The sequence below is a fragment of the Hirsutella rhossiliensis genome (assembly GCF_020360975.1).
Source record: "Hirsutella rhossiliensis strain HR02 chromosome Unknown scaffold00014, whole genome shotgun sequence".
Classification (NCBI taxonomy): domain Eukaryota; kingdom Fungi; phylum Ascomycota; class Sordariomycetes; order Hypocreales; family Ophiocordycipitaceae; genus Hirsutella; species Hirsutella rhossiliensis.
This window is the reverse complement of record NW_025408680.1, coordinates 1,495,496-1,615,762: the sequence shown is the minus strand read 5'-3', so window position 1 is coordinate 1,615,762 and position 120,267 is coordinate 1,495,496. Positions and strand designations below refer to the sequence as shown.

At 49.0% G+C, this 120,267-nt stretch overlaps 20 protein-coding genes across 20 annotated transcripts; 15 read left to right on the top strand and 5 right to left on the bottom strand.

Annotated features, from left to right (window-relative positions):
• Window positions 1–1,381: 1,381 nt before the first annotated feature.
• HRG_10038 (centromere DNA-binding protein complex CBF3 subunit) lies at window positions 1,382–3,525 on the bottom strand (the record flags this gene model as incomplete). Its single annotated transcript, XM_044868509.1, has 8 exons — window positions 1,382–1,852; window positions 1,940–2,213; window positions 2,282–2,418; window positions 2,481–2,620; window positions 2,694–2,779; window positions 2,866–3,110; window positions 3,223–3,342; window positions 3,403–3,525. 8 exons carry the CDS (start codon window positions 3,523–3,525, stop codon window positions 1,382–1,384), a joined length of 1,596 nt encoding a protein of 531 aa, XP_044716506.1.
• Window positions 3,526–5,879: 2,354 nt separating this feature from the next.
• Window positions 5,880–6,982, top strand: HRG_10037 (uncharacterized protein; the record flags this gene model as incomplete). The annotated part of the gene is made up of 4 exons (XM_044868508.1): window positions 5,880–6,014; window positions 6,056–6,581; window positions 6,650–6,784; window positions 6,852–6,982. 4 exons carry the CDS (start codon window positions 5,880–5,882, stop codon window positions 6,980–6,982), a joined length of 927 nt encoding a protein of 308 aa, XP_044716505.1.
• Window positions 6,983–7,695: 713 nt separating this feature from the next.
• Window positions 7,696–8,915, top strand: HRG_10036 (DDE superfamily endonuclease domain-containing protein; the record flags this gene model as incomplete). The annotated part of the gene is made up of 2 exons (XM_044868507.1): window positions 7,696–7,826; window positions 7,979–8,915. 2 exons carry the CDS (start codon window positions 7,696–7,698, stop codon window positions 8,913–8,915), a joined length of 1,068 nt encoding a protein of 355 aa, XP_044716504.1.
• Window positions 8,916–11,718: 2,803 nt separating this feature from the next.
• HRG_10035 (reverse transcriptase (RNA-dependent DNA polymerase) domain-containing protein) lies at window positions 11,719–14,425 on the top strand (the record flags this gene model as incomplete). The annotated part of the gene is made up of 8 exons (XM_044868506.1): window positions 11,719–11,823; window positions 11,890–12,299; window positions 12,398–12,819; window positions 12,870–13,019; window positions 13,077–13,291; window positions 13,370–13,409; window positions 13,557–13,675; window positions 13,724–14,425. The coding sequence occupies 8 exons, from the start codon at window positions 11,719–11,721 to the stop codon at window positions 14,423–14,425; spliced, it is 2,163 nt and encodes a 720-aa protein (XP_044716503.1).
• A 5,620-nt stretch (window positions 14,426–20,045) lies between these two features.
• Window positions 20,046–20,834, top strand: HRG_10034 (polyprenyl synthetase domain-containing protein; the record flags this gene model as incomplete). The annotated part of the gene is made up of 4 exons (XM_044868505.1): window positions 20,046–20,070; window positions 20,123–20,224; window positions 20,282–20,427; window positions 20,511–20,834. 4 exons carry the CDS (start codon window positions 20,046–20,048, stop codon window positions 20,832–20,834), a joined length of 597 nt encoding a protein of 198 aa, XP_044716502.1.
• Window positions 20,835–23,052: 2,218 nt separating this feature from the next.
• Window positions 23,053–25,186, top strand: HRG_10033 (ent-kaur-16-ene synthase; the record flags this gene model as incomplete). Its single annotated transcript, XM_044868504.1, has 7 exons — window positions 23,053–23,358; window positions 23,413–23,533; window positions 23,597–23,886; window positions 23,941–24,419; window positions 24,549–24,621; window positions 24,688–25,095; window positions 25,175–25,186. The coding sequence occupies 7 exons, from the start codon at window positions 23,053–23,055 to the stop codon at window positions 25,184–25,186; spliced, it is 1,689 nt and encodes a 562-aa protein (XP_044716501.1).
• Window positions 25,187–27,874: 2,688 nt separating this feature from the next.
• HRG_10032 (tc5 transposase DNA-binding domain-containing protein) lies at window positions 27,875–28,327 on the bottom strand (the record flags this gene model as incomplete). The annotated part of the gene is made up of 1 exon (XM_044868503.1): window positions 27,875–28,327. The coding sequence occupies one exon, from the start codon at window positions 28,325–28,327 to the stop codon at window positions 27,875–27,877; it is 453 nt and encodes a 150-aa protein (XP_044716500.1).
• A 1,053-nt stretch (window positions 28,328–29,380) lies between these two features.
• Window positions 29,381–30,917, top strand: HRG_10031 (tc5 transposase DNA-binding domain-containing protein; the record flags this gene model as incomplete). The annotated part of the gene is made up of 3 exons (XM_044868502.1): window positions 29,381–29,605; window positions 29,651–29,957; window positions 30,124–30,917. The coding sequence occupies 3 exons, from the start codon at window positions 29,381–29,383 to the stop codon at window positions 30,915–30,917; spliced, it is 1,326 nt and encodes a 441-aa protein (XP_044716499.1).
• A 9,414-nt stretch (window positions 30,918–40,331) lies between these two features.
• HRG_10030 (uncharacterized protein) lies at window positions 40,332–41,638 on the top strand (the record flags this gene model as incomplete). The annotated part of the gene is made up of 3 exons (XM_044868501.1): window positions 40,332–40,848; window positions 41,143–41,356; window positions 41,608–41,638. The coding sequence occupies 3 exons, from the start codon at window positions 40,332–40,334 to the stop codon at window positions 41,636–41,638; spliced, it is 762 nt and encodes a 253-aa protein (XP_044716498.1).
• Window positions 41,639–42,829: 1,191 nt separating this feature from the next.
• HRG_10029 (PIF1-like helicase domain-containing protein) lies at window positions 42,830–47,604 on the bottom strand (the record flags this gene model as incomplete). Its single annotated transcript, XM_044868500.1, has 12 exons — window positions 42,830–43,057; window positions 43,347–43,760; window positions 43,823–44,362; window positions 44,410–44,603; window positions 44,646–44,682; window positions 44,757–45,175; window positions 45,234–45,271; window positions 45,333–45,427; window positions 45,520–45,733; window positions 46,218–46,384; window positions 46,457–47,045; window positions 47,339–47,604. 12 exons carry the CDS (start codon window positions 47,602–47,604, stop codon window positions 42,830–42,832), a joined length of 3,201 nt encoding a protein of 1,066 aa, XP_044716497.1.
• Window positions 47,605–50,211: 2,607 nt separating this feature from the next.
• Window positions 50,212–51,364, top strand: HRG_10028 (uncharacterized protein; the record flags this gene model as incomplete). Its single annotated transcript, XM_044868499.1, has 5 exons — window positions 50,212–50,393; window positions 50,458–50,652; window positions 50,718–50,989; window positions 51,052–51,242; window positions 51,293–51,364. 5 exons carry the CDS (start codon window positions 50,212–50,214, stop codon window positions 51,362–51,364), a joined length of 912 nt encoding a protein of 303 aa, XP_044716496.1.
• A 1,319-nt stretch (window positions 51,365–52,683) lies between these two features.
• HRG_10027 (ATP-dependent DNA helicase PIF1) lies at window positions 52,684–54,287 on the top strand (the record flags this gene model as incomplete). Its single annotated transcript, XM_044868498.1, has 8 exons — window positions 52,684–52,715; window positions 52,908–52,945; window positions 53,008–53,241; window positions 53,302–53,527; window positions 53,588–53,639; window positions 53,784–53,977; window positions 54,050–54,097; window positions 54,164–54,287. 8 exons carry the CDS (start codon window positions 52,684–52,686, stop codon window positions 54,285–54,287), a joined length of 948 nt encoding a protein of 315 aa, XP_044716495.1.
• Window positions 54,288–60,003: 5,716 nt separating this feature from the next.
• Window positions 60,004–60,506, top strand: HRG_10026 (DDE superfamily endonuclease domain-containing protein; the record flags this gene model as incomplete). Its single annotated transcript, XM_044868497.1, has 4 exons — window positions 60,004–60,036; window positions 60,091–60,107; window positions 60,184–60,430; window positions 60,480–60,506. 4 exons carry the CDS (start codon window positions 60,004–60,006, stop codon window positions 60,504–60,506), a joined length of 324 nt encoding a protein of 107 aa, XP_044716494.1.
• A 7,530-nt stretch (window positions 60,507–68,036) lies between these two features.
• HRG_10025 (uncharacterized protein) lies at window positions 68,037–68,650 on the top strand (the record flags this gene model as incomplete). Its single annotated transcript, XM_044868496.1, has 3 exons — window positions 68,037–68,097; window positions 68,194–68,347; window positions 68,401–68,650. The coding sequence occupies 3 exons, from the start codon at window positions 68,037–68,039 to the stop codon at window positions 68,648–68,650; spliced, it is 465 nt and encodes a 154-aa protein (XP_044716493.1).
• A 1,807-nt stretch (window positions 68,651–70,457) lies between these two features.
• Window positions 70,458–75,548, bottom strand: HRG_10024 (NACHT domain-containing protein; the record flags this gene model as incomplete). Its single annotated transcript, XM_044868495.1, has 10 exons — window positions 70,458–70,519; window positions 70,677–71,214; window positions 71,270–72,498; window positions 72,934–74,217; window positions 74,270–74,296; window positions 74,348–74,522; window positions 74,568–74,885; window positions 74,939–75,230; window positions 75,278–75,351; window positions 75,399–75,548. The coding sequence occupies 10 exons, from the start codon at window positions 75,546–75,548 to the stop codon at window positions 70,458–70,460; spliced, it is 4,149 nt and encodes a 1,382-aa protein (XP_044716492.1).
• A 522-nt stretch (window positions 75,549–76,070) lies between these two features.
• HRG_10023 (uncharacterized protein) lies at window positions 76,071–76,808 on the top strand (the record flags this gene model as incomplete). Its single annotated transcript, XM_044868494.1, has 3 exons — window positions 76,071–76,102; window positions 76,184–76,543; window positions 76,607–76,808. 3 exons carry the CDS (start codon window positions 76,071–76,073, stop codon window positions 76,806–76,808), a joined length of 594 nt encoding a protein of 197 aa, XP_044716491.1.
• A 4,738-nt stretch (window positions 76,809–81,546) lies between these two features.
• Window positions 81,547–85,128, top strand: HRG_10022 (tetratricopeptide repeat domain-containing protein; the record flags this gene model as incomplete). The annotated part of the gene is made up of 10 exons (XM_044868493.1): window positions 81,547–81,956; window positions 82,009–82,309; window positions 82,359–82,501; window positions 82,573–82,642; window positions 82,688–82,931; window positions 82,977–83,121; window positions 83,170–83,184; window positions 83,250–83,446; window positions 83,498–84,217; window positions 84,272–85,128. The coding sequence occupies 10 exons, from the start codon at window positions 81,547–81,549 to the stop codon at window positions 85,126–85,128; spliced, it is 3,102 nt and encodes a 1,033-aa protein (XP_044716490.1).
• Window positions 85,129–85,181: 53 nt separating this feature from the next.
• HRG_10021 (tetratricopeptide repeat domain-containing protein) lies at window positions 85,182–86,099 on the top strand (the record flags this gene model as incomplete). Its single annotated transcript, XM_044868492.1, has 1 exon — window positions 85,182–86,099. One exon carries the CDS (start codon window positions 85,182–85,184, stop codon window positions 86,097–86,099), a length of 918 nt encoding a protein of 305 aa, XP_044716489.1.
• Window positions 86,100–88,273: 2,174 nt separating this feature from the next.
• HRG_10020 (uncharacterized protein) lies at window positions 88,274–88,968 on the top strand (the record flags this gene model as incomplete). The annotated part of the gene is made up of 3 exons (XM_044868491.1): window positions 88,274–88,398; window positions 88,442–88,605; window positions 88,721–88,968. 3 exons carry the CDS (start codon window positions 88,274–88,276, stop codon window positions 88,966–88,968), a joined length of 537 nt encoding a protein of 178 aa, XP_044716488.1.
• Window positions 88,969–89,823: 855 nt separating this feature from the next.
• Window positions 89,824–90,930, bottom strand: HRG_10019 (uncharacterized protein; the record flags this gene model as incomplete). The annotated part of the gene is made up of 1 exon (XM_044868490.1): window positions 89,824–90,930. One exon carries the CDS (start codon window positions 90,928–90,930, stop codon window positions 89,824–89,826), a length of 1,107 nt encoding a protein of 368 aa, XP_044716487.1.
• Window positions 90,931–120,267: the final 29,337 nt, after the last annotated feature.

Below are 120,267 nucleotides of genomic sequence, written 5' to 3'. Positions count from 1 at the left end.
ATGATGGTTTGCCATCTGGTTTGTCTCCGAGTCTAGTGAGACATGGACAACGCACACCCGCATTACCGTAGAAACTCAAGAAATTGAGACGGTCTTGGCGGTCTGGGCCGGGGTGGGCCCCACTACGGTGGGCGATAGGGGGGACTGTTGCAAAACCCCCTGTCCATCTCTTTCTGGTCTAGGCGATTTCCCCCCTAGTCATTTGAGTACTTCGAGTCGGCATTTAAAATGTACTGCGGACTTGCAGCGGGACCGCGCGTTGATCTTCTGGGAGTCCAACTGCCAGTCAAAGCAGTAATACGGTAAAGAGGCCAGTAGTCAACCTATCACCGGCTGGCACATAGAGCTCACAATGTGTCGAGAAGAAGGTCCGAACGAGTTGACGTCTCTAGGTCTCTCTAGGTAATACAGCTTGAAACCAGGTAAGAAGGGAAGTCTGCAGACTGTTGTTTCTTCTTCCTAGTCCACTGAGGGGTCCGGAGCGGGATGGCTCCGGACAGACAGGTTCGGACAGCCATATTGCAGGGATTATCGCGCTAAGCATGGGTTAAAAGCCATCGCGCCTTGACTACGAGTAATCAAACATGCACTCCTGATTTTCAAACATGCACTCCGACTTAAACCCCATTTGGAAGAGAGCCCCACCAAAATTTGGCGCGGCGCGTTCCCAACGCCGTGGCCGCCGCGGCTGCCGCCCACGCTGGAAGCTGCGTTCCTTGGAGTCGTTCAAATATATCAATACGCCCGGCCCGACCTATTTTCCGATATATATACAATGTGCACACCTTTGACTACCGCCCGTGAGATCAAGTGGATGTCACAGGTCCGGCTTTGGTGGGCGGTCAGCGGATTACCCCGCAGATTACCGCCGATTACCCGCTTGCCCTTGACATCACCTCTGCCGGGTTGATGTCATCTTCGGAGCGCCATAAAGCGCGAAAGCCGGGACCGACGACGAGAAAACCAGTTCGACTGGATAGCCTGCGTTTGTGCGATCAGAATGCACCCTGTCTAAGGTCCTACATCCTGTCGGTTGCGAGGTTGCGGTGATTTGAAGCATTTTCTAGCCTTGACGCACTGGAGCTACAGCGGCGCTTAGCGGATGCATACCCTGTCTACAGGCCACTACCGCTGACTGTAGCGACGCAGCCCCTGACGGCCTGGGGGCACTTTCGCCGCCAAGGTCCTCGTCATTCTATCAGACGGGTGTTCAAAATCACTGCGCCATCGACTTTTCGCTACCACCGACGTTGAATTGCCCCGACGCACGTTTGTGTCCCTTTTTCGCCTTGCCTGTCCTTTCGGATGGCCTTGAACAACTTATCCAAAGAGCTGGGTCCACCACGTTCTTCGTCCATTTGCCTCGCCACGATATCTTCAGTTAAGCCGTCCGACTGGGCCCGCCTCCGAACCTCATCGACGATGATCTTGCGCGTGGAAAGGTAATTCTTCTCTGCAGATGGCCGCCATCGAGCACCCCAGTCTCGCTCAAGAGAATCCACAGAAGGCATTTCGCCCCAGCCCTGCCGCCAGAGACGCAGCAGCTCCTGTACAGATTTGACAGAACGGGGAGCTTGAAGCTCGGAGGTTCGCGCGGCCCAGGCGGCTCGCCATGCGCTCTTCCCTGGGGGCTTGCCTGGCCCGCTTGCACCATTCCCTGCTGCTGCTCTAGAGAGAGCGGAGCGTATGTCGGACCGCCCGCTTGCGAAGGGCCTATCTCGGACCTGAGGACCGTCTCTCGTGGAGCGCGGCGCCTCTGTTGATGAGCTCCCGCGATCTCCGCATGTTGACCTGCAGCACCTTGGCCGGGGCTGAAGGTGACGGTGTAGGTCGCCTGCGCAAACTCATCCAACTTTGTGCATAGTTCGTAAGAAGCCCCCAAAAGGTCTAGATGTCTTCGCTCAGCTAACTGCTCGGCTGCGACCTGTTGAGTCAGTACTGTGCGCAGCTTCTCCGCAACCACCGGCATCGCTTTTTGAATGACCGTGGTATGGCTGTCTTCGTGGTCCCGTGTGCATGTGTCTTGAACTTTGCTGGCGAACGCTTCAAACTCGGGGCAAGAGAAGACCGGATCCTGGAAGATAGGATGGTCGGGGTAGGACTCGCGAAGGAAGACAGCGTCCTGCAGGAGCACCTCTCGAAGCCACTCCAGGAGTTCCAAGAAGGCGCCGGCGGCCATGTTCTGCTCCACCCCCAGATCTGAGAAAGGGCTACTGTGGGCCTCTTTCCATTTGTCGAGTTGAGGCCAGACCTGCACGAGTAGCACCACAGGCGGCCTTACGGTGGCCCGGGCACGAAATAAGACCCCGACCATTCAGGGTCAAAGTCGGCCACGGCCCTCATGAATTCGAAAGGCAGGGAAGTCAGATAGCAGCCGGTCATTTGGTCTCCGTTATTCCAACGACCGGCTCGGCGGATCTGTATAGTTCGGGTCAGCCCAGGCCAGGGGGTTGGCGGCTTGCCTAGGGCAGATGACATGCCTGGCCTTCATCCACTCCGGCCATGTCGGCGTTTTGCGTCGCGGCCACTCTAGGCGCGTGGCTGACCTTGGAGACCTTGATGCCGGCCTTCTTGTAGAACCTGGACGTCCATTCTCGGGCAGTCTGGCCCGACAACGGAGCTGTATATTCGGTGAGTGAAAGGGTCGATGCACCTCTGAGTTATGGGATTCCGGTGAATGCCATCACGCTTACCTTGAGGCTCTTTCGCCGATCGGCGGAGCACCTTCGTTTCATACCAGTCTTCGCTTCTTTGGAAGACGGAAACCTTTCCGCCTTTTCTACCTGCCAGCGCCAGAAAAGCCAGAACGCGAGGGCGCCGATGAGACAAGACCGCGGATCTCGATGCCGCAAAGCAGATCCATACTCCATGCGGCCGTGCTGGTTGGTCTTCCCACAGTTCATCACGACAACCAGCGCCTTCGTGGTATACCCCTGGGCCTTGCAGCCCTCGTTGGGTAAGTCCAGGGGAAAGCAGTCTGCCAACTCCATCGGCAGGCGGTTGCCGGACCGCAGCAGCATGTGGTTCCCGAGCAGAAAGTCCACCTGCGTCCTCAGGGCGCAGGCGATCTCTTTCCTCTCGGGCCATGCCACGTTGGTGTGGTCGGGTATCTGCGCCGGCGCATACACATCTCTGAGAGTTCCAACTCCCCTGATCCTCGAGGTGTCGTTTTCTTTCATCGGCGACCCTCTTTCCTTTCTTTGGAGGACGTGATGCCACTACCTCCTTCATGAAGAGCAAGAGCTTTCCTTCATCGACCAGGTCTCCGGGTAGCTGTTGGCCCTGTGGTACCGAGGCCGGCCAAACGTCCGGGATCGCAGGCCAGTTGGCTTGACACCACTCCTGTGAGGCGGTCAATGCATGGATCTACATGAAGATTGCAGGGCGCGCATGCGGGCTTGCCTTCCATTCTTCCTGCTTGGGACGATAATTTCGCTTCGTATTCTTCGGCTGGGTGTTCTCCAGATCTAACAGGTAGTGCTCAATGGCCGCCCTGACCCGGGGATCCTCTATCGCGTTTGACATGGTGCAGGCGGTCGCCGTCGCGACGGTGGCAATGGAGGAGGGGGGGGAGGGGGGGGGGGGGGGGGGGGGGGAGCGCAACGCGCGGGAGCGAGACCGAAATCGAAGGGCTCGCGCAGGGCCCCGCGGGCGTGGACCTTCGATTTTGCCGTCCGATGGCGGTAATCCGACTAAGAAAACGCCAGCCCCGCAGGGCCGGGCCTTGGAAAACGACATGGTTTTGCGTGGGGCGGGGCGGTAATCCGATTACCGGATGACCGGTCAGCCGGCCCCGGGACCTGTGACACCACAAAAATTCCGTGACAGTCGCCTCTCTTTTGAGTACCGTCTCAATTGTAGGGCTGATATTTGAAGATTTTGAAGTCGAATCGGCCTCGGGACCCTTGAATTGAATGAAGCCGAATCGGGTAAGGTCTTCAAATTCGATGAATCAAAAATCAGGAGTCTTTATTCAATTCATTCATCAAAATCTTGAATGAATGGCGATATGGTCGAAATATACGGTGAAAAAGGATCACCCGCTTCGCAGCTGCCAGCCAAGGGGGCATACAGGGGAGGAATGGGCTAATGCCCAAAGCCACCCACCAAGGGCCTCCTTTTCTTTCTGAGCAGTGTCAGAAACAGCGGTTCTGCGGCTCGTCCGAATGAGGAAGGTGGCAACGATAGTGGGCACACAGAAGAGGTCAATTGGAGCTATATGCACGGCTGTGTGTGTGTAAAGGCGATGTGTGTTGCCCCCTTCCGGCTAGGAATGTGCCCTTGGGCCCGCAGAAATCTCGGCTGAATGCCCCACGTGACCTGGCAGGTGACCCATGCCGCCCTTCCTGCTGCGCCGTTCCAACAAGCAGACACACACGTACACATCAAGAAACAAGCTGCTTTGACCCCCATCATACCTGTTGGCAGGGCTCGAGCATGAGACAAACTGGGAACGTCGTTCAACCGGTGTGTCGTATTATGCTATGAGGATTGTCTTCTATCTAGGGAGGGAGAGGCCAGCGTGGAAGATATAGCCACGCAAGCCTCAGCCGCACACGTGACCCTAAGGCCACATGCTGACCGTGTGATCTAGATACAATTGACGAGCATGATTCCCACAATACCAATAGATTCCACAATGCACTTTCCCCATTAGGCACGCCACAGAACCACCGTTCTGACAGGAGCAAGGGTTCGCCCGCGCGGACATGGTAACTTCGAAATCGGCCGCCCATGCGATGACGCACTGCGTATTTAAAAGTCTGTTGTGCGTGTTTCAGTTGGATTCCGCCGTTCACACTCCACTGGGAAAATCCCAGTGGGTTGGAAGTGGGGTAGTTAGGGCGTCCATATATGTTGGTATAACGACCCTAACAGTGCCTGATACGCCCACCGTTTCAGCAGTCTTGCCACCCTATACGGAGTATCAAAAAAACCATGAAGCTTATGAACAGTGCCATTTTATAATGCACACCATTTAAATGTAGTATCACTCGAATGTTCTGGATTTTCTGGTTCGGGTGATATAACTCTCGATATCTGTGCTTAACATTTGCTCAAGAAATGCCACATCATCCTGAAGGCAATAAATAGATCGGTCATTTGCTACTTGCAAAACTACATCTCAAGCACAGATTAAGCTCGGCAGCCCAAATTTTTGAAATATAATACAAGACTTATACTGTTAAACAGCCTCCGGCAAACTGATTAGAAAAACGCGTTCAGATCCTCAACGTCTCAATACTGCGCGAACAATTGACGTGACACGAATTGCGTCATCTCGCGATTTGGAGACTGTTAGGGACTTATCTACTCATCGAGCCCAATATGACTGCTACTTGCTTGTCCACACAAACTAGCCCGATCAGAAAGTACCGAAACATCTGCATGATAAGGATATGTTGTGCCAACTAGCCGCGTTTAGACGCGTTATTCGCGCTCAATTGACCACCTGTTAATTCTACTGTCGGAAAGACACGGTCGTCAGCCCATCCCACATTTTTTTGCCTGCATTGGGCAACGGTCTTCGCGACAACTGCCACGACATTATTTTACGACGATCTCGCCTAATTCCTGCTTCGATGTTTCCGACAGCGGCTTCGGGTCGGCCCCCGAATCAACGTCCTGCCCGACGACCTATCCCACCCGTTCAACCTCGACTCCGTTATACTTTATTGTGGGTTATTTGGTGTCGTCCCGACTACCTGTCTCACGTCCATTCTCGAGCCTTTTAGCCTAGACCAGGTAAAACTTCATTACTGTCCAACCGATAGCTAATTATAACATGATACATAGTATGGCCCCTGCTGAATCGAAAACAGCTGCCGCAGCGAATTTCTTTGCTCCTAGGACCCGGCGTAAATTGCCAACGCAGAGTTATGCCCGCATTGAACGCCCTCAATTCAACCCGCAGAGTCCCGCGCGCGCGCCCTGATCCTAGCACAACCCGGCTCCTTCGTCCTCCTCCGACTGGCAAAGATACGATTGTCTGCGCGCCCCGGGCCATCCTGACTGTGAGTCAGATGATGACATGCCTGACGCGGATACATCAGAGCCGCCATTGAACAGTACCGGTAGTCACATGACGCTCGCAGAGAAAGCCAGACTTATCAAGAAGTGGGCCGACAACAAACAGAAGCATGTTCGCAAGAAGAGAGACAAGAATAGCCACGTTTATTGGTATATGCAGAGGGAAGCCATAGACAGAAGCTTTTACTCGGAGTACAAGGATGGACCGAAAATATTCCAAGAGTTCCGGTGGACTTGTATAGAGTGCCTTCAAAATCCTTCTACTCTTCGGAAGATATTCCAGGTCCTTGAATCGAACCGCCGAGGGGTTACCTCTGGCATGGGAGACCATTTAAAATCCCACAGTATTACGAAGGAGTCTCACCACGGTCGAATCAATGGATACGGCCGCGCCATTGGTGGAGGAGATTATACAGAGGTAGATGCATGGAGCGGTCGACCCAGGCAAAGAGCAAGGCTCACGGCAAAGGAGTCTATCCGCCAGTGGTTTGTAAAACACCGACAACCCTTCTCTGTTGTTGAGAACTTGAGACTCCTGCTTTCCAAGAGATGTTCTTGGCTCACAATACAACCTGTGTGTACAGGAGCCGTATAACCTTACGCAATCACATCTACACAGACTTTGTGGAACGCAGAGAGAAGCTGAAGATCGAGCTTCAGTACAATTGTGCTACCATCTCGCTCACCCTTGATATCTGGACAGCACCGAATCGGTGCCTATTTTCGCCATTATTACGCACTGGATTACGCCGGAGTTTGAGAGAGAGGAGGTTATTGAGTTTATCGAGCTCAAAAATCTCACACTGGCAAACACGAGATAGTTGAGAAGACACTTGAGGAGCTCAGGCTCAAGCCAAAGCTTCTCGCCATTACGGGAGACAACGCCGCCAACAACGGCACGCTCTATTATTTGAAGACCAGACCACATTCCAATTTCCGGGCAAGCTGGTAGATGGTGTGAATATACCCTCATTGTTTGTGTATATGCTAATCTGCGTTCAGGCGAGAATCCTCCTCCTCAACCCCCTGCTCCGGCGGAAGTTCCCACCGAGGCTACTACCGAGGCTCCCGCCGAACCTCCTACCCCAAACCTCCTGCCTCCCAAGCCGATAAGTCTGCGATATCAACCCCCTGTCCAGATACAATGGAGGCTTCGGAGGATTGAGGCTCTACAAGTGTGTAACTGTGTACAATCGCGGATTCGAACGCGTTGGACCGATATATTTTGAGGATTCGGCAGAGCTTTTGAAAGTGCTTATTTTCGGTCCATTTGCCTAGGACGGGCGGATCAGTATTTATGTAAGTTAATTTTGTAATATTCGAGATTATCGAGAGACTTCCCAGAAGGCTATAAAACCATATACTACTTATTGGCGTTTTCGAGGTATCTTTGCAATCGCTTAGGTACACACCAAATTCACTTCGTTTAGGGGATTCCTTCAAACTATTCATGAATGGCCTGAATTGGCCCAAACCCAACTTGAATCGCGAAAATTGGAGCTTGAAGATTTTGAATCAAGATCCAAAAAATTCAATTCATTTGATTCATCCTTCATTCAAAATCTTCAAAAAATTCACCTTCGTCTATCACCCCTACTCAATTGCCGTCAACGCATATTTTTCAACCCAAACCAACTTGAGAGGTTATTCTCTATTTCATACGGTATGACTCCCAATGACAATGCCCTAGCCGCCGCGCGAGCCGTCATAGCCTCTCGCCGGCCGCCTAGAGCGGCCCTACGTCGTGCCACAACACCACAACGAACCCCCCTTTCTATCCGCAAAGCGGCTTCTAGGTACAAAGTCAATAGAGGCGCTGTCGAGAGGGCCATCCGTTCTTTGGAAAACCCATTTGCCCGAGGTCAGGGGCGCCCAACTGCGTTGACTGAGGATGAAGATAACGCCCTTGTGGCGTACATACAGTGGATGGAGCGTACTGGTATTCCAGCGGAAAGGAGCAGCTTGAGGCTGCCGCAAATACAATCAGGCAGCGACGAGATCCATCATCAAGACCTATGTCTCAGAACTGGCTCGCAGGCTGGCGCCAAAGTCACCCTGAGGTCAAGAAGACCTACTTGAAGGCCGTCGAGAGAGCACGGAAGTCTTTTGAAGCGCAGAGTGTTGAGGAAGTGAATGACTTCTTCTCTAACCTCGACGAGACTATCAAGAAGTTTCGCATTGGGGCATCGGAGATTTGGAATGAAGATGAAGCCGGCATTCGGATCGGCTGCTTGCGAGAACGCGTACACGTTCTCGTGACCCGCACCACACGCGTGAAGAGTCGGGTGGAAGTTCTCGATCCGGCGAATCGAGAATCCTGCACAGTTATTGGCACGATCAATGCTGCAGGGGACTCTCTTCCTCCCTGGATCATCTTCGCGCATTTCCCTACCACGAATTGGGCCGGTATCGCTATTGATAGTGGCGTCCGCTTTGCTCAATCACCAACCGGCTTCAGCAACGCTCAGATACATCTCGAATGGGCGAGGCACTTCAATCGCTGGTCCTGGGCATCCTCAGCGCAAGCACAACGCTCTGGGAAGTCACTAGAACAATGGTTTGGCTGTGATGAGCATCTTCGTGTTCCAAACCTTGGGATGACGACGGTTGAGGCACCTCCGACCCAACGGGACGAGAAAGATAGGATTTTCCGGTTGCTCGTTGTAGATGGCTTCACAGGGCACACGACTCTCGAATTCGCTGAATACTGCATCAAATTTGATATCATCATCGCCATTCTCCCCCCTCATTCCACACACATCATGCAGCCGCTAGATGTTGGTGTTTTCCAACCACTGAAAGCGGCACACCAGAAAGCTCTACGAAAAACACTCGCAGAGGGCCACCTTGCTTTCTCGCGGGTTGACTTCCTCAACGCTTTTTAAAAAGTCTACGAGGCTGGGTTCACGCGCCATAACATCATTGCGGGCTTCGAAAAAACAGGTCTTTACCCGTGACACCAAAACCCGTTGTTGCAAGGCTTCTCAACGAGCAGCTTCGGCAGCAGAGACTTGTGAACCCGGCTTATAACTCACTTTTGCCTAATGAAGCCCGTTTCCAGATCGCTGCGGATACTACGAACAGGATTAGGCAGCGGTACCATGACGTACTGAGTTCACCAACTCGTGAGGGTTTGCGTCAGACTGCTAAGGTGGTGACAGAAGCCCTCATCCTGCAATCTCAAGTCCAATCCTTTATAAAGGACCGAAATAGCCGTATAGAAGCGTGGGCAAGCAGGAAGAAGCGAGGCAAGATCGTTAAGCCGTCCGGTCAATTCATCACGAGCTGCAACATCGAGGACATCCAGCGCGAATACGAATGCAGTCTCGAGCAGCATACCAAGCGGCAAACCCGGCGAGAGCTACGGATGCATCTCAAACGAATTCGCGACGAGATGGCGGGTATAAGGGCGGATTACAGCGCTAGCAAGAAGCAGGAAGTCAACGGGAAACTCAAGACGATGAATTTCAAGCCTTGGCTACAACATACGGGGCGTGATATTGAGTTCTACACACTCCAAGAGTCCCACGAGACATTCACAAAGGCCCTGAAAGTGTCACGGGCTGTGCCCGGCTGGTGGACCCGGTTGTACCGGGTCCGGTGGGTCGTGCTCCGGTGGCAACACCGGCCCCGCTCCGCGGACCCAGAAGCTGCGAGAACATTCCGAGAAGGGCAATATAAGCTCGCAGATAGACAACATCTAGGCACCTGCTTGTTGAATAAACTCCGGGCCAGCCTTTCACATATCTAGAGCTCCTTCTAAATACCGCAAGCTGCAGACTGCTCGTCAGGATGGACCAGCAGAGTGAGAGCCCAAGTCTCCAGCAGCAATGGATTGACCAACGCATTCAAGAAGCGGTCAATGCGACTCTCAGCCCTCTACAGGACCAACTTTCCTTGCTGATGGAGCAACTCGGGCGAGCGCAGCCGCAGAGCGCCGACTTGCAATCGCCGCCAGTGGCACGAGGATTGGGCGAGAGCACGCCTGGCTTGGGCACGCCCTCCCAAAACCTGCGGTACTGGAATGCGGAAACCGTTGCCCAACCCACCCAAGCATGACGGCTCACGGAAGAGCTACTCCGCCTGGGCCAGGCAGATGCGAGACAAGCTGGACCTTGATGCACACTACTACAGTGGAAATCGCGAACTTTGGTACCTCATCAACTCATGTTTGGACGAGCGACCACAGCAAGTGGTCGCTACCTTTACGCCGCGGAGGCCCTGGGGTAGCTACGACCCCAAGAGTTCATGCGATACCTCGACCGAACCTACCAGGACAGCAACATCCAATCCCGCGCTGCTGCCACGCTGAGAACTATGCGGCAGCGCGAAGACCAACCTCTCGCGTCCTTCCTTCCCCGATTCGAACAGGCATTAGCTGAAGCCGGGGGAGCAGACTGGCCGGACAGTGCAAAGATCGTATTTCTAGAGAACGCAATAAATGCACGCCTCCAAGAGAGTTTGGTCACAGCCGTCCTACCCGACGACTACCAGGGATGGCTTGCGAGAGTTCAGGAAATTGCGGGCAGATTGGAGAGACTGAAACCCGGTAGGCAGCCGACGTCGACTGAGCGGACGCCTCAACAGCTACCAAGGCAACGACCCAAGGAGGAACCGGAGGACCCCGACGGAGATGTTAAGATGACGGACATCAACCGTATTGGCCACGAGTCGAAGGGTCGTCGACATGTCGATAAGAAGCCGAAGGATGAGCGCCGCTGCTATCGCTGTGGTCGGACGGATCATCTTATCGTGGACTGCCCAGCCCAGGTGGTCTTTCCTGGCGAAGGGAAGCAACAGCGACCTAAAGCTGCGCGCATGAAGAAGCCCGATGCCGCAGATGATTCGGAATCAACCGCAGCATCCAGTGAGGACGAGTCGGCGGGAAAAGACTAGCCCCGGGCGAAAGCGGGCGCCGGGGCCTGCAAAGGCAGACATCCGGGACTGGGAAGCGTTCAAGCCACGAATGAATAGTCGGACTGTATTAGTCAACGCGCGGGTAAACCGAGGCTATCGAATACGCGCCCTTGTCGACTGTGGATGTGACTGCTATGCCGTGATCGACGAAGCCCTTGTTCGGAAGCTGCGGATACCCTTCGTCGACTCGAAACCACGAGAAATTGGGGGATTCTCAGAGTCAGCGAAGAGTGTCATATCCCCAGGGGTCGTGGCTGTTGTGGTCGAGACAGCTGGATTTGACGAACGTGTCTTTGCATACGTGATCCCAAGCCTGGGCCAGGACATGTTCCTCGGCCGGCCTTGGATGGAGAGAAATCACGTCGTGTACGATGCTGCCAAGAAGCGAATGTACCATGGGAGGGCAGGTGTGACGATACGCCTCATTGGGCAGGAAGAGCCCGCCAAGATACGCGCGATTCGAAGCGCAAGACTCGTGTCGGCAGCCGTATTCACGGCGGAGTGTCGACGCGCAAAGAGACGCAAAAAGTGCAACGCGATCTCGATTCATGCAATCAGTTTGTCGGATATAGAGAGGGCGCTTCAGCCGAAGCCGCCAGTCGATCCGAGCGAGAAGGTCCCGGCAGAAGTGCTGAAAGAATTCCGCGACCTATTCTCACCAGAAGAGGCAATGAAGCTGCCGCCACATCGACCGGGTGTGGATCATGAAGTCAACCTGCAGCCTGACAAGAACGGCAACGAGCCACCCTTCCGTGGGGCCCACTCTACAACATGTCACGAGAAGAGCTGTTGGTCTTGCGAAAGACCCTGAAAGACCTGCTGGACAGAGGATTCATCCGAGCGAGTAGCCCAGCGGCTGCCGCGCCGGTGCTGTTCGTGCGGAAGCCGAATGGAGGGCTGCGATTTTGTTGCGACTACCGAGCGCTGAATGCAATCACCAAGCGCGACCGATACCCACTGCCCCTCATCGCGGAGACCCTGCAGAATCTGGCCAAGGCTAAGTGGTTCACCAAGTTGGACGTGGTGGCCGCTTTCCATAAGATCCGCATGGCTCCGGGACATGAGGGAAAGACTGCATTTCGCACGAGGTTTGGGCTCTACGAGTGGCTCGTGTGCCCTTTCGGCCTGAGCGGCGCCCCGGCATCATTCCAACGATACATGAACAGTGTATTGCGCGAATGGCTGGACGACTTTGTCACAGCGTACCTGGATGATGTACTGATCTACTCGAGCGGTTCGAAGGCGGATCATGAGGCTAAGGTGCGACGAGTTCTCCAAGCACTCGCCGACGCTGGGCTGCACCTAGACCCAGCGAAGTGCGAGTTTTCGGTACAAGAGGTCAAATACCTTGGGTTCATCGTCAACGCAGGGAAAGGAATCGCCTGCGACCCCGAAAAGCAGCGCGCCATCCGCGAATGGGAGGCCCGACCACGGTGAAGGGTGTCAGAAGCTTTCTGGGCTTCGCCAACTATTACCGGATCTTCATCCCCGACTATGCCAAGATCACGCAGTCTCTGGATGCCCTGCTTAAGAAAGGAACTGCCTTTCATTGGGGACGAGCGGAGAACGAGGCGTTTCAGGAGCTGAAGCGACGATTTTGCGAGTCACCGGTGCTCAAGCAGTGGGACCCGAGCCTCCCGACCTTTTTGGAGACGGATTGCTCAGGCTACGCATTGGGAGGCGTCCTGTCGCAGGAAGGCCCAGATGGACGTCGACACGCATGCGCCTTCTTCTCGAAGCGACTTTCGCCAGCGGAGTACAACTATCCCATTCACGACAAGGAGATGCTTGCCATCATGAGATGTCTCGACAACTGGAAGAACTTAGGAGCTGCGGCCCATTTACAATCCTTACCGACCACCGCAACCTGGAGTATTTCATGAGACGCCAGAAGCTCTCGGAACGGCAGAGCCGTTGGGCAGCCGAATTGTCCCAGTTCGACTTCAAGTTCGAGTATCGACCGGGCAGCGAGGCCGTCGTGCCCGATGCGTTGTCCCGCCGCGAACAAGACAAGCCACAGGGCATCGACGACGAGCGGGAACAAGGAAGAATGATACAGTTGATACCGGACAGTGCGATTCCATCATCGACAAGAGCACGTATCAACGCGATGAGTTCTGACTGTTCAGAGACATTTACCCTGCCGGAGATGAAGGTCTTCGAGGAAGCAGACCTTCAGCAACTCTGGGACGAAACGGCGGAGAAGGACTCGATATTCCGGGCAGCCTATAAGGCAGTCCGCGATCGCGAGCGTGTCTTCCCGCCCTGGCTGGGCCTGAAGATTCAGATTTCAGAATGCGCGATCGACGCAGGCCAAAGGCTGACATTCAGAAACCGCATCTGGGTGCCCGGTGGATCTGGAGAGAAGGGCAACCAGGAAGAAGCTGAGAAAGACCAGTTGAGAACCCGCATTGTGCAGCAGTCGCATGATTCTGTTGCGGCCGGCCATCCCGGCCGGGAAGGTACGCTGGCCATTGTGGCACGCCGCTTTTACTGGCCCGGACAGTCCCAGTTAGTTCGCCGGTTCGTGGCCAATTGTGACACCTGCGGCAGAGCACACATCTGGCGTCAGTCAAAAAGGGGATTTCTCAAGCCTCTGCCAATTCCAGATCGACCCCGAAGTCATTTGTCCATGGACTTCATCACAGACCTACCGCCTACGGGACCGAGCAAGGCAAGGTACCTGTGGGTGATTGTGGACAGACTGACAAAGGCTGTGACCCTCGAGGTGATGGACACCATGGAAGCTGAGTCGTGTGCACAGCGTTTTCTCCAGTGTCATTATAGGTTCCACGGGATGCCACGCTCAATTGTCAGCGACCGCGGAAGCAACTGGTTGAGCCGATTTTGGAAGAGATTCTGCCAGCTCTCGGGTATATCGCAGCGGCTCAGCACCGCGTATCATCCGCAAACCGATGGGGGACCGGAGAGGATGAACCAGGAGATTGAGGCCTACCTGAGAGCCTACGTGTCGTACGTGCAGGACGACTGGGGAGAATTGCTCCCTGCCGCGCAGCTGGCACTCAACAATCGCGAATCCGCAGCGACCAAGATCAGCCCCTTCTTCGCTGAGCATGGTTACCACGTCGATCCCATCAGCGTCGAAGAATCGGAAGAGCCACCAAGGGATAGAGAGGAAAGCAGAGCTGATGGCCTACTCAGTCGCCTGCAGGAGGTCAATGAGTACATGCAAGCAGTGATGGCCGCCTCACAGCAACAACAAGAAGAGGCAGCCAACGCAAAGCGACAGCCTGCGGAGCGGTTTGAAGTTGGTGACAAGGTGTGGCTCTCGATGGCAAACTACAGATCACCACGACCGTGCAAGAAGCTCGACTGGCTGCATCACAAGTACACAGTCACGAAGGTAATTAGTTCGCACGTCGTTGAACTCGATGTTCGTGGTTCAATTTACCCGCGATTCCATGTTGACCTTTGCGGAGGGCGCATCAAGATCCGGCTCCTGGCCAAAGGTAGATGACGCACAGCCACCACCGGTACAAGATGAGTCCGGCACGGATCTGTGGATGTCGACGAGATTCTCTGCGCGAGATGGAAGAAGCGCGGACGAGGGGAATTCAGGCAAGCACTAGTGCGATGGACGGGCTACGCAGAGCCGACTTGGGAGCCAGTTGAGTGGTTGCAAGGAACAATTGCGATGAAGGCATTCGAGGACAAGTACGGGCCAATCAAGACCAATGATGGCCCTAGGGAGAGGTACGAGACGCTGGCAGGAACGCAAGAACCCCGCAGACGCCGACCTGGTCGGAGGGGACAAGGGGTGTAATGTCACGGGCTGTGCCCGGCTGGTGGACCCGGTTGTACCGGGTCCGGTGGGTCGTGCCCGGTGGCAACACCGGCCGCGCCCGCGGACCCAGAAGCTGCGAGAACATTCCGAGAAGGGCAATATAAGCTCGCACTCGAGGCTACGCCTCGAGTTCAGCTTCTTTTCCTCCTTAGCTCTAGATAGACAACACCTAGGCACCTGCTTGTTGAATAAACTCCGGGCCAGCCTTTCACACTCCGTGAGACTATAATTCATGAGAAACAGCGCAGGCAGCGTGGTACAGCTCTGAAAGATTATCTCTTTGACCGTACGGATCCTAACTCTGCTCAGGTCTTCAGCCCGCAAAAAGTGGCTCAAGCTCGAGTGAAGAAAGCGGCGATGGAGGTCCAGAAGAAAGAGGAAGCAATCCAGAGGGAATTCCAGAGGGTTCAGCGACAGAAAAAGGCGGAGGAGCAAAAAGAGGAGGCGTTGGAAAGAAAGAAGCAGCGAGAGGAGAAAAGGGAGCGAAAATTGCAGGAAAAAGAAGCGAAGAAGCAAGAGAAAGCGGCCAGTCGACAACTTCGAGACGATCTCAAAGGTATAAGCAGGGAAAGTGCGCAACAGAAGCCGCGGCCCCAGCGGGTGCCTTCTAAAGCTCGAGAGAAGAGTCCAGGGACTCTAGACGAAATAGTCGTCGCTCTTCCACCAACCCCAGAGCTTCCGGTAACATCGCAGCCGCCAGATCAGCCAAAGGACGGGTTAGTAAAGAAGGTAAGGATTCCGCCAGACCAGACAGCTCGTGCCCAACGACCTTCTCTAGCTGTTGAGAGTGATCGGGAGATGGTAGTGGCATATCGGAGCTCGGGACGCCCGCAGCGGAATAGCAAGCGACCACAGTGGCTTAAGGACTGTGAAACAGGATGATGTATATATTACAATTGCATTTTCGTCGCATTTTAAATTTGGGAAAATCGAGCCCCGTTGCTGTGGAGTTATTGTGGATTGATGTCGAGCTCGTGGCGGCGTAGTAGTAGGTAGTAGTAGTAGTAGGATTTATTTCGCCCGGAGGGAGGTCCCTATAAGGCCTTTACACTGTCTAGAGAGTACAGTTCAACACGTTTGTTCCTTGACTCCCCAAGCCCCACAGATCGATCATCTTACGCTGCGCCAACCGTACCACTGTTTCGCTCCATGACAGACCTGCTTGAAGGTCAATTTCTCCAAGTGTTCAGCATCCTATTCCCAGCAACTGAAGCGCGATGTGTCGAAGTTGAAGCGTGGTTGTGTTAGTCATTGATGGTGGTTGGTACGCCGATTGTGTTTTCTCATGACGCTGTTCCCTGTTGACGGGCGGGAACCCGGGTGTACCCTGTTCGCTCAGGGGTGCCTCCAGCCGGCTTCGAACCGACCCCTCTGCGACGGACGCAGAGGTTCCAGACGTGTCACCACTACGCCATGGCGACCATGGCGGCGTGTAAGTCCGACGGGTCACGGGATCCGGCAGATCACCGGTAAATCCCTTAACCCCGCGCACGTTCGAGCCCGGGCGGCTAAGAAAGCCGAAAAAGAAGCCTAACGATCAGCTTTATAAGCTACAAAAGTCAAAAAATAGGTAGACTATTGCGGCCAGTATTCAATTATCGTATGCATCAATTTTTAACTTTTTTTTGCCGTTTTATTATTAAATTAAGTTGGCGTTGAAGCCGTAAAGTGACACAGCCAGGTGGTTGACACAGACAGGTGGTGAGGACCCACTTTACGTGGGTCTGTGGGACGAGTACCATTCGTCCACGTCAACTCTCCCCTGTAAAAATTCTTCTCTTCTGCGGGCTGTTAGCAGCCTGTTAGTGGATAATTATTTTCAGGTCACCCGACCATGCTTCTGCCTCTCCAGCCCTAACGGGGCTCTAGCAAGCACCAAAGGCAGACTTTGGAGAGTTCGTCTCCTCATGGGAAGCTGGTCTCGAATAACGGCATGCCTCGCGCTGCCTCGCCTTCTGCCGCCTCGCGGCATCGCCTTCTTCTGCCGCCTTTACTGGCTGGCCTCGACTTCTGCCGCCTTGCGGCCCGACCTCTGCTGCCGCCTCGCGGCCCTGACTGACTCTGCCGCCTCGCGGCCCGACTTCTTCTCGTCCTTCCTGGCACGCCTCGCGCTGCCTCGCACCCTCTGCCGCCTTTACTGGCTGGCCTCGCCTTCTGCCGCCTCGCGGCATCGCCTTCTTCTGCCGCCTTTACTGGCTGGCCTCGACTTCTGCCGCCTTGCGGCCCTGACCTCTGCCGCCCAGCGGCCACGACTTCCTCTGGACTGGTGGGCCGCGGGGGCCCCGAGGAGCTACAAGAGCCTAGAGCTCAAGGCCTCACCCGGGTGCCCCCCGGAGCTGCACACCAATCGACAAGACCTCTACCACCTGCTTGCTACGAGGAGCAGGCACGGGGACTTCGCCAACTGTCATGACCACGAAGTGGTCCCGGATCGAACGCTCCTGCGGGAGAAGACAATCGCCATCGGGGCGAACCCCCGACTAACATTGCTACACTCTCTGCTCCCTTTTTCTTTTATTTTTCTTTCTGCCCCGTAGGCCCTCCTCGAGGGCTTGCGGCCGGCCCATGACTTCGTGGGCTTTCTCAGTCACCCGGCCTCGGCCAAAGACTGACTACTATTACGGCTTCACTGCCGTGCCTGGAACCCGCTGACGGGGAAGGGCCCTGAATTTCCGACCGGCCTCAGAGCCTCAGAATTGCTAGATGGAGTGGTTAGGTGCTACACACGGTCCTTAGTCCAGGTACTCGGGATATTCTATGTATCTAGTCTTCTCTAGCCTAGCACGTCTTTTGCCCTTATAGGGATGTCCCAGACGGTAATCAATACTACTACTACTACTACTACTACTACTACCATTCGTCCACGTTGTATTATTAGCGCCCCCGCAGCGTGTACAGCAGGTCAGCTTCCTCCCCCCTCTTTGCCTGAGGGTTCGAGCGGCTGAGGCAATGTGGGCGTTTCAATGAAACGAATTCCTGATTGGGGTAGAGCATCGCAAGTGTGTGATGCTCAGGGGATGTAATTGCGCAACGAGCCTGCACACAGAATTATGACCGCAATGAGCAGAAAAAGTTCTCATCCGGTCAAAGATATCGCGTATTGAAACATGATGAGGATTTGCTCCATGAATCTGAAATGTTTGTACCGAAGAAATAGCTTCCAGTGTTTAGACAAAAGGAGGTAGGCTTGCCCATATCTCCGAGGCTTGAGGATAAAAGGAACAGAGCTGGCTGGGAAGGGCGTGTCGGACGACGTGCTACCACATGGGGCCGTGTGTCCTACCCCACATGTTGAGGAAGGACTAGGGTACCCACTTAAATCGGATGTTTCCTCACCGCTTGCCCTATCGCGCGGCGTTGTGGGGTCGCACAACCGCAGTGTGGGTATCCACTGGCCAATGATGGTTTGCCATCTGATTTGTCTCGGAGTCTACGAATAACTCACTGAAAAAAACAGTATCCGAGACAGGGGCTCTCCCGCTAGCCCCGCCACCCAGTCTACAGCATGGCCATGTCTCTGATTTTTGACGTGGATGATTCTAATAGGGTGTGGTTATATCCACAACAAGCTTCCGCTAAATCCACAATTTTTTCTGCCCCATCCCCCCGCCGCCACTGCCGCACCCAATCAATAGTGTGGAGATTTGTAGGCCAACGCCTCAAATGGTACTAGTTGTCAGCTGATGTCTGTACCTGATCCATGTGACCTTGGAACACGTGGTACCAATGACGACTTGCGGATGTCTCACAACGGGGGGGAACGAGGGGCAGACTGCGGCAGCAGCCTTGGCCGAGGCGTGAGAGAATTCTGGCTAGCAAAAACGAGGGTTGACCTCGCTCCCTCTTAGGTCCTGAACATACGAAGTCGAGTATGCTCGTCGAGGCCGAAAGAGCAGCAGCCCGGAAGTCGCTGACGACTACGAGAAGGGCCCCGAACACGAACGCCAAAGAGCCAGAGAAATGCTGGATAGGATCTATTTGCAGAGGACAAAGGTTGTGCGTGGCGCTGCGGCCTGGGGTCGGGCCCTATGAATAGGAGTGAGATTCCTATGGGTATTTTCCCGTAAGTCCTCAGCGTGGAGGCTACGTGCGGCGGAGGTTTGATGTAAATAGTGCTGCCTAGCCCAGCACGTCTTTTGCCCTTATAGGGATACCGCGCAGACGTTAATCAATACTACTACTACTACAACGGGGGGGAACGAGTCCGGAACGGTCAACCTTAGGGCATATCTCGTTACGAAATTGGAACACGGGGGACCAACCCCTCCATCGCCAGGCTTACTGATTCCCGTTGAACCATCAGGCTGAACGAGATGCGCCCAAATCGTCTTATATGCATGTTCCTCGTGTCTCAGGAACGGGTTGAGAACTAGTGGAGCACGTGGACCAATGACGACTTGCCACCCCATGTTACCCATGCACAGACCAAAACATCAAGCACCATTCATAAACAAGGAACATAAATCCATCACGGACGACTATGATGCCGATCTTGAGGCACTTAGCCGAGAATACTTCATGGCTCTAGTGGAAGATCTGATATTTCTTGCTCTCGTCAATGTTTTCTTCGTTCTAGGCTACGTGTTCCTCTATCGTGAGTTCCAATTATCTACCCTCGCAGATCATTCAACACAGGAAAGGGAGGGTCTGCGCGAGAGCATCCTACTCCAAGTCCAACATCAAGATTTCAATGATATGGACGTCACCGCTGTTCAGGATGATGTGACTTCGAATGCCTGCATATTCGAGATGACGACAGAGCCGTTGAAAAACACAGCAAGTGCGAACCAAGATGGGGTTGAATCAAAGTGTTTTCAGACTATCGAAAATACTGGTTGGGTTCTCCCCAGTGAGAACGGCAATGTTCCATTTTCTGAGTTAAAGGCACTCGGGTTGGACAAACTCCTCCGAATCAGGGACCTACCACTTCTGGGTGATGAAGTAAGAACTATAGGTAGTTAGGGCTAATTTTGTCCACAACCTGTACTAACTGTCTAAGGTGATCGAAGCGCCAGCAGTATATTTACAATCACTCCCTGCTAAAGGAGTTCGAAATACAATTATCGATACTCTGAATATATGGTTAAATGTTCCAGAAAAGTCGACAACCACCATCAAGCGAATTGTCACCTTGCTACATGAGTCCTCGCTGATGCTCGATGATATCCAAGATTCGTCCAGTTTGCGCCGAGGGATGCCCGCAACTCACACCATCTTCGGACCTGCCCAGACCATCAATTCGGCAAGTTACAAAATCATACAAGCATTGGATGAGGTGCTCAAACTGGGTAGCATGGATTGTGTCAGCATTGTGCTCGGTAATTATCATTGCCTCGTTCTTATGTGTGAATGTTGACGAACTGTCTACAGAGGAGTTGAAAATTCTATATATCGGCCAGAGCCTTGACTTATACTGGACTTGCAATCTCGTGTGCCCGTCCGTTGGGGAACACTTAAAGTCGGTCGATAACAGTATGGCTTGCCATCATAAATTCGCAGCATTCAGGTGATATTACTAATTTGTTGCAGAGACAGGTGGCATCTTCCGCATGCTCCTCAGGCTTATGGAGGCGACATCGCTTTCGACAAACAAACCCGAACTCCGTTGCCTTATCATCCTCCTTGGTAGACACTTCGGAATTAGAGACGACTACCAGAACCTGCGCTCAAATGACGTAAGTGATTCCGACCACGGAAGTCGCATCTTGCATGGAGATAACGAAAGGGGGAGAACTGATGTAGCTAACTCGGCTATCAGTATGCCAGACAAAAAGGGTTCTGCGAAGATTTGGACGAGGGCAAATACTCCCTACCTATAATCCATGCACTCCATTCTCTCCCAGAGGACCAGGGCATGGTTTTGCGTAACATGCTAGCCCAAAGACGAGTCAACGGCAAGTCGTCGCTGGAGCACAAACAACTGATCCTGCAGCTCATGGAGCAGTCGGGCAGTTTGAACTACACACTTGCGGCCTTGAGGCAGCTGCAGTCCGAGATCGATAAAGAGGTTGAAGCGATCGAGCAAGAGTCGGGGTTTCGAAATGACGCTCTCAAGGGGCTACTTTTCAAGCTTTACGTCTAGAATTTTGAAGGGCTGCACTCACAGGCACCCTTTAAGTTGTGAGAGCCAATGCTGTGTCCCTTTGGAACAGGGTCGGGGGCCGACTTTTAGGCACCCCCTAGTAGTGCGAGGTATCCTTTTTTTTCCCAACCAACGACTTTTTTCCTACTCAACGGCCTCTGTCACACATAGGATATCAGCCTCCAAAGGTCTGACCCCCTATTCGCACAGTCCGTTTCCACATTTCCCCACAGAAACGTCTAGGACGCACCATCAACGCATCAGTGGCTTCCAGATGATCTGATCAAGATGCTTCCATTCACTACCATTCCCTTCCATTCTCATATTCAGGCAGTCTATAAGGATCTCGCCTCTTTCCCACCTTAGATAGCAGAATCAAGAGTCTTCCAGTCCCTGATCTTTATGCCCACTTGCTCATCCTCCGTGCGATAGCCTCCCCGGTGCATGACTTGACATGCGCGGGGATTGGGCCGACTTTTAGGCCCCCAAGTAGATGACCTCCTGTAAAAAACCCAAGGCTATCACAGCCCCATTCTGTCGAGAAGAAGGTCCGAAAGAGTTCAGGTCTCTAGGTCTTCTCTCTGGGTAATACAACTTGAAACTGGTAAGGAAAGTCTGCAGATTGTTGATTCCTTCTTCCTAGACCACTGAGGGGTCCGGATGATCCCCTATTCGAACGGGGACCTTCTAAGGAGTCTCGAGAGACTGAACTATCAATCTAATAGCTAGAAGAGCTATTGATCGGGGAGATCGAGCTGAGGTTGCTGACGTAGATGACTTACGTGGCCTTCAGTACCATCTTACCCCCACATTGACGAAGAAGACCGGAAGGGCACGAGTAATGCGGGTGTGCGTTGTCCATGTCTCAGCTAGAGTTTGGGGGTAGTTAACAATCTGTCAGAACAACGGGAGCATGGGTCACGTACGATAGGGAGATAAGCAGATGACTCATTGGAATAGAGCCCGAGAGACCCCAAAAAGGGGCCCGGGCGCGCCCCCAAGAAGAACACACACATACGCAATTCACACATCTCTGCAAGCCCAATAATAGGCTTGCTTTCCCTAATAAGGCGGGGGTGGAGATTTCATACCCACCAAGGCCACCCAATATTGTCTCGCACTTGGGGTCATGCAGAACGAATCCGCTAGGATAAGGGAGCATGCCAGTGAAACCGCCCCGCATGTGCACATGCATGCTATTCATACTCCGCGGGGGGTGGGTGCAAGTGCTGGCTCAGGGTTGGCGATATTTGGAACGCTAGCCGCTCCATTCCCAGAGTACCGGTACGACCAACACATATCTAAAACAAACAAACCGCTTACAAATACGCCGCTCCTGCAGGCACTAGCAGGGTTCGGAGCATCGTACGCCAAATGGCATCTTATATTCGCCAGTCTGGGGTTACATTCAAGCTCTTGCTCTTCGCGTTGCCCAACATATTCACCTCCAACCCAGCACCTCACATAATCACACCCGGTGAAGCCGAGGCTGGAGTCTGACCAGTCTTTCACTTGAAGAGTCTCACGAACGCCCGAGGCAAGGCATCGCCGGTTATTGGATGCTCAGCTTCAAGTTCTCGAAAGCATCTGAAGCGTTCCGACTGACTTCTTACTCCGCACGAGCAATCCAGTACGTGCACGTGTCGCCATGGTGTATATGGTAAAGCTAAACCAGAGTCATTTAGAGACTTTCAAGATGGAAACAAACAAGAGAAACGACTTGCGACCTCTTGGCTCAGCCGCCAGGTCACTCATAGCCAGGTGTTTCACCAGCTGCGACCGTCACTACGGTCTTAGCACGGCCAGCTGCCAAGTCTATGACACAGCTTGGGTAGCTATGGTCATGAAGATAACTGACAGCAAGAAGCATTGGCTCTTCCCCGAGAGCTTCTACTATTTGCTAGAAATACAGGTGGATGATGGCAGTTGGGGCTCTCCTCCTGCAACACAAACCGCAGGAATCCTGGATACCGCTTCGGCCCTGTTGGCTCTCCTCAAACATGTCAAAGAACCACTCCAAGTGAACAATGTGTCCCTTGGAGAGCTGAGGAAACGCATTGCAAGCGGCTCTAAATCACTTAAGAAACAATTGGAGGCATGGAACGACGTCTTGGAGGTTAATCACATCGGTGTTGAGATGATTGTTCCCTCCTTGCTCAGTTATCTCGAGCAGGAAGACGTGGCGTTAAGTTTCGACTTCGCTTGCAAAGCGGTTCTCATGGCGATGAATAACGAAAAAATGTCCCGTTTCAAACCAGAGTCCTTGTACGAGCAGAAGCCATCGTCAGCGATTCACTCGCTCGAGGCCTTTGTCGGCAAGATCGACTTTGACCAGGTTTCCCATCACCTCTGGCAAGGTTCCATGATGGCTTCGCCCTCGTCTACTGCCGCCTATTTAATTCACGCATCACACTGGGACGAAGAAGCCGAAGCGTACCTCCGCCACGTTATCAAGGCCGGTGCTGGGCATGGCAGCGGCGGAATCCCCGGAACATTTCCGATAACGCATTTTGAGTACAGTTGGGTAAGTCAATATTATCAACTTGCTGAGGTGGGAAGAGCTGACAGTTTGATCTAGGTTCTGGCGACACTACTTCGGAGCGGCTTTTCCAAGTTGGATCTAGAATGCGCGGAACTACAATGCATGGCAAATACCCTCCGCAAGGCCTTTGAAGAAGAAGGTGGCATCATTGGGTTTGGTAAATCCCGTCCAACTTGCCTACACTGGCAGCGTTACAAAATATGGTTGTGTGCTGACCTAGCAATAGCCCCGCGCGCCCCAGACGTGGATGATACAGCCAAAGGCCTTTTGGCTCTAAGCCTGCTGGATCACCAAGTTAGCCCGGATCGAATGATTGAGGGCTACGAAGGACAGGATCATTTCATTACATTCGGCTCAGAACGGGATCCGAGTCTCACATCCAACTGTCACGTCCTCGTCGCCCTTCTTCACCAGCCAGATGTTTCTTGTTACCATTCGCAAATCTTAAAGACGACCAAATACATCTGTGGACACTGGTGGTCCAGTGATTGCCATGTAAAGGACAAATGGGTAAGTACCTCCTTTCCCGGGACTGGTCAGTTTATCTCTGACACTGGATCTCAGCACCTGAGCCACCTGTATCCGACCATGCTCTTAGCAGAAGCCTTTACACTGTTCCTTGAACTCCTAGACGGTGGTGCCCTTTCTGATATTGTCAGTCAGGAACTTCATTCGAGAGTTTGCATTTCCTTGTTTCAGGCTTGCTTCCGGACGCTGATGGAGCAAGAAGAGGACGGCTCTTGGGGCGGGCTCCCAGAGCAAACCTGTTATGCCATCCTGACGCTAGCCGAGGCCCGAAAGGGATTATTTTTCCGGGATCTGCTGGTCCAGATACAAGCTGCTATTGACCGTGGGGTTCTTTTTCTGGACTCCCGTGATTACCAGCGAATGGATCACGGCTGGGCCTCGAAAACAGCTTATCGAGTTGCTTTTGTCGCAGAAGCGTATGAGATTGCCGCTCTCAACGTTCCTCATGTGAAGCAGACCATTGGAGCTGTTGGCCATAGTCTCCCACCTGCTCTCACCGCGACAGAGCTGAATGGGTACACGAATCTGGTGCGCCAAACGCCACTATTTTCCAGGCTCCCGGACTGGGTACTCCGAGGGTCGCTGGTCGAATCAAGCCTTTTCATACCGCTTCTTCGAGCCCAACGACTCAAAGTGTTTGACAGAGACGAGATCCACATAGCCGAGGACAAGTATCTAAACATCATCCCCTTTACGTGGATTGGTTGTAACAACAGGGTTCGTACTTTTGCGCCTACGTCATTGCTCTACGACCTTATGCGGTTGTCTATGCTCGGCTTTCAGATCGACGAACTCATCGAGGCTGTCGCTTCGCCTGCTATCAAAGATGTCTCTATCCTACATGAACTAATCGATCAGATCATTGATGGCACGGTTCAACAGCAGAGCAGCGATCCATCTAATAACACGAATCGCTTCAAAAATGCTCAATCAACCACCGGTGACCTTGTCGGAAGCAATTCGCTAGCGCCCCAGGAAGTCAGCGTTCCTTTGACTCGCTTCGTGGCATATGTTCTCAACCACGAGCTAGTTTTGACCAGCAGTGCTTGGGATCGCCAGAACTTGTATCATGAGCTGCGAGCTTTTCTGCATGCCCATGCAACTCAAGCTGAGGAAAATTCACGGTTTGAGCAGCAAGGGCTGCAGAACAACACTGTCTACACATCCGCCAGGCGATCCTTTTTCAACTGGGTCCGCACAACAGGAGCAGATCATGTGGCGTGCGCATACTCATTCGCTTTCGCGTGTTGCCTCATCTCGTCCTCATTAGGTTCCGGCATAGAAGTGTTCCCCACTGTGACGGAGAAGTACATTGCAGCTGCAGCCGCTCGACATCTGACGACGATGTGCCGCATGTACAACGATTTCGGCTCTGTTGCTCGTGACACCGCAGAACACAACGTCAATTCTGTCCATTTCCCTGAATTTGGGCACTACTCATCCGTATCACCCGAGGAGCCAACGGAAAAGAAGCACGCTCTTGCTGTGTTGGCGGATTATGAACATGACTGTCTCATCCGTGCGCTTGATTTGCTTGAGCGACAGTCTCTGAAAACACAGCTTGGGCCGTGCGAATCCAGGGCTTTCAAGAAAAGGAAAATGAGTGTCATCAGATTGTTTTGTGACGTCACAGACATGTTTGACCAACTTTATGTTCAACGGGATCTTTCGAGTAAGATCAAAACCTAAGCTTGCGCATCAACCCTTGGAGTTATAGCTACAAAGAACAGCCTTAGATAGAGCCAAATTAATGAAAGGCTAAAATACTTCGAACACCCGTTAAGTTGCCAATGCAAGGGGCTTAACGGCTGAATATCCAGCCCGAAAGGGTGAACATCGTATACCTGCAATTCAACTTTCCTAGGGGGGACCCCCTAGAACCCCCCTTTCGCCTGCAGCGGCCATCCAGCTGTTTAAACCGCTCCTTGACTGGCCCAATCTAACTATATACCCTATATCGAACCGCCCACTTCCCTGTAGCTTATACGAAGACGGCGTTTAGTCAAGGTAAAGCGGTGGATACGGTGCATCGCTCAGCTGTTGACCCTGACGCCGTTGTTGGTCAGCGAGGCGCATTTTCATCCCTGTCTCATAGTCAGCCGTGAATGTAATACGTAGGAAACGCAGGCGTATAACCTTCCGTCGGCGTGTGGTTATAGAGGCTCTGACGATCGAAAGGCGCCTCAAGGAGTAAGCCTTGCAGCGACGTAACCCGTGACACAGCAACATAGCTAATGCCGGCCTGGAAGTCGCGTGTAGCGAGATCAGTAACTATTTGATCCTTCGTTAGGCTCTGGCATTTGTGAACAGTGATAGCAAACGCCACCATCAGGGGAGTCTCGCCTGACTGGGAGGATGGGTGAGATTTTCCTGCCCTCGTTAGTTGTTAGATACGGCGGTCCGTCGTAGCTATCAAAGTCCACCATAATAACGGCTGGGGGGTCTTCCAATCAGGGTGGCGATCAACGCAACCAACTCAACCTCAGCCCTCAGTTGAGTGAGTTGACCGATTAATAAGCTTTTCCTCCGTTGAGTTGATCAACCTTGGCCCTATGTTGAGTTGGTTGACGTTGCGTTGATGGTTGACCAGCTCCCCATGCCCCGTCTTACCATGCACCACCACCCTTTCGCCAACCCCACCCTTTCGCCAGGCAAAAAAAAAAACCACCACCAAAACTTAACTATTTCACTTACACACAACTTGACCAAAATAAAAGTTATTTGCAAATGGTTGCCTGGTGTAAATTTACAATTGATGTATCTATTGGATTTTAGGGCTTTTGACCGGCCTCCCCGATCGTGTGGTGCGCTGAGGTAGTATGGTTTCTTCTCTGACTTCAATAACTGAAGCAGCCTCCGATTCTGGCCCTGACTCCCCCGAAGAGCTATGGTTCACCACAACATGCTTCTTTTCGCTTCCTTTTTCTGGATTGGCTTCTACAGAGGCTAGAGCCTCGCTCAGAGTCATGAAACGTTTATTGGGATTCGGAATAGCCTTCCTCTTCTTCCCTCTCTTCAGGCGTGCCAGTTCCTCCTCCATGCCAGCAATTCTCGTGGCATGCGCCATTAACGTCTGTTGTTGAGTCTCAAAGCCTTTGGCTATCACGTTATACCGTCTCTGTGTCTTTGGTGTTTTTTTTAGCCCAAGATCGCGAATCTGGCGGCTGGTTTTTGGTGTATCATCCGAGCCAAAATACGGCGCCGGCTCCGGAGTCCTTTTTGGGCTGTCATTCCGCCTACCCTCTTGGATTTCTGGGTGCCGTAGAGCTTTGGCTCGCGAAATTGGCCAATTGCCAGTAACTCTCCAGCCGGAGAGTATATTCTTCTTCGTCATTCCCACTTCACGAGCCTTGGCGTAGGCTCTGATGAAATTGACCTTATCCATCGGAGCAGAATCAGTAAGGGAAGCGAACTTTTCCAACTCTCGTCGATATGCAGCTTTGGAGGCGTTGAATACTCCATTTTCCAATGGCTGGAGGCCGTGAGAGCAGTGTGCTGGAAGGTAGCAACAGTAAACGTTGTTCAAAAAGCATGTAGCCATCCATTCGTCCTTCGCTCGGTTAGCAGCGACCTTTGGCTAGGTAAACAAAGATCAGTACCGTTGCATGGCTCCCGTGGCCGTCTAGAATGATTAATCTGGCATTGGACTCCTCGGCAGGCTTGGTCTGGGGCAAATAGACTCTTTCAAGCCATTCAACACCAATGTGGTCATCAGTCCACCCGTTTGGTGAAGTTATGTAATGCCAGTTCGCTATCTTCTTGAATTCATGAAGGAACCACTGTTTTTGGAGTTCCTTTCCCCTTGAATATTATGCCAGGAGTCAAGGAACGGCCGTCCGCAGTGATAGCTTCGATAAACGAAGTCCAATTTCGAGTTTGTGGTCCCTTGAGAAGAGCCTTTCGCTTTGGGTCCGCGCTTCCGACCACCAGGCTATCCAACCCTAACGAAGAGAGTCTAGTTAGTCAAATTTCAAAAATAAAGAGAAAAGAGAAATGGCGGCTTGCCAAAACCGATCATGATGCCTCCTTCGTCAACGTTAACAATGTTCTCAGGCCGAATCCAGCCGTGCTGGCCCTCCCTGATATCGAAGTACCAATGAACCGCCTTAGGCGTGAAGGATTCAAACCTATTAGCTTCCTGACGTCTACCGATCTTAGTCTTAAGGTCTCGGTGGCGCTCGATGAATCTGGCTACCCAGTTGCGTCCTAATTCTGGTTGTTCGCCTTGATGTCTTAACAAGCCCATGACGCAAGCGCGAATCTGATTGTGGGACGGAGCATATCCCAGAGACTCCTGACGAAGAATCCAGAAAGCCAATTTATCTTCCTGATTCTTGGACAAACGCTGACCAGGCTGAATTTGCTCTTTCATGGCCGTCAGGCCGTTAAATCTGTCGATCAGAGTCCTTCGAGGCACTCCCATCTCTGAGCCGCTTGAGAGGGTGAACAGCCGTTATCGGTGATATCTAATATAGCCTCGGCCACGTCGTCTTCTGTATATTTCCAACGAGGCCGCGATGAAGGCATTTTTATTGCGTTGTGAGAGACTGGCATGAGAAATATTGGGAAAGTGTCGTGAAAACGGGTTAACGATCTAAGTCCGAAGGTTACCTAGTCGGGCTGACTCTAGCAAAGGTGACTGAGAAGGATGAATAATGTTGTTGGTGGAACGTTATGCCAATACACATCGGAATAAGAAGGGGGTCACACACGAAGGTTCAAGATGCATGTTCTATGTCTAAAGGGGCAGTCTGAAGGGGCTATTTATACAGGAGGTCTTAGGGACTTCTGGGGACCTCCTGAGTAATGGGCTCTACCCACGCATACGTGGCTGTGCCCACGCATAAAGGGGTTGCCTTCCTTACTCAGGAAGTCCTCATGCGTTCCTGCTACATGGGCCAGGAATCCCTTCTCCGGGTCCCTCCCTAACAGGGCTACCCTGGTCCACCGACAAATGTCGTTGGTAAGCGGTGGTATCGAACCTTCTAGATGACAACGTCATCTAGGCGGCCTGGGTGGCGACATCGCCACCAGGGTGGTTTTCCATATCTAAATATGGAAATACCCTTTCCATGAATGGCATGGAATAGGTATGGATATGGATCCATGTATTTCCATACTATTGGCTGAACCACGCCACTAACAAGGGTTCCTACAGGGGGCTACCTACAGGGCTGTGGGCCTGGAACCCCGCTACAAATCCGCACATCCACAAAATCAGCCTCACCACCAACCCACAGCATACCATTATCACCTGGCGACAATGGATTCTGAGCCTGTGTTAGTTATGTTTCTTCGATTCTGAATCCATTGCTTCGGATTCATTCGCGTCTATATCTCCCAAGACAAGAGAAAACCTGCTTTTGGATCATGAAAACATGCTCATCTGGCAGTAATGTACCGGTAGTAAAAGGGTTAGGGGAAGCGGAGTTCAAAGGCAGGAACCGCCTCATATATTATCTTTATTGTCCCCAGAATGATCCCTACAGTACTTCTGTCACCGCCAGCTTTCGAAAACACCCTGAGGGCAAGAAAGTATGACATCAACGTCGCAGAGAATTTATCTCCTCTTCAACCGTCCATCATCGAAGGATTTGATCAACTCTACGGGCAAGCGTGGGATCTGGGCCGTGTCTTCAAAGGCTACCTTGACCAAGAAATTATCAATAAAGAGAATTCGCCCTATTACGCCGCTTCTTTGGTCCTTCATCCAAGCTATCGCACGACGTACATCCACTCAAATTAGAAGAAGTGGCATAAAACTGCTTTCAAACGGGTCAAAGACCTTTGCTACTCTTACCGAAATACAAACGACGGTACAATTTCGTATCATGTACTGGACGAAGAAGAAGACAATGGCCTTGATGCATTTGATCGTATTTCAAGAAATCTGCAGAATTGTGCTCGACCTACAAGTCAAGACGAGTATGAAGATTACATCTCAGGTGATCCATATGAGATTGCGCCAACAACTGCTTTATCATGGTGGCTTCAAGAGCGACATAGGAACCGACGGCCGAAGTTATCACGAATGGCAATAGACATCCTATTAAGTCCCTGCACATAGAAATGGGCACCCCCCTGTTTTGGGCACCCAAGATGGGTGCCCAACCTAAACGGCTGCGTCAACTTCAACAGCAAATTTCACCGCGGAAACGCATCCAATCTGCTAAAAAATTGACGAGTGTGTTTTCAAGCCACTACTGATGAAATATACAGAGTCTGACATTCACAGCGCCCTTGAGGCAATCGCCAATGGCGGATCCGCCAAGAAGGCTGCTCGCGATTGGGGCGTCCGAGGGCAACTCTTACAATCGCATGCATGGTCACGAATGCAGAAAGGATGCATTTTCTGCTCTTCAGAGGCTTTTCAGACACAGGAAAAGCAACTTACCGAATGGATTCTCATTCAGGACGCCTTGGGCCTTCCTCCCACTCACTCGCAGATCAGGCAGTTCGCGCAGCGCATGCTCGCCGTCAAAGGAGACCACACACCGCTCGGAAAACACTGGATGCAAGCATTTTTAAGACGAAATCCTGCAGTTCGGACCCAGAAGTGCCATCACAGAGACTCTGCGCGTGTCAACGGCGCTTCTACCGAGGTAATTCGGCCTTGGTTCAACAATTTCTTCCTTCCCGAGATTCTGGCTATTAAGCCGGAGAACAGGTACAACATGGATGAAGCAGGCATCATGGAAGGACTTGGGGAGAATGGCCTGGTCGTTGGCAGTGCTGAAAAACGATCTGTACAAAAGAAGACGCCTGGTTCTCGGGTCTGGACGTCGTTCATCGAGTGCGTGTCCGCTGCCGGCACCTTCCTCCTCCACTCGTCATTTTCAAGGGCAAATCGGTCCAGCAACAGTGGTTCCCAGAAGATCTCAGTACTTTTAGTGACTGGCAATTCACTGCGACAAAGAACGGCTGGACTTCGGACCAAACTGCGGTGGAGTGGCTCGAAAAAGGGTTCATTCCAAGAACCCAGCCACCCCACCCCTCCGGGCGAAGACTGCTAGTATTGGACGGCCACGGAAGTCACGAGACGGGTTACTTCATGTATCTATTCTACCCGCATCAGATTCACCTTCTTTCTTACCTCCCCATACCTCTCATGTGCTGCAACCGCTCGATTTGTCTGTCTTCTCCGCTCTTAAGCACTACTACCGCAAACAGGTCGGATTTCTCAGCCTCCTGACCGATTCAAGCCCAGTCGGCAAGCAAAACTTTCTTTCCTGCTACCAGAAAGCACGCGAGCAAGCGCTCACTGTGTCAAACATCAAGGGTGGCTGGAAAGCGACGGGTTTGTGGCCGGTGTCGATGGCGAAGCCACTTTGAGCCCTCTTCTGCTGGAGAACAGCAACAGACGCAAAAGAAAGCGAAAAATGTGGCCAATGCATTCAATAGCCACTTACCCACCAGTGACTGGCAATCAGACACATCCCAGATTGCGTGGTCGACCCCGAGGCGCTCGCAAGATCTGAAGGTTCAGGTAGTTCAATTCAACCAGCTAGACGACGACGTGCCCACGAAGAGATTGCTGTTCAGGAAGATCACAAAAGGGTTTGACGAGAAGGATGGCCTTTTAGCAAACGCTCAATTGCAGATTCAGGCACTGGAAACACAATTGGCGGCCGTCAAGCCGAAAAAAAGGAAGAGGGTGGTCACGAGCCCGAATTCGAGGTTCGCCAATATTGAGGCAATACGACGGGCGCAGGAGGAGGTGAACGCAGCTGAGAATGAAGAATCTGATGAAACCGAAGCTGAGGTTTCAGAAATAGGTGACGATTGTATCGTAGTGCACGGTGGTGGGCAGTGAGAAGGGATTGAATTAATGGTGTTGAAAATGGTCGTGATTTTTTTGGGGTGCCCAAAACAGGGGGGTGCCCATTTCTATGTGCAGGGACTTATCAATGCCAGCGATGAGCGACGAGCCGGAACGGGTGTTTTCAGGGGCTCGTCGTACGATCTCCTGGGAAAGGGCACAATTGGATGCGGACCAAATTGAAAAGGGAGAATTGGTTGAAGCATTGGGTGAAGAACAATGTCTTGAAGAGGGAAGGGCGGTGGCGTGACCGTGGCGTGAGAATTCGTGCAAATTCCCGTCTGATTTCCTCCTCGTCTTGGAACAAAACACGTAAGATTTGCCTACCCTCTCTTTTGGACATTATCATTGAGCTCAATCAATTACTTCGTATTTTTAATTCACCATATGGTGTGAATTTGTCCATCTTGTCGAAGGTGTCTTCAGTGACATTTTGTCGTCGTGCACGGACCAAGTATGGAAAGGTGTATTGCAATACTTGCAATAAATGTGGGGCCGATACCGATTATCGATTGCAGGCCTTTCCATGTATGGAAAACCACCCTGTGTAAGGGGTTAGAATGTATGTAAAGTCTATAGCATATTAGGCAACAACTCCAATGCTTTCACCCAACATACATGGAGCGTTCCCTAAAGGGGATAGTGAAGGCGGATCCCTTGTAAAGAGACCAGATGTTGGACGATACTATGCACGATGCTGCGCACGATGTCGCGCAACAAGGTCCATAGAGGTCTCAGGTACGTATTTCGCCAGCCGCAAGAAGTGCGAACCTGCTTACACAAGGGGCCGAGTGTAGGGTTGTCCTACCACACCATCACCTTCTTCAGCGGGTTGCATCCTCCCTGTTGGCTTGACTTTGGAGCTTGGCCGGCTACATCCGCGATTGGTCAAAGCAAGCAGGAACAGTTGCTTACCTCTGTCAATCGGAAGTCAGCCGGCTGCGACCTCACTTTTTCCACTTTCTCTGCCCGCGGCTTGCCTAACCGAGCACAAGAAGTTTGGCTCGTGGATTTCTAAGAGCAGCATCCATACGACTTCGCATCAGATTTTCCAGGTCGCGATTTAGATGCGCCGGCGGTATGAGCTCGCGTTGTTTACCTGCCTTTGTGGAAGAACCCCGAGCTCTGGTGCTCTGGGCCGATAGTAGGACACCGATTGGTGTGGGCAACGGCTCCTATAACCGGAATAAGTGGGGGCAGACCATGCGGCCGCGGAGCTACGTATAACCAGTCGATGTCCGGTTTTCACACCACTTTTCTAAATGAAGGGTCGGACGGTGGCCGGGGGTCGCGGGACGTCTCCTCTATGTCGGACTGAAGAAGACGGCGACTGCTACCGCTACAGGCGACAAGGAAGTGCGTTCTTGCAGAAGGCGCGTATCGGACCCATCGTGGATGTTAAGTTTCGACGATCACTGATTACTCGGTTTCTTCTGCCCAGCCAGGTACGAATTGTGGGGTTGGATATTTGCGTGACTTGACCAGCCCGGTCAATATCACACGCAGATTCGTAGGGATGTGATTTTCCTTAAGCAGCAAGCAATAATGTGTCGGCTCCATACTCTCGGGTTTGGGTGTGTTGCTACGACAAAAGTTCTACGTCGCCGCCGACATCATGCAACTGGCTTGAACGGTGGCTTGCGAGGTAGCAGATGGCACGCCGATGCATCAGTGCGTACCGGTTTGTCGGGACTAGCTGTTACGGGGTCAGCACTGTTGGCACAGGTGCTGGGCGTAATTGATGTAAATTGAGCTACAAAGAGTGTAAAGGGGAGACATGTCTACATCGCTCCCTTTAGGAGTCGTGTCCGTGGCGCTCGCACGTGACTAGTCTGGCCATGCCAGATCTACACATCGGGGCGTAGCCCCTTACATTAGCCCCCTACTCCTCTCTGGCGCTGGTGCCCTTTTTCCTGTTCCTGGTCCCCTCTACAACGATCGTAGGGCCGTCGTCTATAGGGTCTGGTGCCGTTACTATCGACGGGGCGTCGCCATTAGTCCTAGCCCGTAGTGGTCCGCGTATTCTCTTGCCCTGTATCTGCAGCTGTGGTTGTATTCCTTCGACTTGCCCCTGGATTTGGGCCGGCTGTGCTTCCGTTGCCACTCGTCGGTGCTGGTATGGTCCATCGTTTTCGAGAGCCGGGCCGTATCTCTGTTCGTACTTATCCAAGGCCGCTGTCTGTTGCATATTGTCTAAAGAGGTCCAGGTCGGGTCTTGCCAACCTTGCCAGCGTACAAGGACTTCCCGCCTACGGCCGCGGCCGGTTCTCTTCCACCTAGCGCATAGTATTTCCTCTACTACTTGGTGAGCCTCCCCGTCTACTTGGATAGATGGGGTTGAGCGTCTGTGCGTTGCTGACCAGGCATTGGGTCCGTCCCCGCTCTCCGGAGTTGGTCGACGTGGAACCTATTATAGCAGCCCCTCGGGAGGTCTGCTAGTTCAACCGTGTACGGGTCGAGTACCTTGCTTATCGTATACTTAGCGTGCAGCCAGTCGAACTTCTTCTTAGGTCGCTCTGACGCGTAGTTCCGTAAGTCAAGCCAAACCCTATCGCCTACTTCGAAGCGTTCTGCCGCGTTCCGTCGTCTGTTAGCGAAGCGTTCTTGTTGCTGCGTAGCTGTCGCCATTGATGCTTGGCAGAGGTCCGTAATCTGTTGTAGTTTGGTAACAAATTTCTTTGCCCTGGTTTCTGGCGAATGCTGAGGATACTCTTCCGCATATGCTTCCGTAACGAGGGGAACTGGTGACTTCGGCTCATAGCCGTGTATAGCGAAGAATGGGGACATCCCTATAGAGGTATTGACCCGACCGTTTAACGCCATCTGAGCCGCGGGAACCCACTTATCCCAGTCGTTCTGGTTCTGGTTAATCACGGCGCGGAGGTATGCCTGTACTTCTTGGTTCATCCTCTCAGGGCCTCCGTCGGTTTGGGGGTGGTACGCCGTGCTTAGCTGCTGGTCGATCCCCAGTAACTTGCACATGTGCCTCAAAAGCGGCCTACCCAATTCGAGCCCCTATCGCTCGTTATAGCGTCGGGCCACCAGTGGTAGCGGGCGAAGCACCATAGAAAACGCTCTGCACATGCTTCCGCTTCCATCGTTGGCATCGGTTCGAGTATAACTTCCTTACTTAGCCGGTCCTTGATAACCCAGAGGCAGCGGTTACCGTTCGCAAGGGGAGGTCCGTAATAAAGTCCATCTGTATCTGGCGGAAGAAGCGGTCCGGTACGGGTAGCGGTCTAAGTAGACCCTTTTATGCTCGCGCCATATCTTCGTACGGCCGCAGACATCGCAGTTACGCAAGAAACGTCGGATATGCTGTTGCATTAGCGGCCAGTAGAAGTCCCTGGATACGGCTTCTATCGTCCCTTCCCGATCCCGGCGGCCTACCACATGGGAGTCATGAACCTTCTGGATTAAGGAGCCCGTAATTCGTTTAGCGACTCCTGCTCTAGCGGTGCTGCCTTGGCTGCTGCTTCTGTCGTGATCGGTGCGCCTGGCACCCATAAGAGGCCACGTAGTCGTAGGTGCCCCGAGGATCAATAAAGCACTCGGCGACTTGTACCTTCAGCTTAAGCTTGGGGTCGAGGACCGAGATCCGTTTCGTACCGCGTTATAAACGCTTGTAAAGACTGGATCCTGGTTTGCCGTTTGCTGCCATAATTGTTGTAGCTCTGGGTCGTGGAAAATCGTGTGTTCTTCTTCGCCTTCTCCCGCTTGAGTCGACGTTACTCCGACGTAGGTACGTAGGGCTGCTTCTGGAATAAGCTGCATATCTCGTGCTTCGTGATCCGCTTCGTTTGGTCGGTCCTGTTCGCGGCGAGAGCGCGTCTGGCACCACTGCTTCCCGTCCCGGACGGTACTGGAGCTGGAAGTTAAAACGCGAGAGATATTCAGCCCAACGTGCCTGCCTTTCCTAGCTGTTGGCGCGTCATGAAATACTCGAGGTTCTTATGGTCGGTAAGGATAACGAAGTTATCACAGCTTCGTAGCTCGGCTGACCATTGTTCGAGACAACGAATAATAGCGAGCATTTCCTTATCATGGATTGGGTAGTTGCGCTCAGCCGGTGATAGCTTCTGCGAGTGGAACGCTACTGGCTTGCGTTGTCCGTCGACTTCCTGCGTAAGTGTGCCCCAAGCGCCCAGCCGCTACAGTCTGCTTCTACGAAGGTTGGCCTCTCGAAATCCCATTGAGTAAGAATAGGGCGTTCGTAAATAGCGTCTTTAGTGTCTGGAACGCCATATCGTGCTCGTCCGTCCACTTGAACTTAGTCCCTTTCCTGTTAGTGCTGTTAGTGCAGTTATTTCCGAGGCTTGCGGTATAAATATCCGGTAGTAGTTAACGAATCCTAGAAAACTGCGCAACCCCTTCTGGGTAACGGGGACTGCCCACTCGACTATTGCTCGTATCTTGTCGGGATCTGCCTGAATGCCAATTCCTGCGTGAATAATGAATCCTAGGTACTTAATCCGCTTGACTCCAAATTCGCATTTCTCCGGGTCTAGGTGTAGTCCATGCTCGGCGAGGCGTTCTAAAACTAACCGTACCTTCCGGAAATGGTCTTCTCTGCCCGCTCGAATAGATAAGTATATCGTCCATATAAGCAGAGGCGAACTCGTCGAGGTAGTCTCGTAGGATACCGTTAATATACCGCTGGAAGGTTGCTGGCGCGCCACTTAGCCCGAACGGGGTAACCATCCATTCGAAGAGACCGTACCGGGTGCGGAACGCTGTCTTCCACTCGTCTCCTTCTGCAACCCGTACTTTATGGAACGCTTGTACCACGTCGACCTTCGTGAACCACTTCGCATCTTTTAGGTTGCGAAGTGTGTCCCTATTAGAGGAAGGGGTAACGGTCCGACTTAGTGATTGCGTTCAACGCTCTGTAGTCACAACAGAATCGCAGCCCGCCACCTGGTTTCCTCACAAACAGGACTGGAGCTGCTGCTTCTGAACTGCTTGCACGGATAAATCCTTTATCCACTAGGTCTCGTAGAGTCTTCTTAAGAACCAGGAGTTCCTCTCGTGACATACCGTATAGTGCTCCATACGGTAGTGGTAACTGCTGGCCATTCGGGTCCTCCTTGATTCTGATTTCGTGGTCTATGCCTGGCTTATGAGGATTCAGCTTATCAGCTTCCTTCTTCATAAATAGAGGCAGTAAATCGTGGAACCGCTGGGGTATCGTTCGGCGTAGCTCTGCTTCTGACATGGGTTTCTTTGGTGATAACGCCCTTTCGATATCCTTCATGCTGATAGCGAAAATCGCCGTGGCAGCTGCCTCTCTTCCTTCCTGCTTGCGGATCCTTTCAAAGTAACCCACAAAGGTACTGGCTAGTACGTGCTTTGCTTCTTCGAACTCCTTGGCTTTCGCAGAATATTCTCCTTCCCCGAGGTGATCTACCCAGTCTTGTGTAGGTTCATGCCATAGTCGTTTCTCGTGGGGCACTGAGTACGACTTTGTGTGGCATAACCAGGGTTTTCCTAGGATTAGGGGGAATTCCAATCGGGGCACCACGTAGGCACAGATCGTCTGTATGTGGCCGTTGACCTCCATTGATAGCCATACGAGGCCCCTAATCGTTGCTCCTTCCATTGCCCCTGATGCTCCTGTAATAGCTCGCGGTGCTATTTCCACTATAGGAACTTCCAACTTCTCGACGACTTCTTCGTCAACCGCGGCGTAGCACTGGCATCCTCGTCTACGAGTGAGGAGAAGAGATTGGTCCTATTGATAATGCTTCGAATTATTGTAGGACCAACTTCCATTTTCCTGAGAACTTCTCTTCTTTTGCCACTGCTCCGTTCTTTGGCCTCGAGACCCGTCTTTGTTTCGAGGCTACGCATTCCCGAGAGGGATGGGGTCTCGCTAAGTCCTGACTCTTCCTCACTAGAGTCGTTACCATCATCTTCCAGCAAGGGCATGATCCTAGCGGTGCGGACTTTACATCCCTCGACCGGCTAGGGTCCTGTCCTGGCGAGTAGGGCAAGCGGCAATGAAATGGGTGTTGTCGCCGCAGCGGAGACAACGACCCTCGTCACGGCGTTTATTCCGTTCGTCCTCGGATACCCACCTCGCCCGTTGCTTCCGTCCTGACCTAGGCTGGAAGCGAACCGTCTTGCTCGTTCCACTTGACCCCTGGCCGTTCGCCCGTCCTCTCTGACCCTGCCCTGAGTGCGTGTAACCGTCATTATTACGTCGCCGTCATGGTCGCGTGCGTCACGTGCGTTCTGCTCGGCGGGTAACGTTGCTGACGGTGCCGGGGTGTTGTCGTTACCGGCGACCTGGATGTTGCCGATGCCTGATGCCTGCCCTTGGTCACGTTGCCCGCGGAGCCCTGCTTCCTCTGCAACGCCTTAAACTTCGCGGTGTGCTCGAACGCCCAAGCAATCGGGTGTAGACGTTGGATGTACTCGTTGTAGTCCTTCGGCATGATAACCGGGACTAGTTGCTCACGGAGAGCAGGAGAGATCGAGTTCCGTAGCCATGCGAGCTTGGAAGCATTATCCCAGCTCGCGCCGCCCGCTTTGGTCAATGTTTCCTCGAATTCAGGGAGGAACTTCCCAAACTCTTGGCTGTCTCGTTGAATGAGGGTGCGCAGCCTGTCCTGCGCCCTCTCTGTCTGCTGCACGCTGCCGAACGTCTGGGCTAGGTGCGAGAAGAATTTCCGGGGGTCTGGGTTGCCCTTCGCGCTCTCTTGCCTCCAAAAACCCTCGACTCTCCTCATCATCTGATCCGGCAAGGTCTGCAGGATCTCGTACCACACGACGTTGTTATTGCCGTTTAGGCCCTCCTCTTCGTCGGTATTGTACTTAAATACCAGACGGTCGAGGTAGAAGTGGAAGGACTCGTTGACCGTTCCACTTCGGCCAAGTCATCGGCTTGCGCTTCTTGCCACGGTCCATTTCTGGGCTGCTTCCGGCCTCGGTTCGACGGGTAAGATCGCCGGGGTACTGAGCACCCCCGGGCTGGGTGTCAACGGTGGCGCTGCTAGGCCTAGCCCGGTGAACATCTTCCGCAGTTCTTCGTCTCCCGCGATCCCAGATAAGATCTGCAAGAGCTCTTGCTCCTTCCCTCCATCGGCTCGTTGCGCCGCCGGTCGCGGTGCCCTGCATAACTACTATTGTCCTCCATCTTGTTCGTCCGTCTCGTCGTCCGATCGATCGTCCGTCTCGTCGTTTAGCCTATCGCCTGTCTTGCTGTCTGTCCTGCTGACTGTCCTGCTGTCTGTCCTGCTGTCTGTCCTGCTGTCTGTCCTGCTGTCTGTCCTGCTGTCTGTCCTGTCTTTTGTTAACTGGTAGCTCAATATGTTGCAGGGTCAGCACTGTTGGCACAGGTGCTGGGCGTAATTGATGTAAATTGAGCTACAAAGAGTGTAAAGGGGAGACATGTCTACATCGCTCCCTTTAGGAGTCGTGTCCGTGGCGCTCGCACGTGACTAGTCTGGCCATGCCAGATCTACACATCGGGGCGTAGCCCCTTACACTAGCTAAGGCCGAATCTGGCAATACCACCGCTCCGCTGTGCTAGCGAGACGCGGCAGGTGTCCTACTGGCTCTTGGGCAGTTTCCTGGCGGCACCGACACGCACGCATTCGATTGCCTCTATAGACGGTCATTCGCCGGGAGACTTCAACGGACCTGGTGATGCCCGCGAGTCCATGCAGGTGGATAAAGTGTTGCCTCTAGATGGGGCGGATTGTAAGGCAGCAAAGTGGCGTGACGTCTTCACTCTGCTATTAGTACTAGAAGGGGCTAGTAAGTGTTTTAAATACAAAGAAGTTAGGCAGCACCTACAATGCTTTCACGGGGAGATAATGTAGGCGGGTACCATGGAGATGCCTTATGTTCTTGGGAATAATTTGCACGCTGCCATCCAAAATGCCATGCACATTTCCGTAACAAATACCTTGTTATATCATCTTAGAGCAGTATCCATAGGACTTCGTATTAAAGTTTCCAGGTCGTGATTTAGATGCGCCGGTGTTATAACTGCCTTTGTGGAAGAACCCCGAGTTCTGGTGCTCTGGGCCGATACTAGCGTTCTCACTGATGTTGGCTAACGGTTCCAGCATGACCGGGATAAACGGGGCCGACCGGGCGGCAGCGGAGCTATGGATAGCCAGTCGATGTCCGGCTTTCACCCCACTTTTCTACATGAAGAAGGATCGGACGGTGGCCGAGGGTTGCGGGATGTCCTCACTGACCCGGACTGAGAAAGACGGCGACTGCTACCGCTACAGGCGACTAAGAAGGAAGTGACGTTCTTGCATGAGGCGCGTATCGAACCAATGGTGGATATTGAGCTCCAACGATTATATATTTCTGTACTCGGCTTCTTTTGCAGTGGAAAGGTGGCCGCAAGGCAGTTATATATCCACATACCCGCTCTCATGTTCGTTAATCAGCGTCAGCCAGGATCAAATCAAAAAGCGGTGCAGACTACCTACGGATTCATCATGACGTTCCCGTGAGTTCTTCCCAAAAAAAAATAGATCCGTCCCTCTGCTTATCACAAGAACCATTCAGGACATTCCCAGAAGGCGACGGAGCGAGTACACACTCATCAGCTAGGCCGGATTCGCCCGCTCCCGCCTCAGCCGCCATGTCTTATCACTCGATTCTCGTGCAACTCAATGCCATCAAGTCGCGCGTCTTGCAGTCAGCTGCGGCTCTCGCGAAGACAAAATCGCCTCGGGCTTCATTCAGCGACAATTTGGCGGGATTGGAAGACCGCATAGAGAAGGCATGGGCGCGCTTTTCTCCTGCATCAACCTCCGAGGAACGGTCTGCCACTCTAGAGACTGTCTTGGGACTTGGCGGCGAAAAGCGGGAACTAGAGCTCAATTATCAGGCAACCGTGAAGGAGCAGGAAGCTACTTATGAAAGGCATCTGGAGGACCATCTGAAGAAACTCTCTGAAGACCTGCTGGCACTCATTAGCCCGTCCATTGCGGGTAGCTCATCGTGGCGCCATCGAACTCAAGAGTTGTCTCGAGCCACCTCTGCTTGTCCACTCGAGTTAGTTGATGATGTTCCGGGGCCACAGGAGCCACACGAAAGCTTGCAGCAGATACCTTCAAGCTACGAACCTCAGGAAATCTTTGCAACACAAGATGCAAGTATTGCAAGATACAAGGGTACTGCGCCGGCAAAGTCTAACGTGAGCATTGCTTCCAAACTACTTGAAAGTTACACACCTAACGACTCAGCGACGACGAGGACGGGGCGGCTTGTCGAAACACTCGGGACAGTTGAAACGTACTCGTGGCAGACCAAGGAAGAAGCAAGTCAATTCCGGTCGACGAGCAACACCAGGCAACCGGTGCCGAAGTAGCGAAGATTTGCAATCTCAAAGTGGGTACTGATGTTTGGAACGCTGCGCGCGAGCATTTGGCTAACAGCCGAATGTAAAGGTCAGACGAACCGGCGCGACGAACTGACACCGTTGATGTTTGACAAGAACGACTCTGCAGAAAATATTCTCGAGTCTACAGAAAAGCTATCGCATGCCGGCACCATCATTGTTGCAGCACCATACGACCTGGAATCAGACCATACACCTCCTTTGGATCGGACATTGGAAGACCGAGAATCCAGTCTACAAGACTCCAGCTCAGTTGCCGAAGAGTCAGAAGGGCTTCTAGATAGAAGAAACATTCCCACAACGCATCCTGCTCCAACAGTAGGCGACCCATTCCCTTTATCGCCCCAGAATTTGGAGAAACCTCATTCTGCCGACAATGTGGTCGGGTCTTCTGACGTGGAACATCGAGCCCGGGCTGCATTGGACTTGCTTAATCAACGGAGTCAACTTGCAGTCCAACCCTCTTCTCTAAACTCAGATGCTCCCAGTGTCATGACAACCTTTGAATCAACAGAGCCAGCAAGGGAAGCGACCATAAGTTTTAGTGCAGAAGCGAAGGAACTACATTATACTCAAATTTCTGCAAGTCAATCGCGTCCTCTGCTGCGCACCGTCGAAAACCAGCTGAATGCAATTGGCGTTCCATTAAAAAAATCGCCGGAGTCAAGCACGACGGCACTGCTTTCACCAGAGGCGTCTCAGGATAAAATCTCCGGCTATGCAATCTCTCCGAGAGTATGCGACGACGTGAATGCCAGTCTGGAGAACCTGCAAGAACTCTCCTCACTTGCTAGAAGCGACAAACAGGCGGCTACTCTCCCAAAAGCCCTTTATGAGCCACAACGGCGTAGGCCTGGGTCTGGTTCACCTTTGAGCGTTACTCGAAGGAATGCAGGAAACAGTTGGTCGTTTGCAGAAGCCTTAACACTCTCAAAGACGCTTATAAGACAAGATGCGCAGAATTTCTTCGTCGCCCCTTGCGAGGAAGCTCTCCTAAGCTGCATATCTTTGCTTCAAAGTACCACCCTGGCCGCCGGCACAGCAATCCCAAGCCACCGAATCAATTCCGCGTTCAGAGCCCTTAACGACGCCATTACAAATAACGAGACGACCAGATTTCAATCTCGGCTTGGACATGTGCGACTGGTAGATTTCTTTGACGACCTCAAGACCAGAATCGAGGATCAAAGACAGAAAGGCCTAGTTCGTCTTGCTCCTGGGTACCGAAACGCTAGTGTTGCAATTGATCTATACGTTGAGGCGTTCAAGGACGATCTCCAACCTAATGATATCGAAAAACAGCTGAGGAATCGCAAGAGAGAAGGGAAGCGTTGGAAACTATTGGCAGAAAAATCCGTGTTCTTTCTGCTTATTCAGTGCCTTGAGGAACGAAAAGGCTCTTCTGGACGCGAAAAAAACCCCAAAAACCCCCAAACCTACTTTACCCTCGAAACCCTTGGCTTCTGATTGGAGAACCCATCTTGGCTGCTGATTGGAGAGCTTTTAAATCCCGGCTTCCTTTGGTCGCTTAATGATTACTTACCCTTTTCGTCCTAGCCCTTTTGTTTCGCCTTCCGGCGCAGTTCGCCCTCTCCGGTCCTGCCAGCGACCTAACCTCGCGACTAGGACTCAGCTCCTCGTGAAACCGGTTTTTGGCCTTTTCCGACCAAACCCTCTCCCGCACCCCTGACACGAGCATGGTGCCGTCCAGCGCCCTGCGCCCGGCATCGCGATAGCTACACGTCCAGGCCCGTGCCTTTAGAGTCCAGGGAATCAACGTCTAGCCATCCCGAGGCCTCGCGGACAGTCTTGTCGCTCAGCTGGCCCAGCCTCGCTTCTGCGTCTGTCATCTCGTCTGGCACCTTGTTGCCCACCAGGTCCCTCTCCCGCAATTTCGAGACCAGCATAATGCCGTCCAGCGTCGGGCAGCGAGACAGCTGCACGTACAGGCTGTACGGGTCGCACTGCGAGGACACGGCGCGTCCGTCGATGTTTGACGTCCGCGTTCCCGCAGCTCCAGAGCTACACGCTCGAGCGTCCTGCCCTGCACTTTATAGTCTGTGCACGCGAAGGCTGCCGTACAGGGCAGGCCCTTTCGGCTGACGTCGTTCTGCTGCCACGGCCTCTTTCGCTGGCACTGTATTTTGACCGTCATGGGCGTCAACAGGACCGTGCCTGGCGGCATCCCGACGAAGTGAACGTCGTTCGTCGTCTCCGACTCCAGCATTATCCCGCCGGCGGCCCGAAATGGACCGTCGTGTCTGCCGTGATACGATGCCCCGGGTACGACTTGTCGAGGACGACCTCCAGCGCCGTGTAGCCGGCGCCGTTCACCAGCTTTAGCCCCTGATGGGTGTTATGGTTCACGACGACCGGCATCCCCGGCACGAACATGAAGACGGCCGGCACCGGGATCGCGCTGTCGTCGCCCTGGTTCAGCATCATGATGGCCTCTTCCTCCGTCGGCAGGGCCTCCTTCCACGTATGATCCGAGATGAAGATGCGCATCACTGACCGCTGCTGGGCCCGGAACGCCAAGCTGGCCTCCATGTTGAGGTTCCACCGGTTCCTGTTCAGCGGCGTCACCACGGTGATGCACGTCTCCCACGGGATCCGCCTGCCTTCCCGGTAGCATCTTGAGTTGAGGAGGTCCAGATCCGAGCGGTCCTGCACGCCCAGTCGAATCCGCCTTAGCAGCCTCTGCAATTCCGGATCTCCGCGGCGCGCACCTGCTCGTCCAGCATGACCGTGGTCGTGAATCTCTTCCACAACGCGTGCGCCTTGTCGTGCTGGTGCCGTGTCTCGGCCTTGAAGGAGCTGTCTACGTCCCACGAGACGGCGGTGCTGGGGAGGAGGATCGAGCGTTCTTGGACGGGGCGGAATTGGTGGAAGTCTCCGCAGAAGAGGACGATCGGAATACCTCCAAAATCCTGGTGCGACCCGCGCAGCCGGCAGAGCTGCTCGTTCACCGCGTGTAGCGTCCGCGCCCCGAGCATGCTCACCTCGTCGATGACGAGCACGTCCTTCTCCTGCCAGTCCATCCGGGATTGCCCGTCGACGAACCGCTCCGCCTGTTTCGGCAGTCGCACCCCGTCGAGATCCTTGGCCGCGTTTGCGGCTGCCGCGAGATCTTTCGAGAACCCGCAGGCGGAGTGGATCGTAATGCCGTTGATCCGCGCTGCTGCCGTCCCCGACGTCGCCGTTATCATCAGACGATTCGATTGATCCTTGGACGCGAAGAGCTCGACGAGCGCCTCGATGACTCGTGACTTGCCCGTTCCGCCTCTCCACCGACGAACTGGCACAGCTGGCGTACGTTGCTTTTCTCCCCGCGCCGTATCAGGTCAAGCTGGCGGCATATAATTAGGAAGGCGATCGCCTGCTTCTTGTTTAGCGTGAGCCGCGCTGCCAGGGCCTTGCCCGCCTCGAGGAAGGAGGTTGAGGCACCGAACCGGATCTCCATTCCCGCGCTGGCCCCGCTACTCCTTCCTCGAGCTCCGCTGCCGTCATCTGGACGTCGTCATCCCCGAAACCCGTGAGCACGCCCCGCACCGCCGCGCGGCGACCAGTCACCGGTGCCGTGGACAGGCTTTGTATGCCCCGTATCATCTTCTCCTCTCCTGGATGCGCGGATTTGCTGCGACTTTATGGCCCTAACCTCACTTTGCGGCGGTATGGTGGCTCCGGAGAATGCCCGCCCGGGATGTTGATTCGTCTTGGGCCCCGTTCGGGTAGTATTGTGGCCTGGACCTCGGAAGAAGAGGACAGCGCCGATTGCTGAAATCGGCTGAGCTCCTGCATCATCGCCGTGAGCTCCGGCGAGCCGGCCGTGATTTGGTTCGGCCCGATCGAGCTTCTGACAACGTCGATTAGGCGATTCGTGCTTCCCGCACTGTCGGCCTGGTATCCCGATCCGGGCTCGACACCCACCTCCCCGGTGCCGTCCTCGTCCGGACGTACTGCCGTGGGGTCGCCGTCACCGGACGAGGCCGCCCACTGCCGTGCGTCCCGCTTTGCATCTTCGGCCGACCGTCGCAGCAACTGCACGTTATCGACGAAACATGATATCCTCGGGGCCAGGGCTGCTCGTTGCCGCCCCATATGCAGTTGATGTCGCCCCTTTCTTCGTCTAAGAAAGACTCCACGGCACGAACAGCGCAAGATGCTGCACAGCCGCTCTTCGCCATGGAAATTAGCCTTCTCGACCCGGCGCCTCCGGCCCGTCGACGACAAACGCACCTTCGGTAGCACGACCCTTCGTCGTCTTCGTCGAAATCCTTGCTCAAATACCCGTCGAGGCAGACCGTGGCCTGCTTGCCCGGTCGCCTGAGCACCTGCGCCCAACGGCCTCCCGGAGCCCAGCCGCTCTCGAACGGGACCTCCCAGCCGGCGGGCCCTCGTCCCTTTCGTTGCGCTTCAGCCTGACCAGCGAAACGTAGTCGTAGAGACACAGCCCTCGAAGGACGTCTCCCCGATGACGGTATGCCTCGACACGGCAAATCCTCTGGCCTGCTTCTTCGACGAGTATTGACTCGTCCACAGAGCCATCTGCAACGGCTGCGCCGCTTTCTCGTCGAAGGTGCGGCCATTGTCGGAAGACTTGCCAGTAGAGCAACGATACGTTCAGGAACGCCCAAGCACTGCCATTCGTCAGTTCAGTCGCGCATCCCAGGAGGTCCGCGACGACCTCGACCTGCGATAACGGCTCTCCGTAAACACGCGATTCGCCACCTTCATCAGGAACTGCCGTGTCTTATTCTGCCTGCCATCGTCACCGGCACCACTGTCTCCACGAACCTCCGCGCCGTCGGCCATTCCGTCACCTGCCCTGGGAGGCAAGAGATCCGCGGCGGCGGCGACGCGCTTCCATACAGGGTCCTCCACCTTGGTCGCATAGTTTGTGACGTAAAGATGAGGGCCATCGTCTTACGCTGTGTGGCGATGAAAGATATGTCATGGTTGTGGCGAAGCCCACGGCAATGGCCTTGTTCCACCGATTCACCATGCTGTGCGACCTCCGAATCCGCAGCACGCCGTCTCCCGTGAAGGCCGTCTCGTCGACCAGTCCCCACGGCGCCTTGAAACGACATAAATCGCCCTTGCGCCCCTTTGCCCAGCGAGTACTTGACGCAGGTCGGGCTGTGGGTATGGATCTGCGTCGCGCCGGCACAGAAGTTCGCTTCCTCGTCGAACGAGGCTGAAAATTGCCGTTCGTCGCCCAGAAATTGCGATATATCTGACGTCACCGATCGCTCGGCCTGCATTGCGCAGAAGCCTTCCTGGTCCAGATCCTGTCTTGTTCGTCAGCTTTCTCGGCTTTGACAGACGGAGGACGCAGGTCAACACGCCGGCCCCGCTCATACCTCGGAAAAGACACTGTCGACGTATCTGACGATGCGTTCTCGGTATGCCGCTTGATCCTCGCCGTCGATATCGGCAAGCATCGAGCTTAGATGCACGTTGCCCTGCAGCCAGAGCAGTCCGTGAACATGGAGCGCTCCACGCTCGTTGGTCTCGACGGCACCGTAATAGTGGCTGATGCGCCCGAACACCGACTCCTCGCCCACTCTCACGTAATGTTCGAAGAACAACGTCATTTCTCGGTGGAAGAATTCGGCCGAGCTTAACGGGTCCGAGATGGCCAGCCGCGCACGTTTGAACGCCTTGTCGAGGCCTTGCAGGAATGCCTCGGCCGCTGCGGGATCACGTGTGCGGTATGCCGCCAGTCTCAGCTTCACCGGGTTCGTGATGTCGTTCGGGTTGAGCGTGAACCAGATTGCAGGCACGCCACGACATAAGATGAGTGACTGGATCTTGCGCCGCATGCTCAGACGGAGCTCCCTCGACATGGGCTGCCGATAGCCGTACAGCGAAAGGCATCTTAGAAGCTCCTTGACGCCATCGTCGGTAGTCTTGCCCGACGTCTCCAGCTCCGCCCTGGCGGCCGCTAACCTATCCGCTGTCAGCGACCGTACGATGCGCTCCACCTCGGCGAAGTTCTTCCGCGTCGCGCTGAGCATGCTGACCCGACGATTCTTCGACCGCACATCCATATTGAAAACGAGAAACGAGAAGATGGTATGCGTCGCGAATCGGCCACCATGGCGCCGCAGCACAATGCCGGCCCAGGTCCGAAGGCTTATGTTCCGAGACGACAGAAGATCTCGCGCCGCCGTCTCTTCTCCAGCAGCCGTACCCGCCAATTGACCGGCCCCTCGGGTCCTAAGATGACTTCCTCCGCGAGCCGTGGTCCTCCAAATCCGAACGGCAGTAGGGTGGGAAAGGTCTTGGCGAAGAACGAGGCGTCGAGCGAGTCGGCGAATTCGTCTCCGCGACAAACGTGGATGTATGGCTCGCGGACATCCGTGCCTTCTTGACCCGCCTCCGCCGACCTTATCCATGCCCTCGGCCCCTTGCGGTCGTTCTCGGCCCCATCGCCACCCACGGCATTGCACGCAAAGCGGAGCTTCTCTGCGTCCGACACTTCCGGCGGTCCGTCCAATGCAAACATGCCGGAAGAGGTGATCTCGTTGATCGTTTTGGCTCTGTCATCGGGCTCAGCATCGTCAGTCCCGTCCGCTCCACTCCTCGGATTCTCGACTCCCCTGTCCAATACGTCTTGTCCTTGGAGGAGCTGGGCGAGGACTTTCGATCTCCGCCGGACTATCGTCGTCCATGGCCCGCTCTGCGGGCGGCACGACCTGCGCCGTTCGCGTCTTCTCCCACGCAGACGGCTCGTTCCGCTCCATGCGGTCGTAGACCACCCGCGGCACACCGTGTGATGGTGTTCCCCAGCTATCCATTTCCGCCCTATCAATCTCAATATCGGCGTAATGGGGTTATTCTTCTTCAACCAGATAAGCGCTCTCGACGACTTGACGCCTCACCGACAAGAGACCCGATAAGTCGCACGGTGCTGGCTTCTCCGCGCCCTGCCACGAGACGTGGATCTCGTCCATTGTTTGCCAGAGCGGGTGCGGGAGCACTTTCTCGCCAGCTCCTGCACGTTGTTTGGAAACACCGTGATGTGGCCCTTGACATGTCTCGGATACCTCACTGCCTGCGTCTGCCCGCCCGGAATGTTATACCTCGTCACAAAGCCGTAACACGAGTTCAACGAGATGAGCTTCTCTTCGACCGGCGTCAGCCTTCAGCTCGTCGGGGAACATGTGCTCGCATCCGAGGCGACTGTGAAGGTGGACCGCCGACGACAGGCTCCCGCGCCCCAAGCATCGGGCACACTCCACACAAACCGAGACGGGCTCACCCCCGGGAAAGCAGCTTCGGCACGCAAATGGTGAGCGCTCACCCCGAGGAACGGGACTTGATAGCCACTGATCCCACGGAATCTCCTCAACTCCTTCCTTGTACGCTTGCGGTAACACAGCCTGCAGGTCATTATCGGCAAGGTGCTCACATCGTGGAACGCCCGATAAAACTTTCGCACCGTCGATACCTTCCTCTCATGCGGTATTGGTGTGCACCAGGTTTGCTCCTTAGACAGCCTTTCCTTCGCGACGAATTCCCTTCGAGGTAAAGCAAGACACTGGCCAAATCCTCTGCCTGCAGCTCACTCCTCCTCTGCCTCGGATGGCTTCCTCGAGTACGTTTCGTCGGGGTCTGGTCTCGGTCACGCTGGCGGTTCCTCTTTCTCTGTTCTACGGCCTGCGAGGATCTTTCCGCTGCCTCGTCTCGCCACGGCCGATCTTGTTCTCCCGCCGCCGCCTGGCGTGATGGCCGTGGTGGCAACCATCCGGATGACTGCGTATCTCCTGCCCTGCCTTGCATCTCTCTGGGTTGGGTTGGCTGAACGAGGGCTCCTGACGACTCCAGACGACATCGTGACAGCGGTTGCCGGCCAATCCTGTCCCGCCTGGCATCCGGATGACTGTATATCTCCCGCTCTATCTTCTATTGCTCTAGGTTGGATTGGCCGAATGAGGCGCTCCCTGACGGCTGTAGACGAAATCCCGACACTGTTTGCCGGCCGACCCTGTCCTTTCTGGCGTGATGGCGGCGGTGGCCACCGTCCGGATGACTGCGTATCTCCTGCGCCATCATCCATCTCTTGAGGTCGGATTGGCCGAACCAGAAGCTCCCTGACGACTCTAGGCGAGTTCCCGACAGGGCTTGCCGGCCGATCCTGTCCTCCTGGGCGGCTTGGGTGTCCCTCGGAGCCCATTGGCCCTGTCCGCGCACCACGGCTTCGCCTTCCAGACGTGCCCCTCTGGACGCCCTCCACGAGCCCTCCCTTCGAGGAGGAACTATCGACGTTAGTCGTCCTTTTCCGCGGCCAGCCGCCTCGCCGACTTCCCTTGGGCAACGCTCTTTTGAGTGCCTCTGCCTGCTCTCTTCGTGAGGCATCGTCGGCCGCCGCGGCCGGCTTGGCCTCAATAGGCCGGAACCTGGGTGCCGCGTTTCCTTGACTTTGTGGCCCGACGCCCGCTTCGGCCCTTCGTCCATTGCGATCGGTCTCGCCGCCGCGATACTCCTCGTCGCAGCAGCGGCCGCTGCTGCTGTCCCCGTTTCGCACTCTCCTGCCACCGATCTTACCTCGCGGCTACGATTCTCCCCCATGCTGGTGCTGTCTTATCGGCAAGGCTCCGCAAACGAACGATAGATTAGGAAGCCTTCGACCGGGATATACCCGAGATTGTCTCGCTTCCTGGCAATGGCGTTCCGCCGCGTTGGCATTCTTCTTGCTAACGGTTATATCCTTCCTTGTTAATATCCCCTTTCTGCATTAGACCTCTCCTCTCTCGGACCTGCCGGGCTTCCTTTGTACCTATCGACAGGCCTATCTGCCGACAGCCCTAGTTTTCGCCATCCTATGCCGGTAGCCCTGCCGGACACTTTAATCCGCGTCGCCCTTGCTGCCCGATCAGTACCCAGCTCCGCAACACCACGACGCATCTCTTTGACGTCTGCTTACTTACAGCGGCAAGGCTCCTCGCTCTTCCCGGCGAATCCATACCACTATTGATCTACTATAAGTGCGTCTACGCTCGACTTCTTCCCTACTCCTTTCTTGACGCTGAGAACCCGTCCTTTTAGTGCGTGCAAGTGGCCTATCGACCTGCGCAGATGCACTATGTCTTCCTCTCTACTTCGTACCGATATGCCCGCACCGCACCTTCGAAAGCCGCTCGATAGCCAAAGGGGCGCTGGCGGTGAGATGTCTATGATGTCTTTTGTCCAGCCGGACTGTCCTGCTAGATTTTCCCACCAGGACGACCACCGCATCAGGGGTCTTAACGCCGAGGCCATGGCCCGCGTCTTCCTGCCTCCTCCCGCCTGGCTGCTCGCGACGGAATATGCGCCCTCCGATCGGATGCCGATGATTCCCGACATCCGTCTTTTTTAGCCTCAACCTCTCCATCTACGGCCAGCCTATTGATCCCTCCGACTGGACCGAAGAGTGGTTTTTCATGCATGCCCGCGTCCACCCCTACGCGCTCGCATGGGAGGTTGAGCAACGCGACGGCCTCGAGTCTGACACGGGCCGCACCTTTCTCTATACGATGCCCGCCCTTGTCGTCCGCGATCAGGGCTACCAGCCGTAAGCCGTGCCCTGACCCTTCGCGAGTGCCGACGAAACGGTATATGGCTAAGATGGGCTTGAAGTGTTCTCCCTAGGCTCTTTGCCTCCATGGGCGACTTCCCCTGCATCCCGCCTATTGTTTCCTTTACCGGCCTTATCGTCGGCACCGGCCACTCCTCGCTGCGGCGGGACCTACTGCCCGGTCTAGGCGCCGCCCAACTTAACTGTTGCGGATTTGTCCGCCTTTCTACCTATGTCGCTCCTGGGATGCCTAATAAGGTCCCCTTCAAGGGCTTCCACCCGTTCCAGGTCTTCGTTATCTTCCCTGTTCGCGCTAACCCCTGGGCCATCTTGTGTAGGAAGATGGCCGAGAGGCAGGACTCTCAATTTCAGCCTAACGTCCCTTTACCTGCACAGGCAAGGTCGCTGGCCTGCTCCGTCATGATGTCATGCTCTACCCCGGGCTCGGACCGGGACAACGTCTTTATCGTCGTCCCGGATTCCTGGACTTTCTCGACAAGGCCGCCGCCGCCGTCACCACGATGGCACCGCTTCTCTCTACGCCACAGAGGCAACAAGCTTCCTCCGCTTCCGCGGCCTTCCGGGACGTGCGCGCTGCCTCTTTGTCTTTGATCACCCCTGGCACCCTCCCGCTCAGTCCTCCACCCTTGGCTTCGGCTTCGCCCTCGACCGGCCACCTTACGCCGCCCGGGAAACGATATTGCCCTGAGCCTGCCGATACGCCGACGAAGCGACCGTGTCTGCTGCATAAGGCCCCGGTGATCTCGTCTTCCCTAAGCCCGCCTCCTCTGCTACCCACTCGTTCTCTGTTTCGGCTGCCTCCGCCGCTCATGAGCCGGACAACCTAAGCCGGGTCCTGACTTACGGACTCTTCCTCGATTCCATTGTCGCCCATGGCTTGGGCTCGCCGGCCCGTCCGCTTCGAAACCGCCACCTATCTAAGAAAGCTACGGAAATGGAATAGCGTACGCTGCTATAACTCCTTAAATGGGAAGTGTTTTTCGTCCAGCCTGGCTGCCCCTTGGTCGTCGTTACCTTTCTGCCTCTGTACATCTGTCTGCCCCTTGTCTAGACGTTTTTTTCGTTCCTCAAGGCTCTTTGCGCAACCCTGTTGGGTTGCCTCTCCCGTCCGAAGGACTGTTATTACGACGATAACTTGACACCATAAGCTCCGCTCTCATTGGTCAGATACGTCCTTGAGTCCCCACTCATCGGGGACTGGTCAGAATATGTCCTGTGTCCCCACTCTGTCCCCGGGCTGAGCCGTTGGGGTGCGCTCGGCTGATGCCGATGCAATAACGCCACCAAATGAGGGTCTCACAGCCTGCCCCTGAGCATCGACTAGCTAGCCAGCTCCTCGAGAGCTTCCAGCACACTTCTGGCTGAATAAGCCCCGTGCTCCTGACACTCATCCTTCTTCACCAAACCTTCCCTCCAATCCGGCATGCTAATGGCTGATTCTATCCCTTCAACAAAAGTTTGCAGGAACTGCAAGCAGGCGAAGCCGGCAGATCAATTCATTTCGAAGAAAAGTCGTTCCATATCATGTGGACCGCTTACGGTTAACTGTCTCGGCTGTAGGAATCGACATGCCCCAGGCACCTCTAAGCGTACTGCAGAACAAGCTGGGTTATCCCCAATACGTCGACAAGGATTGCCATTATTAGACTTGCAACTGGGCACACCGATTATTTCACAAGAACCTATTCTATTGGGAACACCAATTGCCGCGTCAACAGGAGGAGCGGGCGCGCAGGTGCCGATTCCTTCCCGACCAGGTCCTCGACTGCTTCTCAAGAAGGCGTACGACTTGGAGCGCCGATCGAATCTCCAGTATCGAGTCCTTCTATATGGCCGAGACATGCCCGGGGAAGATATTTCCGCCCACCTGTCCAGCAGTCGGCCATCGAACGTCGAGATTTCCAGCTTCCGGACCCTGGCTGGATGGGTGATCTGTCCCATTGCCCGTTGTCTGATAGGGATAAGGAGCTCCTGGAGAAATTCTGGACGGAGCTGGAAAACGACCGAATGGAACACTGCGCTCGCTGTCAGGAGACATGGTTTGACATGGGCTTGAAGGATGACATTTGCAAGCGTTGCGTGACCAAGGACAAGAACAAAAGGAGGATGAGCCTTTGTTTTTTCAGCCGAAAATCAGTTGGATTTTGGCTCAATCCTGCGTTCCTCCCCAATTGACGAAAGTGGAAGAGATGCTAATTGCTCCAGTTCATGTGTTCGTGAACGTCATGCAGGTTCGAGGGCAGCAATACAAATATCGTGGCCATATTGTGCACTTTCTCCGCGATGTTGGCAAGGTGTATCGACAACTTCCCCTTTTACCGCCTGAATTAGATGTTATCTTGCTACGTCCTCCGAATGCGGGTGAACATGCCCACCTTAACCGCCAATTCAGACGCCAGTTCCGCGTGCGCCGTCGTTGTCTTCAGCAGTGGCTGGACTTCCTGTCTCATAACCACCCGGGCTACCGGGATATTACTGTCTGCCAGAAGCGGATGTCAGTGCTACCCGAAGATGGCGATGTACTTGATCAGGTTGCTATTGTGGAAGTCTCCGATCCTCTGGCAGGTAATTTGGGTGACATCGAGAATGACGACATTGAGGCAGATGAGGTTGATCAGTCTGCAGTGCCAGATCTACTACCAGAGGATACAGAGATGGAAGCATTGCACTCGCACGTTCTTGGCGACGAGCACGACGCACCACCCCCTGCACGACCAGCGACACAACATCAGCTTGAAATGCCAGATATTCGGAGAACACCGATAAACGAATTCAACCAGTCACAGGCACTCCTGTCCCTAGCCTTTCCGACACTATTTCCTCGCGGTCAAGCTGATTTCATCGAGCCAAGGTTACGGCCTATCAAATATGCGGACTACATACAGCATGCCCTTCGATGGCATGATGGCAGATTTGCCTGCCATCCCACTTTCCGGTTTGTGGTTTTCAACACGCTGATGCGAGTACAGGCACGAGCGAAAAGCAGCTACTTCGTCAAGCAACACCAACAACGGCAGGGCCTACTAACGCGAGATGATCTACTTGAGGCTTTCCAGAACCCTGAATCTGCAGAAGCCCAGCAGTTGCTCAACTCTATCAACCGCCAGACAGCACAGCTTCGCGGGACGCGCCCGTATTGGTACCGAAAGCGCCGAGAGCTCGAGTCTTACGCCTACAACCTTCGCTGTCCAGGTGCTTTTATTACATTCAGCCCGGCAGACTTACACTGGAGGAGCCTCTATCAGCATTTGCCCCAGTTTCAAGACTGGCAGGAGTTGCCCGAGCAACAACGAATGGGGATGTCTAGCAAACTTCTCCGTGACAACCCACATATTGCAGCCTGGCACTTCCACAGGCGGTTTGGTTTATTCAGAGATATCGTTCTCAAGCAGAAATTCAATGTCACTGATTTTTGGAACAGGTATGAGTGGCAGGGTCGTGGAAGTAGCCATTGCCACGGCCTATACTGGATGGATGGTGCCCCCAGTGTTGACTTGGAAAGGGAGCATGTGCGCAAAGAGTTCGCCCGCGTCTGGAGTTTCCACGTCACAGCATTCAATCCTGAGCCAGCCCGAGTCCAACAGCAAGGAGAGGGTAACCCTTGGCTGTGAATCCGGTGCAGCATCCCTTGACGTTCCAATGGCTCTCACAAATTCTGAATCGCTGCCAACGCCACCATTGCAGTGAGACATACTGCCTACGAAAGAAGAAGGGTTCAGACGAGATTTCTTGCCGCTTTTTCTTCCCCCGGGATGCGAGAGATACGGCTGACGTTGTTCGACGCCAAGGACACTCCTATTTCTCCTTCGAGGCGGCCAGGAATGATAGCCTTATGAACCACTACAACCGGTGTCTCAGTCTTGGCTGGTTAGCCAACATTGATATCTCCCCCTGCACCAGCCTTCAAGCCGTCATTAATTACGCAGCCAAGTATTGCAGTAAGATGGAGAAGCGGACCGACAGTTATGCAAGCCTGGGGCAGCAAATCTTGCCCTATGTCTCCCACCAGAATCCACTTCTTTCTTTTGCCTCGCGTCTAATGAACAAGCTGCTTGCTGAGAGGGACTTCTCGGGCCAAGAGATCTGCCATGTGTTACTCAACTGCGAGCTCCAGGAAGGTACTCGTGTTGTAAGAGCCGTCGATTGCCGTCCCTACGAGCAACAGGGCCGGTCGCTTCGCCTCCAGGGTGATCATGATGACGACGCTGAGGTCGTTGGGATATATGAGAAGTATCTTTCTCGCCCTGCCCTTCACGAAGAACTCACTTACCTTGACTTCCTAGCCAACTGGAATACAAGCAAGAGGGATGGGAGAAAGTGGACACGTTGGAGTCGTCAAGCTAAGCCTCGAGTGCTATACTACTTTCCGCGGTACAAGTCGAATCCGCAGCATCACCAATACGATGATTTTTGTCGGGTAAAGCTAATGCTTGCTCACCCTCATTGCGATCCCGTCGAACTACGCAAGATCAACGGTGTAGAGTATGACTCGTATGCATCTGCCGCCGAATTCTGTTTTGCGAACCACCAGCACCCTGATGATTACTATGGCACACCTAATGCCGAAGACCGTCGACCGGATCCGGATGAGTTCGAGGAAGAATTTCACGAGCCTGACCTTCTGGAGGAGGACTGGCTTGAGCTTGCCCGCCAGCTTCCCGACTGCCCACCAAGCCAAGAGATGGTAGATCTCCTGGGTAGACGGGATATCGATATCAATACGATTGGACACCCACGTCGGTCTCTACGCTGATCCAGGGATCGTTCAGGGCGATTATTGGCGCCAGCGCATTGCGCAGAATCCTCTCTATATGGATGTTGAAGACCTGCCTTCAGAGGCCCGCGATACGCTCAACGCAGAGCAGCGGATAGTTTACGATACAATAGTCGGACACTTCCAATGCGAGCGAGGAGCAGATTCTACTCCATGTTGACGGTGGTGGCGGGACGGGCAAGTCCTATCTGATCAAAGTCCTATCTTCACATCTTCAGAAGCTTGCCAGGAACCGGCCCAGTCCAATCTGGAGAGCTGCGCCCACTGGGGTTGCAAGCAACCAGATAATGGGGACAACACTACACTCTCTGCTCCGGCTACCTGTTGATAGGGCGTTTACAGAGCTCTCCCCAGCAGATGCTAATGCTCTTCAGAAGAAGCTACGGGACGTTAGGTATCTCGTGATTGATGAGAAAAGCATGCTAGGTCTGCGTCAACTTTCGTGGATCGACAAACGCCTCCGCCAAGTCTTTCCTGCTAGAGCAGCCGAATTCTTTGGCGGCATAAGCATCATCCTCGTTGGTGACTTCTTCCAGCTCCCGCCGATTGCGAACAAACCCTCTACTTTGATGGACCACTCAAAGACCTGCACGAGGTCTCTGGCCAGATCGCATATAGGGCGTTTAACCACACTGTCTTCTTGCAAAGGTCCAGCGGCAACAGGGCGACGACCAGGCTAGCTTTCGTCTTGCACTTGACGAATTACGTGGCCTAGAGCTATCCATAGAGTCATGGAAACTTCTGAGCCAGCGTGTGCAGGCCAAGCTAGGCCAGCGAGACGTAGATTCGTTTGATGCTGCTCTTCGTATCTATAGCAAGAAAGCTCGTGTTAGCGAGTACAACTACGAGCATCTCGTCCGTCTCAAGCGTCCAGCAATCCAAGTCATGGCGAAGAACATTGGTAACGGTGCTGACAAGGCAACGTCGGAACAAGCTGGCAACCTGGCTGGCCAGTTTCCGGTATGTATTGGTGCTCGTCTCATGCTAACCCAGAACATCTGGCATCCAACAGGCCTAGTCAATGGGGCCCAAGGGACAGTATATGACATCGGTTGGGCGCCTGGCGCTGATACGCACCGTGACCCGCCATGTGTCATTATGATGGTGATGGATAAGTATACCGGGCCATCGTATCTAACCACGGATGATGGGCGCGAGGTGGTGCCCATACTCCCAGTGAAGCGAGACTTCTTTCTTGGGGCGTCCGCCAGTACCCGAACGCAGTTCCCACTCATGGCATCATATGCCATCACGGTTCATAAGTCACAGAGCATCACAGTTGACAAAATGGTGACCGATCTGTCTGAACGTGACTTCCAGACTGGGCTTAGCTACGTTGCAGTCTCCAGGGTCAAGACATTGGAGGGCCTAATGATCGATACGCCTTTTGAACGGGCATCTCTCCACTATGAGAAGCTACCTGATGGCAAGTAGAGCTCCATCATGTTATTCTTGCTTGAGGCTCTATAAGCCCTAACAGATTAGCAGGTGTTCTGATGAAAGTTCGCGACGAGCATCGGCGCAAACAACAACAACTTCGCCAACCACTGTTCCAACCTCGCTTTTCTTGATGACGTCGCTATAGTGCACGGAGGGCCAAAGCTCGTCATTGTCATGCACAAACCGCTTCATGGTGCGCCAGCGCATAGCCAGACCCAGAGGTACGAGCATCATGTCATAGAGATACATCCTTCGGACTGTATTACACCCTCCCCACCTCCGGTGAGGGTGTCAGCATATTTTATACTCTGATGCCGCCGAGGCGGTCGTGTAGGTCGGCCCCCTCATCAATGTTGTCACGCAGATGCTAACTACGAAGCAGCAAGAACACATCACGTATCGACGATAAGGCCCTTCAGCAACTCGTTGTTGGAGCACTCAACGAAATTCCCAGCAGGGTCATCTGCCTGTGCGAGGCATTCACAAGTTTAGTCAGAAGAGCAATTGCAGCGGGAGGATCTCTTGACGTCTCTGAGGTGGAGAGGATAGGAAACATGGTCAAATCTTACGTCAACGATATTGGGACTGAACCGAATTTGGCAAGTACGGAAAATCGGAGTGTCCGTGGCTGAAGTTCAGTTGACTGCCACTACTGAGTAGGCCGGAGGAGTGAGAATGGATTTACAAGCAGAATTCGCGGAGTTATAAGTCCCCAGAGGCTAGGCGGATTCACGTTACAGAACGTGGACCATCAATGCCATTAAGAGTGATGTTTTTCGGTGCGGTTCGCAATGTAACATCATTTGGGCTCTTTGGCTAACCAAATATCGTTTTCTACATGTTGACAGTAGATTTGCTCATCAGGCGGAGTAATTTCCTGATTTTCTCATCTTCGCGTTCGCCACTGTCCATATGTTTAAAATGCTGGGACCAAATATGTGGCATGATATCGCAATCCTTGGGTGATCTGTTAAACACCTCGGCAGCAAGGGGGTAGACCGTTCTCGTATTCTCATCAGCTTGACATCAAGCTGCATACCGGAGGAGCCACAGGTCTTGGGAAAGCCTGAGCTGCAATGCGCCACTTGGGGTCGTAACCTAGCTGATATACCAAAAAAGTGTTTTCTACGGCCCCTGGGTTATCGCGGGCTCTCCGGCCATGCCCGGCCAGCTTTGATCAGTGTTCTCAGGCAGGGCTTCCCCAGGCCATAGGCAATATTGTGGCGGTTCCATATTCTCGGGTTTAGGTGTGTTGCTACGACAAAAGGTCTACGTTGGTGGCCGAGTTATCGCTGACATCATGCTACTGGCTCAAGGTGGCTAGCGGGGCAATTTCAGAGCAAGACCGGCACGCTGATGCTTAGTGCGTTCCGGCTTGTCGGGACCAGCTAAGGCCGAATCTGGCAGTTGTCACCGTTCCTATGTGCTAGCTTGAATGCGGAGTAGAGGCGCGGCAGTTGTCCGATTGGCTTGCTCAGTTTCTGGTGGCGCCAACACGCATTCGAGTGCCTGTATCGACGGCCATCCCTTGGAGACTTCAACGGACCTCGCGATGCCTGCGAGTTCATGCAGACAGATAAGTGTTGGCTCCTATGGGGTGGATTGCGAAATTGAAAAGAGACGTGACGTCAATACTCTACTTTTGGTACTAGAAGGGGTCAAAAGTCTTATGCACGATGCCTGCACAATATCATATATGACAGTTCAATGAAAAATGCCTTGTCGCTCCATCGTCGCCGTGGTCTAGACGCGCCGACGGCGTGAATCATCGTTGTCGTTACTCCTCGCGACACAGGGGGGTCCCAATGCTTGGGCCGATCGATGTGGGCCCGCGAGCCCAACAGAGCCTCTTCCATCCTACACTTATTTACGGACTCTAAATTTACACTGTCGTAGGACGCAATGCTATAACAGGCCGAGGTAGGACCATTCATGCAGAAGTAATAAGCGCGTATACTTGCCTCATGGCTGGATCCCTCTCATTATCGGGGGGTGCCCGTGCCGGTTGATTGGCAAATATCGGTCCTGTAGCCCGGGCGGCACGGCGATCTCCACACCCTCCGGCCATAGTGGGGCATATAGATCCACAAACTCGGGAGTTCTTTCGCCATGGGCGATCGGGGCACGGGCTTAACCTGATTCCCGCGCCCGAGCCGGTAGGCGGCATCCTTGTGACAGTAATGCATGAGGCGCGTATCGGACGAATAATAGACTTGCTTCATCGTACGACCATCCCAATGTTCAGACTAAAGCTCATTCGATTTCTATGCAGATCGGCCTTCTCGTGTGCTAGCTAATTCAGGTGGGCGAAAGCTCCAACGACATGGCTTACCATGCCCCACCCCCCTTTCGGTAACACCCACCTTTCGGTAGCGCATTAGAAAATATCCCCACCAAAAACCATCAATTTCACTTACACGGATTCCAGCCAGCTTTGAAGATATTCACAAGCCGTCACTTGGAGTAGATAGTGGATTGATTGAATTCTACTTTTCGATGGTTGAATGTTTGTACAGGGGTCTGCGGCCTGTGCGTACCTTGCACGCGAAATTACCATCCAACCCCCTAATCTCCTTCCGCCTCCTGACGATGATTCTTCTCGTTATTCCTCCACCACATGACCAAAATGACCTTAAAGCGGCCTCGGAGTATTTATACGGAGGATATTATAGCTAATACGATAATTGATGTCACAAAAAACGGCTTGTCGCAGTACCGCGCCGCCCAAAAGTATGACATACCTCAGCAGTCTATTTCCGACAGACTCAAAGGCCAGGTAGCCCTGGCTGATCAGATCCAGCCTCGTCAACTCTTGAGTAAGTCTCAGGAAGCTCGCTTGGTTTCTTGGATCCTCCGCCAAGAGTCTCTCGGCTATGCTCCTGCCACAGTCAGATCCGCGCATGTGGAGGCTCTTATAAAGCAACTGAACAACGAGCGGACAGTGGGGCGCAACTGGGTCTCTAAATTCATCAATCGCCATCCGGACATCAAGAACAAGCGTGGGAGACGTCAGGAAGCTAACCGATTTAATGCTTTTACGCCTCGGGCGGTTCACTGGTTCTTCGATATCAGGGAAAAGGAGTATGGATGGATTAAACCAGAAAATACCGTGAATGTTGACGAAGGCGGTATTATGTCTGGCTTTGGTGAGTATTTGGCTTGTCTTTCATTACTTTTACTAACCAGACTCTTTTTGCCAGGTTTGGATAGTCTTGTGGTTGGGAGTGCAGACCCAAAACGGAAGGCCCTTCTGAAAGGGCCACAGTCCCGCAACTGGACCTCATTTATTGAAGCTATCACCGCGGACGGCCGTGTCCTTACCCTGGCATTATCTTTAAGGGCAAAGAGCTTCAGAAACAGTGGTTCTTGACGGAATTCGGCAAAATAGCCGACTGGCATTACATAACGTCGCCCAACGGATGGACGGACAACCATATCGCTATTGAGTGGCTTGAGAGGGTCTATTTGCCCCAGACGCGACCAGCCGATGCCTCAGATGCTAGACTGATCATATTAGATGGACATGGAAGTCATGCAACGGTGCGTTTCTTTATCCACCTCTGTAGGAATTACTGTTAACCGAGACCAGGATGCATGGATGGCCACATGCTTTTGAACAACGTTTATTGCTGTTACCTTCCTGCCCACTGCTCTCATGGCCTCCAGCCGTTAGATAACGGTGTATTCAATGCCTCCAAGGCAGCTTACCGGAAAGAACTTCAGAAATTGACCTGTTTGACCGATTCTGCGCCTGTTCATAAGGTCAATTTTATACGGGCATATGCTAAAGCGCGCGAGGTTGGAATGACGGCAAAGAATATATTGTCCGGCTGGAGGGTCACTGGGAATTGGCCGATCTCACGATCCAAGGCATTGCGGCATCCAGAAATTCACGCGGACATTGTAGAGACGTCTCCAAAGTCCGCGCCATTTTTGGTTCTGATGATACGCCAGAAACAGCCGCCAGATTCGCGATTTCGGAAAGAACAAGACTCCTGGCACCCGGAGACGATACGCCGTGATAGCTAGAGGCTTTGAAGCCCAAGAACAGACGCTTGCCGAGCACAGCAACAGAATCGCGAAGCTAGAGGAAGAAGTGGCCCGGCTGCAGAGAGGCAAGAAGAGGAGAGCAATTCGAACCCGAACAGACGGTTCATGACTCTCAGTGAAGCTTTGGTGGCTGAGGAAGCCATTCCCAAATTAAAAGCCAAGAGATAGCCGTTGTGCTGAATTCTGACACAGAGGAGGAGGCGGTCTCAGAGGTGGAGACAGCTTCAGTGATTGAAGTCAAGGTGGCACCGAAGCCCTTCCAGTCACCACCAGATCCGGGCGAATGGTAAAAAGCGCCGGTACATATAAGAGCGTCCATTTCTCTACGGAATGATATATTTTTTGTGTTTATAATGTTAAGTTCTGATCATATTTCATGTAGTTCAAATGGTAGACTTTTGGTGGAGAATTTTTCAATTGCGCTACCGAAAGGTGGGTGTTACCGAAAGGGGGGTGGGGCATGGTATATTACAGCGTTTTATTTTTGCGTGCGGAAGTCTACTGCTTTAATCGCCAAAAGCTGCGAACAGTCGGTAAAGCCACGCCGTATATGTAAATAACGTAGGTACACTTACAAATACTCCGGCGCATTGAAGAGGGCACAAGCCGTTTCCCGTGCTACTGCGGAAGCAGTGGCAGGCCCTCATTCCTTCTCTCACTTTATTCACCAAAGCGGACATGAACGTACTACAAGGTACACAATTGAGTATATTGCCACAGTTGATCTTGTACATGGACACTTTAATATACACAAATCCCTTTTACATCAAGCACTCGACCGCTGCTTGTGGTCAGGCTTGCTATGCCGAGTGGGACGATTGCACATCAATGTCTTCGATACCTTCCCCCCCCCAGGAAAAAAGCATAAACGACTTCAATAACTCTTTCAGGCTTCTCTTGAGGTCTTCCATCTCCCTCGTCATGTCTTCGGTTGTTTGAAATAGCCTGAGCACCTCACTGACCCCGTCTTGCACGTACGCGACTTGTATATTCGCCGTCGATACAGCAAGCTCCAGGGCGTCTAGACGGGATGATATGCTATGCATCATCCTTTTTCATGTCATTAAGCTGCTATGCAATCACGGTATACTGCCGAACTCACCATTTGATGTCGTCATTGGTAGTCGTGCAGCACTGGAAGGGCGAACCATACGCCCACAAATTGCTGTTGAACAGCACGTCGTTTTGAGTGGAAATGCCATCAAAGTCGAAACACGAGGCTTGGGGGTTTAACGCCGACTGGCTAGGTGCTGGGGGTTCCGAAGACGTTGTAGACGGGGAACTCGAGGGAACGGTGGAGGAATCGTGGTCTAACTGAGGAACCTCTGCTACCGGACTTCTCCCACGCCGATGGACAACTTGCGGGTCGCCACGAGATCCGTTGGTGCCAGAAGAGGAGTGATCCATGATGAAAGATTTCGTGTGTAGATTTGCTTGATGAACTTGGAGAGATTTGTGAAGAATGTGGCAGTAAATGCTCCGTCTCGCTCTTAATAAGGACTGCGAGCACCTAAATTAAGAAGAAAATGAGATTAAGAGGGCAAGAATGAAAGAGGAGTAGCTATAAGCGCCGACGGGTGGTTAAATTTAGCATATTTCTTCTCAACTTTAGCTGGGCCACGGTGGGATGCGGCAGCTTGTCTGGAGTACAAGAACGACAGGCTGGACATATTGATCACGCAGGACAACACACTACATCCACCCGAGAGACACAAGCAGACAGCAAAAAAATGATGCGAGTTAATCGGTTGATTGCCGTCGCCGCGAGTCTACTTTGGCAGGCCAAGGCCTTCCATACCATATGCCTTACATCTCCTCTCACCACCCTTAAGGCGGGGCAGTCTGAGCTATCAACTGTGTTGGTCCTCTACTCGCCACTGCACGTATCCACAGACTGATCATGGCTTAGTATCAAGGCGCCAGCCCAGACAAGATGCGAGGCATCCTTGCAGTTTGCCGACCCTTCTTTCCTACCGATTCACTATAACTTTACTACAATTGAATGCGGCGGCCAACGATTTGCCACCTTTACTGTACCTGAGGAGGTCCCTAACGGGGATGCATATGCAATCTGGTACGCATATCCCTCTTACCCAAGCAACTGTCTCTAATTAAGGGAAGGCAATGCGCGGGACTTACTCCGCACTGCATTCATGCATCAATCTCGGGAGGGAAAGCGAACCCGGCCATAACTCTAGACATGCAAGGACAGGTCGGATGTCTACTAGAGGTTCTCCAGACAAGCATTGTCGTAGTCACCCAAACGAGATCTAATCGGATCGTGATCGAGACCGTACCCACGGCGTTTACTTCAACCACCACGAGCTTCCCTCCGCGTAAGGGGACAACCTCGACAAGCGGTTCCTTAGATGGCACCACATCCGCCGAGGGCACCTCTTCCTCCTCCAGCCCGGCCCCCCAATCCTTTCCAAGCAGCAGCATCGTTTCGACTGAACCAACTACAGAAGCGGCGCTCAAGTGGGGCCTGTCATCCGGCGTTACGACTCTCGACCGAGCCGCCTCCATTCCCATAACCGGACCAGTCTCACAGCCAACAGCTGACGGAGTGTTTGTCAATTCCGCTTCAAAACTTGTCACTCCATCTTTAAGCGCCGGGTGTGGTACGAGTGTCGGTTAAATGTTTTGCACCAAGAGTGTAGACTATATAATACAGTCTCTGCTGCCAGATCTTTCATGCACTCACCTTCAACTCGTGTCCTTATCTACATGTCAGTAGATACTGGCCGCTCAGCCATGTCCGACATGCATTTGCCCCCCCTACGCCCAGCCAGGCAGAGCCGGACAGACTCGCTTGACCCGCACCTTGACGCCTCGCTCCGTCGGGAAAGACATGACGACAGAAGGGGCAGCTCTGACCCACGTTCCAACGTTCGAGGTCTTGTCATTGAACTTGGGACATCTGGCTCAGACTCGGACAACAGTTGGCGAGCTATCCACTATCAGTGGAGCCAGGTCGTCTTGAAGGTAACACGACGATCGTATCAGCTGGAAGCAGAGCTACGACGTCTTCAAGAACAAACAAAGTCGCTCAAAGGCCGAATTTGTGACTGTGAGGAGAAGATAAGAATGCTTGAAGAGGAAACCGAGAATTCGAGAAGGGGAGCGCGCGAGCTCTCCCGGAACAGGGAGGTACGTGAAGTCTCAATCTTCTTCATCAAAAGCTAAAGCTTCGTGCTCTAGAATCCGGGATTGGCTGACGCCACAAATGTGTCTGATGGGGCTACGTCTGCCTTCAGTCCCGCAACCCCCCTTGCTATGGATGACTGGGAAATGACTCAGGTGGATGACTGTGTCGAGCTCGAAGTATAGTACAAGACCTTTGAATACATTGAGAATTATTAGTCTACATCCAATATCGTGTATCGTCAAGTAAGTATGTCGCCTCCTTAGTGGAAGTGCAAGACGCGGCGTCTTAGTTGCGGTGATCCGAGCGACAGCTACGTCCGGGCACCGCGACGCTTCTATCTCACACTGAGAACTACTACGCGGGTTTTTCCGCCGGAGGCTTCGAGTTGCTACAGATAAAATGGCCGACACCGCCGGCGCCTGTAGACTATGACCTATGAGAGCTGGCTTAAGCGGACTAGGAGCCGCTGTTCTCCGTTGGATAAGAGCCGAAGGCAGACAAAGTGGAAAAATCGAGGTCGAAACCGGCGAGCCTCCGAGTGCGCGGGTATCGAATCACTGTCGCCGCTCATGGGTGAACCAATCGCGGATGAGCCGACCCCTGTGAAGTTGATGGAGGCAAATCCGCTGGAGAAGATGGTGTAGACATCCCTGTAAGCCGAGCGGGTGAAGAGATGATGGCTGCCTCCCCCCGATTTCTGTAGCCCCCAAGGCAGAAATCCTGTTTCCCCGCCTCCAAGCCCGTTCCGTTCAAAGATGCATACAGGATGAGTGGGTGGGTATAAGAGGCAGTCACTATAAGATAATACGTACACCATGTTGCGTTGAGGCTCGAATGATCTCGCAAATGACTGCGTTTTGAGCGCCTCGGTGTTACGTTCTTCTATGGGCATGTGTTCATCGCAAAAGCTCTTAGTGGATGCCGTTTGTTTTGCCTGGTTTATGCGCAACAATGGCGCAATATTTATAGCTATCACTTCCCCGAGCTATACCTTAGGTATTGTTGTGCCCAAAGATCATGGCATATTCTATCCCCAGCTACAGAGAATTGTTATCGCTTCTGGGCTACGGTGACCTAAGCCGTGCCCATGCTATGCTATTTACTTATGATGTAACGACATTTATCCGGACTCTCAGGACGACAAGCGAGCGAGATGGCGATGAGATGCTTTCTTCGCAAGATCATCGTCACGCTTATGTGCAGCTCGCAGCTACGTTCCTGGAAGCACACGGACGAGGCTTGGTCTACTGGTCTGGGAATGCATCTTCTTCGATCTCATTCACGTATCCGCATCACAAGGCTGAGTAAGGACCTAAGTTTATCTTGTCGAGATGTAAAGCTAACATGATGCAGAATATCTCGGTTGATGACGTGTCTATTCTACAGATGCGATCAGAAGATTTATGGGTGGAAGAACTTTCCTGTGCTTGCCACGAACACAACGCGACTGCAGCAATGCAACTCTTGTGCTTCGGCAACGCATCTGCTCCCTAACTCAATCATGCCGCTTGACCAGATTCAGGCTGCTCTACGGAATCCATGCGAAGTTGGAACCATGATATATACGTATAGTGTGGGAGAAATCCACGGGACAACTACGAGATATTCCACATGGTCTCCACGGCAGGGTTTGCAGACGAAATCGCTAGCTGACCTTCTGAATGGGATTCCAGGTGGCGATGGTGCCTCGGGCCTGAAGTTGGTCTTCAGCGGGCCTGGATTTTCCATTGGAGGGCAAGCTTTTGATGAGAGTGACTTTGCAAGGCTGTATTTTGAGTTTAACGACCAAATCGATCGAATCCTGGTGGGACGAAATCGTCGGGCGCTCTCTAGCAGCCACAACGTCCACGTTCAGATTTTTGTTTTTAAGCAAGAGCGACCATCAAACGCTTGGATATTCTCATAGTGGATTCAGTGCTACAAAAGTCGTTCTAAGCTCCTGCTTAAAGTTAAATATGCTAGTAGACCGTTCTTGTCCTGTCTCGCCCCTTCTTATAACGTTGAAACGGTTTCTATCGCTCAGCTGCACACTAACTGTTAATAGGCTCACGATCTATGTCTCGTATAGGTAAAGGCGCCAATGGTGTATCTCTATAGGGCATAGGGCTTGCTCCATCCGCTGTCCCTAGTAGAGCCGAAGTACTTGCGCTCTGCTGCTTTCCATCACGCTGCATTACTGTATCGCATGCTTACAATCTACACCATCTGATAGGAGCTCTTTGTGTGTCATAATTTTCACCCATCTAGTTGCGGGACGATTGCCAGCAGCCTGGTTCTTGACCTGACGGGGCAATGAGGCTGATGTGGAGAGTGGGGGAGGCAGGAATTGCACAATCCAGGACTAGCTCCTCCTGAGCCTTAACTGAAGGCGGACCTGCTCACGGGACGGAGAATCCACAGACAACAAGGTGACAGTGAGGTAAGGCTGATCCGTGTATGCAGGTGCGCTACGGCAGCTTGTGCATCTAGGCACCAACATGTGACTCGCTTATACTATCTCCTTCAGGGAACGCTACGAGCAAGTCGCAGATACGAAGTAGCATTGACGCACAGCCCACTTTTCCCGCAGAGTCTAGCCCATCACGTCACGGCTGTAGATGCAGCCCTACACTCCTTATGTATGCAAGAACATGCAGGCGTCCACATTGTAGCCGCATCTAGGCCGCTCCTACCTGTGTTCTTAACAAAGGCATTTCCACCTCACGAGGAGGGGGCTCTTCGAAAGGTCTGTATCAGAGCTAGAATTGCCGACTGGTACGCAGGCGAAGAAGGTAGCTATATGAGCCATGTAGCTGGAGCTCTTTGCCCACCCGGGGTAGCTAGCCCCAATTCCCCAAAGATGGCCATCGAGCACGCTTCAGTCTAAATCTAGGGACATCGTACGATGGAGGAATCTATCATTCGTCAGATACGCGCCTCATGCATCACTATCCCACAGATGTCGCCTACCGACCTACGGGCAAGAGCCAGTACAGAGCCCAGCCCCGACCGCCCCTACCGAATGAACCTCCGAATTTGTGGGTCAATGTGCCCCACTACCTCCGGAGGATGTGGGGGCCGCCGCGCCGCCTTCCGGACTTTGAGAGGCGGTGATTTGCTAGTCGAACGGCACGGGCAACCCCCCATATTAGGAATGTTAGGCAGCCATGCGCTCGTTTCCTCTGTATGTAGGATGTATATTATGGGTGACAACCTAACGTGACCAACGGCCTCTGCTTCTGTAGCATTGCATCTAGCGTAGTCCAAGTTTAAAGTCCACAGGTGTCCGATTAAAGAGTCAATGGTTCACTTTCCAAAGAAAGGGACGCGACTCCGGCGATCCCCATTTGTCCCCGTTCTATTGGGCTCTTGGGCCCAAATCAATCCGAGCGTTATTAGCAGCCGTGCACCAAATTTGAGGGCTGTTCTCGACTGCTTAGGAAGATGGCCAGCACACATATCTATATAGCGGATGGCCAGAGCTACACTAGGCGTCAGCACGACGTAGTGGCGAGGAGAGGACCAACACAGTTGATAGCTCAGACTGCCCCGCCTTAAGGGTGGTGAGAGGAGATGTAAGGCATATGGTATGGAAGGCCTTGGCCTGCCAAAGTAGACTCGCGGCTAAGGAGATCAACCGATTAACTCGCATCATTTCTTTGCTGCCTGCTTGTGTCTCGCAGGTGGATGTAGTATGACATCCTGCATGGTCAACAGGTCCAATCTGTCGTTTTTGTACTCCAGACAAGCGCTGCATCCCGTCATGGCCCAGCTAAGTTGCGAAGAAGTACACTAGATTTAACCACCCGTCGGCGCTTATAGCTATTCCTCTTTCATTCTTGTCCTCCAAATCCCCCCTTTCGCTTTTATTTGAGAGTTGGCAGCCTTATTAAGACTTTGTTGCCGCATTCTTTAACAACTTTCACCACCCAACTTCATTGAGCGCATCCACACACGAGCCCTTCCATCATGGATTACTTTTCTTGTGGCACAAACGACCTCCGGGGCGATTCACAAGCTGCCGATCGGCGTAAGAGCAGTCCAGTAGCGGAGGTTCCCCAGCTAGATAATGATACCTCCACCGTTGCCTCAAGCTCCCCGTCTACAACGTCTTCGGAACCCGCAGCACTTGGCCAGTTGGCTTTGGACCCCCAAGCCTCGTGGTTCGACTTCAGCGGCCTTCATTCTCAGAACGACGTGCTATTTCCTGATAACCGCAATTTGTCGGTATATGATTCGCCCTTCCAGTACGGGAAGTCTACTAACGATGACACAAAATGGTGAGTTTCGGCAACATATTATGATTTAATAGCAGCTTATTGACATGGCTTAGGTTGTTGAATAACATATCGTCTCGCCTAGACGCCCTGGAGCTTGCCGTTTCGACGGGAAACATGCGAGTTGGGTACGTGCAAGACGGGATCAGTGAGGTACTCAAGCGATCACAAACCGCTGAAGACATGATGAGGGAGCTGCACAGCCTCAAGACGAGCCTGAAGGAGCTTATGAAGTCGTTTGTACTCCTTTCCCTTGGGGGTGAAGGTGTCGAAGATATTGATATGCAATCATCTCGCGCGGGGTAGCAGGCGAAAGCACCAGCGACAGTCAATGACTTTGTGCAATAAGGATTTATGTATATTATTCTTTTAACTCTAAGTGGACTGTGTATGTTATATGTACTCTCGTGAGCCTTGTAGTAGGTCTGCGGCAGCAAAACCTTCCTCTTCCGTTCTTTCACTAATCCTCAATATGAACAAGTACGACACTGAGCTCCCACTACTGCCTCTCAAACGAGCGCGGGGTAAGTGTTCTATAGCCCCTTTCCAATGCTCCAGAGTCCCTGCAAGTACGCATACGTTATTTCCATATACTGTGTGGTTCCATTAGTAGTACGCAGACCTCGGCTGGATTAAGGCAGCAGATGTCCCGAGCCGCAAACACTATATGAGAAGTTTTTTTTGACTCAATTTAAGAGACTTTAAATAAAAATATAAAGACGTTAAAATTAATCTCAACATAATATTTTTCGGCTATTAAAAAGCTTCTCTACGCCAGATTGTTGCTAAATCTCTATAAACCCACGTCTTCTTGTGTCTTCCTTGAGAAATGGCATTCTTCAAGCTATCAGCAGCGCTCGCTTGTGCTTACGCTGTCACGAAATTGTAAGCCACACTACTCTTGCCGTCATCCGGATCATGCTATAACATATAGTCAGACTCGACAGAGTTGAAACGGCGAGCTACCGCCGGCAAGACCAAGAACGGACACAACGCCGAGATCATACATACGATAGACACAAAGAGTCTTTTCGACGACGCAGGCCATCCCGCCGGAGGTCCACAAGGCGGGACTCCCCTCCCCCGCGTCGGACTAGGGGAGAATGAACGGTTTATATAGATATGTTCGAGCAGGGTTGTTGTCAAATCACCTCGAATTGCAAACAGAGCGGTGCCTTTTTAAGTACGAGAGATGTTACTGTCACAATCGTTTATCGTAAATCAAGCTGTATTAGGTATACAAAAAGCAGGTTGCCATCGCCACCCACACCACACATGACAGTGTCACAGCCAGAGGACATGGAGACGAGGGGTTTTCCCCTTCTGCTTAGAGCACTCTTGGAGCTTGGCCTTTCGTGGCCGCTTCGAAAGATATTTTGGAAGTCGACCGTACTACGCGGTGATCGCAACTTCCAACCTTTTGGGGGCCTCTGCATGTGCTGTGCACAGGCGAGTTACTTCCCTTGTCCCCTTCTCTTCGTCCCGTCGGGACTTGCTGAGAAGCCTTGGCCACAGTCCACTACTCGACCGCTCTCTCAACTGGCCAGTTGACTGTGTACACTACCCATAGTCGAAGACGGACCACCAATCTGGAGAATAAGTTGTCGAAAGACAAACAGGCATGGCCTCGAGAATTGAACGGATCTTCGCGGTGACTTCCCGTCAGCCCCTCCGCGTACACCGTCCCATGAGATTGGCCTCGAGCGGGCTTTACGGCTACTTGCGAAGCCGAGCATGTGAATCGGGAGAGAATCTCATCTTCGACGTGGACAGGCTCTGGTCCGTCGACCCCCCGTGCATCAAGGCAGAAAACCCTTTCATGCTTGTTGTCTATTTCCTTCACCGTAGTCCACCATACTGGGTACAGCCCGCGACACAGACACACATCGACACACTTCACAATACACTCACATCATAACCCCTACACTATGCATTTTTCGTATCGGTCTCTCCGACAGTTACCAGTACTTCTTGTGTCGAATTCAAGCTAGCTCTCCAGACCGTTCAAGTATCTTGGCGACTTTCTCATGCCCTTTCCGTCTTGCCACAGTGACTGCTGTGTCTCCATTCTCATCCACGAGGTGCGGATCCGCACCAGCGTCTATCAGGATAGTCACAATTCGTTCCATACCACACCAAGATGGCCAGAACAGAGGTGATCTCCCGGTAATTGACCTTGAGTTGACGTCCACGTCTGTCCTTTGCACCAGAACATTGACGACCGTATCGTGTCCATTCCTCGCCGCAATCCATAAAGGGGTTTGCGCCCTGATATTTCTTGTATCTGGCATAGTTCCTGTACAGAGGAGCTGCTCGATACGGGAAACATCACCTGCTGTTGCGGCGTTGTAAAAGTTTGCAATACAACGCCATTCCTCTCGAACGGAGACGAGACCATTCTGAGATAAGAGGTTGAGAACTCCGTGCTGACCACATGTTGCCGCGGCCTCCGCCACCTCGTCCGTGATGGTGATCTGGTCTCCTCGCTGGTCTAGAATGAGCGCCATCACTTCCTTGCCTTCATCTTCGTTTCCTGCCGCAGCCTTGACCACCTCGTCCGTGATGGTGATCTGATCTCCTCGCCGGTTGAGAAGCAGCGCCATCACTTCCTTGCCATTCCTGAAATTTCCCGCCGCAGCCTTGACCACCTCGTCCGTGATGGTGATCTGGTCTCCCCGCCGGTCGAGAAGGAGCGCCATCACTTCCTTGCCATTCCCGAAATTTCCTGCCGCAGCCTTCACTACTTCGTCCGTGATGGTGATCTGGTCTCCTCGCCGGTCGAGAAGGAGCGCCATCACTTCCTTGCCATTCCCAGAATTTCCCGCCGCAGCCTTGACCACCTCGTCCGTGATGGTGATCTGGTCTCCTCGCTGGTCGAGAAGCAGCGCCATCACTTCCTTGCCATTCCGCCGCAGCCTTGACCACCTCGTCCGTGATGGTGATCTGGTCTCCCCGCCGGTCGAGAAGGAGCGCCATCACTTCCTTGCCATTCCCAGAATTTCCCGCCGCAGCCTTGACCACCTCGTCCGTGATGGTGATCTGGTCTCCTCGCTGGTCGAGAATGAGCGCCATCACTTTCTTGCCTTCATCTTCGTTTCCTGCCGCAGCCTTGACCACCTCGTCCGTGATGGTGATCTGGTCTCCCCGCCGGTCGAGAAGGAGCGCCATCACTTCCTTGCCATTCCCAGAATTTCCCGCCGCAGCCTTGACCACCTCGTCCGTGATGGTGATCTGGTCTCTTTGCCGGTCGAGAAGGAGCGCTATTACTTCCCTGCCATTCCTTGAATTTCCCGCCGCAGCCTTGACCACCTCGTCCGTGATGGTGATCTGGTCTCCCCGACGGTCGAGAATGAGCGCCATCACTTTCTTGCCTTCATCTTCGTTTCCTGCCGCAGCCTTCACTACTTCGTCCGTGATGGTGATCTGGTCTCCCCGCCGGTCGAGAAGGAGCGTCATCACTTCCTTGCCATTCCCAGAATTTCCCGCCGCAGCCTTGACCACCTCGTCCGTGATGGTGATCTGATCTCCTCGCCGGTTGAGAAGCAGCGCCATCACTTCCTTGCCATTCCTGAAATTTCCCGCCGCAGCCTTGACCACCTCGTCCGTGATGGTGATCTGGTCTCCCCGCCGGTCGAGAAGGAGCGCCATCACTTCCTTGCCATTCCCGAAATTTCCTGCCGCAGCCTTCACTACTTCGTCCGTGATGGTGATCTGGTCTCCTCGCCGGTCGAGAAGGAGCGCCATCACTTCCTTGCCATTCCCAGAATTTCCCGCCGCAGCCTTGACCACCTCGTCCGTGATGGTGATCTGGTCTCCTCGCTGGTCGAGAAGCAGCGCCATCACTTCCTTGCCATTCCAAGAATTTCCCGCCGCAGCCTTGACCACCTCGTCCGTGATGGTGATCTGGTCTCCCCGCCGGTCGAGAAGGAGCGCCATCACTTCCTTGCCTTCATCTTCGTTTCCTGCTGCAGCCTTGACCACCCCGTCCGTGATGGTGATCTGGTCTCCTCGCCGGTCGAGAAGCAGCGCCATCACTTCCTTGCCATTCCTGAAATTTCCCGCCGCAGCCTTGACCACCTCGTCCGTGATGGTGATCTGGTCTCCCCGACGGTCGAGAAGGAGCGTCATCACTTCCTTGCCATTCCCAAGATTTCCTGCCGCAGTCTGTGTCACTCGCGCGGTTACTGTCCCTCCCAGATCCAGCAGGACAGAAACAGCACTTGGATATTCCGACATAGTAGCGCACTCGAGTGGTGTTACGCCAGAGGCATCGACGCAATCAACAGGACAGACTATCTCCCTTGCCCCATCATGTTGATCATCTGAGCGAGAGGCATAGTCCGCTAGAGCGGGAACCCCCCACTTTGCAGCCACATGAAAAATGGAGAATTGCGGTGGAATCGGTTCCATCCACTTGGGAAGGCTGCGACGATATGAACTTAGCCAGTGCTCCCGAGACAGAGAATTAGTTTCGAAGAAGTCCGCTTGCGAAGACTTGACCTCGAATCTTGACTGCGCCTTGCGCGCATGATTGGCCCATTCCTCGGTTGCATACTCTGAGAAGTGGGTAGGTGATTGCTTCTTATCACGGAATTCCTTGATCAGAAGATCAACACAGCGATGGGCAAGGCGAGCATGTGCCTTGAGCTCGTTGATGAAATGATCGGCCCCAGCCTCGGCTAAAAAGTCCTTCACCGACTGATGCAACAAGAGCACTTTTTCATCTTGGATGATGACCATCAGGCGACAAGACTCGACGTGCTCTCGCGTGAACTGGGCTCGGGTCTCTGCGTCGTCTTCGTTCATGTGTAGTTGGCAAGCTTCAGAGAGTTCCAAGACGCTTAATGGACGCAGACACACAGCAACGAAGCTCAGGATTAGTCGGACATCATCGGCTTTGGCCGTGTCCCGTTCAAGGGCTGTATGGAGAAGCCTCTTGTAGAGCGAATGAAGCCCTTTGGGCATCCCCTCTAAGACTGGGATAGCGTCCTTCGAAGGGACATCCTCGAGCTCGTTGCAGGCTAAGCCAACCCAGAGAAAAGTTCCGTCAGCCTTGTCTCTGAGGATGTCGCCGACTCGTCCTTTAACCTTGTCTGTATAGCGTTTCCTCTCGGCCAAATTTGCCACTCTTTCCTGGATACATCGATCAATATCTTGCTTTGCCTCGGGGAAGGAAGCCAAGTCCTCATTGGCAAATATTTCCAAGTATTCGCGGATCTCGGGATACGGCCGACTGGTGATCAATATCCGGAGGTTTGACGGGGCATGCTGGCTCTGAAAGGTTTCTTGTAACTGTCGCAACAGGATCTTTTGCGATTCTTGATCACATTCATCCAAGGCGTCAATGATACAGTATTTTTGACCGGTGTGCTGGTCCGCCGCCGCGGCCATGAATATTGTCCAGAGAGCGTCGAACGATTCGAACAGCTTCGCCCTGCGCTCGTTGTACTTTGGCAAGACATAGTCGAGAAGCTGCGGGTGTTGCTGGACGAGTTGGAGGAGAAGCCCTCTGACGACTGACGTGGCCGTCTTCCGCGTCCCGAAGCCGGAGTCGCAGAAAAAGTAAGCCAAGGTTTTCCCGTATGTGGCAGAGAAAGCCGCCGACAGCGCCTCGGTGAGGAATATAGCCATGGTGGATTTTCCCGTCCCCGGGTACCCACGGAGCCACAGAACATTGGTCGCCTGGCTCTCCGTGAGCTCCGTCTGACTGGGGCCAAGCCAAGCAGTGAGAGCTTCTGTGCCGAGTATCCACTCGCAAGTGCCGCGAGCGCGGTCTCCTTTCTTGCGCTTCAAGTTCATTTTGTCCTCGAGCGGGTCGGTCACGAAGAGGTCAACGAGACAGGTTTCGGCCTCAGGCTTGTGCTTCAATGCGCCTTGGAGGTCTGTCAGAAAGGATAAGCGAATATAGCCAATGACGGGACTTACTTCTATTATCGGTAACGATTTCCCTTGCTATCAACAGGGTTAGCGAGGAGCATGAGTCAAAGGAACGAGAACACACACGATCATGCCGACGTCGAACGACATCCTTCGCACCACGGCACATTTCGGAGATCACAGCTGAGACCCTCTCGAATGAGCGGTCGGTTGGGCCTTGATATTTATTTATCTTCAGGTGATCCGTCTGGAGGGCATATCTGTCAAGGCCTGGGATGCAAGCGGACGCCTCTTCCACGATCTAAGGATGTGAGTACAGGCGCTGGCGTGGACGGCTCCTACGTACCATTCCCTTTGCCACTCCGCTAACCCCAAGCCGTCGCCCGTAGTCCGTTTCGTAGAGTTCGCTGAAACAGGAGACGGGTGTGGACAGACTATTGCGCAGCCGGCAGAAGCGATGCAACCTGTCCAATAGCTCAGGCCCGTCGAAACCGAGCTCCCTGGTGATACCGCGGTGCGAGCCTGCTGATCCCATAAGCTGCGCGAGGGAATCGACGAAGGGTTGCCACTTCGTGCCCCGAAAAGGAGTGCCCAGAAAGACTAGACCGACAGTCGCCATCGGCAAGTGCTTGTAATTCTCCTCGTCGCGGGCGTGCAGGAGGGCCTACGACGTCGAGATTAGCCAAGAGCATAGCAAGAGTATGCACAGCAGCTCACATGTACGATGACATTTCCACCTAGGCTATGGCCGACGAATACAATCGGCCGGTCAGGGGCGCCGTCGCGAAACAAGTGTAGGCTATGCACGAGCTCCTCTCCGCAGAGCTGGAGGCGCGTCTTCGGCGCGTCCGCATGCCATCTCGACTCGTAGTTGTACGCGATAATCCTCGATTTGGGCACCTTCGCAGGCAGCATGCCGGGGTCTCGAAGCCAGTTGATACACTTTTCGTCGTCCTTCCATGTCCAGGACCAGTCAACGTTTGACCCGAGGCCATGTACGGCAACGATGCTGCGCTGGTTAGATCGACATTCCCTTGAAATAATTCGAGGACCTACTCAATTTCAGTATCGTCGTTGCTGAAGTCGGTCGGCCCAGGATACAATATCTCGAGAGGCGGTCGGGGACGATCCTACGCGGGATGAATATGCCGCTACGTCAAGCGTCGAGTCCACAAACCTTTTTCCTCTCTGGCGACGACTCGCTAGTGGAATGCCCCTGCCCGACTGCAGGCTGCGGTCGCGTATTTTCCTTATTTTTCGCCAACCAAAGGTATATGGCACCGGCGACGCCAGCTAGAAGGACTAGTCCGGATCGCACCCAATCCATCCGTACCACGGAGAGGTCTGTGGGATTTGCGTAGATGCGTGGGGCTGTCGCTGCTATCACGTTAAGCGGTAGCGGGGGACAGGAACGCTGGGATATGAACGACGGACACGTAACTCAAGTCGAAAGACCGCCATTTGAGCAAGGTCTTCGCTCAGACAGAATACGAGGGGGCAGCTCGGCTCGGTCAAATCGCGGGGACAGACCAGCTTGAAGCGGTGAGATTTCCTTTTCGAGCGAGATGCAGCATCGAGCTGAAAAGCCGCTGCTGCTTTTCTTCCGTGGTAATGCGCCACGGTGCTTCAACACAGGCTCCCGCAACCAATCATCCTTCCTGCATGTTCATGCGACACAAGAGTGCGCATACCGCCTATGATCCTGCCAAAAGCGAGCGGCGGCGCCGTGATATATCTTCCAAACACATCGTGTCCAATCTGCCACAGATAGCATTGTATCATTTATTTTTAATATTGGGTTGTTAGAGCTTTCGCGATGGCTGACGACTCGTAACGGAGACGGAATAGGATGGCAGTGGATTCAAGTAATGCCCTTGTAGTGTCCGTCTCACTGGGGTCACGTTTGAGCTAACGGCTCCTCTAACAGACACCCCCATGCTCCATCCGTCTTCTGGAGCACAGGGACAAGGATGGCGCCGACGCGTTTCGACACGAAAACGACCAGCTACTGTCGCTCTTGCCCGCGTCGTACCGCACGGAGTCCGACGATCTGGCCGCCCCCGCTCGCCATGTCACGACCTGCATCGAGAAGGAGCTCAACTTGCGCCGGCTGACCAGCATTCATGGGTGGCCGTGGCTCGCCGGCCGGCCCATGCCGCCGCGTCCGCTGCACCACCAGTTGCTGGTCGGCCGAGAAGTCATCGTCACGGAGCAGATGGACATGCATCTCGTCTGGACGACGAGCTGGATATTCCTCAAACCTATCCCGCGGTTCCTTCTCGAGCCGCGCTTCTGGCACGAGTACCTCTCCTGCGGACAAGAGCACGACTGCTCGGACGAGGACGTCGGTTTCCATGGCACTACCAACGTGTGCGAGCGGAGCAGACTTAGGCAGCGTGCGCTCGGCTTCCTCCTCTCCTACGCCGCACTGATTTCTTACGAGAGCGACTTCCTAGTTGCGAAGGAGAAGCATCTGCTTCCCATAGAAGTTCCATGGCCCAGCTGGAGGACGTTCGTCCAGGAGCTGCATACAGAGCACATCTACCCAAACATCGACGCGCGGTTCTACTACGGCGAGCTTCGCTGAGTCGGTTGAACAAGATATACAGTCTCTGGCGAACTCCACTTCGTGGCTACACGCCTCGCTGGGATCAGTACGGCGTCTTCTTTCGGGACAATTTTGCCTGGTTAGCCGGGACGACGGTCTATATCGCTGTTGTCCTGACCGCCATGCAGGTCGGGCTCGCAACCAAGTCCCTCACCAGCAACGACGCATTCCAGTCTGCGTCTTACGGCTTCACCATCTTCTCTATATTTCGGCACCCCGTGTTGCCGCCGGGCTCATCGTTTTGGCATTCTTTGTGTTTTTGTCTAGAACTGGGTCGTGACCGTAGGGTACAAAAAGAAACGGCTCCAAAACATCTTGAATCATTTCTAGAGGGTGCAATAAATAAATGATGCCCTTGCTGAGTAGTGGATACCTACTTACCTATGTATCTACCAAGTGGAGGTGCACGTGAGTGGGGACGTACGAAGTAACTAATAGAGTTAACAAGTTGGCTGCTGGTGCCTGGACACGCCTCAAAGCCAAACCGAGTGCTTTTGTGTTTACTGTTAGCAGACTTGGTTGAACACGTCAAGGCGGTGTGGTTTTGCGTTTTCTCTGGTGTCGCGATAGTCTCAGGGCGGCACTTGTGCCTGCTGTCTATGGATACCTAGGTAGATATTGTAGGCAATGCACAGCAAAAGTACAGGGCGTACAGTGCGACAGGTCCGTGAATCGAGTGCCCCAGTTCTTCGTATCCAAGAATCAGGAATGAAGCTTGCACTGTACTTTCCTGGAGAGCCTGCGATGATGGAAAAAGATATGCATCAGAGCTTGACCTTGGACCGTGGAAATGGTAATCCTGTACGTGGCGAATCTTTAGTTGAGGCTCTGGGGGCTCCTGACACGGTGCAGAGAATACTATGTACCTATCCCATGGTTCCGTAGAGTGCTTTGCTCATGCATATTCGGCCCCTCCGGATGCTTGTATCGGGATCGCTCTATGTACATAATGCAAGTCAGGCAGCGCCTCCTCGCCTGGGGCGAGGAAGTACCTCTTGCACCATACCCGCGTGCAAAGATACTTCTGCTCGGGGGAAACGCGGACGCGACCCAACTTGGCTTGTTGCTCGACAGCTGGCGTCCCCCATCAACCCTCCCACTCTACCTCAGCGCTTTCAAACGCTTTCCTATACTCTGCGGTCCCCCGAATTTGCATCTGTGCAGCCTTCCCATGATATCCTACCTCGCTTGTGGGTGTCCGCTGTGCCTGTTTATCACTCCACTGCAGCGTCGTCGCGCTGTCTGCGTGGCGCCGGATTAAACGGCTGCTCTGTCGGAACACGATGGCGACATAATCGCGCGCCACCCCTTGGGCAGCTCTCTGGACCATCTAAAGAAGTCACTTCAGGATGCAGAGGAGCCCTATGTATCAATCTCCGGTTCGCATGATGTCGCTGTCGACGGCTCTGCAGATGATCGCCAAAAAGCAGTATCTCGTCTCCTGACTAGCTTGATGGGAACAGAAGCAGCTTTCATTCTTCAGTCGAAAATCAGCAGTCGCAACGTAGCCTCTGAGCTAGCGCTTCTCTTTGGACATATCCAAAGAGGGGATTTTAACTATAACTACTACCGTCCTCTTGTGAAACTTGTCATTCAAGAGGCGCCCGACTCTGAGATCTGGAGCGCCGTACTCGATCTCAATACCACGCTCACCCGAGTAACGCCTCCTGCAAGTGTTCCTGCAACATTCGACAGTACGCCCATCACCCATTCTTCTGCTTCCCAGCAAGGCGCCGAACAGACACGTCAGGTGGTGGAGAGAAAAGTCTTTGAGGAGATCAGATTCTGCACATATCGCGACGTGGAAGGATTCTTTGAGAAATACTTTGAGGGTAAAGACTGGACACGCCGTGCCTTGGACGCCTATGAGGCGATGAAGGACCATCACGCCGATGGCGAGTGGGCCGACCTTCCTGACCCGCCCGTACAGGCCGAAGTTCTGGACTGGTGGTTCCGACTCCAGGAAGACTTCTTCTCGGAGGAACCACGCCGCTATTATTCGACCACGAACCCGAAGGACCTTGTCGGTGCTGAAGCTCAGCGACAAATCGATCTCTTTGTCAAGCGAAAGAATGGGCAGTCGCCAGACGCCGCGCACGACTGGGGAGATGTTGACGTGATCGGTGAGCTCAAGGCATCCAATAATAACAAAAAAGCGACGCTTCTCCAGCTTGGCCGATACGTGCGAGACGTTTTCTCCTGCCAACCAACACGTCGGTACGTTCACGCGTTTACAATCTGCGGGCGCGAGATGGAAGTTTGGGTATTTGACCGTTCGGGATGTTACAGTCCTGGCGCGTTCGATATCCATGAGAAGCCAGAACGGTTCATACAGGTGGTTGCTGGCTACACGATGATGAATGACGAATAACTGGGCTTGGGCACATTTACGGAGCTGGATGACGACAGTTGCTTGATACACATTGAACAGGACGGGGCTTCAGGCCGGACGAGGTTACGATTGGAGTCGCAGTCTTTCACCCGTCAACGGGCAATTGCCACCCGTGGGATGTCTTGCTATCTCACGAAGCCTCTGGACCCTAAGGATTGGAGTTGTGTGGCCAAGTTTTCATGGACGTCCGACAGGCGAAAGCCAGAGGCAGATCTTCTCAGATTGGCCCGTCAAAGAGGAGTCGAGGGAATTGCTGAGTTGATCGGCCATCGTCGCATAACCAGCATCAATGATATGCGATCAGGCTTGACATTCACGAAGCCTTACTCCTTCCGAGGTCTTCCAAGCACTGCGTCGACTTTTTCGCTGTCTTTCTCCCGGCCTCAGCCTCCCAGTGCCCTTTCTCGGTCATTCAGCGAACTTCCTGGCTTAAGCATCGCTAACAGGCCGTTAAGAAAGCGCAAGTCGATGGATGTCGGTCAGAAACCCTCTAAGCGATCAAGATCCAACAGTCAAAGGTCGAGCCAAAGGCAAAACGAGGTTACGTACGATGTAGAGGAAGCTCAAGGCACGAGCCTGCTCGTTTCCAACAACGGACGCTATGATAATCGAGTCTTTCGATGTCTAGTGATCTCCCCAGCAGGCCGAGCGATCCACAAGTACGAAAAGATATCGGAGCTCCTGGGGGCTCTCCGCGACACGATCAAGGCACACAGGTCCCTATACCTCAAAGGCAACATCCTGCACCGGGACATTTCCGAGAACAACATCATCATCACCGACTGCAAAACGAATGGCCACATAGGCATGCTAATTGACCTGGATCTTGCCAAAGAGCTGGGCAGCGGGCGCAGCGGGGCGCGCTGTCGCACAGGCACGATGGAGTTCATGGCAATTGAGGTCCTGCAAGGGATCTCTCACACCTACCGGCATGATCTGGAGTCGTTCTTCTATGTGCTCCTCTGGCTGTGTAATCGTCGTGGTTGGAAATTTCTGCGCAACCAGAAGGAGCAGCCTACACCGAGTCTATTGACAAAGTGGTACTCCGGCAGTTATCGAGAGATCGCGGGCGCCAAACGGGGGTATATGCATGTTGATGGATTTGAAGATATTCTGGAAGAGTTTCCGCAACCGCAGTTCGATTGCGTCAAGCCTCTGTGCCGAGAGTTGCGGGGGATTTTGTTCTCTTACTGGGACGGGCTCTTTGTCGGGTCACCGAATGATCCGGAGATGCTTTATGGGCCAATCATCAAAGCGTTTGGGAAGGCTATTGGTGGCATCAGGGCTATGGAGGGATAAGGTCGTGTCTGCTGTTCTGTACATATTGTGATGCGCCTGCCAACACATGTGGCCCCGAGGCACTATGCTGTCTCTGAGCGACGATCAAAGAGAACCAACACTTGGTACTTTACACCGGCCAGTCTCCACACCATCGCCGACAGTCCATTTAGGGTGCCCTCAACCTCTGAGTCGTACACCTCGGTGAGTGGAATCCGACCACTGCTGTAGGCCACTTCATCAGGACTCAGCCACAACGAGTGCCCATACCAGCAGGCGCCGTCCTCGCTCTATGAACCGTCAGTGTAGGGACACCAGCTCATGGAGCTGCTGAGGAACGGAATGCGAAATAAGTGGGGCGTGGCATGAGGCAGTTACGCGTTGGAAACGCGTTCGTGGAAGACCATATCGGACTCGGAGAATAAATTCACCGATAAGTTCCTGGGAGGTATGTCTATGTATCATAGGCGGCAACCGACTGCGTGCGCTAGAGTCTGCGAACGCAGCTTTTCGCGCCCCGCGCAGCAAGCCCTGGTAGCTTGGCGCCCTACCCATCAGGCTCAGGAGATAGCAACGCTTAAGTTGGAAGATCATTCCCCCAGTGATGCGCTTCTATGAAATCTTCTCCCCTCCCCCTTTCCTTCGTTTCTGTGACTTTCTTTTCGCGCCTTAAAAGATGACCACACATCCCCACACCCCCCGCTGTAACGTGGACAGTAAAAGGGGGGAACGGAAGGGAAATGGATGAGGGAGGGGCGGATGAGGCTGGCAGGAGCTTGCATACTGGTGAATCCATCAGCGAGGCTGCGCCCCAGGGCTGCTGCCCTCACGCAGCTGACGACCAACTCCAACGAATGGAAACTAACCACCCACGTTGCTTCCTGCGGCATAACCTTACCGTACCCCGCGTAAGTCTGTCACGACGGCCACGTTATTCTTCAATCTTCAATCTTCGCGTCAGATCAATAACAGAACAGACTGGAGCTTTACCTGCACGCATGTTCTTCTAGTGTGGCCCACTCCCCCACTCATGTCCGCGCGCCTATTATGGGCCTCGTCGACGCTAGCCATGTCTTTCTCCTCTTGCTAGTCGCCACCTTATCCATCTTCTTGGTGCGCAATCGTTTGCTACCAGGTCCAGCGCGCATCGAGGGGAAGCCAGCGAAATATGACAAGACGTTCCGTGTCCGCGGTGTTCCTCGCGAGTGGGATCTCGCCCGTTTGCGGTCCTTCCTCCAGGAACGCGATTCACACCTGACTGTCAAATCACTCGCACGAGAGATCCATGGCCGTTCGTCGTCGGGCACCGTTACCTGCCGAGATACCCCTGCCGTACTTTTGATACCCCTGGATCTGACCAACTCTTCGGGGGCGCGCCTCCAAGTCCTCACGCTGGACGACGACTTTGTCGGCATGACGACACTCTTCGCACCGCCCGACAAGGACCACAGAATCGAGTAAGGAGGGACCCGGCTGGCTCCTTGCAACGGCGCGTGCTAATCATCCTAGTGTCGTTGCTATATCGGGCCTCGGGGGCCACGCGTTTGGCTCTTTCAAAGAGAGAGGCGGGGAGCATATGTGGCTGCGAGACGCCCTGCCGTACGATCTCAAGAGCGAGGCTACCGAGGGGCATATGGCGCGCGTGATGACATGTGGGTACGGGTCGGCGGTTGCGGAGAGCCAAAACACCGATAACCTGGAAGACTTGGCAACGGCATTCCACAACAGCCTCCTTCCGTTGGCCTCTTCTGCGCAAAGAAAGCCTATTATCTTCATTGCCCACAGCCTGGGAGGACTGATCTTGAAACAGGTAATACCACCGCTTCTATTGTCTTGTCATTGGCTGATGTGTTCTGTAGATGCTCATTACTCTGGCAAAGTCGGAGCAAGAGGACGATAAGAAGCTCTTAGAGGCTGTGTATGGCATCGTCTTCTTCGGCGTTCCACACGACGGCATGGATATCAGCTTTCTTATCCCCATGGTCGGAGACGGGCCGAATCGGTTCCTTGTTGAATCGATTAGTCGCATCAATTCGCAGATTCTAAGCATCCAGCAGCGCGATTTCCACAAAGCACTCAGGGCCGAGGTGAATCCGAAATTGTCTGTTTCTACGAGACGATGCAATCACCAACGGCTGAACAGGTCTGTCATGGCTCTTCTATCATAGTGCCCAACTGATTCGTCCAGGATGAGAGTGGCAACTGGGCCATGTCAGGACCGCTGAAGGTGCTCGTCACCAAATCCTCAGCGACCCATTGCCGTCCGTGGGAGGACGGACCGGAGCACATCTGTGCCGTCGCGCGGTCACATTCGGGCATGGTTAAGTTTAGGCCCAATGACCCCGAGTATGATAAGGCCTGCGAGAGGCTGAGGGGCCTTGCTCGACGGGCGGTGACGGGGCGTCGTCGACGGCAGGCACTTAACGCGAAGTGTAAGTAAGAGGTAAGAACTTGCTGGCTTAAACTAAAAGCATCAGTCCTTGTGCCATACAATAAGAATCAAGACTTCGTCGGACGATCCAACATCTCAGAAGACCTCAAGCAGCAGCTGGGTTTCGGTCAGCGCCCTGGAGCCGCAGGGTCGCAACCCAGAGTGGCGCTGCACGGTCTGGGCGGAGTTGGGTGCGTCATATTATGCCCGTTCCATGGCAAGCGTGCTGACAAGCGCAGAAAAACGCAAATTGTGTTGGCATACGTTTATTGCTGCAGGAAGCCTGTCCTGAAGTTTCCGTGTTTTGGGTTCACGCAAGCAACGCGGAGCGATTCCGTCAGTCATTTGCTTCCATCGCGCAAGAATGCCAAGTTCCCGGCCATGATGATCCTAAATCGGATGTGCTGCCACTGGTGAAGGGATGGCTGGGGAAAAAGGAAAATGGGCGGTGGCTCATGGTTCTCGACAACGCCGACGACGCGCAGCTCCTCTTCGGCGCTATCGGTAGCGGCTCCAGTAGCATCGAAAAGTTTGGACAATTCATACCCGAATGTGGTCACGGAACAGTGCTCGCGACAACCAGGAACAAGCAAGCAGCCGTGAAGCTGACCAAATCGACCCGTATCGTGGAGGTTCGCAAAATGGACGAGGAGGAGTCGATTGAGCTGCTCCAAACAAGACTTAAGGAAGATGACAAGGCTACCTCTAGGGTCAACCCGATTGAACTATCAATACTATCCTCGCGCCTAGAGTACCTACCGCTCGCGCTCGTCCAGGCGGCTGCTTTCATTCGGGAGAATAGCGTTTCTATCGAATCGTATCTCGGGCTGCTCAGCGAGAGTGACAAAAACATCGTCGACCTGCTGAGCGCGGAGTTCGAGACGATCGGACGGGACTCGGAGGCTCCACAGGCGGTAGCGCAGACGTGGATGCTCTCGTTCCGACAGATTAAGGAACAGGATGCATTAGCGGGCAATTGTCTTTCGCTGATGAGCTTGTTCGACCGGCAGGGCATTCCGATGTCGTTTCTGTCGCACTACGGTGCACAGGAACGCAACGGAGGTCCGAAGAACAATCTGGAGCTGACAAAATCTGTTGGGCTACTAAAGGCCTTCAGTCTCATTTCAAAGGAGAAGAGCGGCAACCTGGACATCCATCGGCTGGTGCAGCTGGTGACTCGAAAGTGGCTCGTCAACGACGGCAAGATGAGTGAGTTTGGGCGGGAAGCGCTGCTGACGGTATCGCAAATGTATCCTTTTGGGAGGTTTGAGAACCGGACGGTGTGTAGTGCGTATTTACCGCACGCAAACGCTGTGCTGAAGATTGGGACTGGCGGCCTAGGGGATGGGGAGAAGGCGAAGGCGTCCCTGCTTCATTGCGTGGCGAGCTACTTTAATTTCGAGGGAAAATGGAGTGACGCAGAGAAACTTAGCGTAGATGCTGTCGAGACCCGCAAGAGGGTGCTGGGCGAGGAGCATCCCTCAACGCTGACCAGCATGGCCAACCTCGCGTTGACGTACTCGAATCAGGGGCGGTGGAAGGAGGCGGAGGAGCTCGGGGTGCAGGTGATGGAGACCCGCAAGAGGGTGCTGGGCGAGGAGCATCCCGACACGCTGACCAGCATGGCCAACATCGCGTCGACGTACCGGAATCAGGGGCGGTGGAAGGAGGCGGAGGAGCTCGGGGTGCAGGTGATGGAGACCCGCAAGAGGGTGCTGGGCGAGGAGCATCCCGACACGCTGACCAGCATGGCCAACCTCGCGTTGACGTACTCGAATCAGGGGCGGTGGAAGGAGGCGGAGGAGCTCGGGGTGCAGGTGATGGAGACCCGCAAGAGGGTGCTGGGCGAGGAGCATCCCGACACGCTGACCAGCATGGCCAACCTCGCGTCGACGTACTGGAATCAGGGGCGGTGGAAGGAGGCGGAGGAGCTCGAGGTGCAGGAACTGGGTATCTGCAAGAGGGTGCTAGGCGAGGAGCATCCCGACACGCTGACCAGCATGGCCAACCTCGCGTCGACGTACCGGAATCAGGGGCGGTGGAAGGAGGCGGAGGAGCTCGGGGTGCAGGTGATGGAGACCCGCAAGAGGGTGCTGGGCGAGGAGCATCCCGACACGCTGACCAGCATGGCCAACCTCGCGTTGACGTACTCGAATCAGGGCGGTGGAAGGAGGCGGAGGAGCTCGGGGTGCAGGTGATGGAGACCCGCAAGAGGGTGCTGGGCGAGGAGCATCCCGACACGCTGACCAGCATGGCCAACCTCGCGTCGACGTACCGGAATCAGGGGCGGTGGAAGGAGGCGGAGGAGCTCGGGGTGCAGGAACTGGGTATCTGCAAGAAGGTGCTAGGCGAGGAGCATCCCTCAACGCTGACCAGCATGGCCAACCTCGCGTCGACGTACTGGAATCAGGGGCGGTGGAAGGAGGCGGAGGAGCTCGAGGTGCAGGAACTGGGTATCTGCAAGAGGGTGCTAGGCGAGGAGCATCCCTCAACGCTGACCAGCATGGCCAACCTCGCGTCGACGTACCGGAATCAGGGGCGGTGGAAGGAGGCGGAGGAGCTCGGGGTGCAGGAACTGGGTATCTGCAAGAAGGTGCTAGGCGAGGAGCATCCCTCAACGCTGACCAGCATGGCCAACCTCGCGTTGACGTACTCGAATCAGGGGCGGTGGAAGGAGGCGGAGGAGCTCGAGGTGCAGGAACTGGGTATCTGCAAGAAGGTGCTAGGCGAGGAGCATCCCTCAACGCTGACCAGCATGGCCAACCTCGCGTTGACGTACTCGAATCAGGGGCGGTGGAAGGAGGCGGAGGAGCTCGGGGTGCAGGTGATGGAGACCCGCAAGAGGGTGCTGGGCGAGGAGCATCCCGACACGCTGACCAGCATGGCCAACCTCGTGTTGACGTACTCGAATCAGGGGCGGTGGAAGGAGGCGGAGGAGCTCGAGGTGCAGGTGATGGAGACCCGCAAGAGGGTGCTGGGCGAGGAGCATCCCGACACGCTGACCAGCATGGCCAACCTGGCCTGGACTTGGTATAAGATTGACCGAGTCTTGGAAGCGAAGGCGTTGATGCAGGATTGCATTCGCTACCGGCAGAAGATACTTGGCCAGGATCATCCTCACACCCGGTCTTCCATATCGACCATGGCTGGATGGGAGAGTACGAGGTAAAGGTCTAATGAAAGATCCATGATCTTCTGCATCGAATCAATCCAACCGCTTCAGACAATTGATGATGGTATTCATGAGCCAGCCTGTCTCTACAGTGGGATATATAGGCTACAGCCGCTAGGTTTCCTGACTCAGCTTACGCTTCGGTTAGAGAACAACTGACGTACTATTCTTCTCTCTTTCTTTTCTTTTCCCTTTGTTCTCCGAGGGTTGTAGGGGCAGGAAGACATTCATCTTCGCAGGAGGCTGAGAGGCATTGTTCTTCTCTAGACTTGGCGAGAATCGTCTTCTGTTATTATTTAGCCGAGGTTCTAGATGCCTAACGTAATCCACCCCCTTCCCGGTCAGACCCCCTACTCGGTCAAAATTCTCCACCGACTTGTAACCGCGATAATACCCCGTTTGGGTCGAACGGAAAGAGGCCTGTTGCCATAAATCCGCTTCGGATATTCGACGGCGAAAGTGCTTGTCGGCGAGCCTCTAAGTATATAGGAAGGAAGTCCTGTTTGTCGATATGATGGATCCCAGCGAGCATTTTCTCTTGAACCTTCCGGCCGTATATTGTTTTCAACGGCGAATAGTACCGGACATCAAGAGGCTGCAAGAGATGCGAGGAATGTGCAGGCATTTGCAGTACCACGATGGAATTGGCAGTACAGTACTTGTCAAATTCCGGCCTGACGTGGCTGCCGTGCCCGTCGAGAATAAGAAGTCGATGCGTACCAACCGTACGGCGCCGTGTATTCGGATCAAAGACTTTTGCCTTGATATCGCCGTGGCGGCCAACAAACTTCCGCACCCAGTTTTCCCCGACAGGATCTTTGCCTCGCTCGGTAAGCAATAAGTTGGCCATCCGACGAGTGTAAGCCACTGTCGGCGGCATCCCTCGCTCGTCCATCGACAAGATCCATTGTACCAGGGCAGTCTCTTCCGTCGCCGTCAACTTCAGGTTGTTCACCTGAGCGTCGCGTCGGCGAATGACACCGCGCAGTCGATCAGATACTGTGTCACGCGCTTAGAGACCTGTGTTGCGTCATCTGAAACCGAAGTGGGGATCGCGACGCGCGGCAGGACTTATATAAGGATGCGGGGATAACCACAGCCCGCTGGAGGAGCTCTTTAGAGATCAACAATTGCATCACTGGCCCCCGTTCTTCACTCTCTGTTTCGTCGTGATCGTGCGCCTCTCGCTTACCCCGCAACCGTTATCATCGCTTTACTTGCCTTCTTGCTTTTTCTGCTTCTTCCCGGCTGCGGGATGGTGCCCGAATGGCCGATTTCTTTGCCTACCTTCATGCATGCTTTAGTTCCTAGCGCTACCGCCTGCTTGCGTCTTTTTCTCTCGCCTCTGTCTTTGTCTTGTTTGTCTCTCAAATCTTCGGTCTTCGTTCCTCAAGGCTCTTCGCGCAATCCATGAGGGGTTGCCTTACCTGTACCTGTGGGCTTGTAGTAAGCGGTGACCAATGCAGTAGGCGGTGGCCTATCGTAGTAGCTGGTGACCAATGTAGTAGGCGGTGACCAATGTGGTAGGCGGTGACCAATGTAGTAGGCGGTGACCAATGTGGTAGGCGGTGACCAATGTAGTAGGCGGTGACCAATGTAGTAGGCGGTGACCAGTGTGGTAGGCGGTGACCAATGTAGTAGGCGGTGACCTATTGAAGTAGGCGGTGACCATGGCAGGAGGCTCACAGGTAAGTCAACCCCTTATGGTTGCGCAAAGAGCCCTGAGGAACGAAGATGGAGGTTGGAATAAAAAACCGAAAGGCAGGCAGTAGCGTTAGAAACTAAAGCATGCAAGAATGTAAGTAAAGAAAGGGGCCATTGTTGGAAGAGACAGCTGGTCTCCTCCAAAGCTGGTCTCCTCCAACAGCCATTAAAAAAGCAAGAACGTAGCTAAAGCGGTGTCAGGCTGCGGGTAACAGAAGAGGAAGGAATATAAGGAAGGTACATAGGCAAGATTTCCAGAGAAAAGCAGCCGCTCTTCACCTTAGTCACCGATCCAGGCACTCGGCCTGCGGCCTCGCGGTCGGCCTGGGCGGCCAGGCGGGAGGAGCGAGAAGGGAAGTGGACGGGATGCGGCTGCCTGGCCAGGGCGAGCGCTTCGTCGACGGCCGGTCACAGATGAACAGATACACTGGTAGGAGAAGGAGGTGTTAGTAATTGACGAGGTTAGCATGCACGAGGCGCGAACGCTACACGCGGCCAACAAGCGGCTCTGCCGGCTGCGGGGGTCGCCTCAAGACTTTAGCAGGGTCCCGGCAGCGATCCTCTACGGCGACTTCCACCAGTTCCGGCCGGTGCAAGTGCGGTCGATCGTGCTGCCAAGCGTGGCCATGCCGTAGGGCGAAGACAGGGCGTTCGCGGCCGAGCAGCGGCGGCAGCACGACAAGGCGCACGCGCTATAGGAGGTTCACGACGGTCATCATGCTAGACAAGCAGATACGGGCCGCCGGCGACCCGGAGCTGCGGCGGCTGCTCGGCGGATCCGCCGAAGGGGGCAGGACCCGTCAGACCTAGACCTGCTAAACTCGAGGTGCCATAGGGAGGGCAGGCGGATTTCGTGGGAGACAGGCCTGACGGCAGTGACACCGCTGACAGGAACCGCTGGAAACTTCACCTAGAGGCGGCGCGCGACTTCCTCTCCAAGAACAAGCAGAAGGAGGGCGCGCCGATGGGGGAGGAGGCGGTGCTAGTGCTAGGCTACGACGACGACAGCGCGACCCCAGTGCCGGCCGTCCTCGTCTTCGTGCCCGGCATGCCAGTCGTCATAAACCAGAACACGCACCAGGGGCTAAAGCCGGTGAACGGGGCCAGGTACACGGTGGTAGACGCGAAGATGGTGAAGTTGGATTACCAGCCAGATGACTAGAGATACCTACTTTCCTCGTGAAGTGCCACATCAAGTCAAAATGCAAACTTATTGCTTATTTTACTACGCTTGATACTCACAATTTAGTCCGGTCCAAGCCATCATGAACGACATCAATCCTTTCAGCCCCTCCTTCTGGCATAGAAAGGGAGCGGGTGCGAAAGCAGGTCAATACCGGTACTTGAAATGAAGAAACTATGCATAGAGCCTACTATGAGCGGCTCACTTCGGACGAGGCCGATGTTGTTGCGCTGAGGAACCCGACGATATCCCCGTGCAGCGATCAGGACTTTCACGACCATATTGAATGATTATTTTCGTGAATTTATGGATTGGGCTTCGGGGCAGATAGTATTGCATCTCTGCACCTGCTAGCATACGGAGACTTCTCATTACAGGGTCATCTTGGATGGGGGGGTCGAGGCAAGTTGTGCACGTGCTGCAGAAGAGCGGAGGAGGAACCAAAGGACCTTTGGCATCTGGAGCAATATGAATGGCGGCTAGACTCGTGCAGGTGTTGCCTCGGCGCCGCTTTAGACACGGAGTCCCTATTACATCTTGCACAATACTCCATGGCAGCCGACAATCAAGATAAAGGAGAGGCTAGTGTTTCGTGATTGGGTCAGAACGGAAAGACCGGGAGGAGATACCGCGTCTTATCTTATGGCTGAGGGCACTTGCGCGTGGCCGTGAGAGGGGTCGTACGATAACTAGTTAGACGATGGTTGCCATAATTGTTTTGCTTCTGCAGTACGTACGTAAATCCAACCCAACAAGCGCCACACCGACATTATTTCACAATCTACAGCTCCAAAAAAGAATGTAAAGGTCCGCAGTGTCGTCAAGCAACAAACATCATTCGCTGTGCTTCAGCTTAGTGCAATAGTGCACCTGCAGGCATCCACGAGACCGCCCTGGAAACGTGTCATTGAAACGCTTATGGATCTCCGCCCACGAGAGGTTGCCCTGTTCCTTCCTCAGCTTGGTGAGTAGGTTATCTTCTTCGCGCGTGAACCTGGCTCTCGTGCCGGAAGTCCGCCCTGCCTGACCGCCAGTCGCTCTGGTAGTCGTAGTACGGCGCGCATTACCTGTGGGAACACTTCCTTGGCTGTGCGATGTGCAAAATGGCCATTCAAATTGTAGCTGGAATGTGCCCACGCCGTCCACGATGACCCGCTTGAATATGACGTTCTGCAGAGGCCACTCCTCAAATGTTGCGGCGGATGTCCCGACGTTTCCGTCTTCAGAGGAGTCGTGCGACGCTGGCGGACTAGGCATGCTGCGTGCTGACGTGTATTTGACCTTTCGCATCGGTGGGAAACGGGATACGTTGCTGCTGCAGCGCTGGGGCTTCGTAGTAGCAGAATCATGCCTAACCTTCCGACGTTTGCGCGGAGATTGCTCAGTGGGGTCGTTGGCGTCGCAGGCCACGCCGTCCTCCTGGCCGCCCCTTTCGCCGCTGTTCGCCGTGGCGGGACAATACTCCGTGTCGATGTGTGCGCCGCCGGAATGGTCGTCGTGATCGTCGGAAGCATCCATCTGACATCGCTGGGCCTTGCTGCCAATCTCACAATCACCTTGGGCTAGGTTACTGTCACTTTGATTCGCGCTCTCGGGGGAGTACAATCCCTGAGCCTCTGGCAGTGGGTTGATTGGATACTGGGACTCGGTTTCCGCACTGTGGTCCTCATAGGCGCCGGCTTCAAGGTCTTGTCTTGCTGAAATCCCCAGGGATTGCTGTTTTAAGGCGTAATCCTCGTGTGTTTCGGAAACGTTGCCGAGTTGTGTGAGAATGCTACTCGTAGGCAGATAGTCCAGTTGATTTAGAATGCTCTTGGCAGGGCTCTGCGACGCTTCATCCGCTCGGGGCAAGCTATGTGCAGGCGGCATCGGGGCCAGCACAGGCGAAGGCGCTGTAGGGCTGCTTGGGACCGATATTGATGTTGATGGTCTGGTGCCCATCGTGGCCTTTCTACTAGCTTGATTGACCGTTGATGAACCTGGCCGGCGGGATTCCTCGGCCTCACCGGCTCCGTCAGACACCGTGCCGAGGCATTCTAGCCCATTCGTCAACCCCCCGACTCATAGGTAACAAGGTGTGCAAGAACTTACCTACACCATTGGGGCTACCAGTCTGTGCTTTAGCTACAGATGTGACGACCGCGTTGGCCGACGGAAGTGTATCAAGAGACCGCGAGTCATCCATGTCCTGACCATCACGACCATCGCCCTCACCCCCAACTTGGTCATCTGCATCATCAGCCTCAGATTCCGTATCAGATGGAATCGTTATCGGCGCATCTGAATGTCGCCCGCAGACGGCGGGTATACGGTTTAAGCCTGCCTCTGCCCCAGGGGACAAAGCTTGTCGCGAGGTCGTAGAAGTGAATGGATGCCACTGCTGCGTTGATGGCCGCGGTGGCCTTGGCTGTGGCTGCTTCGTCTGCCTGCCGCCCCCCGGGGGAGGAACCCAAAAGGCTTGGCCATCGAGGTGATGGTAGAAGTCATCATCAGGGTGGGCGAATCTTTCGTGGGAGCAAGTGACGCTGTTCGCCTACGAACAGTCGGAGAACTTTGCTGAGAAGCATCATTAGGAGCACGAGTGCCAGATGCCTTAAATATGCGAGCGAGCCGCGCTCACCACTCTAGCCGACGCTCCCCTCACCTCGGCTCAAATATACTCCCCAGGCTCCAGGTGCTCTCGGGCTTTCGCATTGTTCCGTCCGTCCGTCCGTCCGAAACAACGTACAGGGCCAGACCCGCGTGAGCTAGCCTCTTATTTCTCCCGTTCACTCTCTGCCAATCATGCAGCTGTCGGACCACACCGGACGCGGCCAGAAGGATGCTGCAGAATCCTCCTCGCAACCCTACCGTAGACCTGCTCACGCTGTTGGCGGCCCGTTGCACTCGGCAGCTCCGAGTCAGCCTCAGGCTCCGCACGTTGGTCCTTGATTGGCATTGGTGCTCCCGTCCCGTCATTATATTCTGCGGCCTAGATTGAAGGATGAGGCTCGGCACCCAGTCATAGGCGTCCTTGGAGCGCCTTTTCCCAGATTGCGTTTGGCGTAGCAATATGTGCCGCGTCGCCTCCACGCGACCCTCCATCAACGACTGAAATCAATAAAAGGGGGCTTGGTCATGCCTTGCATAGTGCATCGGAAAGAGTCCGGCCGAGGGAACGCCGGGCCGTGTCCCTCGTATTGACAGACCATGCGCTGGCCTTTCCTCCTTGTGTCACACTGGTCCGTGGCGCGAAAGGGTGATTCAGCTCGTCAGGGATGGCGCCGGTCTGGCCGTGTTGGTCAATGGACCTGCCCCTTGTGTCACGCGTTGGCGCCATCAGCAACCGCGCATTTTCGTGACCGACTGAGGGGCACATGGGCTTCCTTTACCCACCAAATAGGGGCTGGCGTCCGGGGGGGCAGCCGTGACGGCAAGAGCCAAGACAGTCCGAGGTCAGGTTAGGGACAGAAACGTGTAGCTGGACGGATGACAACACCCAGACATGACAGCTTTATTCAAGTCAAAGAAGGCGCATTACGTGACGATAAAGACACGTATGCTCAGAAGTAGCAGTAGCGGCGGCGGCATTTCTAGAAGAAAGGGGCGCAGACGCGTCTGGCGGTGGAGGGCGAAGCGAAGAGGTCTGCACTGAGGTCGGCGGTAGACTGGCGGTGCAGGCGAGATGAAGACGGCGTGCATAAGGAAGGCGGGCGAAGGCGGAGGGCAGGGTGCGGCAGCAAGCAAGGGCCGAGCGTGTTGTGGAAGGAGAGAGAAGTCAAGAGTACATGTCGACGAGCGAGGGCAGGTGTTGAGATATTTATATTCCTGCCATGTTGAGCGTCACAACCAGGATCACGGGGCAGGGGCGGGGTCAGGGCGGCGGGGGCGCGATACCCGATCGGGGAGGGGCCATTTCCGGAGGCGGAAGCAGCGTGTTGGAGATTACTATATAAAAAAGTAAGTAATATAAAAGAGCTAGTATATATATTCCCATAAATAATTATTAGTAATTATAGACTACTAAATAAGATTATCTTTAATAAAGGAAGTATATTTATAGCTAAATTTTAGTAAGCTCTTATAGTATAATTAAGGACGAAATATAAGCTTAGTATAGCTTATTACTTATAAATAGATAGATAAATAGAATAACTTAACTAAACGCTTAAGTAATATTTACGATACTATATTAGCTATAAATAAAACGATTAAGTTAAATAGCTACTAATAGCGTAACTAGCTTATAATAGCTTAGTTATAAAAATAACTAAGCTCTTACTAGTATACGCTAATTATAGATATAACCTAAAAGTATTTAAGGTTACTTAATAAGGACTATAAGTAAAACGAGCGATACTATAAGTAGATTAGCTATAAAAATTATATAAAGAAATATAATAAGAACTTTAATTTATTAGAAAATAAATATTTACTTACTATAATCGGAAAAGATTATAAGGAATAATCTTTTAAGAGGGAGATACCTTATATAACGAAATATTAAAATAAAATAACTAAGTAATAAATTAGATTTTAAGAAACTTAGACCGTTTAAAGTTAAGAAAACTATTTTAAAAGTTAACTATAAACTTTCGCTACTAATAATAATATAGATATACTTAATATTTTATATCTTATTATTAAAACTAGCGCTATAAAACGCTAAACTATAGGAAAAAATTAAAGTTAATAATAATTAAAAATATAAAATAAAATAAGTATTAAATATAAGAAAATAAGGTTAGTAATAAGAATACCTTATTAAGTAAAAGGGATATAGATTAAAGGAAAATACTTAGGAACTACTTAAGTACTTAACTTACTATAGTTCTTTACTTTAATAATTTTACTAAAAGGTTTAAGAGGGATTAAAGGACTAAGATCTATAAACTCCTCGCTAATACTAAATAAAGACTAATTCGCCTTATTAAGAACGCCTAATAATTATAAGTTATTTACTACCTAATACTTATATATATTAAGCGTAGGTAAAACGCTATTCTTAGTATTTACTTCTTAGATACTATAATAAAATAACTTAGAACTCTTTTCCTTTATATAATTTTAAATCTTTTAAATATAAGCTAAATAATTAATAGCGATAGATATTTATAACTAAAGGTTTATAAGCTATACTTAAAGCTCTAATAAGGCTTCCTTAGCTTCCTTCTCTTTAAAATATAGCCTATATTACTTTACTAATAATTTAATTACTAAAAGAAATATATTAGCTACTATATATAAAAAGAATTAAAAGATACCTATAAGAAAAGGCTACTAAAATACTATTATAATAAGGACGACTACTAGTAATATAATTATTATAGCGTAAAGAATTTTCGGCTATTTAATAATTTATCTTCTTTACCTTAAAGTATTAAGTATATAGTATATTAATAGGATCTCTACTTAAGTCGATATATTTAGTAAGAGTAGCGCGCTTAAAGGCTTTTTAGGAACGATTTTTTAGTATATAACTAGATATACTATTAGTAGTATATCTAGAAAGGATAAAAGAAATAAGGAACGATATACTTACGTATAACGCGATAAAGGTATATTTATATATAGCGGCTAAGGCAGCTATAGTAGGTCTTATAGATAAGATTAAAAGGAAGGGAGATATTATATTATAACTATAGCTACTAGGCCGCTAACGGTCGACCGCGTTAAGTATATAATATAGTCTAATAGATAAATAGTTAGTATAACTATTTAATAGATATAGGATTAAGGGGATTATAGAGATCTAAGTAATCTAGGATTAACGAGATTACTATACTCTATATAATTTAACGTTAAGGATTATAGCTAGGCCTATAATCTAAGGATAGTCTTTATAGGTATATATAGCTACTTATTTTTACTCCTTTAAATAAATAGCTCTCTAGCTTTTAATATAGATCTTTATTATAATTCTATCTTTAATTCTAATTACTTAGTTATAGTCTATAGTCTATAACCTTTAACTTATTACTAATATAATATACTTATTATTACTTAGACCACGCCTTATTATATCTATTAATATAAACCCCTTAATAGGTTTATCCCTTAGGAATAATACCGGTTATTATAGGTTAACGGTTATTATAAGCTTATCGTAGCTTATATAATCTCTTAACTAAAGTTTACCTTAATCCTTAGGAAACCTTAGTTATTATATATAAAGTTATACTTAGTTTTATACTAAAAGAAGCTATAGTTTAGGCCTATATAATAGTAGGTCTACTATAACGACGGTTTTATAAGTATAGGACTAAGTATATAAGCTTTATATATAGTATAAGAAGTCCTTACTTCTATCTTTATAAGAACTATATAATAGTTAAAGTAGGAGGAAGGCTAGGTAGCGGCTAATATAGCGGTCTATATAGTTAGCTTAGTAGATATTAATAAGGCCCTTTAAGCGAAGAAGCTAAAGTCGCCCTCTAAGCTATAGTAGTAGATACTAAAGCGCTTTTATAACCTCCTACCGCTATTTAAGTCCTAGGAAGTAAATAAGCTTAACCTATATAAGCTAGGGGTAGACTATAGGATTATACTCTATACTAATAAAAAGGGGTAGGAACTACCTATACTATTTAGACCGCTATATAGTATATTATATATAGAGCTACTAATACTAAAGAAGACGCTTAGGGACCTCTTAAATAAAGGTTTTATTTAAGTAAGTAGCTTTAAAGTAAGAGCGCTAGTCTTATTTATATATAAACTAAGGGGTAAGATATAGTTCTATTATAACTATAGGGCTTTAAACGTAATTATAAGGCTAGACTACTACCCCTTACCCTTAATCTTAGATACGCTCTATAACCTTTTAAAGGTAAAGTAGTTTATAAAGCTAGATATAAAATAAGCGTTTTATAAGGTATAGATCTTAAAGGGTAATAAGTAAAAGATAGCGTTCTATATATACTATAGCTTATTTAAGTAGCTTATAACGCCCTTTAGCCTTTTAAGAGCGCCTACTACCTTTTAATATTATATTAATAATATACTCTAAGATTTCTTTAATAAGTTCGCCTTTATATATATAGATAATATCCTTATTTATATAAGCAGCTCTTATAAGGACTATATATAAAAAGTATAAAGGGTCCTAGAGCGCCTTTAACTTTATAGGCTTTACCTTAACTTAGATAAGTACGAATTTAAGGTTAAGAGGGTTAAGTACCTAGGCTTTATTATCTATATAGGCGTAGGTATATAGGCGGATCCTATAAAGATCTAAGCGATTTAAGACTAAGCTACCTTAACTATATAGATAAGCGTATAAAGCTTTCTTAGGTTTATAAACTATTATAGGATATTTATTAAGAGCTTCTCTTATATTATAATGCCCTTAAACGAAATTACTAGGAAGTAAACCGCTTTTTACTAAGGGCCTATATAAGAAAGAGCGTTCTATACGCTTAAGGACCTATTCTCTTAAGCCTTAGTACTACTCTAGTAAGACTTTAACTAGTCTACGTTAGTTAAAGTAGACTATAGCGGCTAGGTACTTAAAGGAACGCTCTCTTAAGAGGTAAATAAGCGGAAGTAACTAATAGCGTTTTACTCTTATAAGCTAACCTTAGTAGAGTAGAATTATAGTATTTATAATAAAGAGATACTAGCGATTATTAGCTACCTTAAGTAATAGTAAGTAGAGCTCTAGAGCTATAAGAGCTTTAAGGTTCTTATAGACTATAGGAACCTTAAGTACTTTATAACTTACTAGTACCTCTTAAAGCGGTAAGCCCGCTAAGCGGAGTATCTCTTATACTTTAACTTCTTAATTAAGTACTACCTTAAGCGGGACTCCGCGGTTCTAAACGCGCTTTCTTAGAAGGATTAAGACCGGCCGATAGGAGCGGATATCGAGGCCCGGGATCTATAGCTTATCTTATAAAAAGTACTATAGACTTATATAAGAGCTTCCTTAATAAAGGAAGACGCGGTACTAGTAAATAAGCTTCCTTTTACGCCCTTACCTTAGTCTAGTAAGGAGGGATAGACTAGCCTAAGAGCGCGCGCGGTAAGAGTATTTTAAGATAAGGCTCTTTAATACTTATAAGATAGGATAGCGGCTCTAGACTATACCTATAAGGGCATACGCCGCGCTATTAAGTCTAGCGCTTAACGCTTAGATCTAAAGCTAAAGCTAAAGGTATAGGTAGCTAACTACTATATTAACCTATAAGGGTATCTATACTAGTAAAGGAGACTATAGGTACTAGGCATACTATATACTATAGAAGCTAAGGAAAAGGAGAGACCGCTAGAGCTAGATAAATAAAACGAGCTTTAAGGGAGGCTAGTCTAACTTATTTATAACTCTAGTATTATAGGTTACCTAAGTAGATAGGGTATAGCGGTAAGCTTTATAAGGGACTTTTACTAGCCCCTCTTATAGTACTACGTTCGTCGCTTCCTTTATAACTACGATATTTATAGCTATATAAAGATCTAAAAAGTATAGCTTAAGGGGCTATTAAAGTAGCTTTTAGTACTAGACTAGTTCTATATATATATATAGATAGACTTTATAATAGACCTCCTGCTTATAAAAGGCGGTAACCGCTATATATAGGTAATTAAGGACTAACTTAGTAAATTAGTAGTACTAAAGCTAATACTATTTATAGATATAAAAGCTTATATAGAGCGCTTCCTTTAGTACTAGGCCCGCTTATATAGCTAGCTAGCTTTTATTATAAGCGATAAAGGGTTAAACTAAACTAGCCGCTTTTAATAGTACTTATACTAGCTACTTTAAATTATATAGCTACTTAGTATAGCTTATTACTTATAGACTAATAAGGGACCTAAGAGGGTTAACTAGGAAGTATAGGTATACCTATAGGTAGTTATAGCCTATAACTAAGCGGACTAGGACCGCTAGCTCCCTACTACCTAGCTCGCGCTAAATAGTAAACCGTAAACCTTTATTAAGATAGCCCCCTTCTTTATAATATATAGCTTTAAGCCGCCCTCCTTAATCCCGTTTACCGCGGACGTAGTAGCGGAGTAGTATAGTAGTATATTACTAAAGAGCCGCGCTTCCGCGTTTATATAGAAGCTATAAGAAACTATAGAATACTATTAATCCGTTATAGCCGCTATAGTATAGGATTAAGAGTAGCACGCTAATAAGACTAAGGCGCTAGCAGATAGGTTTATAATAAGAGATAAAGAATAGCTCGACCTTTATAACTATAGGTTAGCGCGACTAAAGAAGAAGCTAGACTAGCTATATACGAAGTTTATAGTATAGAAGGTTATTAGCCTATAGGTAGTTAAGCTTAATAGTCTCTTAATAGGGGTCTTATAAGAATATACCCTTATATTCCTATTTTACTATTATAAAGAAATAATAGGTATAGGGAGGCTTTATAGAATAAGCTAGTAAAAAGAGGTTCTATAATATAGTCTAAGGGAATAACCCTTAAAGATAAAGACCTCTATTAGATATCTATACCTTCCTCTAGGAAAAGCGGGTTAGGATAAGCTTATCCTTATAAATAAAAATATATATAAAATATATAGGTTAATTATAAGTAGAACGGATACCCTATTACCTATTTTAGCTTAGTAGTTCTAAAGATATCCGCGATACGAGAATAGGTAGGGCATAGAACATTCTAGTTAAATCTACTACTTATACTAGAACCTATAGTCTTACGTTAAATATCACGCTATAATTAGACCACCTACTAAGTTAGGAAGATATACTATAGATAGAGCTTTTTAAGTACTATAGAATATACTAGAAAGCTAACTAATTAGTCTACTAGTAGGCAAGCAATAGTCTATAAAAGACAAAGGATTTCCCTAGGAGTAGTAGATAAAATAATAAGTAAGTTTATAAGTATCCTTTATAACGCTATTCTTTTAATATATTATTTAGCCCCTTATATACTCGTTATAAATTCCGGACGAAATCCTACCCTATACTCCTTCGACCGATCTTTCCGCTTATATTATCGATTACCCGATTCTACGCTTATTACTTATACCTTCTTATAGGTCTATAATAAGGTTAACGTTAACTTCCTTTACTAAGCCTCTTTTAACCCGCTACCTAGATAAGAAGTAGCGGACGCTTAACCGCTTATATTTAAGGTAAAGGGGGATAACGAATTCGAGGTTAAAGAGATATAGGCCGTACGCTAAAAGAAGGTAGGCTAAGGGAAACGCTAGGAGGTTCTCGTTAAATAGCATAAATACCTTAACCCTATATAGGAACTTATATATAAGTTTATAGGAGCTATAGCCCTTAATAAGTTTAAGGCCTAATATAGACTAGTAAATAAGAATAATAGACTAATAGACTATTAATAGCGGCTTAGGCTAGGACTATAAAGTAGGTAAAGTAGAGAGGGTAGTTATAGTAATATAGGTAATATAAGCGTAATAGTATAGGTAGAGATAAAAATAGTAATTATTATAAAGCGGAGCCCTTAAACTACCTAAGCTTATTTCTCGTCGTTATTATTACCCTTATTATTATCTTTATTATTATTATCCTTATTAGCCTCCTTCTTTTTATTAATAATAGCGGCGGTCTCTAAGGCGCTAAGGCGGCCTTCTAAGCTCGTAAGCTAGTTAGCGGCGGCGGCGGCTCTAAGGGTAGAGGGGCGGCGGCTAGTAGCGGCGGTAGGGGCAGCGGCGGTAGAAAGGGCGGGCACGGCTAGGGGGACCGCCGATAAGGTAACGGAGGCGGTATCCCTAGCGCCGGGTACGTTAAAGGCGGAAGTAAGGGAGCGAAGAAGTAAGGACCTACTTAAGTATAAGGCCCTATCGCTCGAGGGCGCGGAGGTTATAGTAGGCGGCGGCGGCAGCGGTAAGGCGCTTCTTAGTAGCCCCCTACGCCTACTTATATAAGCTAGCCTTTTAAGCTAACGCCGTAGCGAGTAAGATAGGAGGCACCGCCTTATAGGCGCGGCTAGCGCGCGCGTACTAATAGTAGCTACCGCCGCGGCGGCGCCTAGCCTAGTTAAAGCAATTAAGCTCCTATAACGTATAACGTATATAGGGGGCTAAGCGGGCGGCGCCGGCCTATACTTAGCGCTTATATTATAGGAGGTTAGCGGATAACGTCTATTACGCTTACCTAACTACGGACTTATAGGGGTAGCGGAGATAAAGGCGGGGGCTAAGGGGCCGGGCGTTATAGGTAGTAGCGGGGACGGCGTCGTTACCTTAAAGGGCGACGTAAGGGTAAATAGCGTAGTAGAGGCGGCGGCGGCGGTAGTAGGACCGGTAGTAGCGGCGCGGGTAGGAGCGGCGGTAGTAGCGGAGTTATTATTAGCCGCGGCTAGCATAGCGTTAATAAATAACTCTATATACTTCGAGAAAGAAGAGGTAAGAGAGAGAGAGGTAGATATATTTATTATAGAAGTTAATATAACGGAATATAGCCTCCTACTTAATAAGGCGCGGAACTTATTAGTTAGAGTTATTATTATTATTAGGGCCGTTATTACTACTACTACTACTACTATAAGTATATATTAATAGAGCGGCCTATATAGCTAGGAATAAACTAACGCCTTAAGTAAAGCGGAACTTACCTATTAATACTATTATTATAGTTAAAGAAGGGAGAGAAAGAAGGGAAAGGGGAAAGGGGGGATACTACCTTATATACCCCTTAGTAGAGGATACTACCTAAGGTAGAGGGGATAGGTAACCTAAGGCTTATATAGGTCTAGACTAGCCGCCGGCTACTTAGGGGCGTATATAATAGGTTATACCTTTATTTAAATAGCTAGCCGGCCGATAAGTATAGAACTAGGTTCTAGCTACCTAGGCTAATAAGTATAGGGATAATAGGGCTAGTAGGGCTAGCTTAATTAATAGGAAAGGGTAGGGAAGAGCTAGCGGTATAGGCCTAATTATATAAGAGCTATTAATAAGGCAGCCCTACGCTACGCTTAAGGGAGGGTATTATATAAGAGTCTTTAACTATTATAGGTAATAGGCTTAGGCTATAGCCTAAGCTATATAGTTACGTATAAAGGGCCGGATCCTATATATATAAGGGTAGGCTAGCCGCGTATAAAAGAGCTTTATATAGCTTATTAATATTATCTTATAAATAGCACTTATATATACGCCTCTACTTACTCTATAATATAAAGGCCTTAACTTATATAGCCCTAACTAACTAGTATATAGCTCTAGCTAATTAGTATATAAAAAAAGTAAGTAGTATAGCTAGTTAAGGTATAGCGCTAATACTATAAATTTAAGTATATATATTCCCCGCGCTTACCTTATATATTATTTAGATAGAATTTATATATTACTAATAATATTAAATTAAAGCTATTTATATCGCCCTTTTTATAATAAGCCGCCGTTATAATAAAGTCTCTCTTAAGCTAGACCTTTCCTTCCTTTTAAAAGGCTTAAGCCGCTTATAATATAATAGTATAAGCGTATAGCTTTGCCCTTACTATAGCTATAAAGAGGCTTAATATAGCTACGCCTACCTATATTAACCTTTACTACTTAAAGGGCTAGAAATATATAGACTATAGTAATAAGGCTATCGCTAAACGCCGCTAAATAAGTATATAAATAACCTAATATCTCTTTTATCTAGTTATTAAGTTAAACTAACTTTAAGGTACTTAGTTAGTTACTCTTAAGGTATATAAGTAAAAGCGGAATTTTAGGAAATTAAGGAATTATATAAGACTATATAATAAAGGGGAAGAAGGAATATAAAGTAGGATTTTTAACGGAATTTATTAGTAGTATATTAGTATATAGAAGAGGTATTAAAGTTAATAATTCTATCTCTATTTACTAGCGGATATACTATCTTATATAGATAATTATAGCTAAATAGAAGAACCTTTTAGGACTAGATTTAGGCTACTATATAGCCCTAAGACTAAGGAATTCTATAATACCTTAAGTATATCTAAAAGTATCTTAGTTCTACTAATATTTATATTTAAAGGAGGTTAGTCGTGCTAGTATTATTAAGAGGTCTTAGCTAGTATTCTAAGCTAGCTTTATTCCTTTAATTCCTAATTATATAATAACCGGTAACCCGTTTAATATATAATAATATATAAAATAACGAGAGATTCTTACTTTATAGGATAGGAATTTATTTATAATTAATCTACTACTTATTAGCTTATATAATTAAGAGAGTATATTATAGCTACTTTATTTATAATAGGAAAACACCGTTCCTTATAGTTATATACCCTTTTACTAGCGCTTATAATTACCTTTTTATTAAGCTAATAGTATAAGCTAAGTATTAAGGGGGGGTTATATTAAAATACGCTTCTAAGATCGTTTAGCTATATAATAATAGCCTACGGTCTATTTATATTATAGTATAACTTTAATTATACTTTAATAAAGACCCTAACCTTATAGGCGCTAGTATTAAGTAGATATATAACGCCCTTACTTAATATTATTAATATAAGCTTACTAGGCGTATACCGCTTTAATTCCTCTATAATAAGCTAAATAAATCTAACTTCTTTATATATAACGCTCGCGATTTAGCTAGCTAACTCTTTATACTCTTTTTAGCTTTAAAAAGCGGCCTCGAGCTACTCCGTTAGTTCCTAGCTATCTAGTAACTAGACTATATATATAAGACTAACTAATTTAATATACCCTTTTTAAATATATATAGCATTATATATATAAAGAAGACCTTCTTAATAGCCTTAGTCTTCCTTTTTAGTAAGGGTAAAGCTTAATACTATTAAGCGATCTTAGCCTTACTTATAGTAGCCGTATTAATAGGAATTCTACCTTTATAGGTTATTATTATAAACCGTAAATTAGCTTATATTAACGCCCTTATAAGCTTTAAAGAGCTAGAGAATATAGTCCTATTACTCTACCGCTAGTATATAAATAAGAACGTGCTTACTAAGATAAAGGCATACTTCCTTAAGGCTATAAGGGACGCCTAAAGCTAGACCTAATAAGTACTAAGCTTCGAGCTTTTCTTTTAAGAGTAAGGTACCCTTATTAGCTTAAAGGATATAAATAGCTTTAAATAACGCCTCTATCTTTTTAAGTAGCCTAGGCGGTACCTATTAGTAGCTATATACTATACGCTTTAAATATAGCTTAACCCTTAAAAGGAATAGCTCGTTACCTACTTTATTAATTAATATTATTACTTTAGGTATATAATAACCTTTATTATTAAAGGACTATATTCCTTAATAAAGGGGTTCCTTTAGTCCTTAACTAATAACCTCTTATATATCTTTTAAAAGTTTAATGCCTTCTAAGCTTATTAGGCCTTTAAAATTAAAGCTATTTATCGTTATAATATATATAAGATATCCTCTTTTACCCTTAAGAGCCTCTACCTCCTTATTTATAAAAAGGTCTCCTTAAAGGCCCTTAAGCTTATAGTTAAGTAGTATAGTATAATTCGAATAAACTTATAGATAAAGAAGCTAGTAAAGCCCTTAGGCTACTACCCCTATAGCTTTACTATAAGTATAGGCTTACCTTACTAGTATATTATCTTTTAATAGCTTAAAGAGATAAAGCTAGCGTTATAACTTAATAACTTTAACCCCTTTTAGTATATATAGGCGCTATAAGCTATTTTAACTAGCCTTATAGCGCCCTATAAGCCGCTTATGATATAAGGTAAAGGTAGGCCTAAGGGCGCCCTTAATCTTAAGAAAATATATAGTATAATATAAGACCCGTTAGTATATAAGATTATAGAAAGTATTAAATATAGTAAGGCTATAAGGCCGCCGCCGCCGCTGCCTTTAAGAATATAGTAATATATATAAGTATATAAGGGAATATATATTATAGTATAATTAGTTAGGTAGTAGAGATAGCTAGAGGTACTATGCTATATATATAATATTCTCTTTATTATAAGACTAAAGCTTATAAAAAAAGGATTTCTCTTTTTTAGTTAAAGTAATAAGTAGCTTATAACTTATAAGCGGGGTAGGTACGATTCCCTATTAATACCTTACTAATACCTTAGTACTATATACCTAAGTACTTTATTAGCTTATACTTCTTAGTAGCGCTCTTATAATTATCTCCCCTTTTATATAAATATCTTAGCTATATCTTTAATATATATTACTTTTATTATACTATATATATTTAGTTAAAATAAGAGGTAATTTTAGTTATATATTATATATATACGCCTATATAAGTATATATTAGTTTATACTTTATAATATTAATAGTTATTATATTAATAGTTACCGCTAAGTAACTATTATAGTATCGCTTATATATTAGCCGCGTAACTATAATATAAAGAGTATATATATATCTCTCTTACTTTTTCTATTTTCTTTTTTTCTTTAACTCTTTTACTTATAATTACTATAGAGTTTTATACCTTTTTTTATTAATTCCTTATACCTTTTTATATTACTTTTTATTAATAATTTATTAATAATAATACCTTTTATACCGAAAAAAATAAAGAACTATAACGCTAATTTCCTATACTATATATAGGAGTAGGTAGCGGCGGGTTCGCCCTTAAAGCGTAAGCGATTAGCCTAGAAGTTTTATAGCGATACTAGCTCCCCTTTAATAAAGAAAGCTAAGAAAAGTATAAGGGAATCCTAGTCCTAAGAGACTCTTAGTCTAAGACCTAATATTAATAAGGGTTATATCCTTATTACCCTACTAAATACCTTAACTTTAACTACTAATAAGCTTACTTTTATAGGCTAGGAAACTTATAAGTTTATTACCTTTATTAGCGATATTAACGCTAGTAAGAAGACTATACTTAGGCGCTCTTAAGTAAGTACTAATAACCTAACTACTTTATCTTAATAGGGCGGCTCTAGCTAATAAGAGATTATCGCCTAGGCTACTCTTTAAAATAAGTAGGCCGATATTAATAATAAGGCTTAGCTAAATAAGGGCTAAGATAATCTTAATACCTAGCTAAATAAGGGCTAAAATAATAATAATAGTAATAATAAAAACGGCCGCGATTTAACTCCTTTTACTAATAAACCTAAGAATAATAGTATTAGAAATAAGGGCACTTAAGTAGTAGTATAAGGCGGTCGCGCTCTTATAAAAAAGTATACTTAATCTAAGGCTAAAGCCCGCTTAGTTAAGGCCTAAAGAGTTATTTCTTATAAGCTTTAGTATATATATTATTTTAAAACGGTCGTTAAGAAGTATAGTATAACTAAGCCTAAGCTTATTATAGTATTCTTAATTAGCTATATTCTCTTAGGGGTTTCCTTAATACGCTATAAGTAGTACTATAAATATACCGCGACTTATAACTATATAAGTTTCTCCTTAACTTTAAATATTATAGTTAATAAGCTAGTTTTTCTTAAGGCTATTACTTTTATATTTAGTAATTAAGCTAATATAGTCGCTATTATTAAGTACTTACGCGAGCTTAATAAACTAAAGACTAGTAATAAGGATACTAAGGATAATAGTTTAAATATAAGCGTGCTTATTTTTAAGGAGGGTAATTAGCGCTATCTTATTATTATAGTATAGTATTTAGCTAAGGCTTTTAACGCCGCTAAGATAGCCTATTATAAGTCCTTTAAAACTATAAGTATATAAAAGTCTATAGTTATAAGTTTTATTTAACCTTTTTATTAGCGACCGCTTAATAATATACTAAGTTAAGTATACTAACTACTATATACTAATTAATAAGTACTACGAGCTTATTATTTACCTTAACTTTATACCCTTATTTAATATCGCTTATATAAGCTTAGAATACTAAGCTTAAGAGTCTTAGTTAAAACTCTACTTTATTAATAGTAATATAAGCTATACTTCTTAGTAATATACCTTACTATTTACTATAGCTAAGGTAAGTACTATACTAATAAAGATAGGTCTTAATATAAAAGATAAAGAAAAAGTAAAAGATAAGGTAGTTCTAGTATTTCTAAAAGTATTTAGTATAGTAAAAGGGGCGCCTTAATTTATTCCTACTATACTAGTAAAGAAAAAAGGTAGTTAATATAAAAGTCTTTAACTATTATAGGTTATAGGCTTAGGCTATAGCCTAAGCCGTATAGTTATATATAAAGGGCTAGATCTAGGCTAGCCGCGTATAAGAGAGCTCTATATAGCTTATTAATATTATCCTACGGACGGTACCTACGCCTATGCCTCTACCTACTCTATAATAGTATAAGCTATTAACTAATAGATCTAGTAGATATCTCTTTAGAGAGGGCGCCTCCCCCTTAAGGAAGTACTCCGCCCCTTCTTAGACGGATAGGAAGTATCGTAGCTATCCTAAAAGCGATTAAAAGCGCGACGGCTAGCGAGAAAGATAAGGTTCTTACTATACTAAGGGAGCCGTCTACGAGACTAGCTTTAACCCCTATAGCCTCTATAACGCCGGTTATAGCGGCGATACTACTAACACGGAAGCCGCTCTATTAGCTAACTTAGGATAGTAAGCTAAAGTCCTTTTACTTCTTCCTTAGCTAGCTATAAATAAAGTTTATAACTAATAAGAAATAAGGCTTAAATAGCTATCGCGATATAGCGTAGTATTCGCTCCTTTATATACTACCGGAGCCCTAGATATAGCGGATCTCTAGATTCTAAGATAAGGGCGGCCCTAAGGGCAGACGCGACCTATAAGACTTCTTCTAATACCTTATATATACGTTCGGCAACGTATAGGAGCGGGAGAAGGCGTAAGATAGGCTATAGACCCTTAAGTAGAGAGATAGATAAACCTTTAGCGAATTCCTTCCCGATTTTAAAGAGACGCTCTTATAGGTAGCGGGGACTATAGTATAAAAAGATAGTATAAAGCTTATATAGCTATAGAATTCGATTACGCTAGCCTTATAAGAGCTACTTATCCCTATAATTATACTTACTAACTATAGCGAGTATATAAACTAGTTAATAAAGGTAGCTTAGGGCTATAAATAAACGCTGCGTTTCTAGAAGCTTTATAAGTATATACTATATAGTAGCGATAGGATTACCGCCCCTTTATAAGATAAATAACCAGCTATTAATATAGATAGGGATACCTTAATATCGGCTACTTATATAGACCGGGCTAGACGCGGTAAGAAGACGCTATCGACTACCCTTTATACCGCCTTATACTTTAAGTAGCGGGCGAAGTAAGTAATAAGCGAGGAAATTAAGAAAAGGAAAGCTAATAGCTACTACCTACGTTACGGAGTATCTATATACTTTATATTAAAATACCCCTTCCTTTTAGCTAAGCAGCCTATAACGGTTTAAGTAGTAAAGATAGAACCGCTCCTTACCTTAGATAATAAGGAGGACTCCGCCCCCTTAGGCCTAAAGGAAAAAGAGTAGCTCTAGAGTAAAGATAGGCTCTAGAGCCTTAGTTACTAGTACTAGTAAAAGAGAAGGAGGAATTATCCGCTTATATAAAAGAGGAGCTTACTTTAATATAGGTTATAATTAATAACTCCTTACCCGTTACTACTTTTATAAATAAGGGCTATTAGTACTACGCTATAATTAACGAGGCGCTTATATAAGAGATATAAGTACTAGTAGAAAAGATCGCCTTAAGGTAAGTAAAGGGCGCCTTAAGCGCGATAGAGGGTATAGTAATTAAGGGCATTATATAGCTAGCTATAGAGGTCGACGGTTACTATAAGCTTATTATAGCCTATATAATCCTTTAACTAGAATTTCCCTTAATCCTTAGGAAACCTTAGTTATTATATATAGAGTTATACTTAGTTCTATACTAAAGGAAGCTATAGTTTAGGCCTATATAATAGTAGGTCTACTATAACGATAGTTCTATAGGTATAAGACTAAGTATATAAGCTTTATACTTAGTATAAGAAGTCCTTACCTTTATTTTTATAGGAACTATATAATAGGTAAAGTAAGGGTAAAGCTAGGTAGCGGCTAACGTAGTAGTTTACGTAGTTAGCTTAGCGGATATTAATAAGGCCCTCTAGATAAAGAAGCTAAAGTCGCCCTCTAAGCTATAGTAGTAGATACTATAGCGCTTTTACGACCTTCTACTACTATTTAAGTCCTAGGAAGCGGATAAGCTTAACCTATATAAGCTAGGGGTAAACTATAGGATCGTACTCTATACTAATAAGAAGGAGTAGGAACTACCTATACTATTTAGACTACTATATAGTATATTATATATAGAGCTACTAGTACTAAAGAAGATATTAAGGGACCTCTTAGATAAGGGTTTTATTTAAGTAAGTAGCTTTAAAGTAAGAGCGCTAGTCTTATTTATAGGTAAACTAAGGGGCGGGATATAGTTCTATTATAACTATAGGGCTTTAAACGTAATTATAAAGCTAGACCGCTACCCCTTACCCTTAATCTTAGATATACTTTATAACCTTTTAAAGGTTAAGTAGTTTATAAAGCTAGATATAAAATAAGCGTTCTATAAAGTATAGATCTTAGAGGGTAATAAGTAAAAGACAGCGTTCTATATATACTATAGCTTATTTAAGTAGCTTATAACGCCCTTTAGCCTCTTAAGAGCGCCCGCTACCTTTTAGCGTTATATTAATAACGTACTTTAAGACTTCCTTAATAAGTTCGCCTCTATATATATAGATAATATCCTTATTTATATAAGCGGCTCTTATAAGGACTATATATAGAAAGTATAGAGGGTCTTAAAGCGCCTCTAACTTTATAAGCTCTACCTTAACCTAAATAAGTACGAATTTAAGGTTAAGAGGGTTAAGTACCTAAGCTTTATTATTTATATAAGCGTAGGTATATAGGTAGATCTTATAAAGATCTAGGTAATCTAAGACTAAGCGGCCTTAACTATATAAATAGGCGTACGGAGCTTCCTTAAGTTCGCGAACTATTATAGGATATTTATTAAGGGCTTCTCTTATATTATAAGTCCCTTAAACGAGATTACTAGGAAATAGACTGCCTTTTATTAGGGGCCTATATAGGAAGGAGCGTTCTATACGCTTAAGGACCTATTCTTATAGGCCTTAGTACTACTTTAGTAGGACTTCGACCGGTCTATATTAGTTAAAGTAGACTATAGCGGCTAGGCACTTAAAGGAACGCTCTCTTAGGAGGTAGATAAGCGGAAGTAACTAATAGCGTTTTACTCCTATAAGCTAACCTTAGTAAAGCGGAATTACGCTATTTATAATAAAAAGATACTAGCGATTATTAGCTACCTTAAGTAATAGTAAGTAAAGCTTTAAAGCTACGAGAGCTTTAAGGTTCTTATAGATTATAAGAATCTTAAGTACTTTATAACCCGCTAGTACCTCTTAAAATAATAAGCCTACTAAGCGGAGTATCTCTTACGCTTTAACTTCTTAATTAAGTACTAGCTAAGGTAGGACTCTATAGTCCTAGATATACTTTCTTAGAGGGATTAAGACCGGCTAATAAGAGTAAATATCGAGGCCTAGGATCTATAGCTTATCCTATAAGAAGCGCTATAGACTTATATAAGAGCTTCCTTAATAAAGAAAGGTATAGCGCTAATAGATAAGCCTTCCCTTATACCTTTACCTTAGCCTAGTAAGGAGGGATAGACTAGCTTAGGGGCGCGTATAGCGCGGGTGTTTTAAGATAAGGTCCTTTAGCGCTTATAGGATAGGATATTATCTCTAGACTATACCTATAAGAGCGTACGCCGCGCCGTTAAGTCTAGCGCTTAACGCCTCGATCTAAAGCTAAAGCTAAAGGTATAAGTAGCCGACTATTATATCGACCTATAAGGGTATCTATATTAGCGGGGGAGACTATAGGTGCCGGGCGCGCTATATACTATAAAAGCTAGGGAGAAGGATAGACTACTAGAGCTAGATAAATAGAACGAGCTCTAAGGGAAGCTAGTTTAGCTCGTCTATAACTCTAGTATCGTAAGCTACCTAAGTAAGTAGGGCATAGTAGTAGGCCTTACGAGGGATTTCTATTAGCCCCTCCTATAGTACTACGTTCGCCGCTTCCTCTATAACTATAATATCTATAGCTATACTAAGATTTAAAGGGTATAGCTTAAGGGGCTACTTAAGTAGCTTTTAGTACTTAACCGGTTTTATATATATATATAGATAGACTTTATAATAGACCTCTTACTTATAAAAGGTAGTAACCGCTATATATAGGTAATTAAGGACCGACTTAGTAAGTCTATAGTATTATAGCCGATACTATTATAAATATAGAGTTTTACGTAGAGCGCTTCTTATAGTACTAGGCCCGCTTATATAGCTAGCTAGCCTTTATTATAAGTAATAATGGATCGAATTAAACTAGCTGCTTTTAGTAGTACCTATACTAGCTACTTTAAATTATATAGCTACTTAGTATAGTATATTACTTATAGACTAATAAAGGGCCTAAGAGGGTTAACTAAGAGGCGTAGGCTTACTTATAGGCTATTATAGCCTATAACTAAGTAGACTAAGACCGTTAGCTCCCCGTAGCCTAACTTATATTAAATAGTAGACTATATACCTTTATTAAGATAGCCCCTTTCTTTATAATATATAGCTTTAAACTACCCTTACTAGTTCCTTTTACTATAAATATAGTAGTAAAGTAGTATAGTAATTTATTACTAAAGGGCCGCGCCTTTATATTTATATAAAAGCTATAAGAGACTATAGATTATTACTAATCCGCGATAGCCGCCGTAGTATAAGATTAAGAGTAGTACGCTAATAAGACTAAGGCCCTAATAGATAGGTTTATAGTAAGAGATAAGGTATAGCTAGACCTTTATAACTATAAGTCGGTATAGCTAAAAAAGAAGCTTAACTAGCTATACGTAAAGTTTATAGTATAGAGGGTTATTAGCCTATAGGTTATAGAGCTCGATAGTCTCTTAATAGGGGTTTATAATAAGATTAATATAGACCTCCTTTATAGAGCCTCCTTTAACCTATTACCTAGATAAGAAGTAGCGGACGCTTAACTACTTATAATTAAGGTAAAGGGATAGGATAAGTTTAAGGTTAAAGAGATATAGGCCGCGCGCTAGAAAAAGGTTAGTAAGGGGAAATACTAAGAGGTCCTCGTTAAGTAGCGCGGGTATCTCGACCTTATATAAAAACCTATATATAAGTTTATAGGAACTATAGCCCTCGATAAGTTTAAAGCCTTATTTAAAATAATAAATAAGAATAATAGACTAATAAACTACTAATAGTAGCCTAAGCTAAGACTATAAAGTAAGTAAAGTAAAGTAGGTAGTTATAATAACGCGAGCGTAATAATATAAGTAGAGATAAAAATAGCGTTTATTTTAGGGTAAAGCTCTTAGACTACCTAGACCTACTCTTTATCCTTATCGTTATCCTTATCCTTATCCTTATTATCCTCCTTTACCTTACTAGCGGCGGCGGCGCTCTCTAAGGCGCTTAGGCGGCCCTCTAGGCCCGCGAGCTAGTTAGCGGTAGTAGCGGCTCTAAGGGCTCTAGGAGTAAGGGGGGCCTAGCTAGTAGTAGCGGTAGGGGCGGCAGCGGGCATAGCTAAAGGGACCGCCGATAAAGTAATAAAAGTAGTATTCTTAGTACTAAGAGAGTTAGTAGTAAAAGTAAAAGAGCTAGAGGAGAGGAACTTACTTAAGGATAAGGCCCTAGCGCTTAAGGGCGCGGAGATTATAATAGGCGGCGGCGGCGGCGGTAAGGCGCTTCTTAGTAGCCCCTTATACTTACCTATACGCGCTAGCCTTCTAAGCTAACGCTATAGCGAGTAGGATAGGAGGCGCCGCCTTATAGGCGCGGCTAGCACGCGCGTATTAGTAATAACTACTACTATAGCGGCGCTTAACTTAGTCGGCGTAAGGGAGCTCCTATAACGCGTACTATATATAGGGAGCCGCGCGGGCGGCTTTAGCCTATACTTAGCGTTTATACTTTAAGAAATTAGCGGAAAATAGCTACTACGCTTACTAGGTAGCGGACTTATAGGGGTAATAGAGGCGGAAGCGGAGGTAGAGGGGCTAGGTATTATAGCTAGCGGCGGGGATAGCGTCGTTATATAAAAGGGCGATATAAGGGCGGCTAGCGTAGTAGAGGTAAAGGCAGCGGTAGTAGGCGCGGTCGCGGGGGCGCGGGTAGGAGCAGCGGTAGCGGTAGAGCTATCGTCGGTAGTACTTAGTATAGCGTCGACGAACGACTCTATATACTCTAAGAAAGAGGAAGTAGGGGAGGGGGAGGTAGATATATCTATCGCGGAAGTTAGTATTATAAATTATAGCCTCCCGCTTTATAAGGCAGAGAACTTACTAGTTAAAGTTATTATTATTAGGGCTATTATTACTACTATAGCTATTACTATAAGTATATATTAATAAAGCGGCCTATATAGCTAAGAATAAACTAATACCTTAGGTAGAGCGGAACTTACTTATTATTACTACTATTATAGTTAAAGAAGGAGGAGAAGGAAAAAAAAAAGGAAGGGGGGGGATACCGCCTTATATACCCTTAAGTAGAGGAGGCTACCTAAGGCTAAGAGGATAGGCAACCTAAGGCTTACGTAGGTCTAGGCCGGCCGCTAGCTACCTAAGGGCGTATATAATAGGTCGCGCCCTTATTTAAATAGCTAGCTAGCTAATAAGTATAGAGCTTAGTTCTAGCTACTTAAGCTAATAAGTATAGGGATAATAGGGCTAGTAGGGCTAGTATAATTAATAGGAAAGGGTAAGGTAGAGCTAGCGGTATAGGCCTAATAGTATAAAAGCTATTAATTAAGTAACGCCGCGCCGCGCTTAAGGGAAGGTATTATATAAGAGTCTTTAACTATTATAGGTTATAGGCTTAGGCTATAGCCTAAGCTATATAGTTTAATAAGGACGAGGGTATATACTTAAAGTATATATAGTATATAGCTAAGGATTAATAGAGTAATTAACTATATAATTATTTAATTATTTAGCCTATATATAGCTTTAAGGGCCTTAGGTTATAAATATAAGTCTTAGAGATTTCTTTACTTTATGCCTCTTTATTTCTACTAGAGTTATATAACTAGCGGTATCTACTTTAAAAGGGAAAAATAAAAATTTAAATTAACTATAATTAAGGAAGATACTTAATTAGATAATTAAGGTCTTTATAACGCCTTTAAGTATACTTAGAAGTAAGTTAGAAGGGGAGTACTAAGGGTCTTATCCCCCCTTAATAGGCTAATATCTATAGGGGTACGATCTTACTTATTAAACTCCTTCTTAGTAACTTTCTAACCTAGGATATTAATAAAAAGAGCGCGATAATAATAAGTAAGGTTCTCTTCCTAAGCACGTAAGTAAGTAAATAAACTATCGATAGAAATTTTCTCTTTTACTATAATCCTTTCCCTTTACCTTCTTTATTCCTCCCTTTACCTATAAGCTACTTATTTAGCTCTTTCTTATTTTTACTTATATACTTCCTTCTTTAAATAATTATCTACTACCCCCTATATACGCTCCTAAGTATTCGCGCTTATTATTCTTAGAGGCGTTAAGGAAATAAAGTAGTTAGCGTCTTTACTAGTTTATAGCTTTAAGTATAGCTAGATTAAATAAGCTATAGAGTCTTATAGGCTAATCGTTATTATATTACTAGTAGTCCTACGTAAATATATAGAATTATAGTCGTTAATATCCTAGTAGTAGTTTTAATATATTCCTAGGTTTTTAACTCCTTTAACCTAAGAGGGTTTAAAACCTAGTATAAACCTTATAGGGACTATAGCTAAAGAGGCTATTACTATACTTTGTTTCTAGGGAGTAATAGGGCGTGCTATAGGCGTTACTAGAGTCTTTAGCCTTAAGGTAATTAACCGAGCGCTTAGTAATTTTAGAGTTCTAAGGCGAGTTAGTAGTTAAGCTATCTACCTTTCTTCCTTACTAGCTCTTTATTAGGTTATTAGTAGGGGTATAGTTATAAGTCTTTTACTCTTTTATATATTTAAAGGAGTCGTTAGTAGTAAGCGAGGAGTAAGCCTAATTAGCTATATATTAAAGGGGGAGAATTAAGGCGTTATTTCTATATAAATAAAGGGACTAGTAAGGGCGCTTAGCTCTTTCCTTTATAGGCTCTAGGGTAGGGATCCTATCTTAAGGTTACTTAGGGAAAGGCTACTTAGTTTAAATAAAGAGCTCGATTTAGTTAACGCTTAAGGTAATAAAGGACTAGGTCTATTCTCGATTCCCGTTAGCGTAATTAAATAGTTAAGGGTCTTTTTAGGGAGGAGTTTTATAAAGAAACCGCGTATAGCTTAAGCGATTAGGTTAGGTTACTCTATAAGGGTAGCTAGCGTAAATAGCTCCTTTCTTACTCTCCTTACTATATAAGCTAGTTCTATATCTCTTTAAAGCGGTAGTCTCTATTTAATAGGCTTATCTAGAAGGTTAACTACCTTTAAGACTTCCTAGAGGTCTTATTCTTCCTAGTCTCCTAAGATAATATAGTTATATCGGTAAATCCGCTTACTCCTAAGAATCCTCGTAAGAAAGACTCCGCTAAAGGTCGTTAGACCTTAATTAAATAGTATCCTTTATAGTTATCTAACCTTACTATTAAGCTACTAGGAAACTCTACCGCCCTATAATATCGCTTATATATAATTAAGCTCGTTCGCTATAATAGCTTAGATTCTATATATTAGCCTATTAACGTAGCCTTTTATACTTATCTTCTTATCTAGCTTAAAGAAATACTAGTCTTAGTATAAGATCTTATCTATCTATAAGGCTTCTTATATTACCCTATACCTTTACTCTAGAATTACTTTAACTTTTAAGTATCGCTATTTAATTATCTTAAAGTATAGCCTAACTATACCTTTAACTTAGTATTAGATTATTATTAAGGCTAAGTAGCTATATTCCTACTCTTCTTACTAAGCGGTATAAGGGACTAGTATATAAGTAAAGTTATAAGGAACTTAAAGGATATAAAGAAACTACTACTATACTTATAAGAATATATAAAGTCTAGTATATTATCCCTCTTTCGAAGTATTAAAAATAACTAAGTTTCCTTCTCTATAGTTTTAAAGGAACGCCCCTTAGTAAAGTCCCCTTTTATTTATACCTACTAAAAAGTTAATAACTTTAGTTATATACCTTCGTTTATATATAAAGCGACTAAGGTCGAAGGTAAGAGTAGTAAACTTAATTAGATACTCCCTATTATTTAGGTATTTATAGTACTTCTTATATCTATCTTCTATATCTTCGATAGGTTCCCCTTAGTAGTCGGTATAAACTAATAGCGGGTAAGGTAAAGGGTATACCGCGTTCTTAATACCTCTTATTAAGATTTTAATTATCGCGCTAAGGCTAAAGCTTATAGCCTATCGTTTATTAATAGCTTTATAAAGAAAGTTATATATATCGACGATATACTCTTCCTAGTAGGCCTTATTCCTAGTAAATCCGTTTATCTTTTTAACGCCCTTATATATTATCCGAGCGTCTTTAAAGGTAATATCCCGCCGCTAAATAGGGCCCGTTAGTATTAAGTACTAACGATCTCTATAAATATATTAAGGAGGTTACTTCTACTTATAAACGTCTTATTAGTCTTAGTCTATAAATTTTTCCTTATTTTTAGCGTAGAAGCGCCCTTTACTACTTTTTACTTTAACTTTACTATAGTAAGTAGGTAAAATAAAGCTCTTACTCTTAAATAATAGTACGCTAAAGAAGATAGTAGTATTCTTAGGGAGGTCTATAGCTAGGCCTAGGATACTATTTAGGTTCGCCGCTATATCTTAAGAAAGGGTAAAGTAAGTAAAAAAGAAGGAAAAGATAAGATTAAATAGTTAGGGTAAGTAGTTCTAAGTTATAACGCTAAGAGGCTAAGTATTATATATATATATAAGAGTTATATTAGTAGAGGGGATCGTTATAAGTAGGGAAGTATACGGAGTATATATATATATATATATATAAAAGAAAGAAGAAGGAAGGAAGAAGGAGGGTATAGTAAGAGGAATAAATAGTTATTAGAGCGCGCGGTTATTAGTTACTTTAGCTAGCCTTTATAGCGGTAAGATCTTAAGCGTATTTAGGGGTTACGCTTAAATAGCTTCTTCTATTAGTTATTAATTAGTAAGCTATTTAATCTCCGCCCTTTTCTTTTTCTCTTTACTCTTTTTATTCCTCTTTTTTCTCTTCTCTCCTCTATCTTCTTTATTTTTCTAGACCGCTACCTTTTATCTTCTCCTTTTACGACTACCTCTTCTTCCTTATTATATCTTATAAGACCGGTAAACTTAAAACTAAAGAGCTACTAGATATTATTAACCTTTCTTTAACTACTCTTCTACGACCTTTCCTTATTACTACTACTCTTCTTACTTAAAATTATTATACTAACGTCTTTCCTCTTTATATAGAGTACTTTTAAGTAACGATTATCTAACTTATCTAATCTTACTTAGCTCGTTCTAACCGTCTTCTTCTATAGATCTATAGTTACTTTAAAACCTAGGTCTATAGTAGAAATAATATTAGTTACTAAGGGTTTTTAATTTATATAGAAATTACCTTTTAGTTATAAGTTCCGTTAAAAGATCCTAATATCGTTAGGATTAAAGCGCGCGGTCGCTCTCCTCTCTCTTACTTTCTTAAGAGTATACTAGGTCGGTATAATTAAATCGTTTTCTATGCCCTTTATTATAAACGTCGGCTAGTAACCTATATCCCTATAGAAATCGCTTATCTATATAGATATTTCTTTTCTTAGCTTAGTTTAAGGTAGTAAGAATACTCTTAAGTAATCTTAATTACTTTATATAGAACTTATAATCCTTACTTTTATTAAGGGTATATTTAAACTTATTAAATAACTATAACTTCTACTTATAAGTATATTATATTTCCTTTTTATAAGTATATCTCTCTTTTAGGTACTACTAGCGGTTCTTATACTAACTATATCTAGGATTCGATTAAAGCGCCTGTTTATAAATAGTAGTACTTCCTTAGATACTATAGGGCTACTTACGACCTTAATAGATTCGCTAACTATATATACGGTTATAATTTCTATACTAACCTCGAGACTAATAAATTTTATAATAAGTATATTAGTAATAAGACCGCCCCTTATCTTCTTTATAATATCCTTAATCCCTTTAGTCTTACTAAAGATTTAAAGGAAGGGAAGGAAATTAACCTTATACCTATTTTACCCGGAAAGAGATTATATAGGTTTAATAAGCTCTCTTTTAAGTAATAATTAGATAGTCTTTAAGTTCGCTTTATAGTAGTTTATAGTAAGTTTACTAAGAGTAAGTAGCCTTATCTAGTCGCTATCTTTAATAGTAAAAGTTTTTCTCTTAAGGTTATATACGTTTAATTTAGTAAGTCGAAAATATATTAAAATTTATCTTATAGGCGCTTTTATTTTTACTATAGTAGGTCTCCCCCTTTATAATAAAGAATAAACGTTCCTATCTATAAAGTAAAAACTCTTATTCTTAAGGGAGGTAGGTAGTAAGAATATTCGTTTTCTTACTTTATTATTTAATTATATCTCTATTTATCTTTTTTAAGGTAGTAAAGGGTAGGTTATTATTAAAGAAGGGTAGGAAATATTATCTTTATTTACTTAAGGAGCCTTAGGTAGAAAATTTAAAATAATAAGGTAGTAAGTAAAGCGCTTATAAATATCTCGGCTACTATAGTCGTCCTTTAATTAGATAGTTAAACGGTGCCCTAGTTATTAGTTAGGTTCTAGCGTGCTTCTTACGATAGTTATAGATTTTTATCTTTACTACCTTTTCCTTCCTAGCTCTTTTTTACCTCCTCCTTTTCTTATTAAATTAGCGTCTTTAAGGCTCCTATATAGAGATCCTTTTTTACTTTACTAAGTTACGGTAGCTAAACCTTAATTGTATACCTTAGGCCTTTCTTAGGTATTTATAGTTGCTCTTTTTCCTCTTCCTAGCTTTAATCCTTTTAAGGTTTATTAAGGAGTCGTTATAACTATAGTACTATCTAATCTAAGGCTTCTTTACTTAGTAGGAGTAGTAAATTATCTACTTTATTTATTATTTCTTCCTTCCTCCTTTTATTAAGAGTAATCTTATCCTAAAGTAACTAGTTATCCTTAATAAAGTACTACTAACCTTCCTTATCCTTTTTAAACTTCTTTAAATACTCTCCTAGGATTATCTTATTAAGCACGATTCTATTTAGAGTCTTAATCCTATATACCCTAAACTACTCTAAGCGCGATACTACTTAAAAGGGACCGTTCTACCTTATCTAATACTTAGCTTACCTCCTTAGATTATTTAATTATCTTACGTCGAATAGTAAGATAAGATCTTTAAGTTATAGGCTTTCTTTCCTTATTATATACTTATTAGCTTTATTTATCTTCTTTACTAATCGATTTTAATATCTTATTACTCTTTTCTTAGCTTCTTTTATATCTTTTTCTTTTCTTTTTAAAACTTATACTTATACTTTAAATAATTCTTCTCTTATCTTTACTTCGTCTTAGTTAATTAGTCGCTAAGTTAGGTATTTTACCTTAAGAGGTAGTACTAGTTCCTATTTATATAGTAGGTAGAAAGCTAATATTCTATAAGACTCTTTAACTACTATTTAGTTTATAAGGATTACTTAGTTAAGGTATCTAATCTACTTACCCTTTTTCTTTACTATTTTTATAAGTACTATTATTAACCTTTAGTACCTTTATTCTACTACCGCGTTTGCCTTTAGATTATATACTAAAGTTTAGATAACTTTAACGCTTATATCCTTTAGGATATACTTAAAGTCTTTTTTTTATTTCGGGCCCTTTATTAATTATAGCGTATAGTATTACGCTATACCTATAAATAATAAAGAGTATAAATTTAGTTATAGCTTCTATAGTAATTTCTTTAACTAGGGTTACTTCTACCTATCTAGTAAGGTCGTCTTATACTTCTATAAAGTATAAATACCTATAATTAAATAGTATATACTAGCTATCGAAGTAAATCTTACTTATAAGGTAGCTAGGCGTAGTCGCGGTTATAACTTCCTAGGGTCTCTTAGTTATAAAGTATTAGTATTCTTTATAGAAAGAGATTATACTATAAATATCGTTTTAAAGGCTAGCTTACTAATACCTATCCTTTATAAACGTATATATAACTTATCGTCCTTTATATCTTATTTATATATAATACTTTACGATAATCCTTTTCTATTCTTTTAGGTCGTCTATAACTAGTATAGGTCCCCTTTCTTCCTTCTTAGGGAGTTACTAAAGCTTCTAATCTTTAATATAGAAATTTAGACTCTTTAAATATAACTTCTTATAGTCTTATTTAAAAAGGCCCTCTAGCTATTTTAACGTTTAAAGGAAGTCTATAATTATCCTCGATTCCTTTAAGTAGTCCCTTTATAGCTTAGTTCCTTATACTACGTTTAAGTAAAAGTCTATAAATTCTTTAATATCGCCTTCTATTTCCCTATTTAATATATTAAAAGGTCCTTTAGGCTTTCTTAAGAGTCTATTAGCTATATTATTCTTCTTACCTTCGATATATTATATAATAAAGTTAAAGAGGAAAATATAGCTTATCTAATAAGTTACTATAGCTCTAGGGACGTCTTTAAGGGTACCTTTTAGTTAATTAACTAGGACCTATATATTAGTTTCTAAGATAAAATATACGCCGTATAGGTATATTCTTAGTCTCTTAAGCGTACTTAATATAGCCCTATACTCCCTCTTTATCGTATTATATTTAGTTTCTACTAGTAACTATATTTTACTTTCGAACTTTATAAGGCGCCTCTTTCTATCGACGATTTATATTAAGACTGCCCCTTAGCTAAGTAGACTAGCATTATATATTAAAATAATATCTCCTTTTCCTAGGCCAACGTTAAGGGATACTAGAAAGACTAAATTAGTAATAGCTTCCTTAAGGGCAGCTATTACTTTTATTTATTCGTCTCCTTATTCTTAATAGACTTCTTTCTTTAGTAGGTCTATAAAGGGTTTTACTAAGATAGCGAACTATTTAATCTAGATTTAATAGTATCCTATAATACTAAGGAAAGCTTTAATATATATTATATTAAGGTATCTTATCTATTCCTTAATTTTAATAACTTTAGCTTCTACGGGGCACCTTCTATTTATTTTATAAATATAACTAATAACTTCGGTTACTTACTAATAGAATTTCGATTTAGCCCCTATAATCGTATAACTAAAGAGTTCGACGTTAACTAAGACTTTATCGAGGTTAATAAGGTATTTAAAGATAAATCTCCTTACTCTTAGCGCTACCTCTTTATTATTATATATTATATCGGGC